General features: G+C 46.9%; 3 protein-coding genes and 1 long non-coding RNA gene across 10 annotated transcripts in view; all 4 read left to right on the forward strand.

Annotated features, from left to right (window-relative positions):
* The first annotated feature begins 22,701 nt into the window (after positions 1 to 22,701).
* Positions 22,702 to 59,849, forward strand: mef2cb (myocyte enhancer factor 2cb). 4 transcript variants are annotated; one of them, XM_028995359.1, is made up of 11 exons: positions 22,702 to 22,920; positions 34,194 to 34,381; positions 40,254 to 40,457; positions 48,026 to 48,169; positions 50,850 to 51,024; positions 51,403 to 51,477; positions 55,163 to 55,332; positions 55,925 to 55,948; positions 56,836 to 56,965; positions 57,492 to 57,627; positions 57,898 to 59,849. In XM_028995359.1, exons 2-11 carry the CDS (start codon positions 34,328 to 34,330, stop codon positions 58,268 to 58,270), a joined length of 1,485 nt encoding a protein of 494 aa, XP_028851192.1. In that variant the 5' UTR covers positions 22,702 to 22,920; positions 34,194 to 34,327; the 3' UTR covers positions 58,271 to 59,849. The 4 variants fall into 4 exon arrangements, with proteins under 4 accessions (XP_028851192.1, XP_028851195.1, XP_028851194.1 ...); XM_028995362.1 differs by having other exon boundaries at positions 51,403 to 51,450; positions 57,898 to 58,270; XM_028995361.1 differs by lacking the exon at positions 55,925 to 55,948.
* Positions 59,850 to 65,900: 6,051 nt separating this feature from the next.
* Positions 65,901 to 91,363, forward strand: LOC114799658 (uncharacterized). Of its 4 annotated transcripts, none has more exons than XR_003751256.1 (4): positions 65,901 to 66,064; positions 73,170 to 73,248; positions 88,692 to 88,755; positions 91,045 to 91,363. It is a non-coding gene; the product is annotated as an uncharacterized LOC114799658 (long non-coding RNA). The 4 variants fall into 4 exon arrangements; XR_003751258.1 differs by lacking the exon at positions 65,901 to 66,064 and adding an exon at positions 66,684 to 66,740; XR_003751257.1 differs by lacking the exon at positions 65,901 to 66,064 and adding an exon at positions 66,833 to 67,008.
* A 12,669-nt stretch (positions 91,364 to 104,032) lies between these two features.
* Positions 104,033 to 114,999, forward strand: tmem161b (transmembrane protein 161B). Its single transcript, XM_028997115.1, has 12 exons — positions 104,033 to 104,175; positions 106,885 to 106,988; positions 108,212 to 108,295; positions 108,588 to 108,685; positions 108,856 to 109,012; positions 110,355 to 110,506; positions 110,677 to 110,737; positions 110,823 to 110,963; positions 111,843 to 111,956; positions 112,048 to 112,222; positions 112,782 to 112,878; positions 113,255 to 114,999. Exons 1-12 carry the CDS (start codon positions 104,173 to 104,175, stop codon positions 113,521 to 113,523), a joined length of 1,455 nt encoding a protein of 484 aa, XP_028852948.1. The 5' UTR covers positions 104,033 to 104,172; the 3' UTR covers positions 113,524 to 114,999.
* A 25,998-nt stretch (positions 115,000 to 140,997) lies between these two features.
* ccnh (cyclin H) overlaps positions 140,998 to 144,179 on the forward strand; it is a 5,390-nt gene continuing 2,208 nt past the window's right edge. Inside the window, exons 1-8 of the mRNA XM_028995654.1 lie at positions 140,998 to 141,212; positions 141,810 to 141,928; positions 142,184 to 142,306; positions 142,375 to 142,448; positions 142,525 to 142,735; positions 143,465 to 143,628; positions 143,758 to 143,828; positions 144,097 to 144,179. The exon at positions 144,097 to 144,179 is cut by the window's right edge and continues 26 nt beyond it. Coding sequence (XP_028851487.1) covers positions 141,812 to 141,928; positions 142,184 to 142,306; positions 142,375 to 142,448; positions 142,525 to 142,735; positions 143,465 to 143,628; positions 143,758 to 143,828; positions 144,097 to 144,179 — 843 coding nt within the window. The 5' untranslated portion in view covers positions 140,998 to 141,212; positions 141,810 to 141,811. The remainder of the gene's footprint in view (positions 141,213 to 141,809; positions 141,929 to 142,183; positions 142,307 to 142,374; positions 142,449 to 142,524; positions 142,736 to 143,464; positions 143,629 to 143,757; positions 143,829 to 144,096) is intronic.

The following is a 144,179-nucleotide window of genomic DNA, read 5'->3' on the forward strand; positions in this document are numbered from 1 at the left end:
ACAAATCTTCCAAAAAACACAGAAAATGTCGGCATGGAAAGAGCGCCAGCGACTGGTTTTAAACTTTCTTCTCCATTTTTCTGCTGAGAAGTTTGTTTCTAGATGACATTCATTTACACTTTGGATGGAAACTCTACACAAGCCATCAAAATCTGCACAACCCCCCACGCCAAAAATTCCATGACAACAGTTGTTTTCCATTCGCTCAAACCATATCGAAAATTAATTAACACCAAATTATATTTAGGTTATCCATAGCTAATACACAGCTTTTTCTTGCACTAATACCAAATGTTTTCATACATTCCTGCAATTTAATTACTTGAGAATATCATTAAAGCCAACAAATTTACAGTTTAATTTGTGTGGACTATTTAAGTCACGGCGCAGCTTCGGAATCCGCCACCGTAAGTGGATTAATTAATTTGAATCAATAAAGTCTATCAGACGCTTTACGAGCACCCAAATAACTACACACTTACTTATCTGTCGTGTTGGAGGCCTAAACTGAGTTTTAGCCGCCCGCCTGGCCTCATTACACAGCGAGGCTCATCTTCAGGGAATGAGTCCTTCTCCCAGCCGGGCCATTGTTTAGTCATTTTGTCGACTGCAGCTCTCCTTCCGCAGATCTTCTTCATCCTCTAATTCCAATTTCCGCCTGCTTGGGTCACCCAGGCACTAATGTGTCCTCAAGACTGCTGCAGTAATCAGCAGAAGAGCATTTCTAACCTGGACACAGATTTCGGGACGTTGTCCACAGTGACCACTCTGGTGCTGGGATCAGTCAGCATCAGAGGTCACCAACCCTGCACAGCCTAGTTCTTTCTATGGCCTATTACACCTGAATCATCTCAGGAGCCGCCTGGTAACAAGGAGAGAAGATGAATTCCGTGTGTTTAACGAAGGTCAACCCTAAAACAAGCGTGCCACCATGCATGCATGACCAGCAAAAAGTCAGATTTGGGACCAAATATGAACTTAAATACAACAACATGGAGTCTAGGTCATCCAATGACAGGCCAAAGTCATTTGTCCCAGATTTGTTTGTGCCTTCAACGGACGCCTTCCTAGTTAGTCATTGTTAAAAATCCATTATTCGGACATTCTGCACACTCGCTTTTTATGTTAGGGCGTCCTGCGCAGGTGCGTGTCTTTTTTTTTTTTTTTTTTAATCTCTGCATGGCACCAAATGCCAGGTGCACTGGAATGATTTATCTGAAAGTTGCAATTCAAGTGCGTTTACGTAATATTATCTTATCTCCTTCGTCTGCCTTTTGTTCTGTAATTCCCTGATTATTAATAGTTGCACCACTATGTTTTTGGTTGAATTAATGCATCTGTTAAAATGCAAATTAATTATCATCGTTTTGAAGAGTGATATACACTCTGTCAGTGAAGCAGGATTGGAAATAATTAGTTATCTAAATTACATGGGGAGGTCACAAGGTTAGTTGCCTGGTGCATAGTGACAGCCCTTACAATCACTAATTTACAATGGAAACCACTGAGGAGCGGTGCAGTTGGCGCACAAACAAAATGTAATAATTAAATCTGGTGCTACATGTAACATTTGAACAATTCGACAAAGTTACACACTGACATAAAGTTGCCGTGTGCAACACAGACAAACTGGGCTACATAAGGTGCTAACAGGGGACACAGGCAGTGCAAGAGTAACATTTAATAAAAAAAAACACGTAGACAACAATGAGGCAGACAGCGCTAAACAGATGAAATGAATAATAAATAAATGTGTGAAGTAAAATAGTGCAAATATTGCTGATGATCAAAAAGGAACGAAGCATGAATGGGAGGGAGACGGTGGCCTAGTGGTGGCCTAGTGGTTAAGGAAGCAGCCCCATAATCAAAAGGTTGCTGGTTCGAATCCCCGAATGAAGTGCCAATGAAGTGCCACTGAGCAAAGCGTCGTCCCCACACACTGCTCTCCTGTCATGGCTGCCCACTGCTCACCAAGGTTGATGGGTTAAAAGCAGAGGACACATTTCACAATGACAATCACTATCAGAAGTGACAGGGACAGTCCCCCCTGGAGACAAGTGTCTTGCTTAGGGACACAATGGTAGTAAGTGGGGTTTGTGACTTTGTGGACTTCTGGGCGGATGTTTTGGCCACTAGGCTACTACCACTCTAATGAATTGCTTGTTAACAGCATGACAATAATTGCATTTCTTTTATTTTTTTTTAGGTTTCTGGTGAATGTGTTTGATCAGCATGAAACGTAGCGTTTTTTCACAACCATTGAATCTGATTTTTCCTTTTTTCATGTTGCTCTGCAGCAATAACTTGCAAGGATGTTAAGCAGAACAGTACAGGTCAAATTTGCAGTTGTGCCAGTTTATGACGCCACAATTTGACATCATGCCCGACATGTGAGATCAAAAAAGTGAAATCTGATCCGGTCAGATGTTGTTACGGTGATGAAATGCAATTCAGTGTTCTGGCCTCACACCTGTTGCACTTTAAGCAGGACACTATTGTAACAAAGATCAGTTCATGACTTAATGACAATGCATTCATTCACAATTGCAATTAAATGTCACTGGGACTATCTGTGCCGGACACAGCCAATCATAACTGAGCGCTCAGTTGGCTGATAGGAATATCAAGTTTCAAACTGTATTGTCATATCAAGGTTGCAGTCATTACCCAAAATGAATTTGTCATATCCTGGCTTTACCGGCCCCATGTCATTAGTGGACACCATAGAAACATAAAAATGGAAATAGTTAGTAATCATGTAGAGTGTAAAAATTATGAAAACTAATTTAAAAACTAATTAAGACATCTTAAAGACTTTTTACTGAGGAGAGGGTTATCCAAGGCCCATTTATTAATGTTAATGGTGCACAGTTTTTACAGTGCTCAGCATAAATGAGTACACCCCTTTAAAAAGTATGAATTTAATCAGTAGCTCAATGAACAGAAGAACAAGTTCCAGAAATTTCACAAGGCTGGGTTTTATTGAACATTTGTTTAACTCCATAACATGAAATTAAGGTTAATAACATAACTTAGATCACAAAATCTTCAGTTTTACTAAAATTGGTTGAAGCAAAAAGAATTGCCCACATGCGTTCGATTGGTTTCAGATTAGGAGACTACTTGGCCAATCTCAATCACCCTGTTCTTCAGAAATGCAACAGTTGCAGCATCTTCTCCTTCAGTATAGAGCAGTACATTGTGGAGTTCATGATACCATCAATGAAAGGAACCTCGGACAGAAAATTCTGAAAATCGAGCCGGATACAATTTCCAGATCTCCCAAAGAGGACATGTCCAGGCAAAAAAGGACATCTGGACACCCTAGTTTGATGTCCTAGTTTGAAACTAATGCCACTGAAAGTAGGGATGTGCAAATACTGATCGCTCCAATTTCAGAATTGGATCAATACAAGCACGGTAGCATGATATCAATATTTTTTGCTTTTCAATTTCTACGTAAACGGCTCCTCACACAAGCCCCGCCCCCCATCAGCTCAGTACCTCTCATGGCGCCGAAGTTCACACAATTTTTAGTTCGACTTTCCAATCACATGTGGTTCTTGTACGAAGTATCAGTATCGGGTCAGTATCGCTGATACGAACCTGAATTTAACTTTGCATCGGATCGAAAAGGAAAGCAGTGGTATCGCAGGCCAAAAATTACCAAGTCAAGTACCAGACACTGGTTATTGCTTTTTGTGACATCAGTGAACGCGGCACAGAGTGACAGTAAATACGAGCGGGCGTGCTGGCATGCGGGGCGGCGAGCAGATGGTTTACGTGGAGAAGGTCTGTTTGTGAATGGAGTGAGCCGTTTTGTGTTATTAAACTGTCACATCTGTGCGGCTCCAGAGCTGCCAAACCTGCTGCCTGAGATAACTTCAGACGAGCGGCGCTCCAAGCGCAGCCTTCCGCAATACTGAGCATGACGCGGAGATTCATAATCAGGCCTGATCAATCGACCAACCAGCCAGTGCTGCAGCAAATCGGTCAAAAGTCTACTGTGTAATAAACCCAAATTATAACATTAAAACGGGTCAGGTCCTCTCATCCCGTCCTGTTTGTTGCGATTGGGTAAGAACAGGTATGCGGCCCACAGCCGAGGGCAGATGTTTCACTTAAAAGGCTCCCTCAGATGTCTAATGAATCTGCAAGTTAAGGAACCGTGAGCCAAAGCCGTCTGATTTGCCAGAGGAAATGGGGCATCCCATTCATAACGAGCTCCATTACCTAATCATGGAAGGAGCAGCAGGGGTCGCCACACTGCAGAGGCTCATGGGAAAAGAATGAAGTTGGACCCCCACCCCCATCGCCCCAGTCTGAAGGGAATGAGTCACTAGAGATGAGGGCCCTACTGAATCCAATCGATGTCTCATTTCCGCTTTTTGCGGTCCGGTCTTTGAAAACACTTCAGCAAGCAATCAGCCCGACCTCTGACGGAACAGTCACATAACCGGGTCTTATGTAACTAATGGGGAACCGAGCGCGCTAAATGCTAGCGTGCGGCCCTCACACTCCTTTCCTGGAGCACGTCCGTGTGTGAGGACTTTACTAAGCATCTTCCCAAGACCCCACAATGCCGAGTGATTGAACAATGGCGCTCATTTGCTTACTGATTTCTGTGTGTGTGGAAACCTAGCAAGTAATCACCCAGCATTCATTCTGACAACTTTGCGCTGTTCGTTCTCATTAATAATAGGATTATTTTGTTCTGCACTCTAGACCTAGTAATTCTAGGGTCACTTGGTGGTGATGGACCACGGTTGGAGCAGCTGAAGAAATGGATGTGAGTCTCATACATCAGAACAGTTTGTTTTACGCTTAAAGAAAAACAATATGAGGCAAAAATATGCTAATTCAATTAAAATTCTGTGCTCCATGAAAGACTGTGCTTGTGACCTAATGGCACTTATCGGCCCTGTTTTGTGATTTTGACACGATTCAACTTCTTTCCCTGATACCACCCGGTTCTTAAGGTGATTCAGGGGTAGAAGATAAATTGATAAATGATTATTGTCTTCAGAGCCACCTTAACCTCACACAAAAAGAACCATTATTGGAATAAAGATTCATTTAGAAAAAAAAAACACATTAAAGGTGTCGTATAACAAATTGTATATTCAAATATTTATATATATACTATATAGTTATATACAATTTTTTTTCAACTTTTTAGCTGACATTTACACAAAATGCTAAACATGTTTATGCAATAATCAGAACTGGACGAAATAGGAGGATGAAGTCCTCAGCAGTGCTTCTTAACACCTTTTCTTGTTTGCTGAGACGATGTTGTAAAAAATGCACAAACTATGGACATGGATTGACTGCCAGAGAAAAAGAAACTGTACGTACCTGGCACGTGTAAAGAGTGCCTATAATAAACTAATAAGTATCCAAAAATTAAACGTAAGATGATCAGGCATAACAGCATTATAACAGTATACATAACCGTATGCTGTGACGTAGCCACACCTTCCAGGTAAAACCGGCAGTATCCAAAGTAAAGTAAATTGAAGTGATTGTCACATGTGATACACAGCAGCACAGCACACGGCGCACACAGTGAAATTTGTCCTCTGCATTTATCCCATCACCCTGAGTGAGCAGTGGGCAGCCATGACAGGCACCCAGGGAGCAGAGTTTGGGGACGGTGCTTTGCCCAGTGGCACCTCAGTAGCACCTTGGTGGATCGGGATTCGAACTGGCAACCTTCTGATTAACGGGGCCGCTTCCTTAACCGCTAGGCCACCACTGCCCCGTTTGAATCCATTTTGAATCAACGTGTTTCTCTCTCCCGCTTCAGAATGGACACCAACGTGACTGGCCCTCAGTGGGTGTAATTGTCACGATCCGGTCCGAAAAGGGGTTACTCCGGTCCGGCATCCATTGTTGTCATGTGTAATGTTCCCTAATCGTTTTCACCTGTGTTAATTGTATAAAGCTGCCCTGTTTATTTCAGTTGATGTTATGTTCCGTGTTCAACCATGTCAATGTCTCGGATGTCTCCCCTGTCCTGTGATTCACCAGTAAACCCCTGTTTCGTGATGTCAGGTGAAAGTGTCCTTCATTCCTCGTTTCCTCGTCAGTCTTTGTCCTGCTCTCCGTACACCCGCCGCGTCATGCCCGCATGGACGTGACAGTAATTAAACTTCTGACCTATCAGTCCTGACCTCGGAGGGCAAGTAGAGCTTAGCTTCTCGATTCACCTCTAAATAGACGAATACGTGAAGGTGTGGGTCAAGCCTACGGTAGACTGTCTGTGCCCCACGGCTTCGTTCACTTACCCAGGGACCCTCAGGCTCTGACCTCTGTGACCTTTGTTAAACCCCACACGAGTTAATGCTAAACTTGAGAGCAGGAAGCGCGTCGGCATGTGGAAACGTGCAGGATGCGAGGGGGCGCCGGAACAGGAAGCTGTGACCCCGCTGCCGCATTCGCGGGTCCCGCCGCCACCGCCGCCGCCTGTCGACTCCGTTTGTCAGCGCGTCGCGGGAGCCGCACCGCCGCCAGCGCGCCGGAGGCTCGGCGAGATTAGAAAATTACTCAAATGGTAGGGTGGGAAGGTGTAATTGAAGATGGCACCGGGCTGAATGGGAGACGTTTAAAATGAGCGGCCCCGCGCCGCCGAGTGCGCCGGAGCGCTCGAAAATGATTACGCTCCCTGACAGGGCTCCAGGACAATGGCCGTCCGCGGAGGAAACACGCCGCGCGCAGGCAAACAAGCAGCGGCTTTAATCACAGGGATTACGGCAGCGCGGCTGCCACGACGGGGCCCAGCCGACGACTCCTAATGAACGGGCTAATTAGAGGCGAAGAGCGCCCGCGTCCTGCAAGAGGGAGAAGAAGAAAGGAGCCTGACGCCGGTTGTTTCGCCGAGCTGCTCGCTTCCTGTCAAACGCGCCGCGACAAGGGTAACCGTCACCTCGAGCAAACGGCTTCATTAGTTCGCCGCCGCCTGTGTTCGTGTGAACCTCACCGGTTCGCGCTCGTTCCCTGGCATGCCGGCGAAGTCGCGGCGGACGTGAGCCCTGCGACCCACGAGCCGCTTTTTTTGCACTAAAGCGACCCGACAGCCCAGCGAAGGGCCGATCCTAATTACAATATCGCCCTTATCTGTCAACCCAGGCCACCCAGATACTGGTTCAGTCCTTAGTAATCTCACGACTGGACTACTGCAACTCCCTTCTAGCTGGTCTACCACTATGTACCATCGAACCTCTACAACTAATACAAAATGCAGCAGCACGACTGATCTTCAACCTTCCCAAGTTCTCCCTCACCACCCCTCTGCTACGTTCCCTCCACTGGCTCCCAGTAGCTGCACGCATCAGGTTCAAAATACTGATGCTGGACTACAAAGCCAAACATGGAGCAGCACCATCCTACCTCACAGCCCTTATTACACCTCACACTGCACCTCGTATACTCCGAGCCTCCAGTACTGCTCGCCTGGTCCCTCCATCTCTGAAGGTAAAAGGAAGACGCTCATCTAGACTCTTCTCTGTCTTGGCCCCTCGGTGGTGGAATGAACTTCCCCTCGAGGTCAGAACAGCTCAGTCACTGAGCACCTTCAAACGACAGCTCAAGACCTTCCTCTTTAAAGAATATTTAGATTAAATTGTAATTTTCTTGTTGTCGAACTTGTGTACAGAATCTTCAACAGAGTGAATAAAATAGATGTATTCATAGTTGGGGTCCTAGTGAACCGGAATTGATCTCTTCATCGATGGTAACTTGAAAGCACGTTGTAAGTCGCTCTGAATAAGGGCGTCTGCCAAATGCCGTAAAGGTAAATTTAAATGTAATAAACAACGTTGCTCAGTGACAAAGATGAGTGACTTTTTTTTGTTTTGTTTTCCTTTAAGACAAAAGGCACAGGGCGTGTTCACTAATGTCAAGAAGTCCCGGCGGGGCTGACTACTGTCCATTCCAATGCTGTCCATTCCGACAACATACACAGGGACGGTTTTACTCTTTGTCTTCTTGGAATTCGCATAAAATCACGTCATGTCTTGTGTTTTTGTCAATGTGTTGTCCATTAAGGATAACTATTTATTCATTTATCGGCTCGTCTCAAACCCAGGACCACGCTGTCCACTGAGACAAATACAGGGAGTGCAGAATTATTAGGCAAATGAGTATTTTGTCCACATCATCCTCTTCATGCATGTTGTCTTACTCCAAGCTGTATAGGCTCGAAAGCCTACTACCAATTAAGCATATTAGGTGATGTGCATCTCTGTAATGAGAAGGGGTGTGGTCTAATGACATCAACACCCTATATCAGGTGTGCATAATTATTAGGCAACTTCCTTTCCTTTGGCAAAATGGGTCAAAAGAAGGACTTGACAGGCTCAGAAAAGTCAACAATAGTGAGATATTTTGCAGAGGGATGCAGCACTCTTAAAATTGCAAAGCTTCTGAAGCGTGATCATCGAACAATCAAGCGTTTCATTCAAAATAGTCAACAGGGTCGCAAGAAGTGTGTGGAAAAACCAAGGCGCAAAATAACTGCCCATGAACTGAGAAAAGTCAAGCGTGCAGCTGCCAAGATGACACTTGCCACCAGTTTGGCCATATTTCAGAGCTGCAACATCAGCACAACATGTGCCCAAAAGCACAAGGTGTGCAATACTCAGAGACATGGCCAAGGTAAGAAAGGCTGAAAGGCGACCACCACTGAACAAGACACACAAGCTGAAACGTCAAGACTGGGCCAAGAAATATCTCAAGACTGATGAAATGAGAGTTAGTCTTGATGGGCCAGATGGATGGGCCCATGGCTGGATTGGTAAAGGGCAGAGAGCTCCAGTCCGACTCAGACACCAGCAAGGTGGAGGTGGAGTACTGGTTTGGGCAGTCCTACTGCCAGTTTCTGGAAGACACCTTCTTCAAGCAGTGGTACAGGAAGAAGTCTGCATCCTTCAAGATTAACATGATTTTCATGCAGGACAATGCTCCATCACACACGTCCAAGTACTCCACAGCGTGGCTGGCAAGAAAGGGTATAAAAGAAGAAAAACTAATGACATGGCCTCCTTGTTCACCTGATCTGAACCCCATTGAGAACCTGTGGTCCATCATCAAATGTGAGATTTACAAGGAGGGAAAACAGTACACCTCTCTGAACAGTGTCTGGGAGGCTGTGGTTGCTGCTGCACGCAATGTTGATGGTGAACAGATCAAAACACTGACAGAATCCATGGATGGCAGGCTTTTGAGTGTCCTTGCAAAGAAAGGTGGCTATATTGGTCGCTGATTTGTTTTTGAATGTCACAAATGTATATTTGTGAATGTGGAGATGTTATATTGGTTTCACTGGTAAAAATAAATAATTGAAATGGGTATATATTTGTTTTTTGTTAAGTTGCCTAATAATTATGCACAGTAATAGTCACCTGCACACACAGATATCCCCTTAAAATAGCTAAAAATAAAAACAAACTAAAAACTACTTCCAAAAACAATCAGCTTTTATATTAATGAGTTTTTTTGGTTCATTGAGAACATGGTTGTTGTTCAATAATAAAATTATTCCTCAAAAATACAACTTGCCTAATAATTCTGCACTCCCTGTATGTAGATTATCAGCGCTTTAATTCAGATATTCTGATGTGTGGACTAGTGAGTTCGACCTTTGTGAACGTGCCCTGCGAAAACTATGTGTTCTGTAGCATCGAAAAAAAAAAAAAAAAAACAACATTGCACATTAGCTCGAATCATTTAATTACTTGGATCAGCATGGCGAGGCACGTGGGTCGCTTGCGGTTAATGAAATGAACTTTAACCAGGCACACATCGAGGGCAGTCAGAGGCTTAATTAAACCACGGAGAAACACAGAAAAACTTGTTTTTAATGCCATTCTGTGGTTATAAAAGTTCCTTTTTATTATTTTTTTGCCAGGCATGCCGGTCGTGTTCAGTTCACGTCGTCCTTATATGGTCGTAAAGTAAAACGTTTAATAGCATTTTTCCAGTGGAGGAATCAGCTCATCGCATAGTGATGTGCCTGAGTCAAATAAACTACGGTGTGAAGCGTTATTTGGACAACGGCGAATGAATTTGGACGAAAGGATCTCGCTCACGTTATTATAGGTGTGGGTCCCGCGGCCGTGTAAACAGGATGTTGGGAACACCTGCCTTGTGGCCCGACGGCTATTTCATCTAAACAATAACCCCTCTAGTAAAAAGATGCTGTCGCCGAAACGGCTCACTTTTACACAACCGTGTCATTAGTCTCCTGACAATGGGGCGACGCTCGTCCTCGCACGGCACTTTCTCCATCGCCAGCGTGTCATTTTCTTCAGATGCGCCGGGCTTTGCCAGCTGCCAGAGCTCTGTGTTGTGGCGCTTTCATTTGTGGAGGATCCGTCGGATCCCCTCGCTGCGGTATCCGGGAGAATCGGCGGCAGTGCCATTGGAAACAATCCCGGCCAAGCAGGCGGGGCAGACCACACGGATTAGAGAAGCCGGTCTCATTGCGGCGAAAGCAGCCTTAAAGAATTTCTGGATTTGATATGAACGGTTGATCGAACACAACACTCGTACATTTACATTTACCGCATTTATCCGACGCCCTTATCCAGAGCGACTTACAATCAGTAGTTACAGGGACAGTCCCCCCCTGGAGACACTCAGGGTTAAGTGTCTTGCTGAGGGACACAATGGTAGTAAGTGGGATTTGAACCTGGGTCTTCTGGTTCATAGGCGAGTGTGTTACCCACTAGGCTACTACCACCCTTTGTAGGTCTTGCGGTTGTGCGAACAAAATAATTGATTGAACTTTTTTGTGTAAAAATGTCCCAAACCGTGCCGGTTTTCTTGAAGGTCTTGCTTCCAAATGAAATTCCGTTGGCAGAAGCTGAAATCTCGAGTTCATCGCCATAAAGGGTTCTTCTGGCGTTCAGCTCAGCAGATCTGCCACAATGGCTTAGTCAAGGGTGGGTGAAAATGAGAAAAGTCTCACTGATTCGATATCGCTTTAAACGACAATAATGAAAAGTTAAAGCGCGAATATTAATTGACGAACTCTTTCAATTTCCCCCTAATTTGCTGGCGAATGCCTGCGAGATCCATTTAATCGCGCCGCCTGGTAATTTTATCCTGCACACTTTGCCGGCTAATATCTCTGACAACTTTCTTACATCGGCAGCAGCGCGCCGCTCCTCTGATTGGTGCGCCTGTCACTTTAAAGACGGGGCCCGGGGCTCCTGTTTGACTCACGCCAGACAAAGAGCGGCAGCGGTTTGTGCAGCGGCGCTCCGCAATGTCCACCGGATCGGCGGCTATGAACTTCCACTGAGAAACCGAAACCGGCAAAAGCCACGATGAACACGTACCATATTCCTACCTCCGCACCTCATTTTCAGATGATCGGATCTGACCCTGAGCCAACAGCAGCTGGTTAGATGATGGCAGATGATGCCACCAGAGATGCTGGTTAGATGATGGCATTTCTGACAATTGTTAGTCGCTGAAAAATGGAACAATAAATCTTCAAAAAAGTATTTATTCTCGTCAGCTGGATGGAGCTGGCAGCCAGCAGAGAGCTCCGACTCGAACTACTGATCTCGGTCTGATCCACCACGGCCAAGGCACACGGTTTAAACTCTGACCTCTGCACCACACGTTGCAGCCGAGCCCTCGGTTGCAAACTGCGCGGACCGCTGACACATGACCCCCAGCTCACCTCGCGCCGAGCTTCCTACACCGGGTCACGTTCCTCCCTCTGAAGTGAGGATATGTCCATGCGCTCTCTTATGCATTCTCTTAAGCACAGAGAACGTGCAGAACAGGAGACTTTAACCATGCAGAGCCCACTTTATAAATGCACATTTATATATACTTCCACAAGGGCCCTATTTTGACAATCTGATGTATACTTTGATGGTGGAAAAAAAAGACTTTGTGCCAGAGAGGAAAATCCTAACTGTCCTAAAGTAACTACTCTTTAAAAGACAGGGTGATATGTTAAAGTTCAAAATGTCACCATGTGACATGTAACCCAAGAGCACAGAGAAATTCCCACATGCCTGGTGTCTGTTGAACAAAAGCGTATTCCATGAACAGACACTTTTTTTTTTTTTCCCCCAGAACAAACAGCGCTGGAAGATTTCTGACATGCGAGAGATGTAAAGCTGAAAGCCTTGGAGGCCTTCTTTAAGAAGAGTGCTTCCCATCCAATTAGATGATAAAAGCAGCCACTCATACTGAACTCGGCCCTGAATGCCCTGCTGAGAGACCTGGCGGTCCAGCGATGCTCTGTTGCCATGGTCACCGGCCGACGCGTCCGGCCATCTCCCGCTCGCGCAAGTAGCCGCTGGAGATGGGGGGGTTCTGTGCAAAGAAAAAAAATAACTCTTTCCTAAAGCCCCCCTGAGCCCCACATTAAAAACCAGATCGGCTCTGTTCTTTGCGTCTGTTTGTTGTTCTTGATCGCGCCGCTCCCAGGGACCATTTATATTTAATGCCGTTAAACGACTGACCTGCCGGCTGCCTTAGCTGGGCACAGCGACTGCGTCGTGGCATTCAGATGCCGGCTCGGTGCCCATCATCTAGGCCGAGGCCTGCCAGCCGTCCGAGGGGTCTGTGGGCGACTGGCAAAGGGAGCCATGATGGAGGGAAAAATGACAGCAGAGAGAATTCAGGCTTCAAAAGAGCCAGGAGGCTCACCTTTCAGAGAAAATATTGCTTTTGGAACGGCGTGCGGAGACTCCCACCTCTTCCCGTCGCTCTTTTTCTTCTCTCTCTCCCTCACACCACTGTGCTGCTGGGTCCGGTGGTCCTGCTGTAAAACACACACTGCTCTTCATATTGTGTCATTCAGTCTCTGGCAGCTCAATGCTGAGTGTTCATATCCACAAATAGATGAGAAAAGTAGCCAAATCCAACACCAGTTAAATAGTCAAAATAATAATAATATAAATCACACGCATAGTATTAAATATTATCTATCCAAATATTAAAAAGAGTGTACAGTTACATCATATCAGTATGAATTTACAAATCCAAGTAATTTAATGAAATAATTCTTTTTTTAATTGTTGTTAAAACTCGATTATATAATACATGTGCGTGTAAAATATTCAGGCCTTCCAGGTCAAAATGTAACTACCAACCTAGTGGCCTAGTGTGTAAGGAAGCGGCCCCGTAATCAGAAGGTTGCCGGTTCAAATACCGAACCGCCAAGGTGCCACTGAGCAAAGCACCGTCCACACACACTGCTCCCCAGGTGCCTAACCGCCAAGGTGAACAGAAGTCACATTTAGGTAAGGACAAGTAGGATTGTAAGTGTCCAGCTGAAAGGTGGGCTTCCAGCATCTCATGTTGATTTTCATAGTATTGAAATGGACATCGTGCAGCGGGAATACACACATTACAACATCATACAGTACAGAATTCACCGAGGCGACGTCATGTGTGTTGCAAGAGACATAAGAGTTTGTGTAATGTACACGCTGTATACAGAGTGTATACAGTTGGGTTACGCTGATATCGCCATATCAAAGCGTGGATCACAGTTTGTGATACTGTGTGGTTCAAAGAAATAAATGCATACTTTTTCAAAAGGGGGGAAAAGGTATTGGTACGGACAGCAGTGTTGTCCAGTAACATTTTATATTTTACATTTTACATCTTTTACTGCAACGTTTATTGTTCAGTTAAGTGGATACATTTTTGGAAGCGGTGTGAAAACTAACAACATGTAATAACATAATAACAAGTAAAGTAAGTAATTATTTACAAAGTAATGCTACATTTGAAATAGCTAGTCTTGAGCAACTTCACAGTACACTGCGCACAATATAACCTGTCACTTCTCTAGGCTTGGTTACAGAGTTAAATATACCCCTCACCACACACACACACACACACACACACACACACACACGCAGACTAAATAAGATGCACAGAAGCTAAAAGACGAGTCTAACGTGACTCACACACGGACCCACAGAAACACATAAAACAGCAGGTGAGGTCCATGATTGACGGCAAGAAGCTACAGCGAAAACGCTCCAGCGCGGAGTTGTCATTTTACTGAAATAAATAAAGTTATGACTCCAGGCGGGAAAATTGAGCGTCCATGTTACGCGTTAATATGCAAGAGGGTTTATTAGCACAATTATGTCGCCGCGGCCCTGCAGGACAGAGACCGTGTTCAGCTTCCTGTTGCTGCTCACTTTGCTGTCAACAGAAAGCTTTTGTGTTTTTTAGCAGAGTGGCGTCTGTGGGGGCGCACATACACACAAACACACAAGCACAGGTCTGCTCTGGCCAGCCTCTCCCGGCCAGTGAGGGACTCGGTGTTCTCCTGGAGTCTGGCTGGCTCCTGTGGTCGATTATCGGGCGTCGCTGCCACAGCGGACCGCCACGCTGCGGCCTCCTGTCCAGCACGCACAGACAGCGCGGCTCCCAGACTGTCCCCCTGGAAACCGAGAGGGCAGAGAGAGGGAGAGAGAGAGAGACTTGGGGGGACGGAGGGACAGAGAGGAGGAAGACTGGCGCGGACGGTCTGAGAAGGACGAGGAAAGTACCAGGGTGGGCAGGAGGAAGAGAGTCAGGAAATTTCTCTTAAATCTATTTTCTCTCATTGTGTATGTAGAACATGAGAGTGAAAGGAACTACAGAGAATGTTTTGCAAATTCTGTGGGCTTCCCTATAGTGCTTTTGCAATTTTTTCCCACTCTTCTGCATTTTCTACAAGCTTCTCCAACATGAATTCAACTATGATCATAGCACTGGAAAATTACGAGCCTCTGATGCAGGTGATGCAATAATTCTATTATTTCTCTCACCAGTGTTTTTCAGTTCTCAACAGCACCTCTTTCAATGGAGTTCCCCAGGCTTCTATTTGAGGGCCTATTCTGTTTTCCATTCATAAGCATTCCAAGCTGTAAATGACAAAATATTCCAACAATAAATTATTGGAATGCCTAGAAGACATTAAGATCTTAACAAAAGTCATATAAAAATCCTTAAAATTAATTGAAGCTTGAAATGAGCTACAATTAAGTAGGATCAGATCATGTCCAGCACCTCCATTTGTCGTCTTTGCAATTGTGGTTAAATAAATGGTTGTATTGGATATAGACGTGAGGTTGGACAAACAGAACTGGACAAATGAACTCTGGACTAGGCTTAATATTTCAGTGAAACATTATATATGTGTGGAAATATATAATATAATATATGTGACGTGTTTTTGTGTTTGTGTATGTGTGGTTTTTTTTTTGTAAATATATGTGTTTGTTATCAAGCTGTATATTCTTTCAAATGTGTACTATCAGAAAACTAATATGAAACTTCTCCTTTTGTATGTGCTCTTCCTGGCTGATTTAACCCCAACATTACTGAACAAAACACACCCCAATCCTGAACCTATTATTGCTCAGGTAACCATGTTACAGGGTCAATACAAATGCTGTTGTCCCAGCAGAGGTGGCCTTCTGTGCTTCACTGCACAATAAAATTGTATTTTTGAAAAAAGATGCCATCCCCTTTTATGCACGAGGAACATCCACTCTGGAAAAAATGAAATCGTATTAAAAACTGCTTCAGCAAACAGGGCTGGCAGGTTAAAGTGTTGAAAGACGCTAATTACATGAAACGAATGCGATCTGTCAATACGGCTTTCTTTCGCTGCATGACATCATGTTTTGAGCGTGATCTTCCTGTAAAGCTGCGCATTGTGGTCAGGAATCACCCGGAAACCGAAATGCCCGTCAGAAATAGCCTAAAAACAACGACACCCATAAACCAAAGCATGCAGAATTCAGAAGATGGAGGAAACACAAGTGGGTTGGGGTCCGCACGCTGTCCGCCGCATCTGCGAACAGATTTGTTTTTGTGTGTGTTATTAAAATATATTGCAGTAATTAGAGGCACCGCATGTGGAAGGTCCCAGTTGTGACAGCTGCCTTGACGTATCTGACGTTTCTATTTAATTTAGCGTTCAGACGCATCGTGATACATAGCACCTTGCCTGACAGGCTCTTTGCAGGGGGACACGTACCCCCCCCACACCCCGTCACACTTGTCTTAGGGAACGTGGGTGGCTGGTGACATCTCTGTAGGACTAAGTATACTGCAGAGTGACAGGTGGGGTGGACAGTGGTGGGCGATGTCCTGACTTCTTTCTCATAGGTAGCTAAACGAGGGGTTGCTGCCCTAATCGGGGGGCTTCTGTTGTCTTCACAGCCAGCTGGAATCCAGATGGTAAAAACTTGTTGCATCTTTCCCCCCAAAAAACATGGCTGTACTACATCAAAAGGGAGCTTCTACTGAATATTAAGCAAAGGGTCTTATACTTACCATGTGATATTTCAGTTTTTCTTTGTTAATAAATCTGCAACAATGCCAGTATGGGGTGCTGTGAATTTTATATATATATTTATATTTGTGCCTCCAAACTTTTCTCACTGAAGGCATCACAACTACGAATGAACACATGTGGAGTTACGTACTTAACAAAAAAAGGTGAAATAACTGAAAACATGTTTTATATTCTAGTTTCTTTGCTCTGGTTACTGCTTTGCACACTCTTGGCATTCTCTCGATGAGCTTCAAGAGGTCGTCACCTGAAATGGTTTTCCAACAGTCTTGAAGGAGTTCCCAGAGGTGTTTAGCACTTGTTGGCCCCTTTGTCTTCACTCTGCGGTCCAGCTCACCCCAAACCATCTCGATTGGGTTCAGGTCCGGTGACTGTGGAGGACAGGTCTCCACTTTTTGTTAAGTTCATAGTTTTGATGCCTTCAGTGAGAATGTACCAATGTATTGTTGGGGGTGTTCCTTACTTTTTTTTTCATCTTCAGTGTCATTCAGTTGTTGTACCTGTAATTGTTTTATAAATCCGAGCCGCAGTTGGGATTGAAGGGTGCGCCTTCCTGAGGAAACAGAGCTTAGCTTCACAGAGCTCGGCCCTTCCTCTCTCTTTTTGCGATGACCGATGCGAGGAGGACAGTCGGTGAAGTTTATTAAGTGACCTGAATAGTTTACATATTTTTCGTCAGTAAATTGAGTGTTTGGTCCGCACCATAGGAAAACTTTTCCGCAGAACAGTCCATATCGGTTAGTACCATAGACAATCCCTCCACATTTAACGTTACCTGCTGTAAACGCTTTTTGCTCTCAAGAAGCTATTTGAAGGGTGAAATGGTGTTTGTTTTGGACGTTTAAGATAAGATGTTGGCTTGGTCTCCGTTCAATTCCAGGCCAATGTGACATAAATCAGACTCCTATGTTGTGTCCTTCTGGAATAGCGTTTATACCATTTGTACTTACCCATCAGCACCATCATCAGCGATGTTACAAGTAAAAAGCATTTTGAATTTCCTTTGCTGAGCCTCCAAACATTGTAAAGGTGCAGCATGTAGGACCATTTACTCAACACACTCTGCAAATTATGAAATTAGCGACACACGGGCCAGAGCCCAGCTAACCGCCGCGCACGAGCACACAGCCAGAAAGTGGCATGACAGCAGCCAGCAGGTCTTCCCTGTCATGCGTTTAGGGAAAACTTTGCCGTGCAAAGTTTGGGATATCAAGACGTCTCTTCACACCGACTTTTTCAGCAGGAGTGTCACAGCGCCTGGCTAATGATGATGTTTTTGTACAAAAATTAGGTGGCCACCATAGCCTGTAGAGACTGATGCCTCACTTCAAGTCTGCCGCTCTCACACATCACGATAACAATACATTTTTTTCTGTTAATTCACCTTTTTTTTTATGTGGAAAGGATTATTATTTGGTCCATTCATCTTGCTTTTATTTGGAAGTTCTAAGCAAATGACGTGAGTGCAGTCACTTCACTTGCTTATTTTGAACCCTTTTTAATTGTAAAATGGACCAAATTGGTTTCTGGTGATCGCATCTTTCCACAATGAGCGGAATCACATGACAACATAAACCCATCATCAACCTATGCCACATCCAGCAAGTAAACAAAATGTAAATGATCAATGTGAGTTGTGGACTGTCTGAATATAAGTGAATATAAGGACAACACAGGTTAACATTACATTAACATTTCCATTTCCATTTACAGCATTTACCAGACGCCCTTATCCAGAGCGACTTACAATCAGTAGTTACAGGGACAGTCCCCCCCTGGAGCAACTTAGGGTTAAGTGTCTTGCTCAGGGACACAATGGTAGTAAGTAGGGTTCACAGGTGAGTGTGTTACCCACTAGGCTACTACCACCATTTTGCGATTATAGAACTGGACGTGTCCACCTCCGGCACCGACTTTGCACACGGGGACGTTCCTATTTACTCAGCAGCTCCACGTTCATTTCAGCATTTTATTTATCTCCTGAGAAGTTCTTCCCCTCTCTCACCGGCTCTACCCAGTGGAGGAGATGGCACCGCCGCGCATTGTGGAGCCCCTCCGCGTTCGTCTGGGACCGTCTAAATCTACAAAACATGAGCGCGATGCAGCCTTTTGATCTCCTCCTAATCTCAGTTGCCTGCCTCCCGTCTGATCTCGTTTGAATAAGAATGAGTCTGGCTGATACTGGAGGCACAAAGAGGTTTAGTCGGCACCCTTTGGAAACTCTGTTCTGTGTGTGTGTGTGTTTTCCGGAATTGTTGTGCTTTAGATGTCAAGATGCTGTGCTTCTTACGTCGGTACGTCTATATTCTGTGGTGCTCTCTGCGCGTGCCGTGATTGGCTTGGGGTCGCCTCCACGCCCTTGTCTCTTTTAACCGACTCTTGTGCCTCATTATGTCTAATGGACGAGGAGATGAAGAGAAGAGTCCCAACGCCAGGCCGTCCCCATGCCAGCTGTGCCACCGTAAGTGGGTCAGCGCGTGGCGCGGGGTGTGGGCATGTCAGATGTGGCCCGAGCTCTGCGGGTCTCGCCGGACCACCGGGTCGATCTGCTCGGGGCACCGGGGCGCCCGCGGCGCCAGGGCCTGCATGGTGTGCCAGGGTACCCGTTTCCCCTCGCCAGGCGTTGTTTTAATATCTTTTCTGGAAAATATGTCTGTTTTAATATAGTTTTGCATATAATGAGGGCAATTTTGCGCTATAAAAATGTAACCGTGGGACCCTCAGCTGTGCCAGCTGCAGAGGGATGGCATTATACCGATGCCACCTGGTTCGGCGACTACAGCCAGTGTTTTGTCGAGGGTTTTGGCCATGTAGTTGGTTTTTCCACGGCCAGTTTGTAATGCACAACATCTGTCAGACGCAGCTTCTGTTCACCGTACGGAAACCCCGGCTGGCACCCTGTGCCTGGAGACAGAAAAATGTCACACTGGCATCTTTTTTATTAGCCCCATTTGAAAAAAAAAAAAAAAAAAAACATGCAGGGGACTGAAACAATGAAATAATTGTACCCTTTTTTTTTCATTTCATACCGAGTAACGAGTGAAGAACTTTCCAACCGTTCAAAGGAGGAAAAATCATTACAGGCCAGTGGTCTTTTTTTATTTTTTTTCTTCCTCCATATGAAGTAATAGAGACAAAGGGAACTTTGAGTTTCGGCCGAAAATACACAGAGAAACCACAGCCATCCTGTGCTCTGCAGGCCGAGGAGACGCCGTGGCAGGACGGGCCCCGGGGCTCTCGCTGCACCCAGGATTCACAGCTTGCACAAGCGGCAGGACTTTTACCCGAATGTGAGAAGGGCTTCGTTTAAACGGTCGGCTTTTCCGGGCCTTCCCTCTGTCTGCGCCTCGCTAGGATGCGGTTATAAAAACGGAGAATTAGTAAAACTGCAGAAGGGGGGATAAAAAGCCCTTTTAAGCCCTTGATTGGTTTCACTTGTCAGCCGGAGTCGCAGCGGATGCGCGTCTGCAGATTTGCTCGGAGGAAGGCCCAACAGCGCCCCTGCTGGCCAAGGAAAGGAACCGCCCGCCCGACCGCCGTCCTCGGCGCGCGGGAACAGGCTGCAGGGCCCTGCGTCGCAGGCTCCGGGAACAAAAGGCCGTGCCGCGTCGTGCAGCTTGCGCCTCATCCATAATGAATCAGAGGCGTGGCGGCCTGGCTCCGTTCGCTCAGCGCGAGTTCGCCCCGCCGTGCCTTCCGACTTCGGGCCCCGAACCTGGCTTACTCGGTGTGAACGGTACATTTAAGCGCAGGGACTGTGTCAAGGATCGTATCAGTCGCCTTTCGATCGGATTAAAACGGTTAATACGTGGCAGTTTTGTTTTTTTTTTACGTCGTATATCTGTCACATCATCTAGCACATTTCGGTGTTTGAGAGGCGGAGAGCGAAGCGCTGAGCTCTGACGTTCAGTCTCTGAAGAGGGGCTGGGCGCCTGACAACATTATCATCTGTGACAGCCAGATCGCGCCTTCGCCAGAGACAGCAGATTACGCGCCGCGCGGCGTTCCCGTTTGGCGGAGTGTAACGGGTCGATGTTTATCTCATGTCGAGGGACGCAGGGCCCGGTCCCCCTCTCCTCCAGGAGCGGATCCCGCCTCCGACATCCGATGCCGGGCGTGAGCGGCGAGGCAGCCGGCGCTGCGTCTTTATTCTGATAATTGAAGGCTGAGCTCCTGCCAAACGGCACGAAAAGGAGAAGGTGAAAAAAAAAGACGTGCCCTGCGATATCCACGACTTTACAGCGGGACGAGGGGGGTTGACAGGGGCGTCTCCTCTTCATGCCTTTATGTGAAAGGATATACACATATATAAAAACATTTTTTTCAGATAACCTGTTAAATCTGCACCGGCCAGAGTGACCCGACAAAACCCGAATCAGATCATTTCAGACTCCATCTTTAAAAAAAAAAAAAAAAAAGAACTAGCTGCTTTGCTTTTACTCCACTTTTTCACTAATGTTGAAGTTTGAAGGGTCAAAAGGTCATGTGATCTGTTGCTGAAATAGAGACAAACTACTATGTTGTCGAAGCTAAATTTAATAGTTCTCGGTGAGTTTTTATTCTAACTAAATGAATTGAAGGTGATGATTTTGCCTCTTTTATCTAAACAATCTTTGGCCATTGGCCTTATTCTTTTGTCACCCATGTTTCGCCCTGGTTATTGTTGGATTTCAATCTATTTCATTTTTCTATCACCGTCTTGGAACGCTTGTGAATACTTCTAATTTTTTACTGTGATTTTGAATAAAAAAAAATCATAACACTTAACACAGTGAAAGTACGATATTCAAAGCCATTAAATGCAACATTCTCTCACTCAAACTGCTTGGAGCCACAACATAAAAACCGTGACCCAGGGAAGAGAGCTGGCGTAAGTCCACACCAAGTAAAAGACAAAAAGAAACGAGTTAAGTAAAAAGAAGGAAATGAAATTGATTTGTCGTCCTGTGTTAAAAAAGCTCTGCTCCTGGTTTGGTCAGCGTTTGGCATGTTTCGCCAGCCCGGTAAATTGATTTTGCACGCCGTGGCCCTGCTTGCTTATTACAATCCCACGTGCAGCCTAAAGAGAAGACACGACACGACGGCATTTTCCCGTAAGCTCGGAGAAGGGGACGAACTGGAGGCCATTGTCCCTCGGGGGCCGCTGAAGTTACAGTAACCCAATTTGCGGAGGTAGTACTTATAAAGGCTATAAGCAGCCACTCTGTTATAACGACTCATCCGATGGGCAATAATCAGAGACCTGGGCGCGCGGCGATGCCCCCGACAGGCTTCCTGCCCTCAGCATGAATATGGATGAGGCCGTAAATAAACCGACTCTACCTATTTAGTTGGCGTTGGCGTGGGCGGCCACGTGGACTGAAGCGATTAGCGGCGTTAACCCAGCGCTTTGCTGGTCATGTGACACCCTCTCGCCTGCTTCCCTCCCCCCGACCAGGCGCGGTTCTGACCGGTCGGAGACAGTCGGAACCTGCCGGGTGTTCTGAGGGGGCACATCACCTCCAAAATCCGAACGTTCCATGAAACATCCCCCTGTCTGGCGTGTAGTGAGCCGTCATGAGAGCAACGGTGACCCGGTCCGGTCAAGTTTCGGAACCTCTCGACTCCAGCGGAGGCCGCGGTCCGTAACCCGACCCAGGGCCCGCCGGGATCGCCGCGGCCTATCGATCCTCACAAGGCACGGGCAGAGGAAACGCAGCTCAAAGATTACGGTGTCATGTGACCGTAAGGTGGCGTGCCGTGTAAGCGGACACCCGGCGGCCGGGTCCCGTTGCAGCCTGACGGGCGGATTAGGCAGCCTGTTTAATTCATTAACTGATTTGTGTTGGGGGCCCGGAGCCGGACTCTGCGTAAAACGGTGTCGCGTGAGGTCACGGTGAACCCCGGGGGCCGGAGCAGGACTCTGTGGCGAATCCGTGTCATTTCCTCATGTCTAGTGTCGGTGTCAGGCCTTATCGCGGCAAGATAAGAGGCAAGTTGCCGAACGATTGGCAGGTGAAGGTACATTTAAAAACCCCGGAAAAAGTAATAGTAATTACAATAAATAAAATAGTAATAACATCCCTATTACTATTTTAGTATGAATTTTGTATATATATAAATAGATTTTTAAAAACTATTATAATAAAAGATTGTGCATTGAATAAAAAATTAAGTAACGCTTGCTGTCGTTCATTTCGGCGTTAATCTGCACAAAGCGGCTCGAAATGAAAAATGAAAGCGGCGGAGTCGCGTCGCGTCGCGGACGGACGGACGCGCGCACGCACGCACGCACGCACGCACGCGCGCGCCGCATCAGGAGGGTTCGAGCGCGATCTACAGCCTGATCCCGCCCCCCTCCCACAGTAAAAGCGCAGATTTCCGCGCCGACGAGGGAGACGCTCGGCTGGGACTGAGGCAGGAGGGAGAGCCGCCGCCGCCGCCGCCGCCATCATCATCACCACCGCCACCGTCATCGTCACCTTCATCCCCCCCCCCTTCCCGCGTGCTCGCCGCCGCGTGCTGGATTTAACGCGTCCGAGAGCCGGACGGACCCGCAGCCGGGCGGACGGACGCAGTCGGCTTCCCCCGAGCGGGATGAGGTGAGTGCCGGGGAAGAGGAGCCGGGGAGAGCCCGAAGTTGGCGCGGACGGAAAGTTGCGCGGGGAAATAAAACAAAACCTTCCGGGCAATAAAAGAAACGGGAAAAATGGCATTTCAATCTGGACAAAACGGAGCGTTTCTAGCCGTTTCTATATTTGCGCAATTAAGTGACTGACGAAACTGTTCAATTTCGGTAACGCGGTTCAATGTCAAATTGTATTATTATAATTTACGGTTATAATTCGTATTTTTTACATTTTTTTTTTGCTTTTTGGTAGACTTTTTTAAAATTTTTCTCTGTTAACTTTAAAAAACCGAGTGCATGAAATGTGAACATGAACGTGCAGCGTGGAGGTGTGATAGGACCTGGTGGAGATGTCTGGAGAGCCCCAGGGCAGGGTTGGGGTCCTTGGCCGGGATGGGTGAGGTCGAGAGATCAGCCGGCGGCTCCTGGTTCGAAGGGGCACAACTTCACGCCAAGCGGTGGAAACTGAACGTGTACCTTCTGCCGTGAAATGGTTTAGACCAGATCCAGTTTAGAATTGCTCATTTGCGCTGCTCCTGATGTGAACATTGAGATTTAAGTTCTAACCCTAACTTCTCTGTCGTCTGTCAGGTTTCTCAAGCGCACTTGCTGGAGAGCAGAGAGAACGTTTCATGTACCGGTTCTAATGGCGCGACTCTTTATTCGGAGAGCAGTGTGAATGCCGGTGGGCTTTAGAACGTTCTAGTTGGTTCTGTCCGTCCTAATGGGAACGGCAGCATTGCACACAATACCGTTCCCGCTGTGTAGTTTACTGTACGTCTTAGTGTATTTCTTTGCTTTGTACTTGGTGATTATTGAGTTCTGCGTATGAGAGCACACACACACACACACTCACACACACTTTCCGTGTCCAACGCGGGTGAAGTTGTCCTGAGCGTCCCTCGCCTGTTGCTCTCTTGGGATTTAGTGTTTGGCTAATCTTCTTAAGGGGACGGTAAATGCCCCAAAACACACACACACACACACACACACACACACATTTAGTTGTGCTGCATTGAATTCTCCTCCGAATTGTAACATCTCTCGAAAGAAAAGGGGCTTCATTTGGGTCCAGCGTGGCTCCGATTGGCCGCTGTCAATCATTTCTCATTTTTGACACACATTATTTGATTACTGCTTTATTTGATGAACTAGTTCTCGTGTTAAATACTCAACCGCGGACTGCAGGTCCTCAGTGGCCGTGCGTAGAACCGGCGAACTCGCATTTAATGATTCAGTGTCGTTTTTTTTTTTTGTTTTTTAATAAGTCAAACCTGAAAGGTGTTGACGTGCCGGGTCCTCCCGGCGAGACGCGGCGGTAGATTGCGGCGTAATGGCTGAAGAAAACAGGCCGCGTATGGAGCGGCCCTCGCCCTCTGGTTAATTGCCGACTTTGTGCTCCTCGGCGCTGCGGTAAGTTTCCACTCGACGCAGGGTTCTGCGCGAGAGGAACCGCGAGACGGCCCCAGAGCGGGTCCCTGCCCTCTTCTCTTTACCGCGTCCGTCAGAGGCTGTCCTCGGTGTCGGAGAGCCCGTCCCGGCTGGTCCCCCTTCCCTCTCCGTTGTGTGTGTGTGTGTGTGTGTGTGTGTGTGTGTTGGGGGGGGGTGATTAAGCGTTTGACCGCACCGCGTGTTTAAGCGGACGGAGGAAGCGTAGGAACGGCCGTGGTCCGGTCGGCGGTCCGACTGACAGGGCCTCCTGTCTCAGCCCAGGCCGTAACCCGCGGCGACGCCGGCGGTGGGTGGTCCGGCGGGCAGGGACCGTCACAACTGCCTGTTCACGCCGCTGGTTCCCCCGATCACACGGTGACTGAGGGACCCCGATAAGAAATAGAAGAACTCAAACGTTACCGCTTCCGTTCCGGCGCACCTTCGCAGGCCAACGTTGTGTGTGTGTGTGTGTGTGTGTGTGTGTGTCCCCGGAGACTTTACTTCACTTCCCCTTTTGTTCTTGTTTGACAAGGCTGAGCCCCCCGGGGACCCGGCGTGCCGTCAGCGTTCCGTCCTGTCCCCGCTCATGGCGGAACGCGTGGTGCTGAGACACAGTGGCCTTGCTGTGGACGGGCCGCTGGACCCGGTCCAGAGGAACCCGGGTTTTAGTGGGGGGAGAAGTGTCGGAAAAACGCGGCGAAACGTTTTCCAGCGAGCGCAATTTATCTCTGTCACGCCGGTGAGACGCACAGTGGTCCCTCTGTCTGCGCGGCCCGAGGTTCTCCGAGGTTCTCCACGCCGGGACGCCACTCCGCGCTATTTATAGCACATCCTGTGTTCACAATGGATCCCGGAGCCGGACGGTCCGCACACGCAGCGCTAAGCACAGAAACAAATTTTTATTCTTTCTTTTCCCCCCATAATGCTCTCATTGTCCGAGGTCCCGGGTGACGAGGTGAGGGTTTACGGGACGTCCGACCGATCTTGTGGTCCCACCGGCAAACAGGTGGTCGGCAGCCCGAACTCAGGTCCGTCATGCTGCCCATCTTAGGCGGGGTCGGTGCTGGACACACGTTGCCAGAGCATCACGCAATCAAGCAAAAAATGTACACAGGCAGGAAAAAAAAAAAAACCTATAAATTCCACATCATTCCCATCTCGTTCCTTCTCTCTAGAATTGAATTTGAAATTGTGGGATTTGTTCTTTGTCCGCTGTGTCTTCGGCGCAGGGAAAAGGGGGAAATGACTTATTAAAGATTTCTTCTCCTTTTTTCTTTTTTATTCCTGCTTCCTGTATGCCGCCGCCGTGTTTACTTTTGATGTATGACTCTCCTACAGTCGTTCTTCCAAAGTACGGCCAATGATGTCATTAATTTTATTACAGATGCCGCGTCTGGAAGAGGAGAGGCCGGGAGAGAGAGAGAGAGAGAGAGAGAGAGGGAGGAAGTGTGCGGCGCTCCGTATCCATGTATAATGGATGAGGTAGCACTTCATTTGGAAGTTGAAGGTTTGCCGGGCAGAGTCGCGGCCCGGAGAGAGTCTGGGCGGGTGGGGGAGGAGGAGGAGGAGGAGGCGGGTCGGCGTCACCTGCCGGCCCGCTGGAAAAACAAATAACCTTGTGGCTCGGCCGTGACAATGGGGAACTCCGAGAACGGGATGGAAGCGGCGTGACGCAGGGATGTCATTAAGAAGCCAGTTGGCCCGAGTCCCGGGCTTCCGAAATAGCGCCGTCCTGACAGATATAGCCGAGCCCCGCAATTGACTCCTGGCTGCGATTTTCTGCCTCTGTGTGTGTGTGTGTGTGTGTGTGTGTGTGTGTGCTGTTATTAGGGTGCGCAAGTTCAAGCTCAGCCTATTGTTTGGTGTAGAAACGGTCAGGGTTGGATTATTTTTGGAACCGCGTTCTCGGTTTTATATATATATATATATATTTATATGTCGGCAGTCCTGTAAGTGTGTGTGTGCGCGCGTTCCTCGGTGCTGCGTAACCAGGAACAACGAAGGCGGAGAGAAGAATCCTCAGAACCTCATGTGGACCTTGTGGTCTGGGAGTAAGGCCCGTTTCAAAGAACTTGTCTGGTGACGAAGAGACCCTATGAGGTTCCGAGGTGTCTGCGCCAGGCCGATACCGGTGTCACCGGCCAGTTAAAAAGCCGGGTTTAGGATCAGATGTATGGACGGTGTGGTCCGGGTGATAAGGAAGGGGTGGGAATCTGCATGTCACGTGCAGCAAAATTGACAGAAATTTTAATGCTTTTTTTTTTTTTTTTTAAAAAAAAAAGACATATAAAGACAAGGTCATGACAAAGACATATTGAGAATCAATTTATACATAATTTGAGTGTATTCAAATGTCCTATTAATAATATGACTCCAGTTTTCTCCTCAAAAACAACATCTTACCCAGACGTTCCACGGTAAGGTTATTTCTGGGTTCTGATCATAATCAGTTGGCCAACGCGGTGGCTCAGTGGGTAGGGCCACGACCTCACACCTCTAAATTTGTGGGTTCAAATCCACGTCCCGGTGTTTGCGTCGTCCACCCACTGTCCACAGGCTGCCGTCCGACCCAAATGTGGACTAAGCAGTTGCCGAAAGTGAGAGCATGCAGTCAAACGTCCCCCCCGGGTTGAGACCAAAAGTGGACTTCCTGGAGCTGAGACGTCTTATTAATTTTCACTCGTTGTGGGTTGTTAGTTAAAAAAAAACCTTCCATCCACGTTCCTGAGCGCAGAGGTCTTCTTGTGGATAAATCGCTTTGGACAGGGAACGTTCCGTTTCTGATCTATTCCTTCCTCCCTCTCTTTTTGCGTGTGTGTTATTAATGCACTTTTGACAGCTTAATCTGATGAGTGCGCCTTTTGAAAATCAAAATTGGATTGTTCTGCGCGTGTATGTGCGCTTCGCGTTCTTTAAAATGCTGTCACAGAGCCCGTCGGTGACCCACTTCTGAGATGGTCGAAAAACAAGGAAGAGCGGAGAAGAAATCCCGCAGGAGGGAAGAAGGGAAAGACGGAGAACGATGGAGTAGATCAAGTGCAGCAGAGAACGGCGCCGCTCTGTTTTTTTTTCCGAACTCCCGGCAGCCGGATTGGGAAGATTAGCATCCTCCGCTCTCTCGGCCCGCGGTTAATTACAGGTGTAATGAGCTGTTTATTTGGGAAGCAGGATCGGAGCGCCGGGGAGGAGAAGGCCGCTCCCGGCCCCGGGGGTCACCACTTTTCTCAGGATGGAGTAGTGGGGTGGGCGGAGTTTCGGGTGTGAGGGGGGCGTGCCGTCGAGAGCGGGTCCGGGGGGGTGGGGGGGTGCAGCCGAGGTCATGTGAACGGCGCAGCTGCGTTCCTCTCCGAGGGAGTTTTTTTCTTATTCAGTAACGTACGGTTCGGCGTACGGAATGACTACGTAAATAAACAGAAGCGTTTCTGCCGTTTCCCGCCCACTAACCCACACTCCTCCTCACCCAACGTGGGTGTGTCCAGTGTGAGAACCCGGCTAAAAACACAACACGTAGTACCTGAAGATAAAATCTTAAAAAAGGCAAACTCTCAGCAATATAAATCAGAAAGTTTTATTTAAAAAAAGATTATATATACGTTAATATGTGCAACGTAAAGTGGCGTCTTCACCGTTTATTAACAGAATATTGCCTGTATAGGGAGTTCTTGCTTATTACACACACACACACACACACACACACACACACAAGATCATGATGAGTCCTACGTGAACAAGCTCCCTCGTAGTTGTGTACTTCGTCCGACCGCCTGGTTTTGGGGCTTTTCCTTTGTGATTTTCCGCGGCCGCGCGGACCCTTTAATCACTCGAATAACGCCCCCCCCCCCACACCCGACCGGCAGCAGCCCGTCTCCCGCGCTTCGCCCTGCGGTAATTGACTGATTTCTGTGACAAATTATGTGCGGCGTCTTTTGATGAGGTTGGGCCCGGTGCTGGTGCCGTAGTGGAGAGTGGGGCGTCGCCAGAAGGCCACCCCCACCCCCCCCCCCCCCCCCCCCCCCCCCCGACCACTACAAACGCCGGAGCTCCAGCGCGGCGCGGCCTCCTGCACCGGCTCCGCCGTGCCGCGCAATGATAGGCTACCCATCGCTGCGGCGACACCGCCGTCCCCCGTCAGTGCTGCCGGGTGGGGCTGCGCCACCTCACCGCTGACCTTTGACCTCCGGGTGCTTCTGCTCAGTCACCGAGACCGAGGAGGAAATGCTCGCAATGGCGGAAGTGAGTTTATTCCGCATTTATGTAAAAAAAAAAAAAAAAAAACTTTTTTTTTTTTTTTAAATAATTTTGAAAATAAAATATAAGTGGTCTGAGCAAAATTATCAGTTGACATTATTTGTCGTATAGAAACCAATCTAGATAATTGATCTTATTCCCGTGGACATGTGGGCGCATTGATGGCATTCGGCCGACACAGTTACCGCACACCCGTGAAGCAGGTGCTCCGTTAGGGCTCGTTTTACCGATTTAAAGGCGCCGCTCTCCGTCCCAGTTCATCTCGTTTTTTTGTGCGTGAACGTCTGATGCCAAACACGACTGACCCAGTTCTTCTTTTCGCCGTTCGCGCTTGCTTAAATGCACAAAGTGACAGGTGTGTGGCGATGGCGGTGCGCGGGCGATACGGAGACGTTTTTTTTTTTTTTTATCACGTCGTATTCTGTCATTTCAGGGCCGTTTCTGGTTTTTATGTACAATAGATTTGGACAGTTCATGTCTCCCGTGGATTTGCGAGCCTTGCTCTGCTCGCGACCGCCTCTGAAGCTGAGTGTGTGTGTGTGTGTGTGTGTGTGTGTGTGTGTGTGTGTGCTTTTCACTCCTTCGAAACTGGGAGAGGCTGGCCGATCGCAATCATCTCCCCTTCCTCCCTCCCTCCCTCCCTCCCTCCCTCCGCTCGGTGATCTGGGTTACTCGGTTACCGAGCGGACCGCTGGGACCCGGTGCGGGGGGAAAAATGCACAAGGTCAGATTTTATGAAGGACATTCCTGTAGGAGACACACACACACACACATAGACACACACAAACAGGTAGTGGGATTTTGGCCACGGACCAGCGGATCGTCTCCGACGGTCTAATCACGTTCCAAAAAAAATCCGTTCCGGAAAGTGGTCTTGTGATTCGTCAATGAAACACTCAGCGCCTGTGAGCTATTACAGTAACTTCTCCTAAACACACACACACACACACACACACGCAGATGTACACACTACAGGAATATTAATGCCTCTGATCGATAAACCGCCTTGTCCCATCTCTGCTGTAAGCCTGATACTGTAGTGTGTGTGTGTGTGTGTGTGTGTGTGTGTGTGTGTGTGTGTGTGAGGAGTGTGTTACCGTCAGCGGGTTCGGAGTGGACAGCGATGTTTTAATTAGGGTCAGATCAGCAAATTCGACCGTCTTTTAATCTTGACCAGTTTCATCCGTTTTTGGGACAGTGTTGAGGCGAATCGTTTTGAGGTTTGAGGTTTCGCGCCGTAAGATCCGTGCACCTCGACCGTGGATGTTAGTATCGGCGGTGATGAAGGCTGCGCCGGGAAGAGGCCCGTACCACCGGACCCTGGTCGCCAGGATCTGCGAGACGGCGAGTGGGGGGTTTTGTCTGCCAGCCGCCATCGCCCGTGGGCTTAATTGTGTCCAGGAGGGAGCGTTTAATAATTGCTGTCAGAAGATCAAATTTAATTCTCTTTTCGCGGGACGCCGCAGGGCGGAGGGAAACAAATTGTCATCGGAGGTTTTTCCGAAAAACGAACAAAGCTTTTAATTAGGCTGATTAGGATGCGGCGGGAAGACGGAGGGGAACGCGTGATGAAATAATCATCCGAGATTGGAGGGCGGCGACTGGTGTTGGGGGGCGGTCATGTGACCGATCCCACACACACACACACGTGCCCTTCGCCCCACGAGCACGTCTTCCGCCGCAGGGAGCATAATTGGGTGAAAATGTCAGTGACTTGTCACTTCCTGGTGGCATGGGGACGGGGGCGGGGTAGCTCACCGTAAAATAAAACTCCGCCCTCCTCCACCCGTCTCCGGTTTTTACGAGTGTAATAATTATAAATAGCCACTTGATTATTTGGCTCGTGTTTGCTAGACGTGATGTATGAATTTACTGCAAAAAGCAATATTTTACCCCAATTCTGTCAACTCCGCATAAGGCGAGTTTCTACTTATTCAACGTATTATCCAATGAGCCCAACAGTTGGGATCTAAACAGAAAACAAACTTAGAAAGGGCAAATTGTGCGGGCGTCTTAATTAGTCGTGGAAAATGGGGCGTGGTCTGCAGCTCTTGCTAAACAAATCTTATTAACTCAGACCGAGATTCAGTCTTAATAGCACGACGTCATGTGATTATGTTAGAGCTGGATCTCCTTGTCGTTGACGTTGTAACGTTTCGTGCTTGTTGTACTCGAGCGGAAGAGCACGACGTCGGGACGCCGGCACTTCCGGTCTGGAGCGGGCGGGTGTCAATCGCCAGTCGACTCATTTACTCACCGTTTACTCGCCGCCCGCCGCTTAGGTGCCGAACGAAAGGCGCGGCCGCTGTCGACGCCACCTCATCCGCTCTCTAACGCAGGTAACACGCACACACACACACACACACACACACACACTCTCCAGATATCCTCCTCGTAAGGACACTCGACCGGGCCGCACTGTCACCCGGACGCGCCTGGGAAGAGGCATCGTTCTCTCACCGTACTCCGAAAGCCTCGCCCTCTGTTTCTGCTGCATGGCTGCCAGCGACGGACGATGTTTTACGATGGTTCATTATCTAAATATATATATATATATACACATTTATATATATTACTAAATAAAGGAAAAATGGTCTCACCAAATAGTCTGCATTGTGCACAGTCCTAGAGCACAATCAAAACGCGCAAATATCAGCACGTTCACACCTTCAAGGCCGCGCAAATTTGAATATTCATGAAGCCAAAGTCAGAATTTACACAAGTCGAATCAGGAAACTATGAAACGTCCGAATTTTCACCAAAGGCTGCGTTTTCATTGCACGGTTTTCGTTTTATGTTCTTGCCGCCACGGCTGATAAGTGTGTGTGTGTGTGTGTGTGTTGTCGCATCCCTGGCCATCTCTCGGCGTGGCAAGCTGTCCGCCTCCTTCTGTCGTTCTCGCGTCTGTGACCAGGAGAAGGAAGCGCCGGGGTTTTGGTTCCCATTTCTGTGCCGCGTGGAGCAGCGCCGGAAAGGAAGCACCTTTGCGCTCTTCATTGTCTGCGGCCGCTGATGTCACGTCCTTCCGGCAGGCGTGTGCTTCCTGTCTGCGTGGAGGTCTGGGCCGGCCGTGGTGGTGGTGGGGGGGGGGGGGGGTTGTTAGAGTGTTGCATGATGGAAGTTTGAGCCACGGCGCTCACTCACGCCGCTAAACCCGTTACGCGCCGACGCACCGTAAAATGGCCTCAACTCAGTCCGAAGCGGGAAGGCGGGTGCGCGGCGCGGCCATTCGTCACCGCAGGCGTATCGCTGCGCCGCACACTGTCGCCGTCACGGGCCGGGAGACTCCGAACACAACCGCTTCGCCGCCGTTAAACGTCCGAGATAAGCAGCTGCGCCGCGACAAATAAACATGTAAACGTGGGGGGGGGGGGGGCAGAAATATTACTGGGATTAAAGCAATGCCAGTTCGGATGGGGCCTGGTGTGTGTGTGTGTGTGTGTGTGTGTGTTTATTTGACGTGAAAGGTTTACTCTGAAACCCGAGGACGAGCACACCACCACCAGAACCCTGATTTCTCCGGTGACCTGGCGGAGGTCACGAGGTTCTGGTCCGGCGGGCTCGTCAGGCACCCGATGGCAGCACCTGCGCGACTCTTCCTTCGCCCCGCCCACCACCCTCCTTGACACAAACCACTGGGGAGCAGAATGACCCAGAATCTCAACGTTGCCGCGTTCTCAGCGTTCCTGTTCTCCCTCCGTTTTTTTTTTTTTTTTTTTTAAAGAACGAGGGACGCGGCACTCTGACAGGATGGATGGACGCTGGAAGCTCCGCCTCTTCTTTTTTTTCCCCCCCTCCCCTTCTCCTCCCCCTCATTCTTTGCAGTTGGACTGCGCACCCCTGAGTGACCCCGTGGTTGTTAGCGACGACCCTCGCTCGGCTCTGCTCTCGGCTGTCAGCCGTTGGCGTCCCCGTCCCCGTCCCCCTCTCGGCCCGTCTCTCGGCCCACGTGCTTCGGTGGTGGATTGTCTTAGGCAAGTTCCGTTTCGCGCGGCCCCTCTCCACCCTCTCGATCGGCGCCGCCTCGCTTGCGCTCTGAGGGGCCACGAGTCACCTGCGGACGAGTTGGCGAGAGGAGACGGCGTCAACTTTCCCGGTAATTCTCTCGGGGCGTCCCGACTGCCGCTCCGCTTTGCCCCGAGCCACGTCAGGCCTGTAAATTGGATTGAGATCATCTGAGCTAATCTGAGCCGGCGAGGAGCAGTGGGCGGGCGGGGCGGCGAAGTCGTGCACACTGTGGGCCCAAGGCGCCCGCGGTGTGACAGGTTGGGGCGGGGCTTGACTTATGGACTGGGAGACGACCTTTGTGACCCCCGTGAGCCTCTCTGGTGGTGCCTTGAGTCCAAGTTGGGGATTATCCAATCAAGGTATTGGACTCGCCGTGGACCGCAGTCACGTTTGGCGTTACGTAAGGCCCAAGCGCATGTGGACGTCAAAGATCTCAGAAACGTGTCCGCGCATCAAGCCACGCCCCCTTGCTGTGGTCAGCTGACCAGCCTTGCCAGCCACTGGGCCCGGCCTGTTTTATTACGTTCGCGGCAGCGCTCTAATCGCCATCGGCACCGCGCCCCCACTTATCGCGCCTGGACGCCGAGGCGCGCCAACAGAAGGGGCGGAGCTCGCAGGCCCCGTCCAGGGTCTGAAAACAACAACAGCAGAACAAAGGGGGGGGGGGGGAGCGACGGTGGTCGGCCGTGGTGTCAGCGAGGGCGCGGGCGTCAGCTTGGAGGCGGAGATTAGACGCGGCGTGCTCCCTGGCGCTGCCAGGTGCTGGGAATCTGGTTCAGGGCGGGGCGGGGCGGGCGGCGGAGGCTTTCAACGTGACGCCGCTGACAGCTCCCCTGCATCACGCGCCGCTTAAATAATGGGAGGCTCATTTGCATAACGAGGGACGTTATCACCTCTACTGTCAGAGGAAAAACACAACAACAGCGGCGCCGCCGCACCTTCCCGAGATGAATCAGGTTGGCCTAGTTTAGAACCGACACACACGCACACTCACACACACACGCACACACACACACACACACGGGGTGCTCGGGTACTCGCTCCCTTTGGAAACTGAGGGTGGGTCCCAGCAGATCGGGCGGGTTCTGAAGCACTCGCGCCGGAGCCCCGCGTGCCGAGAGGCCGGGCCCCTCGCCCCTCTCTCTCTCTCTCCGATGGGAGCGGCCTCGCTCTGCCGGTCCCGCGCACCACTTCGGCTCTGGAGCGGGAGAACATGACAACGTTAGGCGAACGTCAGTGCGCCGAACATGATTAGAGCGGTTAAGTCGGTGGCACATCCGGAACGCTGTCAGGCTCCCTGTGAACGGGGGGGGGGGGCGGCGTGACAGTGCTGTCTACCCTCGTAGTCGGAGCGGAAAGACGCGGGCTGATTTGCATGATATCGACAGCAAAAAAACACGCCGCTTTCGCAAAATGTTGACAGATTCTTTTCTTCATCCTCGTCTCCCATGTGGCTCAGATGCTCTGTTTTCTTTTTTTTTTTTTTTTTTTTCGTCTGACTTAATGCTTCCCTCTCTCTCTCTCTCTCCCTCTCTCTGTCTCTGTCTGTCTGTCTCTCAGGTGTGGATGCTGGAGCCTTTGAGTCGAGTTTGAAAGCTGAGCAGCCGCCACGCGGAACCGCGAGCAGAGAGAGACAAAGGGGCCGAGAAGTTCATTTTCTTTCTTGTAAGAATAGAAGCGAGAAGACGGGGACGATGGGGCGGAAAAAGATCCAGATCACGCGGATTATGGACGAACGCAACAGACAGGTGAGTCCAGGAAAAAGCCGAGACGCACACACACACACACACACACACACACACACAGACAGACAGACAGACTCAGCACCAGTGGAATATTACTTTAGTTGGGCCTGGAGAGGCTTTTGGCTCCAACGCACAAACAAAAAGGGACGAATAGAAACAGAAGAGTGGGCGGGGCTAAAACTGTGGGATGCTGGGCGGAGCTGCGTGTTGAGTCTCCAGTCAGGCCCGTCGGCCGCGCCACGGAAAAACCGGCGCTCATCGGTTCCGCTGTGTGTGATGACTGTGTTGATATGGCTGAGAGAACGCTCACACAGACACACACAGACACACACAGACACGATACAGACAGAAACGAATAAGAGGAGCAATGAGGGCCTGAGAGCAAGGTGCGTCATGTCCCTCAGACGAACATGCAGCCATGTTACTCACCGGGTCGCGTGTGTGTGAGCAAAAGCTGCCACACACACACACACACACACACACGAACATCAGTACAGGACACACACACCCACAAGAACACACACCTACTGGTTTTAATGGCCTATAACCGTTCATCCAAGCCAATGAAGGATGCGGGATGAAGCTGGAAACACTGCATTAGCTCTGTGTGTGTGTGTGTGTGTGTGTGTGTGTGTGTGTGTGGCGAGACTGGAGCAGCTTCCTCCGGGCTGAGAAGCCGAGGTAAAGAGGAAGGAGCGAGTGTGGCAGAGGTCGCGGCGTTTTTGGGCCGCTGATCGGGTTGCAGGAGAGCATCCTGTCCCCCCACCATCGCTCCGGCCCGCGGGCGCGGGCCCCCCCCCCCCCCCCCCCCCACCCAGAGAGAGCGGCGCAGGAAGGACACCTGACGGGAGACCGAGCACAACTTAACCGAAAGAGAAATGAGAGACAGGCGGCAGATCAGAGGCGAAGGATACCAGGGGGAAGAAGTTATTGGCGGGGCGAGAATCTAATAAACAAACAAACAAATACATCCTGCGGGGTCGCAGTTATTACAATGACTATTACCTGATCGCCGATATTTCCGACGACCGGGATTACTTTATTCTGTTCTCTACAACGATCACTTTTATCGCTAATTTCAACCAAGCAATGTTTAATAGTTCAGTGATCACATAAGTGGACAATCAGGGGTAATTTAGTTATTTGGCAATATTTTTATTGGACAATTAAATCGATGATGATTGATTTTGCCATGTTCGCGCTTGGTAAAGTCTGATTGGTTGCTGACTGTTTAATTATGCCTCAGCCATCTTTTATTGATGCTCCCGGGGATGAATGGCCGCGCGAAACGGAACGCGGCCGGACATCACATGACACAGGAAACCGGGACCTTTGACTCATAACACCCACCCAGCCCATCGCACACCAGCCCCCCGCGGTTTTGTTGAAGTAGCGGCTTCAGCTCGGCGCACTTTCAGTTCCTCTCGTAGGGAATTTTTCCAGCCAGCGTAACACAGACGGCCAACGCCGCCTCCAAAACGGTATAAACCAGCTTCTGGCTTTTCCGAACTCGCCGCCCCCAAAATTCCTCGGAATGTTTGACCTAGCGTTGTGTCACAGTGATTCCCCGGTTTTTATTTGGGTCGGTTTAAACGCTCCACACCCACCCAATATCTGCCGCTGCGCCATCACTTCAGCGGGAGGACCAAGATGCCACCGATTGGCCAGTCGGCGGCGGGTGAAGGGCGAGGCAGCGCCTGCTGCCTTGATCGAGCTGGGAGGCCACTTCAGCCACCGCCACCCAGTCCAGGCCGTTTCCCACAGCGCAGCGTGCCGGACACAGGCGGTCAGTGTCCAGCGCCGGCCAGTCGGACTGCAGCACTCACAACTCCGGACATGAAAGGAGCCCCTGTGCTGGATACACCTCGGCCACAGCCAAAAACACACACACACACACACACACACACACACACACGTGTGGTCAAGCAGAAACATGCACATGCTACTAATCACATTAATAATCACACACAGTCACATGTCCACACTAATAATCACAAAAACACACTAAATAAAGACATGTGTTCGGTGCAATTTGGTCCCGCCCCCTCCACACTTTCATTGGTCAGTAACGAGTCTGCGCCGCATCTGGTGGCCATGTGAGGTCCAGCCTGCGGGAGGTCATGAGAGGTCAAACAGGAAGTGGTCTTCAGTGGTCAGAGCAGGACGGAAGGTGAGGTCGTCTGGCGGAAGCGGGGCGGGGACAACCGCGGCGTCTCTGCCAATCAACAGCGGCAGAGTGTGAAACAGTTTGAGTGAAATTAACAGCAGGAAAATAATGAGGCCCTCTGGGTATCCCTTCACCCCGCAGCCGCCCCACTTTCCCACCTTCCCCTGTGACTGTTACCTCAGCAGCACTTCACTCTTATTTTTCAACTTTTCCCGTCTTTGTGTTTGTATTTCGCTCCTAAATGAGAACTTTATTTCTGCAGAAGCGCCCTGTGAGGTGGTGTTGAGTGCTAGCTCCGCCCACCCCCCCAAAAAAAATAAAAAATAAATCGCAGCAGCGGCGGTGAAAAACGTTTGTCACCTTACCCTCCGAGCCGCTCCGGGTGTGTTGGGGGGCGGCCGCTTGTCATTCCTATATCTTGTCCTCCCCCCTTCCGAACCACCAAGGGGACGAGCCCCTTACCCTCCTCCCTCCCCTCAGGGGAAACAAGTGCAGGAGGAGGGAAGGAGAAGCGAAGCCATTGTGAAGGGGAAGCCGTCTGGGCTTCCTGTTATGAGAGGAAATGCATTCAAATGTGCTTCCTGTCCCCCCCGACCAGACTTACTGCCCTCCTCTGTTCTCCACTGACCCCACCCCCGCAAATCAGGAGCCGAGTGAATAAATCCAAGCTCCGTTACACCTCGGCCTCAGCGCCAGGTCAGCTTCAGACAGGAAAATGGATTGACTGCGGGCCTTACAGCACCTGTGACCTGTTGTGTGTGTGTGTGTGTGTGTGTGTGTGTGTGTGTTTTCACACTCACCGTACTGCTGGTTAAGGAGCTGAGGAAACAAGTTGACGGTTCGGTTTAATCAGACCACTCAGCATTATAGTGGCGCTCCAGCTGCCATCTTCTGTAATTAATGAGGAGGGGGGGCAAATAAAAGTTTGTCACTAGCCAAAAACAAGCTCAGGGTGACGTCACGGATCACATAATAGCAGGTTTCATCAGATCAGGTGACACCTGTCTATCTGTCTGTCTGGAAGTGGTCTTAGATTAACATTACAATTTCATAGTTTTCGTTCATGCATGGGGCCTGCACCGCTACTTGTATTTAACTGTGCGTGTGGAGCACCATGGGAAGTTCCATCAACTGCCCATCGGCCAAGTGACTGAATAAAAGGGGCATGATTAGCTGTGGGCATGCTGATATTCCAGTGTTCTGGAAATTTCTTTTCATACGGCGAGAGTGTGTACTATGGAGAGAGAGAGAGAGCAGCGTAACACGATTTTCTGTTACAAAAAAGCATTAAGACCAAACCAAATTTTTATGTTTAATATAAATAAATAAGTTGTATGTGTATTATTAATGATTAGGCTTTCTCTAAAATAATTGTAAAAATGAGCAGAAAATTGTTAATTGCAATCATTCACCGCAATTAATCATGAGCCATAATTTCATGGTCCTGACAGCCCTATGATGAACACTTTTCCATGCGTCAAATTGCACAAGTTCATACCGCGTTACATGAGGAGTGTGGTGATGTCATAATTGATCGTTATACTCGCTACCATTAAATATTAATTAACAGCTCCTCAGACTCAGAAATAGGTTCTAAGCCAGCTGCCTCCTTTTCATGGGTTTCATATGTGGTCTTGGTAAATGTTATCTGATGTTAATTTTTTTTTGTCATTTTCGGTGTGTGAGTGTAAGTACAGTTGGGTTATGTGTACATGTGACGTGCATTGTGTGTGTGTGTGTGTGTGTGTGTGTGTGTGTGTGTTACACACCTACAAATAACAACTGGAGCACCTCCACCCCGTTGTGCTTGCGGACAATGAAGATAACCGTGCACTTTCTCAGATTTTGCACTGTTCCTCTAAACAGCTGCATTTTCCACACACACACACACACACACACACACACTCACACACACACACAGGGCCGCAGCAGGCCGGACAGACACACAGCTGGGGGATGGATGGTGTTCATCACGGTTGGCAGGTTTCCGGAGCGGGCTGTGGCGGTGGGCCGTAATCAGGGGATAATGACTCTCCTCGAGCGGGGGGGTGTTGACACAGCCAGGCCCATTAGGGTAATCGAGCCGGCGATAGGGACGGCGATGAGTCGCTTAAATGTGAAGATGAATCACCTGCCCTCACGCCCACCATGTGTTTTATCATCTGTCACCAAACAACTAGTGCATCTTAAAATATGAGAATGTGGTGACAGACGTTTATTAGTAAAAAAAAAATTTTAAAAGAAAGAAATCTGTATAAATTAAGACGTTTCTGCTTTATCCGTTACCTATTGATTGAATAGTTCATTCTAATAATTTGAGATACGCGATTTCTTTGTTTTCACAGGCAATCAATACATTTTTTTTTTTAGATTACGTGTAAATACACACAACAATATAATGAAACTTTTTCCGATGCATTTTTTTTAGTTATCAGCTACAGCATGTGAAGAGTACACGGAATCATTTTCTCTTAGTCAGTTGTTGGGCTTGTGTCTGTGTAAATGTACATGAAATATTATTCATATTTTTTCCAAGGAATTTTTTCATCGCATTTCATAACAAGTCTATTCCCAATGTAAACATTTCCATTTTAATGAAAAACAAATGTGAGTGATGCGGACTGATCTGATCTGCTTTTCCACTGTTAAGAACCAGAGAATCGGCAGCACTCAAACATCACAAAAAATGACAAATAAGTTAACTGCATTTGAAAAGTATAATGGGTATAATCATGGTGGAAAGGTGAACTTATTTACCACTAAAGGCAGTTGAAGATCATCTCAGTCGTTTCAGTCAGCTTTCTCAGCCGCGGCGGCATTCGTGTTTTTCATCGATTTCTCCGCTTACCAGTGCCGCTCTGGGGGCTATAATTGCTCACGGGGTCTTTGTTGCGGCACAATGCAAACTGTGTCAAGAGAAGAAGAAGAAGAAGAAGAAAAAAAGGAGACGCGAGAGACAAAATAAGGGCAGTTTTTATCCAGCTGATCAGCAGCTGTGAGTATTGATTTTTTTCTGGCCTCGATTGGCCCTGGTTAATGAAGTCTATCGGAAATGAGTCTGCCGTGCCGTTTCTTTTTTCATGGGCTTCGCGGTTCCAGGAAACCGTCGGTGCGATGGGATGTGTGCAACGCTTCTTCTTCTTCTTCTTCTTCTTTTTTTTTTACGTGGTGTGAATGAAGTCATGCAGGATGCCCACCGCAGAGCTGCGCGGCAAAACAGCAGTTCTCGCCAGCGGGCTATCGCTGAATATCAGATTTGTTCGGGTCTGGCGAAAGCCACAGGGCCATCTGAAGTGGGGGACCTGTTCGGGGGCTCCACGCCTTGGCCTGCATGCACATCTGCAGCGAGCGCCGGGTGGCGGGGACCTTGTCTATTTCCGTCGACGCTAATTTGATCGGCGCGTGAGAAGACGAGGCTGAGCACGCCGGCTCGGCTTGATTTCCGTCTTCCCAAATCAAGGTTATTCTCACTTATCTCAAAGTCCTTTAAGTGCAATCGATAATTGTTCGAAAAAGAAAACCCCCCCGTGTGAAACGCTCCCGTGATTTATGAGTGGAAAGCGAGAAACAAAGGAGAAACGGACGCGCTGCGTTCCTGGAGTTAAATGGCTTGCCGTATTCCACGCAAATCCAGGTCAGCTCGAAAGCATGCACACAAACGCAAGGCGCAAGACTAAAGCGTCCGCACCCTCTTTCGTCCCCACCCAGGTGACCTTCACGAAGCGCAAGTTCGGCCTGATGAAGAAGGCGTACGAGCTGAGCGTGCTGTGCGACTGCGAGATCGCGCTCATCATCTTCAACAGCACCAACAAGCTGTTCCAGTACGCCAGCACCGACATGGACAAGGTGCTGCTGAAGTACACCGAGTACAACGAGCCGCACGAGAGCCGCACCAACTCCGACATCGTGGAGGTGAGTTGTCAATCATGTTATAACCTTACAAGAATTACCTTGGGCCAGTGGTGGCCTTGCGGCCAAGGTGCCACTGAGCAAAGCACCGCCCCCGCACACTGCTCCCCGGGCGCCTGTCATGGCTGCCCACTGCTCACCAAGGGCGATGGGTTAAATGCAGAGGACAAATTTCACTGTGTGCACAGTGTGCTGTGCTGCTGTGAATCACAAGTGACAACCACTTCACGTCATGTTAAAACTGCACATCAACCATCCCTGACGCGTCCCGCTTCGTAATTCTGGACGATTTCTCATCCATTGTTCCCGACACTCCTAATCCGGAAAGCGCATCACCTTTTCCACATGTTGTCATGTTACAGCCTAATTCCTAAATGGATTAAATGCATTTTTCCTCAGAATTATCCACACAACACCATATAATGACAACATGAAAAAAGTTCACTTGAATTTTTCGCAAACTTATAAAAATGTATTTTAAAAGATAAAAACACACATGTACATAAGTATTCACAGCCTTTGCTAAATACTTTGTTGATGCAACTTTGGCAGCGATTACAGATGGATGAGGGGTGTTGCGTGAGGGCCGTTCGGGTTCGGCCTGAGAGATCAGTCAGTCCAAAGGGGCGGTAACCATGACTTGTTCTTTCTCAGTTATTCTATTTCTAATAAATCTGCCGAAACCTCAAGTAAAGTTTACTTTACTTCCGCGTTGTTGTTTGTATGTCAGTGACCACGCCCACTACCAACATACCAGCGAAAGGATTATCGTTGCTTTAATTCAAGCACTCTTAGGTTCAGAATCTTATGGATGAAGTGGTGAATGTTAAGTCACCCCATGTGCCATGTCGTATAATTCTTGCCATGTGCCATGTCTTATAACTCTTATTTACAAGATTCTACTCGAAGATTGCAAATAGAAGGGCTTGTGAGATCCTTCAGTAAATTACAACTGAAATCTTTTATTGACACTCGAAGGTCAGTTTTAGGTGCGCCTCAGTCACCTCCCGCTGTCACGCCGTTATCACAGGACTGCAGGTTTTTCTGAAATGGGGAATTACGGGTGCCAAGGTGGCACTGAGGCGCCACTGAGCAAAGCACCGTCCCCACACACTGCTCCCCGGGCGCCTGTCATGGCTGCCCACTGCTCACTCAGGGTGATGGGTTAAAAGCAGAGGACACATTTCGTTGTGTCACAATGACAAACACTTCGCTTGAAACTGACGTTGGTGGCGTTTGGCCTCGAAGCAAACATCCCCAAGCCGAGGGAGAGTCGCCTTACGTAACAGGCTTTAGACTCGGCCTCACTGCTGGGCAACGTCTTAAGTGCTTAGAGGGGAAGGTGCCCTCTGTCACCCGCGAGCCTTCAAATCCGCTGAAACGAACACCTGCTCGCCGTCCAGGGTCCACCACGACCCCAAGGTCACACTAAGTTCTTCCTGTGAAATTAGCTGCTGCATTATCTCAGATACCTGACAAACTTCAAACGAAAAAAATCTCCACGGGACGTCAGAGGAACTGCGGCTGGGCGGCACATTTCTGTTTATATTGAGTGTTAAGATATGCGTCAAGCCATCGACATTTCACAGAAAGGTCTCTCAGGCCCTCAGGACTCTCTGCTCTTTAAACGTCATTGTTTTTAACCCCCCCCCAACCAACCTCCACCCTTCTGCATTTGTTGCATGTATTATTTACAAAAAGCTCTTATCACTGATGGATGCATCTCTCGCGGCTCAATCCTCCTGTAAGCATTAGCGATGGATTTTCTTTTTTTAATTTCCTTTTTTTTTTCAAACCTCTTTTTAGTGTGGCGCGTTCAATATACATATCAAAGTCGCGGCTGGTCTCTGTAGATGAAAAGCAGAAGCGCACGCCTGTACCACAGCAGGCAATGCATTAGCGGCGGCGCACTCGACACAAGCTAGCTAAACCGCTCTAATGTTAGCCAAGCGCCAGATCGAGTGCAGCGATCTAACTCGCGTTAAAGCGCCGTCTGCGGGAGAACAGTCATTCGGGGACCGGCGGCCTGGCCTCTATTGACTCTTTGCAGCTGAAGCGCTCGAGTGAGGAGGCATTATGGGTAATTCATTAGTGGCTGTTAACCTCCTCCCACTCCAGAGGCCACAGGACGCCCGAGACCTGTTCCTCTGGCTGTGGGCGGAGCTTGACACTAACTGCACATAGATAGGATAGATGGATGTTAACACATAACCACGGAAACTGCGATGGTGGGTGAAACGGCGGAGCTCTGGCTACCCAAGGGCAGCTACAGGGACAAGGAATGAAAAAAAAAAAATTATGTTTTTTTTTTGTGAAATTGTACATATGTACAGAGTTGTTCCTTGTTCCTCTCTATATATATATATAAATATATGTATGTTCCTATTTATTTGCTTATTTGAACTTTTATATTATACACCCAACATATTGTCTATGTCATTGTTTTTTGGCTTCTCTTATCTTGTTCTGTCCACTTTCATTTCCCACTTGTGGTACTAATAAAGGATCATCTTATCTTCTCTGATTTCCTGTTAGTTCGGCCAGACATCTTCTGGTCAGCGATGGTGGGGGAGAAGATCAGAGTATGAAATGCACAGCTTTTTAATCCCTCAGCGAGGACGTGGTGTCACAACGACCTTTTTTAAATGACCACTTTTTCGCGTTCTGTGGACCTCTGGTTCCAACTACGGAATAGCCTCGCTACCGCGTACACGGGCAGACGCTGATGCAGCCCTGCTGAGCATGAAGGCGGTGGGTGGATGAGCCGAGCCGTGGGACCAGACTCGGCGTGTGGGAGGCTGCAGCGCGGCCGCTACATTAGCAGTAAAGCTCTGTGTAATTAGCATGTCTTTGGTTGGTAATTAGCGTTGCCAGGAGAGCTCCGCCGCATCTCCGCTGCCCTGTTTACCGAACGAGCGGAAAGCGGGCGGGCGGTTTTTTTCGTCTCTCGGCCCAAGGCCCCCTGATCTCCGCCGCCGAGGAGGGGGCTTATTCCAGCTCCTTTCCCGTGATCTCCGGCAGGCATGATGGGAAGCGGCATTACGGTAGAAATATAATTCATGGGTCAGGAAGCCTCATGTAATAGAATCAGCTGGAATAAAGCTGCCAGTTGGCAGGTTGCTACTGGGAGGGAGGTAAAGTGAGATTGGTATGGGGATCATGTGACTGCAGACCATGCTCGGACAGTGAGGCGCATCTCGCGAAGAGAACTCTGCGGGACAACATCTAGACGAGAGTAATTACCGCACCGACAAACCTTCAACACTTACGAAGCCTAAACGACGGGCTTCCAATCAAAGGCATCGCATCAGGGCCTCAGTGGGGCGAAGCTGCCCTCCTGCATCTGACAACTCGTGCCCTCAAAAGCCTCTTTTGTTCAAGTGTTATCGAAGAGCGTTGGATGTTGAGGTTGAGTGTGTGTGTGTGTGTGTGTGTGTGTGTGTGTGTGCTTTAGCTGCACGTTGGAGAAGACCGAGTCCTCCCCTCACATGTCGCTGCACATGGTGCCGAGCCACGACCTCAACCAATCCCATTTCCCTCAGATTAGCGTAATCTGAGAGAAGGTTTTTTTTTTTTTTCTTCCTCCTCCTCCTCCTCCTCCTCCTCCTCCTCCTCCTCCCTCGTCCTCCGGCGCTTCCACACCTGCTGAATGAGGGGGGGGGTGCTGGGTGGCGGGTTGAGAGTGAGAATGAGCGTGAGCGAGGAGAACAGGCCGGTAATTATTTTCAAAGGTCATACTGTTAATGACTACCTGCTCAGCTTCCTCACGCCGCTGCGTTCGCGGGTACCTCGCTTCTCGTCCCCCCCCCCATCAACACGAGCTGATTAATCACCAGGAGAATCGCCATTTCACTTGGCAAAAGAGGAGCTTCCCCTTCGTTCTTTCTTTCTTTCTTTTTTTTTACTGACGTTGAAATACGAGGGACGCTAATTAATTGGGTCGATTTCAGGCTCAGAGTCTTCATCAACGGTAGCGGGGCGCAGCGCGCGTCAACAGGCTGCCAGAGTGGAACTACGTCTGTGGGGCCTGGCTGTGTGGAGGTCCTCTGGTTGAATGACGTGTGTGTGTGTGTGTGTGTCACATGGTCATACACAATCGTTCCCGTGCCGCTTGTTTACTACAGCCCGGCTTTCAGGATAACTTGTGAGAATCGGCTTTAGCCAGGTTTACTTCGTTAACCAAGGGGGGACCCGGCTTGTCGCGCCGAGGGCGGGACGTGGTGCGATTCAGGGGGGTCTTTGAAACCCCCCCCACTCTGGGGTTATGAGTTTTTTTTTTTTTTGGCCCTGATTGGGAGCAGCTGCCTGCAGTATCACTCAAGAGCGGCGAGAACGGGAGACCACCCCCACCTCCCCGTTCTTTTTTAGTTTTCTTCCTCTAATAAATGCCTGAAAAAAGCGCCCCGGCGCTCTAAAAATAGCGTGCGGCCGGGATATAAATAGCGCTTGGCTGAGTGTGCTGGCGAGGAGAATGGAGAAGAATGGGTGTGGAGCGGGAGGGGTGGAGATCCGCTTACCCAGAACCCACCCCTCCCACCCCCAGTCGCCACAGGCACAGGACCCGGCCTGGAGACCTCCGGCTGCCAATAAACATCTGATCCGGGGATAAAGGCCTTCATTATTTAATTCGGCCGGGAGACCCTCCGACCGTCTGATGGAAGTCGGGTCGCGTCGGCGGAAGCAGAAGCGCCCGCCCACTCTCAATCCTCGCAGTCGGCCGTCTTCTCCGAACCGCCGTTTACCAGAATCTCCTCCACTTCTGCTTCTATTTTTACATTTACCATAAAAAAAAAAAAAAAAAAAAGAAAAACAAAATCAGCAACCAGAAAACTCCTGGTAAAAATAAACATAAAAAAAAACAAGAACGAGAGCAGAGCAGAGCAGCAGGTCGGGTCGGCAGCGTGAAGCGTGAAACGCGAAACGTTATCGCCGCACTGATGTCAGTCCCCGCAACCCAATACGAGGGTGATGTAGCGCCGGTGTCTCGATAACAGAAACAAACACAAACAATCACACACACATGCAGACTGGCAGGGGTGACCGCAGAAGGTCAGGTAAGAGAGGTCAGATGATGCTTCATTGTTACTCGTAACCCTGACCTTTTCCTGTAGCGAGCGAGCGTGCGAGAGAGAGAGAGAGAGAGAGACACTTGCCCCTGGACATTTCCTTTTGATAAGAGCCGCAAAACAACAAAAAAAAAACACCTCCCCAAGTTTGCTCCAGATAGCCTGCTGGCTTGGAAAATTCTTCGTGGAAGTCGGAGGGGTGTTATTGGCCCGGACCGGCTGAATGAGGGGAGGGCGGGATAAGTACCCCTTTATTCGCCCTCTCTGCGGCACCATTGTGCCGGAACTCATGACGGGTAATTACACAACATGAAAGACCCCAGTGTCCTCGTCCCGAACGCGACTCCGCCATCACACAGGCCAGTGCACAGTCACATGTCGCAGACACGCCGCACACATGTGCTTGCTATGGGCCTGTAGGGGGGCTATATGTGTTCTCGGGAGCCCAATGACTGAGGGCTCTGTTCCCAGGTCAGTTTGGGTCAGGGTCGTCTCGCCGATGCGTCGCTATGAGACAAATGAAAGTTATAAAGTCTGCATTCACAGCAGAAACATGCATCACTTTGTACAATAACAATACTTCTGATTGGATGATGAGTCTGGGCTGCAATGTCCGAATTTGTCCTTTAAATATTTCATAACAAAAAGCACTTATAAAATGCTAAAAAATATGATCAAATATAATTCTTTTTAATTGTTAAACTAAATTAAATATACATTTATTTTTATTCAGGGGTGTGCCATAGGTTTTATGTATGGAACTGGATAAATCTGATATTTTATTTGATATTTGTTTGATTTTTATTATATCTCTTTAATAATATGATTCACCATTCACACCACACACACACACACACACACACATACACACCTTTTCACATTCTGACACTTCCGTTCTTTGCATGTACGCTTATTCACACATCTAATACGTGTGTGTGTACTCCTACTCACTCTTTACACCCCCTACACACACGTATGTCCTGCCATGTGGGAGTGTGTGTGGCCCTGCTTTGTAGGCGTTGTGTGTTCAGTGCAACGCTGTTGTGTCTCCTTGCAGCCTTGCCATCTGCTTCCAATAAGGCCAGCCAAACGTCCTCTCTGAAGTGTGTGTGTGTGTGTGTTTGTGTGTTTCTGGAGTCTCCCCTGGCCGGCCACCAATTTTGCTGGCGCAACCAATCTGCCTACAGTGCAGATTGTGTTATTTGTGCGTGTGTGTGTGTATTTGTCAATATGTGTGGTATGTGTATATGTTTATGTCGGTGCTTTTTGTCGACTGCATCAGGCTGTCTGTGGGGAAATTGAGGTCTGCTGCTTGCAGGTCAGAGTCCTGGAGGCAAAGAGGATTGTGGGAAATGTGTTTCGGGGTACACCGGGTCCAGATAAGCTCATTTTTGATGTTTGGTAAACGCCAGTAGCCAATGCAACCATCTTCAATATGCCAGGGTGACCCAGAATGTCAGGTACTGCCCATAGGGGGTGGGTCTTCACTAACCCCACCCCCCTGCCTTGCCAAAATTTGACTGAAAAATGATAGATGCAGTATTCCTGTTCAAGATACAGGGTGTAAAGGCCTGATGTTGTTTGGTCAAGAAAGGCATGTGTGTGTGTTTGTGCGTTGGGGAGCTGTGTGTGTTGGGGCTGGCGCTGGGATCTGGCGTCATTCCTTCCCCCTCCACCTGTCTGCCATATTCACCAAGCACCACCGAAGTCGGCTGAAGGTTACAGAAGATGAGGGGATGTAGGACACACACACACACACACACACACACACACAGTGAGACATAACAGAGGCTGTCTTTTATTTCAGAACAGATCAATTATCTCCCTGTTTTCCCAAATTGATCAAGTTTGTAGCTTGAGACACTCATCTGTGGAATTTTGCTCTACCAAAGATGATCTCCAGCTTTGTCTACTGTCATGTTCAGTAACTGCATTCTAAATGGCCGTTTGTTCTGATGTCCCCTGAGGAGTGCCGTCAGGTTGCCGGTGTGTTTTAGGGGGTCACTTCAGCCCTCGGCTGACCCCTTTCTGGCCAGATCGCTTCTGACAGTAAGATAAGTGCGGCCGGTGAAATCACGAAGCCTTGTTCAGATCAGAGCGTCAGTGCGGCTCACAGATAAGTTGATCCGAGAACGAACGTGCCGAACATCAGGCAACATCTCCGCCCAGCTCCGCCCATTAAAAGCGTCACGGTGTGGCGCCCTGCTGGGAGCTGAGGAACCAGAAGAAGAAAGAACCAGATTATGCCTGCATATGTATTGGTTTTAGAGTTGGAGTTGATCTTCTCGTTGCTCTCCTGTGTTTGTTAAGATGCAGTAAACACCAACAAACACACACACACACACACAGCGTCCGTTTGCTGAGTGAGTCCAATTTCTACTAGAATGTGGCCATCGGGTGGTGGATTAAGATATTGCCTCACCTTTCATAATCATGTGCAGAGGTCTAATGTTCTTAGTGTGTTTCTGTTGAGTGAAATTGTGACGTGTGAATACGTGCTTGCAGACGTTGCGAAAGAAGGGCCTAAACGGCTGCGACAGCCCGGACCCCGACGCTGACGACTCGGTGGGCCACAGCCCGGAGTCGGACGACAAGTACCGAAAGATGGACGGCGACATAGACCTGATGATCAGCAGACAGCGGCTGTGTGTAAGTCATCCCACTGTGTCTCCTCTTTCCTCATCCCTTCTCCCGCGAGGAGATTGGTCACATGATCAGACCTCATGAGTATGGCCCCAGTCACTAGTTTTAATGCTGATTGCCGTGGTTGCCCACCATTAAATATACATGTTGGAAATTGTATTTTATTCCTAAATAGTCATAATAATAATTATAATAATAATAAGTTCTCGCCATCCCTTGAAAAATTCGGAGATTTGACTGAATTGGCAGATGGCACCAGTAAATGTAAACATGGTCACCAGTCCTACATAAAAAATTTTTTTATGTCAAGCTCTAAAATAATAACACACCTACTTTGGGTCTATTTACCATAATAGTACATACTATATATGTGCAAATAGTGCAAACATGATGTGAAGTAGGATGGTTTTTGGTGAGGGGAGCTAAGAAATATTTATTCCAGTTCTCTTATTGCTGTGGTTAAGGATTCAAATGTTGAAATCACCGTTGTTATTATTATAATAATTTTTTTTACATTTCATCTAACAGTACAAAAATAAAATTGAACGGAAGCATCGAGTAAATGAATCCATGGGGGGGGTTCAAAAGTGCTGCATGCCATCGGCCTGCTGGAATGACCTGTGTGTGTGTGTGTGTGTGTGGAAGAAAGAACCGGCCCATTTCGGCATTGTGGCTCTGCGACCTTTAACCTCAGCCTTGTTTCCATGACATCTCCCTCGTACACTCGCTGCACCCTGAACCTGGAAACAGCACAGAGGGTTAAATGAGCTTCAGTGTGAGGACAACTACAGAGTGTGTTCATCAACTCTCACACACACACACACACACACACAAACACACACACACAAGCTATAGCCAAGGTTCAAATTACGGTTATGAAGCACGTTTGCTGAGAACAAGAGAACTTCACTAATCTGTTTCTTTACCACCTCACCAAAACTCTACGCTCTTTCCAGTGGTTACAAAGAGGAACCAAAACACACACACACACACACACACACACACCATCCACCCACACACAGACAGCTGTTCCTCTCCTGCAGCAGAGCGAATCCGTCCGGGGGCCTCAAGCTGAGCGTTCCAAGAGCTCTTAATGTCACCGCGGTGCAGGCGAGGACCCCAGATCAGATGCCGGGCTGAGTGGCGGATTGATCTTCTGCCGTCTCCGACATTAAAAGCGATACGTCCGCGCTGCTGAAGTAAAGCTGCCTCGCGCGGAGAGGGCGGAGTTTGGATCTGAGGACCGGCGGCACGGTGCCGTTTTTCTGCCACATGGCGATGCCGCACGCCACTCTCTGAAGGTCTGCTGGACACATGGCAGCGATTAGGAGCTTTTTTTTTTCCCCCTTCCAAAACACGACATACCAGAGGACCTACAAGGGGTTAAGGCCCTTTGAAAGGGGGGACGCGGCTAACGGGGAAATGGCAAGGTCTGCTGGCCCGGGCGTACTTGATGAATTAGCGGTAGCAGCGTTAGCAGTCGTCGCCGGTGTGTTAAAATAAACTCAGTCATGTTTTAAAAATGATCTGCCCGAGATGCCCTACATTTGACAGAACACAGCGTCCCCTCTTGCTGAGAGGACACCTCTTGTTCGGCGTGAGAGAGTCATGGTCGTGGCACGCGATTGCCATGTTCTGGGCACGCTCCCCGCGCTGTAAACTGGGTTAAGTTTCGCCTGTCAGGCCGGAAATAATGGGGCTGGAGCAAGGGTAAACAAAAGCACACAAAAGGCACGATGGCAAATAACCTTAATCTCATTTCAGAAGGTTATTCACCGCTGGCTGGCCGGACAGACGCTGGGAAATGGGTCTCTGGGTGTTAGTCGTTGCCATTCTGGCTCTGGGCATTTGGGTCAGCGGGAGTGTAGGCGTCAGGTCTCGGCCTTCACTCGGGTTAAAACGTGGAGCATCTCGACTCTGAAAGCAGAGCAGGGCGGGGTCCAACCCGCCTGACGTGCAAGCCACTAGGGGCAGGGGGCGGCCTAGCGGGTACGGAAGCGGCCCCGTAGTCAGAAGGTTCGAAAGCACACACTGCTCCCCGGGCGCCTGTCATGGCCGCCCACTGCTCACCAAGGGTGATGGTTAAAAGCAGAGGACGCATTTCGTTGTGTCACCGTGTGCTGTGCTGTCACTCGCAGGTAATCAGATGATGTTCGGTACAGAATGAATGAGAAATAATGTCAGTGAGAAAGAACTTTCACCCGGGTTCAACGTGGAGTGTTTGTAAATGCGAATTAAGTTTATTAAGTGTGTTATTCATTCATGCATCTAATAAAAATTTTATAGGGTTCATTAAAAAAAAGTTCATTATTAATTTCTTAATGATAATGAAATCAATTTAATCATATAATAAGAATACAAATATTACCAACAAAAACAGACACGTCCATCTCCTGTAAAGTGCGTAGATTTATGCAGTGCTTGGTCGGACCTACAGGTTTCAGGTTTATTATTTTAAATAGAATGAACCTTAGATTCTAATATTTATCCATGAATATTTTTATCCATGTCACCTTTCTCAAAACAATTTTTGATGTATGACAGAGATTAGCTTATAAATGGTGAATTTGCAGAGGTATTTAGTATTTGATGGATACTAATTATTGAGAACGAGGATTAAGCACAGTGCTGGGACGAACGGTTCAAAGAAAGGCCGCCCGTCTCATGGCACGCTTGATTCCCACAGGGCGTTCCACCATCCAACTACGAGATGGCGGTGAGCAACCAGAACAGCCTCCTCTACAGCCACCCCGGCGGCTCCCTGGCCAACCACAACCTGCTGCCGCTGACGCACCACGGCCTGCAGAGGAACAGCATGTCCCCCGGAGTCACACACCGACCCCCGAGCGCAGGCAACGCAGGTAAACACACACGGTGCACATTTTCCCATGTCCACTCATGCTTCCCACGCCCATAAAAGGCCTGCGTGTCGCCTGGCGGATGACGTAATGGCGCGCCGCTGTGGTATTGTTGTTGGACATCTTTATTTTGCCCCGCCTCACCCTCTGGGCCTGTCATTATCCGCGCTCTCCTGATGTAATGGCGTTGGGTTACGGGCGCACAACCCGAGTATGGCTTTTGGCGTGGGCGTCCGCAGCGAGACGATTTAAAAACGTGAACGTGTCACGCACTCACACGCACGTTCGCGTTCCCCTCATTTAAACACACGGCGAGATAGGAGGTCTGATTAAATAGGGGTTTTGTTGCCTTCATGTTCTTTTCCTCTGCCCCTCCACCAGGTAGCCTGATGAGCACTGACCTCACCACTGGCATGGGCACCAGTGCTGGTAAGGACGCCACGCCCTCCTTCTACAGTATGTCACTTTCAATTACCTTTCACTGTTTCCGTGTGTGTGTTTGTGTGTGTTCTGTCGGTAACAGTCACAGCAGCTGTAACTCCACTCAGAGGGACGCATTAAAAGGTACTTAAAATGAATTCAGATCATTTAAAAAGGCTCATTGAATCTACACACACACACACACACACACACACACATACCCACATACACTTGCTCGCTTGCTGGACGGGGCTGAGAATGTCCAGTCAGGTGGTGTGATTCAGCTCGGCTTCTTCTGGACGACCACCCTGCTGCTTCATTCTGAACCTCCCAGGCAGTGGATGACACACACACACACACACACACACACACACACAGATGGTACTTTTACATGGGAATGTGCTTCAGCAGTTTAGTAGTATAACTGCTATCATGTGTGGAGTAAAAACAGCTGCTGGTGGAGTCCGTTCTTCTGCTGCGTGTACCTGTGTGAGTTTGGATGTTCTGTGTCTGTGTGTGTGTGTGTGTGTGTGTGTGTGTGTGTGTGTGCGTCTGCTCTCGCCTGTGAACTCCTGCGGGGTCGTTAGACTGCATGACATTTTGGGTTGGGCCGGGGGTCGTGTTGCCAGGCTGCAGCTGGTCAACCGTCTGGACCCTAAGGCCACGGCTCCGGGTTCAGGACGAGGTCCCCCCGTCTAGCCACAGAACGACTGTCCCTCCCGACAAAAGTGCCACTTGTTGCTCCGCCCGGCGCATCATGCAATGTGGCCTTTGTGTAGAGGCCGGTGTCGAACAGAGGACCACTGTGTGGCGACTCACGCTAGCATTCACGCTAATGCTAAATACATGTGCTCTCAAGTGCCGCCAGGAACCGAACCGCACAGAACCGCAACACGCGTCTTCGCTTGTATTCCCCTCTTGTGGGCGGGGCTTAGCTCCCTACGAGCCCTTCGAGTTTAACGTAAAGCGCCGTCTCTTATTGCGCAACCGCAGAACGTACCCCCCCCCCCCCCCCCCCCCCCCGGCGCGCCTCTAAACCTCAACGGCATCGGCGGCTCGCGAACGAGGAATCGCAGGGATCCGTCGCGCCCCATCCAAACCACAACGCACCGGTGAAGAAGTCACCCCGTCGACCCTTCGCGCTCTTCGCTCTTTCGTTTAACCACGCCGGTGTGGAGCCCGGCCTGGAGGCCGAGGGCCCCAGTCTCCAGAAATAGCGTTAGGCTCTATCGGGGCGTGGCGGCGCGCATCTGGCCACCTTTTTAATTTTAGAACTTCCCCATTTGCTGGGGGCCGGAGGAGGTCCTCGAGGGCGAGGCGTGAGGCGTCCGCTCTACCTGTCCCCAGGTCTGCTGCCAACGTCTCGCGCGCCCCGCCTTTTTTTCTTTGTCAGCGGCGTACGTTTTACGCCGCTGTTGTTGTCCGTTATTTTCCCTGAATTAGCCCTCCGGCCGCCTGAACGGCACAATAACTGTAATCACTTCGGCGCGGGCGTGATGGGCTTCCGGAATCTTTTCATTCTGGAACAGAAGCCCCCGACAATGGGGCCCTGATCTCGGAGGGGGGGAATTAGAGGACAATAAGTGATTATTAAAAGAATAAACAAGAAAGAAACGATTGGAAGCGGAAGGATCATTTGCCCACACGTCTCGCGTAGGCGCCGATCCCGGCACATCGAGAGGAACGAGAGGCTTCGCACATCCGCCTTCAGCCCAACAAAACGGAGCTGCAGCTGCCAACACACACACACACAGTTTCCACTCCATCACAACACTTCATTTTTCTCCAAACACACACACATGCCGCAAACACACTCACAAACACTACATCCCCCACCCCTACACCACACACACACACACACACACACACTACATCTCAAATTGGACAAATTGTGCTTTCGAGACTTTTCATTTCAAATGAAAGTGCGATCGCCGGGGGAAATTGCCGAGGAGGACATCTGTTACTCATTTTCCCCTCCAGCGTATGATTAGGAAATTCATTTATGTCTAACGTATAATTCCTACCCCTGTTTCAAGTGGGTAGGGCTGCAGGGCGCTCCGGAAAAAAGCAGCAGCGGGATTTAGGGTTGGAACAAAGATGCCGAGGCCCTCGCTCGTGTGCGTGTGTCTGGGTTTCTGTGTCGAACGGTGCCCCTCTCAGTTCCAAGCGGGAGATAAACTTCAGATGAGCCCCCGACACACACACACACACACACACACACACACGAGAGAGTTTAGGGTTGATGGCCAAATGATGGGCTTGTCTGTCAGTGGCGAAGAAGCCCCTAATTTGTCCTTTAACGCCGCTGGCAGGATTCAGGACATGTGACAATGGCAATCATCCAATCAGCTCGCTTGGGGGTCTTCCAAGTGAACCAGAAAATGCGGTGCAACTTTCCGTCCGTATGGTTACAGGTCTGTGACAGTTGAGGGTGGGAGGGACAGATGCTGAGCATTACAGGACACTTCATGATAACGATATTTCTATGACCCCGACTAAAAGAAAAGAATACAGTTTCACAACTTGTGTTATAATTTAATTAGAGTCAAAAATGTACTGTATAAGTCTGCTAAGTCCTCAATTAAAGTTTTGGTACAATGATACAGGGGTGGTAGTAGCCTATTGGCTGACACACCAGAAGACCACAAAGTCACAGGTTCAAATCCCACTTACTACCCTGAGTGTCTCCAGGGGGGACTGTCCCTGTAACTACTGATTGTAAATCGCTCTAGATAAGGGCGTCAAATAAATGCCGTAAATGTAAATCATTGATACATTGGTATCCTGGATGATTTACATTCACGGCATTTATCAGAGGCAGAGCGACTTACAGTAAGTAGTTACAGGGACAGTCCCCCCCCTGGAGACACTCAGGGTTAAATGTCTTGCTCAGGGACACAATGGTAGTAAGTGGGGTTTGAACCTGGGTCTTCTGATCCATAGCCAAATGTGTTACCTGACCTACTACCATATCACCAAATATTACTGTATCGATTCTTTGGGCATACATAAGTGAGGAGAGCAAAGGGTTAAAATGAACCGAACACCTGCTCCTCCACCATGAAACCACATACGGAACAAAAAAACCCTTCGCCTCCACGCTCTTTCCTCTTTCTCGCGCTCGCTCGCCTCGTCTTCTGCGGTGGGGCGCGCATCCCAGTTAGTAGGGTCCTCGCTGTCCCACCCCGTCCCCCCCCCCCGCGCCCCGTCGGATCTGCTGCTCCAGCACCTGGTCAGGTTCTCGCTGCGGTGGGTCGGCTGACTTCTGCTTTTCTTGTCGTTGCGGAGTCGAGCTGCGCCGACGCCTTCATATGCACAAATAAAAAGAGCTGAACTTGCCCGGTTTTGTGTATCGACCTCCACCGCTGGTCCCACCACAGGCCAGCGGAGGAGCTGCACTTTTTCCTTCGCAAATAAACGTCCGATTGTTGTCGCCGCGCCGGCTTGGTAAAAGGCGCGGCCTGTGTGAGAGTCTTGGCCGCCGGTGGGACGATTCTGCTGAAAGCTGCTGTAAATGGGGCGAGGAGAAGGTGTGTTCAGGGGTAGCGGGGTTGACATGGGGGAGTATTTTTTGTGTGTGTGTGTGTGTGTGTGTGTGTGTGTGTGTGTGTGTGTGTGTGTGTGAGAGAGAGAGACGCTATAAGCCTCATTGCTTTATGATGTTATTGGCTGGCGGTGGTGTGGGTGGTGAGACACTCTCTTTCTGTCTCGCTCTGCGCAGGAAACGGCTACGGTAACCACCGTAACTCCCCCGGCCTGCTGGTCTCGGGGGGCATGAATAAGAGCATGCAGGCCAAGCCCCCCCCACCCATGAATCTGGGGATGAACAACCGAAAGCCGGACCTGCGGGTGCTGATCCCACCCGGAGCCAAAAACAACATGCCTTCCATTGTGAGTCTTTACACACACACACACACAGTCACAAAAGCACACACACACCCATACACTACAGGCCAGAAGTTTGGAGCCACCAAAACAGATTAAAGTTAATGACACTTTTGACATGTGACACTTATGGTGGTAGTAGCCTAGTGGGTAACACACTAAGAACCAGAAGACCCAGGTTCAAATCCCACTTACTACCATTGTGTCCCTGAGCAAGACACTAAACCCTAAGTTGCTCCAGGGGGGGACTGTCCCTGTAACTACTGATTGTAAGTCACTCTGGGTAAGGTTATAATGTTATATTTGTCCTATAGTTTTGAAAGACCAGCATATTCTTTTTTTGAGTAGACCCAAGGCTGCACACCCATCAAATATTGTCACATGGACATATAGACATACACACACATTTCTGTTTGCTTCTGCCTCTCCAATTAATTGTACTATTAAGAGCCCCCCTCCTATTTTCCTCTTGTGGGTCACTTCAGTAGATGTTTTGCCAGTCAGTAGGACGACTGTTAGAGTAGAGCTGCCCTACGACCCCTTTCCAGCCAATCAGACTAATGATCAATCTATTACCCCACCCCTTTAATGCTGACAGTCTGAGGACATTGACCTGCTGTTGGTAAGTCAGGCTGTCGTGAGGCTCGGTGTTAGAGGTCCAGGCTGTTATGCCCGTAGGTCGGGGCCTGTGTGGGTGTTAATGAGAATTGTGAGGAGGGTGGTCCGCGATCAGGGGGGCTCCGCCGACGGCCAGAAACATCCCAGAAGCTGCGACATGAGGTTGCGCTGTCCTCTGCAACCCTTGTCCGAGAAAAAAAAGCAAGCTTGATTCCGAACGAAGCACTTCAGAGAGAAACGAAGGTCGAGGCTGACATCTAGTGGCGTGTTGGCAGAATCGCAGCCTGCAATGACTTTCATGAAGTCCATGCCAAAAAAACAAAGTGGTTCTCATCAATCATGGGCTTTATTATATTAAATCTACAAAAAAATAATAAAATTATGAAGAATTTCACATTGTCACACAGAAATGTTCAACTTTTATTACTTCCAGTGCAATGCGGGTTAGAGGGTTTAATTTTGGAGACACATGTTGGGATGAAAACAAAGCTCCGGTTTTTAATGTAAACCGACATTCTTGTTTCATCAGATTACCATCATGTTGCTTGCAACTGGGGGGGGGAAATAAAAAAAAAAAAAAAAAAAAGCTCCTTCGTGGCTGATCCAGTTGCCGTGGAGACCGTGAGGGTTACTATAGCGACCAGGAGCCCTCAGAGGGATTGTAAATGATAGGGTTGGCAGAGTTCAGAGACACTGCATGTCAAGTGATTAATTTCCTCAGAAACTGAAATTGTGTTCATTCTTTTAAGCAGCGGGGAGAAGGAGGCGGGAAGAGGGGGACAGTGAGAGTGAAACAGAGAGAGAGAGAGAGAGAGAGACAGGCAGTCCAATAGGAGAGCACATCTTCACCCGATTACATGTTGTCCTCCCTTTCCCTCTTCCTCACCACAGAACCAGAGAATAAACAACTCGCAGGCAGCCCAGTCATTGGCCACCCCTGTTGTCTCTGTAGCGACACCCACCTTACCGGGACAGGGGATGGGGGGTTACCCATCATCCCTCTCCACCTCGTATGGTACAGGTAGGTGCAGGCTGACACCCCACATGCATGCAGCATTACACCGACACGCCTTCTTCAACATAATGAGCTGATTAGAGGATCAGATCAACAACACAAGGAAACACGGAGAACCCTGCCGGAAAACCCACTCCTATTTCATCCAGTTTTGAACGTCAAACCCTTCCTGATTATTATATAATTGAATAGGGGATATAAAAGTGTTTAGTTAGCTGTTTAGCATTTTTGTGTAGTTTTTTTGCCTAAATCAGTAGTTTATCATAGAATATGAAGAACGAGTTACATTTTATGCAGACACAAGCATGTCGATCGCTAAGCTGTTCATTCTTCTAAGCAGAATTACCAGCATTAACAACACAAACAAAAACTTACTCCTCATCCCGGTAATTTCCGCGTTCTTCCATTGCGGTAGTGTCACGTTTGAGATGTAGCGCAATATAGTTTCTCACCAGCAGGCGATGCCCCTTGCACCCATTTCACACTCATTCTTTTAAAAAATATATATTATGTTTATTGATTTATTTTCCAGAATATTCTCTGAGCAGCGCAGACCTGTCGACCATCTCCGGCTTCAACGGCGCAAACAACCTGCACCTGGGATCCATGAGCGGCTGGCAGCAGCAGCATCTGCAGAACATGCAGCACTCTGCTCTCAGCCAGATAGGGTGAGTGTGCAGACATGTGTAACACTAATACACACCTCGCCCCCCCGTGGTGTGTGTGACGGGTCTGGGTCAGAGGTCAGCTGCTACATGTGTTGTGTGATGTCATTTCAGTTCTCGCCACAACGGGGGTTTAGAAACCGCATTTTTATTGTCGGACCCTGATCTTTTTCTCTATAAAAAGAGCTACTTATGTGTTTGTCTACAGGTGTGTGTGTGTGTGTGTGTGTGTGTTTCCTCACACCGTAACACCCGTTTCCTTTCCTTTCGCAGAAATTGCAGTAGTTCTCACTTATGTCAGAGTTCAAATCTGTCCCTGCCCACACCTCAGAGCCTGCACATCAAGTCCGAACCTGTTTCTCCTCCTAGAGACAGAACCGGCTGCGGCACCCCGGGGGGCTACGCTCCCCCTCCACCCCCACACACCCACCAGGCCCAATCGCAGCCCCCGTCCGGGCGGCAGGACTCCGGCCGCTCGCCCGTCGACAGCCTGAGCAGCTGCAGCAGCTCGCATGAGGGCAGCGACCGAGACGACCACCGCGGAGACTTCCACTCCCCGCTGGGCCTGACGAGGGCCGCCGCCCACGACGAACGCCACAGCCCCTCCCTCAAACGCGTGCGACTGGCCGAGGGCTGGGCCACATGATGAACCAGCCACGCCCACTCTGAGCCGCGCCTCACTCCACTTACACACACACACACACACATACCCATTACAATGTATTTATCACACAAACACGTACATACACGCTTACACACACGCAGAGACTGAACTTGGCCCCTCTGCCCTCTCTGAGGAAGTGGACACGCCCTGTTTTCTAAATCGAACTGTACCAATCGGTTTCTGCGAGGGGGGTGGTATGAGGTGGCGGGACCTATGCATAATCTGTGCTGTGTGTGGGGATTTTTAAACAATATCATATATGCATATATATATATATATATATATATATATGTCATATATGCCTATATAACAATGTTATATATGCATATATAACAATCTACACGTGTGTGTATGTGTACATATAAGAAGTCAGGTACTCTGTTTTTTGTAACTTGCCTCAGCGATAAACCATCAAATGAACCCGAGTCGGGTGAGGGCGGGGCAGGTGGGCGCGGCCGCAGCCGCCTGCAGCCCTGCGTCCCGTTGCCGGGGTGCTCCCTCTGCTCAATGTATGTTATGATTTATGATGTCATGTTGCAGGTTCAACGTATTTATGTACATAGCGGCTCCGGCCGCGGAGAAGGCGGCGCTTTTTACGCAGCTGGTGAAGGATTGCACGGGTCATGCAGGCCCTGGGTTCGCAGAACAGGACGCAACCTTTATTTAAAGAGCCATGATACCCAACCCAGGAAAAGCGACGCCTCGTTCCTGCATTCAGCATTCAGTATTAAAGTTAAAAAATTTCAAAAATTGTATAATACACTTGCTTATATTTTCATATAAAAAATGATTATGATGCAAAGCATTTTTTGTGGCTTTTTGTAGTTTCTATAAGCCAGAATGTGTTTTGATAGCTTTGCTAATAAGAAGTAAAAAGAGTGTGGGCGGTGAATGAAAAGCCATGAAATCCGAGGTGGTCGCTTTGCAGAAAATCTTTTTTTTTCTTTGTAGAGTCCCCCCCCCACCCCAATGTTGGTTTGTTTTTAAACGTGTATTTCTAATTCTATTAAATAATAATATTAAGAATCTTTTTTTAAACAAAAAAAATCTGTGAAATTAACATGCTTCTGTATAGCTTTCTAATATATAAATATATAATAATTATTATGGTCATAGCAATTTTTTTCACTAGTGGAGTAAATGTATGTGCAGTTGAATACATTTTTATTTGATTTGCTTTTTCTTTTTTTTTTTTTTGAGCTCCAGGGTCAGTCGGGGGGGCGTGTGAATCAGACACCAGACCCTCCCTGCATTTTCAGATCTGTTCTAGTGTTTTAAAAGCAGAACTCAGTACCACTCAGCTCAAGTGCGATATGTGGTGTCCAATCTCAATGTGTGTGTGTGTGTGTGTGTGTGTGTGTATCAGTTCACCACCATCACTGAGCTGAACATGACGGAATCAGTGCTGGAGGAATTTAATTATTGGACAGGGAAAACGACACATATCCAGGTCACATGTTCAGATTCCGATGGTCGCTGTACTTTCTGCTCCATCTCACCTTTTGTTCTGCAATTTGTAAAAAAAATAAAAATGGTTGGATATTTTTTATTTTCTACCAAAGATCTGGAGCAGTGTTGTTTGGGGTTCGGACCCTGCTGTAGAACTGTACACTGGTACCTCAGACTGACCCCCCCCCCAGTACCTCAGAGACCCTCCCGAGGAGGAGAAAGCAGGATGTCTCCCCTCTCTGGTTTCTGCTTTTTATTTTCTCTGTCCTTTCTTTAAGGGTTTATCTGTAATTTCCATTTTATAATAAAAGCCAAATGACCCAAAAAAAATGTGGAGTTGAAATGTAGCGTGTATGACCCCTGGATGACCCCGCGTGACCCTGCGGGGTGAGCTGCAGCTCTGCGGCATAAGCTGGACTTTGTCGCCACTTGAATACAAGATGTCTGGAAGTGGAGAAGCGCCCACATCTCTGTATCTCAAGGGACTTGACTCAGCCGTGTGTGGTGAGGACCAGACGTTCCGCTGTTTGTAATTTGCAGAGAATTCAGTAAAGTTTCTGGCTTTCGTAGCTCCCCTGCGCGCACTGCTGTCTGTTCTTCGTGTGTCCGTGTCCGTTCCTCCGCACCTTTCACTGCCTCACCATTCCCAGACGGGTCACCTGGCCACACCATACCCATTCCAAACGACATTTACATTTACATTTACAGCATTTATCAGACGCCCTTATCCAGAGCGACTTACAATCAGTAGTTACAGGGGACAGTCCCCCTGGAGCAACTTAGGGTTAAGGGTCTTGCTCAGGGACACAATGGTAGTAAGTGGGATTCGAACCCGGGTCTTCTGGTTCATAGGCGAGTGTGTTACCCACTAGGCTACTACCACCGACATACTCAGCATATAGTAAAAGTGAAGTGATGGTCACTGCAGCACAGCACACGGTGACACACGGTGATGCAACATTCTGATTATGGGGCCGCTTCCTTAAACGCTAGGCCACTAGTTAGAAATAACTTTGATTATTACACATATTTGTGTTTAAATTACTTGCCCCTCCCCTAACTGGGTCATGCACCCCATTCTTTTCCATCCAACCTCCATTTTAGGCATCGAGTGACCCCCAAGTTGAGCCCGGTGTACACTTTCTCTTTAGTCACGTGGTCCAGTTGCGGGGAATCCAATCAGGCGGCAAAGGAATTTATTAACATTCATTTTAAATAGACTGCTGTGTTTGATCATTGGGATTAATGTGGTTGGGAAGGTGGGCGTGGCAGTTAGTGTCACGCGTGTCCCCGGCATTGTGTCCTGAGCTTCCTCCTGCCATGTGTTATGTATTCAGCAGTTATGGATAGCGAGTGAGAGTCCACATTACCTCCAGGTTAATAAAGTTTTCTGAATGGCATTGGCTGCCTAGAGGTTAAGGAAGTGGCCCCAGTTAATCCTGAGCCGCCAAGGTGCCACTGAGGTGCCACTGAGCAAAGTACCGTCCCCACACACTGCTCCCCGGGCGCCTGTCATGGCTGTCCACTGCTCACCAAGGGTGATGGGTTAAATGCAGAGGACACATTTCGTTGTGTCACCATGTGCTGTGGTGCTGTGTTTCGCAATGACAATCATGTCACTTTCACTGGTTTACATATTTTTTTTAAATTATATTGGCACAAGTACATGGTCACACTCACTCATACTGTGACAGGTTGACACTGTCGGATCTCCTCAGAACTCCTGTGTGAAATGTGAATAAAAGGGTGACGATACTAGTTGAGGACAGGCCCGTCGCAGCTTGCAACATATTGAACTGTTAAAATGCGATATGAACCCGTGTTCCTCAACACCCCATTCTCACAGGAACAAGTGGCATTTTTCTTCTTCAATGAACCACACATGAAGGACACACATTTTGGCATTTTTCATTTGTTGCTGTAATTTCCTTTTTTAAAAAGCCAAAATTACAACATGCAGAACAATATTTTAAAATATCAGGTGGACTGTTTGTCGAGCTTCTCACATCATGCCCGCATGAGGTCCTGAAGAAACGTCTGCTTCTTGAAGACAAAATAAGCTGCGTTCAGTTCTTGGCAGATCTTTAAGAACAGATATGGTCCAACCAGGGTCAGGGGCCAACAGAAGAAATAACGTCCAGCTAACATAGACCAAGTGGAGGACCAGTCGGCTTCTCTGAGCTTTTATCAGCTCAGATGATATCTGCTGCCAATCAGGTCTGAAGCAGAAGCTGCAGCACCTGATATGCGTTGGAAAACTCTCTGTTGACCAATGACAGAGGCCTTTCAGAGCCGTGGGAGGAGCTTCGGTTGAAAGGTCTACCCCCGGAAACCTGTGTCCACATCAGTTCCCCCATGGGCGCCCACCCCCCGGATTCATTACTGCTGCGGCATGTTGCAGAACCAGGCATTTACAACTCAAACATGCAACATAATACAGGCACTATGAGGGGTAGAGAGAGAGTTTGTGTGTGTGTGTGTGTCTGGATTTGCAGGGTTTAGCAAAAAAGTCTTCAACAGCTGCAGTGTTTCACCCCAACCACTGAAGGACCACCCGCCTGGCCCACCCAGGTCTGCCCTAGACGCAGGGAGACACCCACGGCTGACAGGAAGAACCATTTTCTTTTTGGAAAGCTGATGAGCCCTCAGATGATGCGTGTTCAGTGGTGGCCCCGCCCTCCGCCAGCTGATTTCAGCAGATACCCCAGCCCCTGGGGGCCTGAGGTGAGAAACCACCACCGTCTTTCTTATACCGTCAGATCTCCTCGCCTCCCATGTGGATAATCACAGTTTTATCCTTACAGAAAAAAAAAACTACAACACTGTAAAATTAGTTTGGACCTGTGGTGCGTTCGTTTCCTGGCATTGCAGTTTTTGAAAAACAATCCATGGATCACATCCCACCATTGCTTATTAAATCTTAACTCCATCAGTAAATATGAAATAACATGTTGCCAGCTGAAACGTGTTCGTTTGTGTTATTTTTTCGGCCTGCGGGACCTGCGCCACCAGATTGATCCACCAGAGGGCGCCACGGCCCCTCGCCTGGCAAGTTCTCTGAAAAGGACTTTCAAAAGGACCAACAGAACACACGCAGTGGTTATAATGCGACTGAGGTTTTATTTTTTATTAACACACAGATCGAGAGAGAGAGAGAGAGAGAGAGAGAGAGAGAGAGAGAGAGAGAGATTCCGTTTTCTGGCGTATTTCAAATGGGAATATAAAAAAAAACCTATAAAACAAATGGAAAAGAGTGGGAAGGTCAGCTCAGGGTGAATTTTACTGTAAGTCCGGATAAGCTGTGAGAGTTTCTTCTGAATATTTCAAAGGCCGAGTGAAATATTACAGCGAGACGAAGAGAACGAAATTCGGGTTTGTTTTTTTTCGCGGCCGAACTCGCTTCGTTTGAGAATATTCCTGAACGTCGGATCATCGTTTATTTCCTCAACAGGCTGAGATCGGCTCGCTCTCCTGGTTTAACGTCAAGGCACAATTCGCACATTCGTTTAAAAAAAGTAGAATAGAATTCGGGAAATTAAGGCAAAAGGATCTTATCATTAACAGAATTTTAAAAAAAGAACAAGAACACGTAAATACAGCTGTTGCTCGGGGCAGATAGTGTCCAGCTTAACAATAAAAAAAAAGATCTTTAATAAAATAAATGTAAAGGATTTTTCTTCGTCATCCCGTCATTTTCTGTAAATGTTCCGTCCGCGCTGCTCGCATTTTGATTTTCTTTTTCGTTTTGTCAGAGATCCCCAAGCCACACACACTTCACACGTCATTTCAATTCGCTTAATTTATTGTTGAAACACTTTGTTTGACGTAGCACAGCCAATTTATTAACGTTCATTTTAAAATTATTATTTGCTTTTGTGCGTGAAAAGGTCACATTTTCGTAACAGAACGTAACGTCAAACGGAATCGTGTATTATTGCTGATGCTGTTTCCAATGACCTTGCTATTTTGATTTGTTGAAAAAAAAAAGTAACTTATTACTACTAATTAACACTGTTATTGTTTTTATTAACGAGCCGAATGATATGATGATGAGGAGATCTGGATCCAGGCTGTTCACAAGATCCGGGTTCCAACAAGACAAATGGAACAAAACCAAAAGAAGATTTCTTATTAAATGTCTTATTCAGGTTCGGAAGCAATTTGCTCACCAACCTGCAGCCTAAATTGGGTATAATAAAAACACACACACACACACAAATAGAGAGAGCCCGGACGCGAGATATACAAAACTCCCAAATCCTGGAATGTCGGGAATATGTGAACGGATAGATATTGGGAATAAAGTGGCGTTTTGGTGTAAACGGCAACGAAATTGTTTCTGTCGCTGCGCTTCTGCTGCTTGACCGCACGGGGGCGCTGCGCACCGTACTTTACTGCCACCTCCTCTCATGGAACGTTTGCCACGGACATTACACGACGTATTACAGTAAAAAGCAAATCACTCACCATTTACACAACAGACCTCAGAACAAAACAGGCCACACAACACAAAAGCACAAGATGTATTACAAAATCACCCCAAAATTCCCAATAATCACCCATTAATTACACACTCATAAGCCTCATAACACACAACCTCACCCACACACACACGTCCTCACCTAAACACACACACAACCTCACCTAATCACATACACACAACCTCACCTAAACACACACACACACACACACATCCTCACCTAAACACACACACACACACACACACAACCTCACCTAAACACACACACACAACCTCACCTAAACACACACGCACAACCTCAACTAATCACATACACGCAACCTCACCTAAACACACACAGCCTCACGTAAACACACACACAACCTCACCTAAACACACACACACGCACAACCTCAACAAATCACATACACACAGCCTCATGTAAACACACACACACACACACACACACACACACATCCTCACCTAAACACACACACACACCCACACATCCTCACCTAAGCACACACACACACACACACACATCTTAACCTGAACAAACATACAACCTTACCTGAACATACACACACACCTAAACACACATGCAACCTTGCCAAAAACACACACACACAAGCTTACATGAACATACACACACACATTTTACCTAAACACACACACACACAACCTACATACACACACATCCACACACCTAAACAAACAAACTCACCTTGTCACCTAAAGACACACACACAACCTCACTTAACCGAAACCCACCTAAACAATTGTAATGAATTTCAGGCTATAAAACAGCATATTGTTGTGATTATTATCATCATTATTCTGTAAGACCATCATCCCCGTGGGCGTGAGGTCACATCTCCACCGCAGAATCTTCATTGCTGGGTGGCGGGAATTTTTATCCGGCGTCGTCCCGCGTTACATTACGTTCTTTTTTTAAAATAAATCCCATATTAAAAAAGGGCCGCGGCAGATGTACCTCGTCCCTCCCGGTACCGGGTGCCGCTGGAAGCCCGTCAGAAGTCGCGGCGGCGGCGGCGTCCTGCACGCGCAGCGCGCGCAACGTCATTTGCATATTTGATACGCTAATTTGCTTGGTGCATTTAAATATGGCCGTGCGCGCGGCTGGTCCGCTTTGTCTACGTCACTGGATGTGACCTCGTTGGGGGGGGGGGGGGGGGGGGGAGAGACAGAAAATTGAAAATAAATAATAATAATAATCTTAAAAAACATTTATTATAAGAATATATATTTCTAAATGCTATTAAGCAGTCAAATGTCAACAGAATCCCTGGCCCCCTCCTTAAAAAAAGTCACATCCGGTCGGCGCAAAGCGCGCGCTTTTTTAATTTATCGCCAAATTAATAATGAAGTGCTTTGATTTATTTATTTTTTAATCTTTAATCCTCGGCACCGGCCCGGCCTGGGAACGGGGGCCAGTCGGAGGCGGGGGGGGCGCAGGGGCCATCGGGGAACAATGGCCCCTCAGTCCGAATCCAACAAAAGACCGCGGCGGACGGGACTTGTTTGGATTTCTGAGCACGTTCTTCCTACACAGAAGGATGGACTGGAGACCCCCACCCCGACACCCCGACACCCCAACACTCCACCCCACCCAGCAACCCAAACCCACCCACACACCCACCAACCCCCCCCCCATATCTCCATCATGCCGACTCTCCGCGCCGCTGGCGACGAGCTGCGCACTTCTCCACTCCGGCCCGGGCGGACGGGTGGACCGATGACTTCTGGGGAAAAAAATATATACATAAAAAAATATATATGTATTTTGTGGCGCTCGCGCGCGTGGATTACACGTGGCGGAACCGGCGACGTCGGACCCGCGGGAACAGGTCGGTGGGTTTTTCATCCATTTCCACGCGTCAGCTTGGAACGAAACTTTATTCTCTATGGCGCGAAATAAAGGCAGAACCGCAGAAATGAGAAACACTGGCGGCTGTGAAAGGTCAGATTCGGTCTTATGCAGTGTGTGTGTGTGTGTGTGTGTGTGTGTGTGTGTCGGACAGTTCAGGTGTCAGAGGTCACGTGAAGCCAGTTGTTCTCCCGGTTCCACCCGGTTCCGTAGAGGCGCGTCAGCGGAACGCGGGTTTGAAAATGGGTTCCGTGGAGCACGTGGAGATAAAAACGCTGTTCCGGAGACGGGGATCGGGCTGCAGGTCCGAGCTCTTCTGATTGGTCAGTTTTACATCCAGTCTAATTAAGGCGATATTTCTACAGTAATGAAGCCCCTCCCACTGACAGCCTGAGTGTGTGTATGTGTGTGTGTGTGTGTATTAATGATGTCTGACTTCTGAAAGACACAATAATACATCCAAAATAATTTTCCTTTTTAAAGATTTTTCCTAATTGCAAAGAAAAAACAATAAAATAGACCAATCAGCGCAGCGAGTATTGGCTCTTTATTTTATTTTTATTATTTTAACTCCAACTGCGCCATTTTCTACATGCGCACACACACACACACACACACACACACACACAGACGGCGGGATTCGGCGGCGCGTGAAGGTAAAACCAGGCGCGTGTAAAACAGAAGCGTTTCATTCACCCAAAAAACGCAGAATAACACACACACACACAGGAGCGCGCCGCACGGTTCTCCGGCTCCTGTTCTAACGGGGTTCTAAATGCGGCTGAGAGAGCGCGCGGTCGCGCGCGCGCGCGCGCCCCCGCGTCCGCGCGCTCCCGCGGCGGGGACCGAGAGGATTTCTGCTCTCTCCGGCGGGGACGGTTCTGATGGAGGAGACGCCGAGATGCGCGGGGCTCCGGTGTGCAGGTGGGACGGGACGTGGCCCACGCGATTTACCGTGACATCATCATCATCATCATCATCATCATCATTACAACGCGGTCCGGGTCCGGGACCTTTGACCCCGTCCGCTTATTCGGATGTTGGAAGCTTCCCCCCCCCCACCCACCACACACACCTCCTCTCCGCTTTCCTGCGTGGCGCGGCGAAGCCGGGGTGTCGCTCATATCAGCCTCCGCGCGCGAGCAGGGCACCCCGCAACCCCACTCACCCACGGAGATCTTCATCAGCCCGGATCCCCAACAGCCCGGATCCCCGGACCTCCCTGTGCGGGACGGAGGCCGCTCCGGCTCCGGCTCCGGCTCTGGGATTAAGGAAGCGCGCCGGAGGATGGAGGGATGGAGGGATGGATGGAGGGAGGGAGGGAGTTGTTATCTTTGGTTATCTAGCTGTATGAGTGTGTTGGTCGTCATAAAGCTAGATAACCGAAAGTAAAAACCTCTTCCATGAGCGCCGGAACTTTTTCCCCCCTTTAAAATATATAAAGATGAAGACATTTTTTTAATGATGCCGTGAATAAATTAAAAACCGCCCGTGACCCACAGCGGAGTCGCACAAGGCAAGTTTTTTTTTTCTCATTCGACGGGATATTTTCTAAACGAATTTCATACACGACTTCCTAACTTATTTCTTATTATTTCTAGTTCATGGTGTAGCACTTTATTTATTTATTTTTTTTCTTTTTATTGGGTTCTTGGAGTAAAAGGCTTTAAAATATATATTTTAAATTTTAAAACATAAATATAATTCTGGATTTGGAAACTTAACTGTTAAAAATAGAATTTGAATTCAGTTAAAATAAGATTTTTTTTTCAGCCAAACTGTCACTTTTTTTGGTTTGTGGGATCGCGGTCCGAGTCTGCAGCAGAAATAATTAGGACATATACAGAGCTGACAAAACCCGGACGGGGGGTCTTCGGGTGTGTGTGTATTTTGGGGAGTGTGTGTGTCTGTGTGTCTGTGTGTATTTTGGTGTGTGTGTGTATGCGTATGTATTTTGGGGTGTGTGTGTGTGTGTGTTTTTGGGGTGTGTGTGTAACCCCCCCCCCAGCTGATTCCGTTAAACGGAGCGCAGGAGATGTGAACGGCTGGACGCCCCCATTCCCACGGACCGCGGCCAACTCCGACACGACAGACAGGGGGGGGGGGGGGGGGTGCGAGGGGAGGAGGAGGAGGGGGTGGAGGGGGGGGGGGGGGGGGGCGACGCAGGTCATGAAAAGACGTCAAGTGCGCGCGACTCATCTGCATCCCTTTAGAAAGGGGGCGACGGTTCCCAGACGCGGCAGACGCGGGGCCCAGAGCAGGAGGGGTCTTCAATGCCAAGGGCTTCAATAAGCGACTTTAGTCTGTCTGTGTGTGTGTGTGTGTGTGTGTGTGTGTGTGAACCCCGTTATTCCGACTCACGTGACTCACGGCAGACGTCAGGCCCGCGCTGTTACTCGCATTCTACTCACAAGTTCACGGAGCTTCTGCACGAAATCCAGAGACAATAAATCACCCCAAACCCGCATTCGTTGCTTTTAAAAACATTTAGGGAAACATTCGGAATATAAAATGTGAATTTTCACATTTGTTGTGCGTTTAATGTTTCACAGCAGACAGCGTTTTGGCGTGAATTAGTTTGACGTAGATCACGAGCGGTTATAAGCGGGAATAAACGTCTCACAAATCCGACAAAACAAAAAACTTATTGCGTTAAAACAAAAATAGGAGAACGGTACCATTTCCGGTATTTAAACTCCGCCCCTTTCATGACATTTTAACCTCATTTATTAATTTATTCGTTTATTTATTCATTTCCTTTGAAACATTTTGAGATGTCGAGTGTGAGATTATCGGGATTTGGCGTTTTGGGTGGCGTCACTGCAGTTTAAGTTCAGGGTGGCCCTTTGCTAGATGAAAATTTTTTAAAAACCTGAAATCTGCACCATAAATGAATTCTTAGATGCAGGAACTGCCCCCCCACCCACACCCCTTGTACCCCCAACCCCAAACCTTATCAGAGCAGCTTCACAGTTGAGGCGATGAACTGAGAGCAGCCCAGCCGGCATGCCAACATCCCAATCTCCTCTCCGGAGATGCGGCGTTGCTAGGCCAACGCGGTGACGGAAATTTCGCCGAGTCCTATCTGAGGCGCTCTTTCATTATCGCCGTGTCACCTCCTCTGAGTGATGGAAATGGGTCACGTTCTCCACGCAGATCCTGCAGGGCCTCGCCTCTGCTCGGGGGGACCTGCGTAGGTGTCAGAAGCGAAGATCTGGACAGTTGGGGCGTGACGCTCCTCTTCCTCTTACGGGCGCGATTCGGTGACGCGTGGCCCTCGGTGACAGTCGTGCTTTGACAGGAAGCGCTTGGACTGAGCACGATTATCCGTTTTTATCCGTCTTTGCTTCGTTCACACCATTTATTCATCGTTTTGCATGTAGTGTGTGTGTGTGTGTGTGTGTGTGTGGCCGTGGTGAAAGTGTCCGGCCTCGGAGTGCCCACTGCCTGTGTTAAAATGCCGCGATGCATTGTGAGTTGCGTGGGTTCCGCCCCCAATTGCTTAGGTCCCTGTCACATGTGCCATGTTGTTCCCATTGGTTGGTGTCGCCATGGTAACAGGAGGTGAGCTCACAGTGCGCATGCTGAAACAGGACAGGTTCCTTGTGCGACTGTGTGTGTGCGCGTGTGCGGATGTGTGTACATATGTTGCTTTCTCAGTGTGTTTGTGTGTAAAAGAGAGAGAGCGACAGTGTGTGTGTGTGTGTGTGTGTGTGTTTCCTCACAAAAACCCATGTTCTTTTTCAGAGCTTAATAACAATTTCTGCTACTGGCAGCTGGAGTCACATTCATTAAGGCAAAATTTCCGATTAATTCATAAAACATATTCCTCATTTCGGAAGGGGATTATTATCCGCTTCCTTAAAATTTACAATGACAGGAATCTTCACCAATAAAACCAGCCAACCAGGATCCTACCTTCATCACAACCTCTGCCGAACAGAGCCAGTTGTTGCAGTTACTGCGAGATTGTGCGTTATTGTGCGTCTTTATTAGCATATTAAAGGTTGAAAATGCCTGTAGATGCATCCCCGGCATCCCTTTCCCAGCATGCATCACAGCAATAAAACGTGCCCCCTTCGCCGTCCGCGACCGGAGCGTCCGCATCGTGCCACGGCACCGCAATTCAGCTGCTTTGAGCCGGAGTCAGGGCCGCCGCCGCCGCCGGTGTAGATTCCCGCGTACTTCACTGCATCCTCATTATGCAAATGAGGCACCTATAAATAAACGAGAAACTCCCCCCCGCCGCACCAGGACCATAGAGTGCGAGGACTGTGGCGAAGCAGTACGCCATTTTTTCCAACGCTCCCTTCCTTCTGTCATTTACGTCGAGTCAAGTGTTCCCAGTACGCGCCTGCGCATGAGTCGGCCGTATAAAAAAAAAAATTCATTCTGTTTCTTATCGTCTTCGTGTTACACAAAAAAAAGGAGAAAAGAACCGGCGCTGGAACCCGAGCACCTGTTCCGAGCGGAGAACCCGTCGCCACTCAGCAAGCCATCGCATGATTTTGGAGCGCCGGTTGGCACGTCGAGTGATGGAGGGCTTTTCGGCGCGTCGCCGTGGTTACATCACAATCGGACTGTTTATGCAAATGTGATGAGCGCGGTTTCGTGCATGCACGCAGGGGCCCGGCCTCTTTTCCCCGAATGTTCGTACGAGGAGGGGGGGGTGGGGGGGTGGGGGTTAAAATTCGACGGGGGGCCGCAGCCCTCGAACGGTGCCAACCGACGGCGCCGGAGCCCCGCTTCTTTCTTGAGGTGCCACCATCTTGAAGGGTTCAGCAGCGGAGAGCAGGGAGCGAGGGTAGACCTAAAATGTCCGCTGGCACCGAGGGGCCGCGGCGCCCGCGTTCGCGGGATGGAGTCGGCCCCTCCGCCAACCGGTGCGTGGCACGAGGCTCGTTTGCGGCCGGCAAATTTTGGCCCACTGATTGCTGCCACGGCGACGGCACACGCGGCGCGCTCTCAGGGCCAACGCCACTGTGCGTTGTGGTTCCAGGTCGTAAAAGGCGAACGGCGGAACCCTGGCTGGAAATTCGCCGGGCCCTTTGTTGGCGCGGCCCGCCAGACATTTGTCCGCTTCGCCGTTATTTATCTGGCGACGCCGCACCGCACGCCCAATCAACGATGAATAATTATGACTGAAACCGGCAGGCGGCCCGTTTTCTGTGTGTGTGTGTGTGTGTGTGTGTTGGGGGGGGTGGGCGTGTCTGGACGGTGGGGGTGGGGCACTGTATCACGCTGTCATTTGCATTTCCTTTTATCCCCGCGTGCGGCGACGGCGGCACGCCCGCAGCGCGCGTGTCTGCGAATTGTTTGGAAACGTGAAAAGCTCCTTTTCCTCGAAGTTGTGCGTCGGTGTGCGTCGGCCGGTCAGGTGTGTGTTACGCGTAGTTCGTGTGCTGGACTCTTGACGCCAGCGTCACCTGCTGCCGGGTGGAGCGGCATCACCGGGTGCTGGTGGGTGCAGCATTTCCACTTCCACCGCAGAGCCGCTACTGTGTGTGTGTGTGTGTGTAATGTGTGTTTGTGTTGAGTATTTTTTAGACGTGCTCGCCGCATGGGTGTGTGTGTGCTTCATCTCCTCATGGCACATTGGTTTGTGTGTATTTGTGTGTGTCTCAGGACCACATGGTGCAAATTAATGTGAACACCTGCTGTAAGGTGTCTACATTACACACAAACACACACACACACACACACACACACACCTGACATGTGGTGTCCCTAAAGGCCGCTGATGTGGGTCGGTATAATTAAATTCCTGCATGTTTTAGTTGCTGCCTGTCAGACGCTAACCGAAGGTGGTGGCAGCACGGGACAAGCAGAGAATCCACACAAACACACACACACACACACACACACACACACACAGCAGAATAATAATGCTGCTCACACTCACCCTTTTTCACACCTCGATCTTACACTTCAGCATTCATTGTCGCTGTCGTTTCATTCTGTTATCATCAGTGCATCTTTAAAAAAGATTGAACATTTTAATTACGTATTTTGCACATATTAATTTAAGAGATTCCTTATGGATTCCACATGAGGTCCCTCCCTTATTATTTTTTTCTATAAATTATTATTATTATTATGTGTTATTATTTGTGCCATATCTTCTGGGGCTGAAAAGTCAACAAATGTTCCTGGTGCCCTCAAGTAAACCACCTTCTTCTCAGAACATTCACATGTCAGGTTTAGGGCCTAAGGTTTTGGTTCAGGTAATTACACATTTATAACACACATATTACACAGTTATTACACTACAGCCTGTTCTTACCTCACATGAAACCCTACAAATTATGTCACCTTATTTATAGGTATTATTTTTTAACAAAAAAAATCTAAGCAGAATCTAATTTTGGAAGTTATTTTTCATTCATGTTGTTTTTTTATTTTTATTGAACAACAACAAAAATGTTCCACAGGATAAGGGGCACATTATTTACATTGTCTTGGGTTTCAAGCATTATTTAGGTAGAAATTCCATCAGTTCACTATTCTTGAAATGTCCAGCCCACGCCTCACATGCAGGCCCTGGTGGGAACTGACAGGCGTCCATCATCTGTCAGTGGGAGATCAGCCCACCGTCTTCTAAAATCTGGCATGCGATGCTCCTTCTCCACTTTGGCATTAAAAGTTCGTCAGGAGCCGTGGGGTTAAGGGTCAGACGAATTAGGAAAGGAACACTATTAGGCTCCAGCGTCTCAGATACGAGCCGCTGTCAATAACAAAGTGTTCTCTGGCATATTGGAGCTGTGCTTGTGCATGTGTGTGTGTGTGTGTGTGTGTGTGTCTGCAGCTGTGCACAGCTGCACTTCTTTAAGCAGATCTATCTGGGGGTGACAGCTGAGCGTTGGGCATGTGAAGCTCAGGACGCCTTCAAGTGTGTGTGTGTTCCGGTTTGTTTTTTTGTTTCTTTTTTCACCTTCCTCCAGGGCTGACTGTAGATTTACGCTCTGCACCCGGAATATTATTCCGGAACGTTTCACGCAGAGCGCCGTACTGTAGAGCGGCGAGAGGGATGAGGCGTTCCCGTATTTATGTATTCATTCCCGCTGTTTTCTTCTTGTGTGTTGCAGGATGAGGAGAATGTGAGACGAGTCCCCCAATGGTGAGGGGCGGGGTGTGAAGCCTCGCCCCCTCACAGTCCTTATCAAGGTGAGTCCATTGTGAAACACTGTATGTGTGTAATATAATTTAACTCACTCTTGATGTCCAAACCAAATGTATTATCAATAACAATCATCTCTTATGTGCTAGTGGTGCAATAAATATTAAAAATAAGATGAGAATGGAATTTTTTTCAACATTACATATTGAAGTACATGTTCTTTTGATGGTTGTTCTGGTTGGAATGCAACTCTGATGTTTGTGTTAATTTTAAGTATGTGTAAATCAAATTTGATTCTATATATTAGCCAATCATTTATGTCACTTATCAGTCATTTTATCACACGTTTGCTGGCTGGCTGTGCCTTCATCCCGTAAATGATTCGTACAGAGCGGTATTTTCCATATGTTGTGCTGGACATGAGGATGCAATGCTATTTGAAAATAAAATAAAAAATCAATTTTTTTGGAGAGATTCGAGGCCGATTGCAAATTAGATCATTGTCCTCTGGTCCCCAAACTGAATTCTGGTGGATGTGCCAGTTTAAAAAAGACAGAGCATGCATTCTTTCACCTTGTATTTCTAATTGACACTTGACAAAGGGGCGTGGCTTCTGCAGACACACCCACAGAGTGTCAATCATTTTTGTTTTTTACCGGCTGGTATGTGTTAACTGTAATTTGCATGCATATGATGGGATTTGAGAAGAAGTAATGATTTCTGGAGCAGAAATTTGAATCAATTTTCATGGTGAGATTTGAAAAAACACTTGGCGGTGTCATCCTAAAATGCTAAATGGCTTGGTAGTTCAGAATACTGATCTAATGAAAACCTAGCAGAGAGCAAGTATTAACTTTTAATAACAGTTAGCAGTTGATTCAATTAAATATTTAAGAAATTATACTGCTTACAACCTTCATTATCAAATGTTTTCAGAAATTTCTATATTAATGTTGCCAGCACTATAAGAGCTCATGTGTGAATTGGCTTCAGTTTTGCCGGAATGTGCAGTGAAACACACATCGGTGCAGTCCCCAAGACATTTTTAGATTTTATAACCACTACCACACAACAAACCAATCAGCGCTCTGGTGCACATTAACATGTGGTATGACCGTGATGCGCTTTACACATTTCTGCCGATTTTGCAGGCGACGACTTCCTTCCTTCATTCCTCTCGATATGCGTGGCACTGTTTCATTTCAATGATTTAGTTTTCCTGCCATAATATTAATATTTCATATGGAGCCATAATTCTGTATTTCATGCCTGGATGCTATCTCCTGCCCCACGTTATCAGCCACGGCAGCCATTTCTCAGTCCTGCTCTTCAACCCCGCCCCCGCCAAACGCACTCTCTCGATTCTCTGTCTTTCTGTCGCGACCGTCCCCGCAACTAGGATAAAAATAATGCTGCACGCCCAGCAAACATAGATTAAAAAACGCAAAACAGCCACGTGCAGTTAAATAAGCGGACATCCTCGGAGGAGTGTGTCGTAGTGTTGAACCGCGCGGGGTTTAAGCCACACCATCGTTTTACAGCAGGAACAAAGACCATGCGCATAATAACCACATGCAAATGCATGCAAATGGAAGGGACAGAAAGGGGAGGGGCTGGCGTCTGGCATGAAAAAAAAATGGAGCAACCACAATAAAACATCAAAAACACAACATCTGCGCTTTCCGTGCCTTATCTCCGCAATCTGCATTAAAAGCCGCGTCATCTTAAATTCACGTTTTACAATTCCAACTCCTTTTTTGCATCTACCGCTAATGACTATGCTAATATTGTTCTGCGGTATGCGATCGGAGGGTTTCCCATAATGCATTTTTTTTATACCCCAGTCAGATATAAAGCAGCACGCCGCTTGCATCCGCAGAGCCTTTATTCAAAATAAAGAAAAGAGACGTGGCATGAAAGACGGTGCGGCACTGTGTCTAGACTCGTGGGCTGGCTGTAAAAAGTGCATATGAAATTTGCACCCCCACCCTCATAAGAAAAAAAAAAAGACCTCATTTACTGACAGTCGGCTTCATTCACAATAACCAAGGTGCCACTTTAGTCCCACGGAAAATATGACTTTTTTTATTTTTTTTTATAAGAGTGTTAATGGATTTCCACTCTACCGCACCGGGAGGCAGAGTTCATATTTGGTGAGTAAACCCCACCTAGTCCCAAAAATCTAAAAAAAAATCTTCCCTCGGATATTGGTTGCTGTTTGACCAACGTTATTAAAATAAGACGGCGACGTGCTGATGAAGCTGGTCTCCTTTTGCATTTAATTCATTAATTTGCACTTGGCTTTTTACATCCTTTGTACACACACACACACACACACACACAGGCTCAGGCTTGGAAAAAAGAAATGAGTGTGTGCTTGGCCTCTGCATGCTACATTTGCACAAATATCAGTGATTTGTGTGCAGCAGCACATGAAAGGCAGTTAAAATAATGCCTTCTTCCCAGACACACACACTCGCTCACAGACACACACATGCGCGCATGCACACACACACATGTCTGGGCTACTCCTCAGACACAATATGGAGAGTGTGTATGGGGGAGGGGTAGCAAAGTGCAGACAGACACTTACAATAATGCATAATGATGTTAACATTCCTGCATGTCTAATAGAGGTGCTGTGAGACACTGCTGTGTGTGTGTGTGTGTGTGTGCGTGAAAGGTCTATTATTTCCTACCTTATCTACATGGTGGAGGTGTGTGTTGTGGGCTTCGGCTCCTGTCACTGTTGAGCCATTGTTCAGCAGCGAGCGCCGGTCTTTTTTATTCCGTCATCACTCATAATCATAACAGTAGTTTTTATATTACACCGTGGTTACCAAAAAAGGGAGCGGGAGTGTGTGTGAGCCTGGGTGCGATGTCTTCCGGTGACAGTGCATACCTCTAATCAGCGTTAAGAGTGTGTGAGCGTGCCGTGGCATGGCAGCATATGTAAAACATGCTGCTGAAGGGTTTATGAGGACCGTACGGGGTCCTTTATCACTGGATGAATTTTGGATGAAAATGTGTTTTGCAAAATCTGAATGCAGAAGCGGCGGCAGCAGCTGCAGCGGCATGGGGACGGGTCGGGCTCAACAACCGGGTATGAAAATGGAAGAGGAGGCGGGGGGAGGGAGCATCTCAGGAGGAAGACAGGAGGAAAAAGCTCATTTTCTGTGGCCACTGTGTGCGTCTGCATTGCAGATCATCCCAAATCCCTGCCACTATGTATCTAAGCTCTGTGTGTGTGTGTGTGTGTGTGTGTGTGTGTGTGTGTGTGTTGCAATCTGTGTGCTGTTTGAGCTTTAGTATAGTTGCCAAATGTCCTCAAAAGGACAAGAAGAGATGAAACATGGTCCTCACAAGTACATATTCGCTTGTTTAAAATATGCTTATTTCATTTAAAAGAATAAAAGAGAAATGTTCCTGAAACCTAAAACCAGTTTAGGTTAGACACTCCAGAGGTTAGATTGAGTAATATTACATTTAGGATCAAAAGCATGTCATTATATATGTACTTACACATTCATAACACACACATTATACATTTATTATGGTTGGAACTCACTTAGATATTTCTCATTTGTGTGTCTGAGTGGTCATTCTCTGCTGCAGTATTTATTCCTCCCTTTTCATAATACATTACAGTACACTATATTTTGCATATTTATAATGCATAATTGTTTATGAACCAAGGACCATATTATTAGTCTGAATATTATCGTAAAGATGACCAGCTTTTTTTCACCAAAATTAAAACACCCATTAAAAATGTTGGTACTGGCACTATCAATTGATATAAAGGTTTTTTATGTTTTTAATATGTAACATGACACATGCATTTTGGGATATAATTTTTTTTTTTATGTAATTTGAAATATACATCCATAATACCTGATCAGATTCTGTCATTCTTACTGAGGACATTCATTTTATACCATGAGTATGATAATAAAAGTAACGTCAGAATCAGTCGGCGCATCTGCTTATGGCTGCTAAAACATAATCCGTGCATTAGACAGGAGTTCATATGAAGCAAGCTGAGAAGTATCTAGAATATCTCGTCGCGGATGCTAGTCCGCGACGAGATGCTTCACCGCTGCACACATTTATATGCACTGGAAGAGGATAATGGACAGAACTATTCTAGTGTCCTTGCCTGCCACTTTGTGATCATTCTGTCTTCTGTGCAGCATTAGCATCAGGCCACTTTGCAGATGCTCACGTGCGGCTGCGTTTGTCTGTGCACGCAAGGATGGTGTGTGTTTGTCACCCTCGCCTATGCTGCTCCCTGCTTCTGCCCTACAACTGTCACATCCCATATCGCAGAGAAATTACACCGTCGCCAAGTAATTAGGCGTAATCACGCTTTGCATGCGACGAGCGGCGGGTGGGAGGGGCCTATGGACCTCGCTGCTAAAGGAGGGAAAAATCTGCATGGACGGCTTCCATCCTCCCTGTGCTCCACCATCTCCCTTCACCACACCGGGCGTGGTGGTCACAACCGGACCGGCAAAAACAGGCGCGGTAGGTGGGAGTGAGAGAGAGGTGGGAAAAGGGAGATGAGGACTTCATCTGGACCCTCGCAGTAATTAACGAGGGTCTCGGCTACGGGCTTCCGAAACAGCGGCGACAAAGGGGAGCATTGTCCTGTCGGCAGGAGCAGGAGGCAGAGCGCGCCGAGGAGGCCCCGGAGCCCAGCGCGAGCCTGACAGCGGCGCGGAGACTAGCCTCCTATGATCTCATTACCGGCGCTGGCTTTTTCCGCAGCTTCTGTGCCAGCCACGACACAGAGGCCGGGCCTGTCACACCGTTTCCCATCAAAAGCCTGATCAGCAGTGGCGAGTTACGCGGGCGGAGGGGGGAGGAGCCGAGCCAAAGAAAAAAAAGCCTCATTAGCATAAATGAAGTCGGAAATACAATAGAATGCATTACACTTCTGTTAGCACGGTCAATCAATTAGTGTCCGACGAGCATCGCCGCCACGCCGAGCCTCATTTTTCCAAACCTTCCCATCCCATGCCGAGCTTCTGATTGGATTCTACAGAGTGAATGAGGACAGTGTGTGTGTGTGTGTGTTTTTTAATTGTAAAGATGAAGATTTTTTGCGCTTTAAATTGTTACTAAAGCACCTTTCTGTTATGAGTCGTTCTGAATGCGTTACATAGGTTAATATTCTTTAAGAAGTTCTATTTATTCGTAACGGTTTTCAGCTAAATTGACAATTCCTTATACATGTACATATATGTAAATATATGTACACTAAAGGACTCTAATGTATATACACTAGACAATTTTAACAATTTATTTCAAGAAGGTACTGGAAATACTTAAAATAGACGTTTCAGTATTTGACTGTAGGCTGTAGTTACACATTATTTAGCGGCAACGGCTCAAACTATTGGTTGTTCAAACACAAAGACATATCAGGTTCAGCTTCAGAAGCTGCTGGGAGGGTTTGCAAAACACATTTCCCAAAAAATTGCTGGAGGGGATGCAGTGAATCTTTGAATCTGCTGTGATAAAGGCACGGCGTGGCGATTTTGATCAAATTCATACACACATCAATTCAATTACACTTACAACTCAACAACTCAGTATTGCTTGTACTGTGTTTTCTTTGAATAATTTAAATATAAAATGCCCTTGTGTAATAAAGTGTGTAATACAACAAATATAAAATGCATTAATGCATGTACATATGTGCTATCAAACGATTTATACTTTCAAATAGGACTGGAGAAGTTGCTTTGTTCTATAAGAAGCCTATAGAGTGAGAAAGAGGTGATGAGTGTCACTGCATGTGTGTGTGTGTGTGTGTGTGATGCTGAATTTTGTGCAATTTTTTAGACACTGTCTCGTATCAGTGAGCGTTTCATGGGACCACATCAAACAAACCAGCCCCACTGGTGACCTGGTGGCCCGAGTTAAGCGCGGTGATGTGTGTGTTGCTCCTGTTCAGGTGACTGACGCTGACGGTCGTATCTGAACACCCCCCCCGCCCGCCCCAAACCATCAGCGGCTCCTCCGGCATCACGCACATCTCCTTCCTCGGCGGCCGTTGCTGGGAAATCGCTCTGATAAACTGGCAGGAGGAGCGTTTCCTCCCGGAAAACCCACACACCACAGCCGTCTGGAACCTCCTACGATTTTACAAATTAATTTATCGGTTAACACACATTTAACACACTTCTTTCGCTGCCTTCGTAAACGGCTTTGAATTTTTTTTCTCATTTCATTGATTATTATTAATCTACAAATGATAAATAATAGTGTAATTTGCATATCAAAGCGAAGGAGCTCATTGTGGCATTTTGACTCTTCATCCTTCATCTTCGTGCTGCTTCATCATCACCTGCTTATCAAATTTACAATACGAGGAAGGGGGGGTGGATTCTCCGTGGCACAATTTCTTTCTCTCTGATTTTTTTTCTCCTTTTCGCCTTCTTTTCAGTAGTCCCTCTTTTGCATAGAGAGTGGGGCACACGTCGCCTGCGCCGCTCCCTTAATGGCGCATTACCACGGCAACGGCGTACAGTAAGCAACCAAATAATTAATGGCACCCAAATGGCACAAGCCGTGGTGGCCGGCGGTGCACAGTGCACCTGGCACCCCTCTCTTTACGGCGCATTAGCCCACATTATGGAAAAGAGCGAACACCTACATGCATTTAGTGTCGAAAGGAACAAAGGGAAAGAAAGATTCATACAGAGAGAGAGAGCGCACCGTGTGTGTGTGTGTGTGTGTGCATGCATGTCTGTCTTCAGGATGGTCATAGTCAGCATGCCAGGAGCTCAAAACCTCAATTGTTGTCCTAATAGAGGAAGTTAAAAAAGGTTCACTGTGTGTGTGTGTGTGTGTGTATTTGTGGATGGCATCTATGTAGGTTGCATCTATGCATGCTTGTGTGTGTGTGTGTGTGTGTGTGTGAGTGAGGGGGGGGGGGGGGGGGGGGGGGGGGGGGGGGGCGGCTCCCAGTTGAGAGTTGAAATCTTCAATATTTAATACTGCACAGGGGGGGCTGGGTCGGGAGATATAATGATTATTTGTGACAGAAGGCGCTCCGTATCGGATCAGCCAGCAGAATGTAGGGCAATGTCAGAAACCCTTTCTTCTCCGTGCCAGCGTGTGTGTGTGTGTGTGTGTGTGTGGTGGGAGATTTTATGGTCTCCCTTTGCACTCCCTTCCAACTTGAATGCCATCTTTCGACGCATCGTGCTCGCATCGGCGCAGATTAGAGAAGAGGTACCGTGTGGCCGATTCTTTCGTTCTTTCCCCCCTTAATTCCCTTCCAACCCTGACCCACGGAGCAGCGGCGCGGACGCTTCAATTCAAAGTGCATTTAATGGACAAAGAGACGCAGCCGACTTCCCACTGCGCGCCACCTTAACTCAAGGATGCTGCAGTAAGCAGAAAGGGCCGTCGCTCTCGGCCTTTGTGTCTTAAATTGCCCTTTGAGTTGGAGTGCGCTGCCTGCCCCTGCATGTCTTCAGGTGGTCTCTTTTGGACGTGGCGTGGCGAGGGCGACTCCAGACCTTCATTAACCAAAGAATCGCCGCTTCAGGTGGTGCCACCACCAGGATTCAGAGCGACTACGGAAACATGCGCTTTACGAATTTTTGTAATGGATACAGATGGGGTCGACATGCCTGACCCGTAGAGAGACGGACGGTGGGTGCGGAGGGTCACTGGCCAACGTCTAGAGGAAGAGGAGGTTTCAGAGTGAAGAGCTCATTAAGCCTTTTTAAAATTAGCAATATCTGCTTGTTTAGACGATGGTTATTCGAGCTGTGCTGATATTTCGAGCAACATCGTGACCCCCTTGAGATTTAGTACAGCCGGTCTTTAAACAACATGAACAAATCAGGGGTCCATTTCACAGACACACGTTAAAACCCTGTATAGTCAAAATGGGCTTCACCAAAAGACTCTTTCTGAAAGAAACAATAAAAAAAATCTAGTCAAGTCACTTTTTATGTGGCACAGTGAAATAGAAGCACCATGGAGGAATGGATAAGAAGAGAAGAAAAACGGATACGTAATAAAATAAAAGGGCTATCAAAAGTAATAGGTTAATCGTTGTGTTTAATTTACATATGCATTAAAGCAATGGCATTAACATGTGTGTGATGTGTTTACGGCCAGAGTGCACAGGAAAGACAACCAGTCATTGTTTTGCCCCATTGACAACATTTCAGTTTGCCAGGAAACTACATTGACGTCATCTTAGCCTCTTTCCCACAATTCTGTTGTAGTTACTATAGGAATCTGTAGTTTTAAATTGTCTGATGACAATATAAAATGTAGACATGGGATGGTAGTAGCCTAGTGGGTAACACACTCGTCTATGAACCAGAAGACCCAGGTTCAAATCTTACTTACTACTATTGTGTCCCTGAGCAGGACACTTAACAGGAGGACTGTCACTGTAACTACTGATTGTAAGTTGCTCTGGATAAGGGCGTCTGATAAAAGCTTTAAATGTAAAAATGTAGTTCCACATTTTGTGAAAGTGATTGTTTTCATCATTGTGATACACAGCATACAGCACAGCACAGCGCACAGTGGCAAACACGAAATGTGACCAATCACACCCTTTTGTGCACAATGCTCAGGTACCCGAAACCTTCCAGTTACGAATCCGCTTCCTTCGCCACTAGGCCACCACTGCCCACAAGCATTGTCTCCTTTCCGCCTTCATTGGCTTGTGTTGCATGACGAGCTGCTGCTGATCAGGCTCCCCCCTTCAACAAAGAATACACTTTTAAACAGTAGAATGGCGTGAAAATTGGAGGCGTGTGGCAGGATTTTAAAACATTTTGGTAACTGTCATTCGGTGGCATGACCCCTTGGTGGGCTCATTCAGAGAGAGACCTAATTGAAGTTAGGATGAGATGTTGTAGGTGGGTACCAGGGTAGGGTGGGTGTTATCATGGTCCATGCAGAATGGATCCCACTATCTGACGGATCCTCTCAAACGATCCACTGTCTAGTGTTCAGATTCTGTCGAGGCTGCTGTTCCTGGTTGCTGTTTACATTCAATATTTGCCCCTCATTTCCCATCATTAAGTCCTTTGGAATGTTCAGTGCATGGTTCAATGGATGTTCATCTTTGTATATTTAACATTTTTACATATACCAACAAAATTGTTGGTTAAAATGAATGAGTGAAAGAAGTAGCTGATTGGACAGGAGTAAAGGAATGATGGAACTGTGTTGTAGGGGATAATGTAGTGTGTGTAGGTGTGTGTGTAGCCTACAGGTGGGTCGTGTTGCTGATGGGTTCGCTCCTCTCTGACACGCCGGATCCCAGCAGCCCTGGGAACGGCGCTGGACTGGGTTCAAGGTCACCGCAGGAGAGGAGCTGCCCGGGGCTATATTGTCTGTGTAGCCTCCACACACACACACACACACACACACACACACACTCCGCGACGACCCCCACCCCTACATCTCACACTCAAGCTACCACACACGGCTACCTCACTGATCTTGAACTCCCCATACACAAATAACCTCACAGATACATATAACTCCCACGCACCTACACACACACACACACACACACACACACAGACTGAGTGCAGACCCCTCAGAAAACACCCGAGGCCCTTGCAGCATTTGCCACATCTGTTTGCGTGTGTTCTGTTAGTGTGTCTGTGTGTGCATTTTGCCTGTTTTGAACCGTTCTCTGCGTGAGCGCGCAGCCGGCTCGCGGCGGCGTTCCGTCGAGGGGCGGCGGCTCTGAGCGGCTCAGCCGGTTGCTCAGGCCTGATATGAGACCACAGAAGGAGCCGGCGGCAGCGCCTGGGCGCCGGGCCTGTGATTAGCTCCTTTGTTGGAGGTCTTTCGAGCTTCATTGGTCCCAAAGAAAAGACGCCTAATGAGTCCATTCAAGCTTGGCAGAAACTTTGTATGGAAGACAAACTAAGTTCTGGTGTCTCCCAGATCCCCGCCGCACGGCATAATGATATAGAACGCTGGCACATATGGTCGTGCGATTTTGGGAACCCGAGAAAGCACTTTCCCATGCATTTGCCTTGCAGTGCAGCGGAGGGGTAAGACACACACACACACCCACACACACACACACACACACACAAAGGACAAGCACAAGAGCACCCACACACACCCTGGGAGCAGATGCACAAGCCTAATTTGGTTTAGATTTGAAGTTCCTAACTGTGCGTTTTCATAATTTATAATGCTAGTATTATGCTGTTTAACTCTGTTGAACCACCTTATGAAGTTTAGGAAAAAAAGTATTCATTTATTTTCAGAAGATCTGCTAAAAAATCTTTAGGGGAGTTTAAATTCTAAATTCTAATCAACCATTGGGAAAAGAAAAAAAAATGTAGAAATATTTTTTAGAATTTTCTTTTTAGGTAATTTTGGTTTCTTGTTAATAAACTGGTTCGCTGAAATATTTCACTTGTCAGAGCTGCAATACGTGTGATGCGGGATTAGCTTACTTCACTGCCCATTGATCCTGTGTGCTTAACAGGAGGACGGACACTTTCCAACAAAAGCGGTGTTGTGACAAATCATTTCATTTCACAATTCCTGCGGTGTAAAAGGGTATGATGCAACCCGGCCACTGGGGACGCATGCAAAAGTGTATTTTTGCCTGGGTAAATATGGAGCGTTGTATCAGGAAGGGCATCCAGTGTGATCCACTGTGGCGACTCCTAACGGGAGCAGCCGAAGGAAGGATGAGAAGAAAAGGGTGTGATGCAGGAACAAGTTCCTATACCGCCGATCCTCTTCCTAATATGCGGAGCGATGGCATATGGGTACCTGTGCAAGGTGGATGGTGTGGGTATGATTTTATGCTGTTTGGTTTGAGGCTAATTGCTTTGGACAGTATGGGAACGTCTGTCTGAACGTACCAGTAGCACCAGTAGTCCCAGTAGCAGTAGTCCCCCCCCACGCCACGCATAACAACTTTATTGAAGTTGAAAGGAATAGGCGAGAGAGAGAAAGAGACATAACCCTGGGTTCTGGACACTTGTCCCCCGTACCACAGAGTCATGAATGGAAGATGAGCGGGAGTCTTCCTGCAGATGAAAGAACTGGGGCTGCTGTGTTGCCATGTGTTTTATATACTGGCTTGGACATACTGAGCTCTCATAATTTTCACTATTTCTCTGTTCTGATCCATGCATTGTCTTTCGTGCATCATTATATTGATTTGGCCTTTTTTTTAATCTGTAAAGGCTTACAGTGAAGACTTGGGGTTCAGTGTAACTATTTCTGATGAAATATGGAGGGTTGTGAGAAGTATGGTGGCAACATCGCCATGGGCCCGCATTACATAACCAAGAAATTGGTGCAACAAGCCTGAAAAATGCCCTCAAGACGAGCATGAACTCCTCCTTTTCCATTTATTTGACTCGGCCACCAAGCCAAGCATGCAAGGCATGTGGCATCGTTTTAGGCACAATAGGTGAGTCCCAGTGAAAAGAAGTTAAAACCAGGAAACGTGGAGATTAATTTTTTTTCCTTAATGTTCAAAACTGTATTTTTTTCCCTAAGCACAACTAGTTAAGACATCAAGTCAGCAATAATGTATGAATGCAGATGCATTTGTTTAGTGTGTGTGTGTGTGTGTGTGTGTGTGTGTGCATGAGAGAGCAAAAGAGAGAGGGGGGGGGGTGGTCCTCAGGGTCGAGGTTGTAGATGGAGAACTTCAGCTCGGAGACTCAACAAAAGGCCGTCTCTCTCCTTTGTGTGGAGGGCGGCTTTCCCACGAGAGTCCTGCCGAATGCTGAATGGGAGTGTATCGGTTTCTCCTGACATGGTTGTTTATTCATTCTGTGGCGGACCGTGCCGCCAGCTCAGAAAGGATTCACCTTACTGTTTTTTGACGTGTATGACACACACTTTGTGAAGAATGAAAAAAAAAATAAACGTGGATGGAGTTAGGGTGGGGTGAGAATGGGTAAAGGGTCTGTCCAGCCTGACAGGGCTGGCATCCCCCCTCCTGCCACATACGCCCGTTTTCAGCTGAGAAATTGTGGAATTTGGACTTGAATGAGTCTCACCAACCTCCAATGCTTGGCATGGATATTCCTGTCCAGAATGTGAACTCTCTTTCATCACAGATCTGTCGTCCCTGCGTCCCGACGTCTTCTGGGGCCTGCAGGTGAACTCAGGTTGAGGTGAAACGACCTCAGGCAGCTCTGCCGGTCAGATGAAATAAGAGGAACATTCCTCATGCCTTGTTAAGTGTCCCTGCGACAAACGAAAACAAACTGCCCACGACCCGCAAAAAGCGAAATCTGCCCAGCCCCATTATCGTCTCGAGTATCTCCGCACACACACCCTGCCTGTTCCCTCTCGACCCCTGCGAGGGAACAGAGGAGGACAGCGGGGCCCGCAGGAATGGCCGCCGTGCCCAGACGCTGGCTGAATGCGGGCCATTGTTTGCGGTGTAACTGGACACGGCGGTGGCCCGTTTCGTCCTCGGCTTTGGGCTGAACAAACTGTTTTTTTGGGGGGGTTTTTACGTTCTGCAAATGGAAAAAGAACAGCTGAGACGATCAAGGGACAGTGTCTCTGTCTGTCTGTCTGTCTGTTTTGCATAAAGCTCATGCGTGTCGGTACATTAATATATATATATATATATAAATGTATGTTCTATATTATTTATATATGTGTTTTCTTTTCATTGTTTATATGTCAGCTGTTCATTTTTATTAGAATTTTCTGTTTATTGTCCATGTTGGGGTCTGTGGGGGATATTGTAATGCACCTCTCCTGGCGGCTCGTGTCGGTCTGTCGGAGTCGGCGCTGCTTGTTGCTGCCTGGTTGGGCTCCAGCCATTTGAAACAAAGTGGGGGTTTTTTTTTTTGGAGGGAAAGGGGCTGCTTGAGTGGCAGTAAACTGTCAGGAATTGCCTTTTTGTAGCTTGTTTTTGGGTCACAGTGAGACTGCTTTGAACCTGTGGCTGTGACTCCTCTGGCTACGACCACCACTTGATTGGCCCCAGTTGGCTTAATTGGCCCTGTGCATGTGTATGTCCATCCTGAGGTGGACAGGGACGTTGTCTGGCGGCAGTGCCTGCCTTTCCACCTCCCCCGTGACACTGAAGAAACCAGTGGTTGGAAGATTTGATGTGGAGTTATGGGCTTCACTAGTTTTTCGGATATTTTGGCGAGAAATATTGCTTGCTGACAATAGGCATTGATGATTTGGGGCTGGAAAGTCTGGCAACACATGCTTTGGGGCTGCCCACGACCGGGTGGTAGTAGCCTAGTGGGTAACACACTCGCCTATGAACCAGAAGACCCGGGTTCGAATCCCACTTACTACCATTGTGTCCCTGAGCAAGACATTTAACCCTGAGTGTCTCCAGGGGGGGACTGTCCCTGTAACTACTGATTGTAAGTCGCTCTGGATAAGGGCATCTGATAAATGCTGTAAATGTAAATGTACATGCTTATGTTACTTTGTGCAAACATTTTTGAGGTTTTGGGTGACAGAAATAATGGCACTCAACAAAAAGGCCTGGGTGGGTACTTAGTACCTTCTCTCCAAGATAACTAGCAAGAAGTCCTTTCTTGCTTCTGTTTGTTCGTTTCTGTAAATCCCGAAGACATACTTGATGTTACATTAGGGAATACTCCAAACTCGCTAAATTGGACCCTCCAACTGCTACTCTGAAAATCGTTGAGTTCTGACCAGTGGGTCACGTCGTCTGTCAAACCAACCAAAGAATGTGGCACCACAGCTGCCATTGTGCAGCTCTTCTCGGCGCCGGGCTGTGCCGCCCGACTCCGGCTGGAACCATCTGTGGTCGTTAGCTTTTGAATGTAGAGAAGCGGCGGCCTAACGCACATTTGCATGAGAATGAAAACACGCTGGAAATTGGGCCCTCGGCCACACAAGCATTTTTTTTTTTTACCCACCGCGCAAGGGGTGGCCACTGCCATCATGGGACGAAAAAAAAAAAAAAAGAGATAAAAATGGAGAGATTGTGGTAATTAATTATTTTCTGCCCATTGGTTTCCAGCTGCTGTAGAAGGATTATTCATAAAATGGGTATAATTTTTTTCTTTCTTTAACGTTTTAATACAGTGTTTCTTTAAAGTGCGAGGGATGATGACCATTTTGAAAGCGACTGCTTTTTGTGTCTGTGGCGGAGGCTACATGTACATGTTTCTGCTATGGGGCTGATGGGAGGCGTGGCCCCGCGATTTCAGAAGAACAAGGCCGACGCTGAATAATTTACTGGTGTTAATGAAAAGGGCCGTCCCACGGTGCAGAAGCCTGCCTGACCCTTGACTCTGCTCTGTCTTCCCGTTGGTCTGCAGAAATTTTGTATTTTTGTGTTTATAGGCAGCCGGGTTTCCAGGGGGCTCTGCTACTCTGCTTCTACTGATGTCATGATTTTTTTTCCCCATTTTTGTGGCCGGGTAATTGGTCGTACAGGGGTACCCTGTGATTGGTCGCCTGAGCGTTGTGATGGGCGCCATGTGATTGGTTGTCTGGATAAGTGGCGCAGTGAGGTGGCGGACGGGACGCTGGACGCGACCAGACAGTTATGAATTTATTTGCACACAGAGAGGGGAGCCCCCCGGCGCTGGAACGCCACAGTGGTGCTGTCTGTCTTCTCGGCCATTGTTTCCTGGGGGGGGGCGGTCTGCCTTAGAGGGGGAGGGGCTTAGGGTGCAGGAGTACTGCGCTGCTCTACCAATGATAAACTGAAAAATAAACACACAATAAGACTAATTCCAGAACTCTGGAGCCTTACCCTTTAAATATTTTAAAATATTTAATATTTAAGTATTTTCTGTATATAAGCATAAAAAAATGTCATTTCATGTCAGACTCTCTCACACATTTTGTACTGTATGTGTGTTTCCATGGTGACCCCACAGCATGCCAGGCCAGTACCAGCGTTACAGTAGCAAAATGTGGAACCCATTAAAAATGTAAAAACATAAAATGCTGTATAGTTCATGTGCACTCGTCAGTATGTATACGCGCACACACACACACACACACACACACACACACACACACACCATGTAATGTGATGGACAAGTGCACTTCTCTCAGCGCAGTGAAGTTAATCATTTATATCCTAAAAGACACAAGCGTCACATTCTCTCACTCAGCGTCCCAGAGCAGGACACGGGTCATGACAGGTGAACTCCCCATCACCCTTCAGGGCATGTGCTCACACACACACACACACACATTGCACACAGGTTTTCGCAGCGTATATTTTTAACTCAGGCCACTTTTGAGGAGGGGGGCTACGAGGCTGAATGGAATTCTGGGTAAATTATTGATGGCATCTGAAACTGTTTTGTTGTTCCTCTGATGATGTGGAGGGCAGAATGGAGACGGCGTCCTGGCGGCTAGATTGGCCTGTGAGGGTGGGTGTGCGGGGTGGGGCAAGTAGGTCACCTCCATCTGCCTCAGGTCAGAAATGCTCCTGCGTGTCGTTATTTTAACCTCATCCTCTTCTTCTGTGCTCCAGGGGAAGACGGGAGTCCGGCCAGCATCGTGGAATAGGTTAAAGGACCTGCAGTCAGGACCTGAAGGTATGTCTCTCTCTCTCTCTCTCTGTGCCTTCTAACAAGTGTGGGTGCATGTGTGTATTGTCTTGATTATGTAGGGAAAAGTTCAGCAGGTTTGTGCGTTCCTGCGTGTTTCTTTGTGTATAGCTCTTGTGCATTTAGAGCTGGAACATGACCATGACCTTCTCTAGCGTAGCAGTCTTCTCCAGGACCCTTTGGTGGCTTCATATCCCAATTAGCCCAGGCCATTAGGAAAGGGGGGAAAAAAATCCACTGATTGTTGGGTATGTTTTATGCATTATGGGTGCATCGCTTTTCATGCTCTTCCCTCCGTTATGGAGCAGCGTAAATCATCTGACACGCATCACGCCGACAGTTTCTTTTTACTCGAGTGAACACGGGGTGCACATGTGCATGCATAACGTGAAACATGCCCGCTGTTTACACTTTTCTGCACAATTAGCAGTGATGCTGAAATGCCATTTTTCAGTTCGTATGGTAACCTGCACTTACGTAAATTGCCATCAATAACAGCACGACTCCACCCTTAAGTGACAGTTGAGCCGACTCGGCGCAGCGGACGTGTTACAGATATGCCGGCGGTCAGCATAGCGCCTGTGGTGACCAGCAACCCTGCTGTGCTCTGTCGGCATGAACTTGATCATTGGTGTGTAGGCGTCAAATGTCGCTTGGAAAATGGCCTGAAGTTTAGATTTTCGACACAAAAAAGTTATTACAGGGTCCAATTATTGACTCATTCTGCTGCCGATGAGAGAATCCTCCTTTAAATCCGTATACGGTATCTCCTATATTCACTTGATGGGGAAGTGGTGGCCTAGCGGGTAAGGAAGCGGACCCGTAATCGGAAGGATGTGGGTTCGTATCCCAAGCCGCCAAGGTGCCGTCCCCACACACTCCTCCCAACCAAAATATCCTAGCCTCAAAAAAACGTATTGATTATCTTACACACGTATGTACATATTCACACAGCAGTCTGACCTTTACTACGCCCTCCAATATGGCGGCAGTACAGTAGCATCCAAAAATAACACCTGTGTCGATATGTGGGTTCTGATTGTGGGTGTAAATATTCAACATTTTAACATTGTAATGGCTGTAATATATATGTAATGAAATATGACTGTACAGAACAGCAGCTTATTCCTGTCTTTTTACTGGGTTTTAAAAACCACCGTCTCCTCGGCAGCTTCTGGAGTTTTAGGCCGGTAGGGCAGGCCCGTGGAAGCAAGTGAGCCTCATATTGGTTTTCTCTGACCCTCCTGTCCCTGCTGCGCTTCCCATGGTGCTGCCGAGCATCTGTAGTTACAGGGCAACGTTACACCGCCGTGCCGTCAGAGCACCAAGCCTGCTGGAATCTGATAAGGCTTCCTCTCTTCTCACAGCACACCAGAAAATAATGGGAAATAATAAGAACTGCACGGACACTCCCAGAGCTCCTTTATCGGGCGGGGAGGAACTGGTGTAAGAAAATCCATGTGAGAATTGGCCGGACAAAGGGATGTGGGTGCTGCAGTGGACGCCCGGCCAGGGGCTTTGTTGTCGCGCTCTTTGTCGGTGTTGAGTTTTTGGGAAGCCTGAAACTCGGAGCTCCTCCTCACGCGGCCTTACTAATAGGCGGGGCATCACGAGGAAGGACGCACCTGAAACTCCGCCCACAGGCCCACGGGCCTCTGTGCATACGTCACAACATTGCTAAAACATTTAAAAACGTGGGGGATTCCAGTGGCAACGCGTGTTGCATTGTTCTAGCCGTTTTTTGGCAGTGAAGTTGTGGGAGAAAATGAAAATTGGAGGAAAGAGTGAAAAACTTGGGTTGGCGGAATTTGCGTTAATTGTTGCATTTAAGTTTTATGTGAATACAGTACAGGGCAAAAGTGTTGATCTGCTTATGACATGATTGTATAAAGAGGCCTGGGGTCCCGATCAGCAATCTCTGTTCATGCCAAACTAAATTTTCTTAAAACTAGTCATTTTTTTTTTTTTTTTTATAGTTATGTTACATAAAGTTATAGTTATGGTAAACAGCTGTATAACAGTTTTCGGGTAATTGGTCTCATTTACTTAAAAAATAATAATTAAATTGAACAATTGGACTGAGACCATGTTTGATGATGTATTCACTTCCTGTGTGTTTCCAACTGAAGTACACGGGTCAGAGGTCAAGCATGTGGATTATGCAGACCATTAACTCCAACACAGCTCCAGAACGATGGTGTCCTTGCTCCTGGCGAATGTGGATCTATTCCCTGCTCTAACGCTCAGACCTTTTTCCCCTTCCTCTCTCTTTCCCAGTCTAAACACTCCTGAGGCCGGCTGACAGGACATAAGGTCGGAGTTCGCGTCTGCACGTTTCCGTTCCTTTACTCCGGGGTGCGGCTGGATCGTCGGGATGCGCAACGACAAGGAAATCAGCGACACGAATAAATGCTTCTGACTTTCATCTGCTGAACTCACAGATTGGGATATTTCCGGATGCCATGCCTCTCAGATCTGAGAGCTGAACTACAGCAGCGGGGTTATAAATAAACCCGGCACTACAGAGAGCACAATTCCTCCCTGTTCTTTACACGTTTCTACTAATGACAAATAAAGTAATTCATGTGAAAACATATCTCTTGTGTGTGACTCAGTTATTGTTCACAGTATTTTGGGAATATTATATTGGTCCCTTCTGAATGCTGTAAACCGGGGGGAAATAAGGTGCATGTTGAAGTATTTCCTTTCACCTGATCCCCTCTGATCAGAGATCTCAGATGTGAGCCAAATTGTGCAGGTTGAGATGTCAGATGTTGGTCAGCTGCACCTAGTCACTTTACCGGCTCCACCTATAGACGGAGGGTGATGAAGGGTTGGTGGAAACCGAGCACTGCAGCGTCTCCACTCCACACGCTCAGGGTGGAGCTGCAGGATGATTGTAACAAAGTGGCCAGTTAGATAATATGTGGAGGAAAAAGAAGTGAATCCTAATCGTAACCTGAACTGATTTTACTAACAAAAGTTCAAATGAGTTCTCTGATGTGAAATTTCCACCTTTACACATTCCAGACTCCTTTCTCCACAGAATGGCCCAGCTGCCTAAAAAAGATATAGTAAAGTACATAACAAACATTAAAACTATGAGACATGGTGGGAAGGAAGTTCACGCTAAACTAAAAATACATCTGACATGAAAACAAATGCATCTGTCATCTTACAGTTCGTATAATCTGTCATAGAATCATGTTGTGAGAGCAGATTGCACAACATTTGATAAGCATCCTAAACAGTATAGTCAAAATGAACACGTTTGTTGCTCTGAATTAATCGCCTTCTGTTTTAATTGATGGACAGCACTGGGTAGGTGCCTGTCTTTTGTATAAAGTCATGGTCACGTGACCTGCAGGTTTGTCACATTTCATTGTGTGTGCACTGTGTTTACATTTACATTTACGGCATTTGGCAGACGCCCTTATCCAGAGCGACTTACAACGTGCATTCAAGTTACCATCGATGAAGAGATCAATTCCGGTTCACTAGGACCCCAACTATGAATACATCTATTTTATTCACTCTGTTGTAGATTCTGTACACAAAGTTCGACAACAAGAAAATTACAATTTAATCTAAATATTCTTTAAAGAGGAAGGTCTTGAGCTGTCGTTTGAAGGTGCTCAGTGACTGAGCTGTTCTGACCTCGAGGGGAAGTTCATTCCACCACCGAGGTGCCAAGACGGAGAAGAGTCTAGATGAACGTCTTCCTTTTACCTTCAGAGATGGAGGGACCAGGCGAGCAGTACTGGAGGCTCGGAGTATACGAGGTGCAGTGCGAGGTGTAATAAGGGCTGTGAGGTAGGATGGTGCTGCTCCATGTTTGGCTTTGTAGGCCAGCATCAGTATTTTGAACCTGATGCGTGCAGCTACTGGGAGCCAGTGGAGGGAGCGTAGCAGAGGGGCGGTGTGGGAGAATTTGGGAAGGTTGAAGATTAGTCGTGCTGCTGCATTTTGTTCCTTGCTGTATATTCACAAGTGACAAATAGAAATTCCATCTCCACCTGGACGGTAGGATCATGTCACATGCCCCACACTAGAGCAAGAATCTTCAGATAAATGAGTCCTTATTCCTCATTTAGAGTCCAGCAGTGGAAAATAATGGCTGCCGAAGGTGGAATCCGATTATCCATGTTGGTGGACTGATACCCACCGGAAGTCCATGAAGAGTTTTGGAACGTACTGGCTTACAGACGTCGTCTTTAAATCAGAAATTCCTGCGCTGCAATTCATTTGTGCCGAAGCGCAGGAGCCACTTAGGATTGATCTGAAGAGAGAAGAGTGAAGTCTGTTCACACTAAAGCGTAAAAAAACGCAAAAGAAGAAAAAAACACTCTGACAGGTCGACACCCGTGACCTTGCCAATGCCACAGAGGTCAATCCGACTCCCCAACTCCATTACCCTCCAAAAGATTCTATAACTTCCCTCTTTTATTTCTTCTTCTCTTTTTTTATTACAGAGGAAGCTGTGCCGTTTTTCACCTTTATCTCCAGATAGCAGGACTTTGTGTTATCTTATTTCCACTGCACAAAAAAAGAAAATAAAGTAAAATAATGAAAAAAAAAAAATAATTCAGCGCTCCCTGCCGACTGCGAGATACCAAACGTGGCGTCTCACCAAAAAAAAGAAATAAAAAGAGCCTCGCCACGCTGCCAGGCGAAGTGTGTGCCTTATGTGTGGTGACGAGACGTACCCCTCAGTTGTTGTCACCACCCGCAAGTACGAAGTCAGCCTGCAGCTGAACTCTGACCTGGGTCTACAGTTGTCCAGAAGAAAACACATTTCTTCTTCCCTTCTCCCTATGACGTGTGTGTGTGTGTGTTGTGAATTATATTGAATTCTGAAGTGCAAATTCGGGACGGAGCGCTTCGGCCTCAGGAGGGATCAGGCGGCCGCGGGTCCGGCGCGGCCTCCACTCACTCATATCTTTTTATTGATATGTAACATTAACTGTTATTGCAGGAGGAACACACCACGCTCTCCAGTCCAACATCTTTTATTGGTCAATAACGGCTTTTTTTTCAACCTCAATCCTCCTGTGGTTCTTGTCTGGACGTATACACTTATATGGGAACCCGAGTCCAACAATTCAAAAAAAAAAGGAAAACGTAAATAACGGCTAAAATAAACAGCAATATGCAGTTATGGCAACAAGCTGCCCACAGCTGCGCCGCATCCAGTTTTTTTTATTCTAGAGGCCGTATGGACTGTAAATAGAGAGATAATAATGTATAGCGGCCATTCTCAGTTCTGGTCAAAACCAGCAAAATACTGAGTCTCTGAGCCACATGTTAAAATATGGTTTCAATTGTATTTCCTAATAAGATGTCATACAACATATTCATTCTCAACAGCCACTGTGTATAGGCAAATGTGTTAATTTGTTCTTACATAGGCATGAAATTGCGTGGCTTCCGATTGGTCTGTTCATATTTTGTCTCTGGCCCAAGTAAATATCTACACACGAACAAAAAGTCATGAGCAACATTGTGTTTCGGGGGAACCAAATTTTCCCAAATCTGCCTAATCTGGCAACGCTGAGCAAGTTTCACTTGCTTGTGATACACCTTGGTCATGCCACCGTTGTCGGACCTCATCCAGGACCACGTCCCCTGTCAAAGCCAATAGGCAGAGAGATTGTCAACATTTAATTTCGAACATTGTGAATCACAGACACACAAGTAAAATGAGGCCACTGAGTCGATAGCAGAGTTGTGTTTTGGGGTACAATGGGATCAAGGTAGGGTGTTCAGGGATGAGCGGGAATATGGCTGTTCAATACCTTCCTCGAGCAAAGCTCCTTCACGAAAGCAAAATGCTCAAATTGTGTCACATGAACACAACAGCACTGTTCTGGACAAAAGGCTGTGCTTGCTGAATCAAGCCGCGTTTACCGTGGGGGGGACAGGGCGGCGGGGTCAGGGGACGGCGCGGAGGAGAAAAGCGCTGAGCTCTGGGCTCTTGTCAGAGCGGCTGGATGGCGCCTCGTCTCCGAGGAGATGAAAGTAGGCGAAGCCCTCCCTGCTCCTCTGTTAGGCCTGTCAGATCTGGTGGGTTAAACCTCTCTGTTCCCAGCATGCCCCGGGGCGCTGTGGTTTAAACAACCGCGGAGCGTTCTGGCTTTCAATTAATCCACGGCCTCCAGCAAGAACCGATGGCGTCCAGGACCGGAGCGAAAACTGAGGAACTGTGGGAGATGGGAACAGTGAGGCACTTTCTCCTGCTGCGTCCTGCTCTTCCTTTACTGGCCCTTAACTCAGCAGCGAGAACCATTGCCCGCACCACATAAAAAAAAAAAAATCATTGTAGAAATACAGAAAGGGACAGATTTCGGAAGCGCTTTAATAGACATAGCATGTAGGGAGTGTCCACTAATGTCACATCAAGTACGTCTTCATGATTGTTACAGAAATCAACAGATAGAACAGGAAAGTATCTGTATCGTTCCCTTTCTGGTAGGGGTTTTTATCAGCATGGTTTAAAATTGGAGCATCCCATAGGGATGGTTGATGTGGTTGAAGTAGAACAAGCAGTGTTGCCAGATGTGTGGGTTTTTGGCCCAATTTTTTTATAATTTTTTTTGCAAGCGAAATTTCAGCATCCACAAACCGAGTTCACCACTTACAAAGCACGTTTTCCAAAACAGTGGTGTAAAATACATAGTTTTTCTACAATAAAAAGGTATAAAAGCCAGACTGCCTTTATGTGTAAAAACCCACTAGCACAATCAGGCATGTAGGAAACCCCTGACATGACAAATATTTAATCACTTCAAAGAAACGGCAGATATAAAGACTAGCCTATAAAAGGGTTGGGTAATACCAAATAAAACCAAGGGGGGTGGGTAACATTAGTTGATTAATCATGCTATTACCTGCCAGCAAATAATAAAGTCAACAAGTTATTAATGCAAGATAATTTATATAGATAATTATATTGGGGATCATATTGACTAGATCTCATTTTTGCAGAAGTCATGACCCTCCTAACCTCCCTCCTGTCTAAAAACACATGCAAAAATTACTATGTGATAAGTAGTTAACTGCTGTGATTACATAACACACTTAAGTAAGGACAGGGTTCCTCAGCACCAATTATTGACTGTTTTTTTTCCATAATTTCCCAGATCTGTCCAGTCTGGGAACACTCTCATCCTCTCCTCCCACGGTGCCCTTCAGTTCTTTTGCCTGTAATATACGGTGCAACCTGCGGACATCATGACTTCGATCTCTGCTGTTGTCACCCCAGGACCAAACATGCAAATATATTATGTTAGTTAACTATTATAAAATTAATGAAATTATCATTCCTGGAAGCAGGTTTTAAACATGGTCATCTTAAATGAACACAAACACACACATATACACACACACACACACATACACACACTCCCTCTGTCTATATCCCTGACCCCATGGCCCTTAGTGACACAGGTCAAGTTTCTCCATTCAAATGGGGTCCGACTGCACAAAAGGGGTTCGTCTAGACAACGTCCCTCCGCCATGAACCCAAATGTATACACCGTTCCCCAAGGGGCGGCGAATTCAAATAATCACCCCGTCTGTCACCCCAGGCCAGACCATCCGACAGCCTTCAACTTGAACTTGAGACGCTGTCCTCGCCAATGTTTTAAAGGTGAACACCACGAATGTCGTAAAACACCTTAAAATGTGTTTTGTTGAACATTGTCCAAATTATGACCTTTTCTTCTGCCAGAGCACCAGACAGGCCTGCAGCCAGACCCCAGACAGTCAGCGGGCTGTGGGGGGGTGACCTTCTCCCAGCATCTGGGAACCAGCGTTAATGTTGGGAACTGTCACCGGACCCTCTGCATGGGCCCTCTGACTCACATGCAGATGAGCCTTGGTGTGTGTGTTAGTGTGTGTGTGTGTGTGTTGTGCATAATGAAGCCAATGTCTGTTTTGCATTAATACAGTTGCACAGAGATTGAGAAAAGTTATTTATAGATATTTGGTAGACTGCTTTTGGATTTTTGCTGTCATCATCTTCATCTTCATCACCGTACAGTAGTCAGGTGCATTCAGCTTACTTCTTGTTTAGATCTATGTACGTCTTGCAGTGTATACACGTATGGGCACGGTTGTGTGTATTGAGTCGTCAATGCTAGATTGCATTTGTCTCTGTGTGTTTTTGTCATTGGCTTACTGGAAAGAAAGAGAGAGTGTGAGTGTGTGTGTGTGTGTGTGTGTGTGTTGCGTCATCTACTGAGCTGCAGTCACTGCGACACAATGATGACTCATTTATGTGAGACACTATAATGCACACACACACACACACACACACACACACTCATGATGACAGCCATGTTCTGATGTCATGAGTGTCAAGTATGGGTTCAGAAATCACACATACAAACACATACAGACACACAAGCAGTGTTAGTCACGTCATTCTTCAAATGCCACACGTGACACGAGCGCCATGTTGCATACATCCGCAATAAATGACGGGAACCGGATGCCGCTACAGAATAACGGACCCGAGTGGGCACATGCGTGGACCGACCCCAGGTGGTGCTCAAGTACCTGTCCATCTGGACATGACTTCAGGAGACATTAACAATTCTATAAATCAGGGAGAGACGCACGCACACCTGGCCCTCCATGTACTGTCAGTCTTACCGGTAAAAAAAAAATCGCTGTAACTTTGCAGTCAAACCATTTATTCAGGCAATTTGACACAAGCTACAAGGACTCGAATACATGAAAAGTAGCATGGCGGACAAAAGCACGAATGTTTCGACACAAAGTCATCTCTATCAGGCCACCAGCAAGACACCAAAACTGAAGAGAGACGGTGGCAAGCGGCTGTCCGTATCTGTGCGCTTCTCTGTCCACTTCGACTGGCCTTACGTTGGTTGGCAGCCACTCTGTGTAAATTATGTTTAAAGTACGTTTACACTGCTGAACAGTCACATACACACACACACACACACACACACGCACAGACATACACACACACACACGCACACACATGCAGGGATGCGTTGCTGATACTTGCACATTTCAGTTGACAGGCCGGGATGTGCAGCTGTGTGTCTGGCCCAGCTGAATGGGCCCCGCCCTGCCCCACCTTTCCTCTCCCTCTCCTTCTGTCTTAGTGCGGGGGGGGTTGAACGCTTCCCCTGATTAGAGATGAGCCATATTGAAAGGTATATTAAATTACCCTGATTAACAATTTAGCCACGAACAGGGGAGCCGGCGAGGCGCTCTATAGGGAGGCCTGACGCCCATTCATCCTGAGAGCGCCGGGGTCGAAAGGTTCCCCAAGTTCACAGGCTCTGCACCTTTGTTATGCTAACGCACGATCCCAAATCAGCTGCCTGCTCTGTGCCAGACAAAATTTATTCCCTGAGAACTCGGGCCCGAGACGCCGTTCCTGGACGTGCCACCCAAATGCCGCCTCAGTCCAAAAAGGATTTGTGTGTGTGTGTGTGTGTGTGTGTGTGTGCGTGTGTTCATCTTAAGATGTGTGTAAGATAGAGAGGGGAGAAAAGAGGGACAGAAAGAGAAATCAAATGAATGAATGTGTGTGTGAGATTTATGTACAATATTTCTTTTTTTTCTTTTTCTTGTTTGATTTCATTGTCATCATTCTCAGCAGAATGGTCAAAAATGTTTCGTAATGTAAAAAAAAAAATATTCTCACATCGGTTTTAATATCTGGCAGGAAACAATGAACGAAACGAGACGCGGTTTTTATTGGATCTAGAAAATCTTTTTTTTTCTCTCCCAGATTCCCTTCATTATTAATCGCATATCGAAGGAAAAATGAAATGTTTGATTTTAAGAAATCCAGATTACGGATCTTTCCTTCGCGACGGGAACAAAACAAGCCGATGTTCGTTAGGTAAAAAAAATCCAGGTCCAACTCGTGTACATTTATAAAAAGCGCTTTTCGATATAATCCGATTTTTTAATACGCGTTAATAACAGGGAAGTAAAAACGCGGTGGCGTGCACTACGCGTTTCCCTTTCATTTTCGGTTGGAATTTAAAGTAATTAACTTCCGCTCCGTCTGCGCAGAGAGGATTTTTGCTTCAGGAAATAACCCAAACAACGACAATAAAAAATGTATGTCTTATTACAGTTTTGTAATGAGATATGAAACGAACGGAAACGAAATAAAATTCCTGCGCACGGCCGGACCCCTCGGGACGCGGAGTCCGGGGTCAGGGGTCAAACTGCGGTCAAACCCCCTGAACCCGCGGGGTCACGGTCCTTCACACTGCGGGGCTTTATTAGCGCTGATTTATTGCGATACACCGCGCACACGACGTCAAACGCGGAAAGCGGCGCGGACATTTTTATTCCCATTCGGTAAATCGTCGTCATACATGAATCCCCCAAAATATTCTAAATTATATTATATAAAAAGAAAATCCCGAGTAACCCCGTGCTGAGCTTTAGGTCACGTGTTTCTTTGTTCTTTGTACCGCTAGTGCAGCCAGGATGGATGCGTCATTAGGATGCAAATGATATGCAAATGAGGCTCCTAAAAGGGGCGTTCACCGGTTCTGTGTGGACATACAGTAAACACTGTCTCTGTCTGGCTGAGACTGCTGGGGTCCACCCGGGGAGCAGTGTGTGGGGACGGTACTTTGCTCAGTGTGACCTCACTGGCACCTCGACAGTTTGGGACTCGAACCGGCAGCCTCCTGATTAGGGGTCCATTTCCTTACCCACTAGGCCACCGCTGCCCCAGGTCCAGCCAGGGGAACAGAAATTTCCTCAGTGGGGGGTCAGCATGAACCGACAGGCCCACAAAGTTGGGCCCTCGGACCCCATCCCACCCTCCTTTCAGGGTCCAGAGAACGTGATGGAGCAGAAAGGTGAGCGCAGGCTTGAGAACGGTCCCCGTTCGAACGTACAGAGACCCCCTGCGTCCTGGACAACCCCCCCCCCCCCCCATTCCGGGCTGGGTTCAGACCAGGGGCTGCGTGAGTTGAGAAACGTTGGAGGATCGGCACGTTTCTCTCAGAGAGAAAATTGACGGGGAGAATAAGGAGAAATGTCCGGGGCCAGAAGACAAAGGAAGAGAAAAGGGCCCCGGCTTGGCGCCGGATGTACGCAGGAGGTCTAATGTCAACAGAGGTTTGAAGTGACATTTACATTCACAGAAGTCATTTAAATATCCGCCGCCCGGCGTGATTCTTTTAAATAACATTTTGTTTCGGCGAAACGCCGGTGACATTTGACAGAGACGCAGCGATTGCTCTAAATGGAATTGGACTGACGCTGTGCCGGTAAATATGAGGAAGACGCTCCGCTCGTCCGCACGGGATCTTGCAAACATGTGACATTATTTAATGAAAACAGAACAAATTCATTCTTGCAGCAGACGGATCCAGTGGCATATTTTGATATTATTAAACCGTGATCGATACGGCATGGAATCCATCAACCACCCGAAGGGTTAACAAGGTTGCCGTGGCGCGTCAGGATTCTGTATTTCTGGATCCTGCTTTTTTTTTTTTGGTTGGTGTGTAATTATGGCTTGAAAAAGATTAACTTTTTTTAATGACCAAAGTATAAAATTGGAGGAGCCTGTATGCACCCTACATTCTCATTTATCAGACGCCCTTATCCAGAGCGCCTTACAATCAGTGCTTACAGGGACAGTCCCCCCCTGGAGACACTCAGGGTCAAATGTCTTGCTCAGGGACTTTGTGGTCTTCTGGATTGTTTCCAATGTAGATGTGAGCATGCGAGGTTGTGCTGTGAGTCCCTGTTTCACACCCCAAAAAAAACGACGTCATTGTCATCGAGGAGCAAAGAATTCACGTTCACTGCTGCACTCTCGCATGCGTGGTGGAGGCGTCGACAGAGCCGCTTCCCATCGCTTCATTGCGTCAGTGCTCAACGGCAGATGTGTGCAGGGGGCACATGAGTGGCAACCACTTGTCGTTTCTCGCTCGTGGCTAAAACCCGACTGACTTGCCGGATGGACCCATGCATAGTGAACGGGAAGTGCCTCCGTGGGGCCCCTGAAAGCATTTCTGGACAATTTGGGAAAAACTGAAAAACAACGACACTGGTGCAGATTTTCTATTTGCCACATTTTCTATTTGCCACAAGATTGATGGACTAATGTCACCCTGGGGTGTGGCACAAACTCTGGTCCATGTAACTTAATCATTCTCTCTGGGTCTCATTCATTTCAATCCAAGCTTCATTTTAGGCTTCAATGCCCCCCATACACACACCCAGCTGGACCCTGGGTAGGGTGGTAGTAGCCTAGTGGGTAACACACTCGCCTATGAACCAGAAGACCCGGGTTTGAATCCCACTTACTACCATTGTGTCCCTGAGCAAGACACTTAACCCTAAATTGCTCCAGGGGGGGACTGTCCCTGTAATACTGATTGTAAGTCGCTCTGGATAAGGGCGTTTGATAAATGCTGTAAATGTAAATGTAAATGTAAATGGGTATTCATTCTTCTTTGTCCCCCTTTTACCACACGTACCTTCTCTGTATCACTCTGTTTATAGTCTAGTTAGACACTCGCCTTTGATCCAGAAGACCACAATGTCCATTGAACCTTGGTGAGCAGTGGGCAGCCATGACAGGCGCCCAGGGAGCAGTGTGTGGGGACGGTGCTTTGTACCTTGGCGGACCGGGATTCAAACCGGCAACCATCTGATTACGGGACCACTTCCTTAACCGCTAGGCGACCACTGCCATTGTGTCCCTGAGTGTCTCCAGGGGTAACTGCTGGTTGTAAGGCGCTCTGGATAAGGGTGTCTGATAAAGGCCGTAACTGTAAATACATCTCATTCATGGGCCTACATCTGATGCATCATCTGACTGGAGAACTAGAGAAGCTCCCTCCGCACGATCCAACATTCCTCCCACGGCCTGAGACCAATGAATGTGGTAAAGCAAAGTGTTTACATCAAAAAGCTGAATTATTCTGCTCAAAAAGCTGTGAGTTTGCCCGAGCAAACATCAAATATGAATTATTCAGTTCTGTGCATTTGCATTGTGATTTGCATTCTTTAGATTCGGGGAGTTGAGGAACGTGCAGCAGCTACTCACATTTCCAACTGCTCGTCATTAACAAAAAGAAAGAAATCATTTCTTCACGCACTGCACTTGTAAAATACAAGAGAAACTTCGCTATTAAGTTTGAACTGCATGATCCAGCAAGGAACGTTTTTGATTTATGCGATTTCATATTTTTATTGTCTTTATTTATATTGCAGGGCTGCATGGTTACGGCAAAGGATCAGAAGATGAGGGAGATCACAGGGATTAAGACAAAGAAATAGTCTAAGAAATTTTTCTGCTGCTTCGTCTCATCTAAAAATAAACGGAGTCGAATGAAGGACCACGGAACAAAATTCGCTCCTCCAGCGGCACAGACATCTCTGTCTCGCTAGAGACTGCAGCCTCTCATCATTAATAACGTTATTAGGGTGTCGGCTAATCTGAGAATAATTCTCATGTTTCTCCTCACTGACGGCACTTTGGGGGTCTGACAAAAAAGGGACCTGGTGGGCCACACATCGGTGCAGTGGTGGTTAAGGACAGGGACTTTTGAACGGAAGGTTGCAGGTTTGATTCCACCAACCAACTTCACGTATTTCTTTTCCACGTTTGGACACACAAAACTACGAATGAACACATGTGGAGTTATGTACTTAACAAAAAGTACATAAGTACATAACTCCACATGTGTTCATTCGTAGTTTTGATGCCTTCGGTGAGAATCTACCAATGTAAATGGTCATGAAAATAAAGAAAACACATTGAATGAGAAGGTGTGTCCAAACTTTTGGCCTGTATCGTATATTCTCAGCTTTTCAGCTCGGGACCTTAGTAAGTTGCATGGTTTGCCTACCAAGTTGCTGATGTCACAAGATCTGCCAAGCATGCTGAAGGCCTGTCCAAGGGAGAGTGCATAAAGAGGAATATCACTTTGCTTTAGCCAACACACACACCTCCAACACCCTTTCCATTATCTAAAGGCATCTCTTTTTATTTAATGTACGACTGACATTCACAGAGAAAACGTCTGCATTTGTGCTGAGGGGTGTCGAGTCTGAGTGGAAGCGGCTCTGATTGTGTGATGGGGGAGGATGCACGACGGAAGGTTCACTTGCCACCAACACGTTTTATACTAAACACTCAAATGATGGTTTGGAATGAACAAATGACCTGGAATTGATGAGTGAATGTTAATTAAAACCGAGGCGAAGTCTGAGAGAATGGCTGATCTCTTTGTTGACACCACACATGCAGAATTTTAGTCGGGCCCGCAGTGTTTATTGACTATACAGTTATGTTTGCTGTGCACATAACCGCAGCCCATCTCAGGGCCACACACACTTGTAGTACTTCAACTTGCCTTCTGAACGACTGAGCTGACATGGAAGCACAAAACCAGCAGAAATGCGATTCAACTCTGGTGAACGATGGGAGACATGAAAAATAATAATAATAACCAAGCAGATAATAATTTTATATATTTTTACTGGTCACACTTGGTCACACCGAGAAGAGCTGCCATCAACTGTCATTCCCTGCGTCCAGCAGTAACCATAGTAACAGGCACTTAAAAAGGAAACAAGTGAATGGAGAAAAAGTGATCGCAAAAAGAAAAAGACAACCGGTCCGATTTCAGATTTAAATCATGCATTTCGTACCAACACAGAACACCAGAGAACGCGTGTTCAAATAGATAAAACAACAGCCACAATCAGAAATAAACCCCCAGACGTCCGTTTAAATTATGCACGGCAGCGGAATAGTTAACCACGTGGCCACATTTCTGTAAACCTGAATTTAAAACAAGGAGAAACGAACAGTGCGCTTTATTTTAATTGCAATATTCTTTTTCTTGGATATATATGAATATATCGGACAACGCCTGATTTCGGAACACCCCGAACGTATAAATATTAATTCTGTGAGGAATATTTCACTGTCGTGCCTTGGAAAGAGTTAACAAACCGGCAGAAATAAAAGTCATATGGATTTTTTTTCACCCCTACTTCCGGTACAGGGGTCCTACAAATGCCTTTAGGTGCTCATTGTACTGCCTGATTGTAAACCACGACTTGTGTTTCATAAAAATTAGTTTTAGCGGAGTAGTCAGGGCGAATTAATTTGTTTAAGACACCGGTTGTAACGGGTGGAGAGACCGTCACAATTCGCGCCGAAGAAAAGACCCCCGCTGTCCTCTCTGACGGACGGGCGCGCGCTCGGCCGCCGCGCCAGCCCGGATCTTAGCGTGACCTCTACTGCGGCTGAAAACACCGCGCGGCTCGGGCTGGTCGGCCGCGACTACGGGCGATGTGAGAGGAGCGGCGCGGAAGCAGGAGATCTGGCCGCGGCAGACGCGCTTATGAGCTCCGGGCGGCGTCAGTATGGTGAGTAGCGGGGGGACAGAGCCGGCGGGGGAGCCTGCTGCTGGCTGCAGGCTGGCCCGGGTCCCTTGATACGGGGGTGGGACGCCTGGAAGCGCGAGGAGCGTTAGATGAGCACGTTTCGGGCTGGAAATGCTTCAGAAGAATGAATGGGTCTCAGCTTAGACTCCGGAGATGAATATAACTTTAAAAACCCGTCTGTTCCACCTCCCCACGTCCTTCCACGAAGACGTGGGAGTTCTGGGTGGAATACTCAGGTGAGCTGTGCTGACGGTGACCTCGGCGTGACCTCCAGAAAGGTGCTATAGTGACCTGTTCCCGGCCACGCCTCCCTTACTTGCTTTAAACCACCTTCACAGATCAGATACAGCCCAGCTAGGCAAGGTGACCCCAAAATGTTTAAACAAAGGGTATAGGCGTATTCATTTGGAGATCATCATTTCTTACATGCATTGTGTTAATAGATGTGTCGTCTAGTTCATGTTTCACCCCCACATAACCTGGACGTGGTGTACTTCCGGTGCAGGGTCGCTCAGACGCTCATCACAGGCCCCCTCCTCACTGATCAGAAATGCACTTTCCTAAAATTATGACGTAAACGGCATCATTGGAGTGTTTACAGGCCACCACGGCCCCACGACTGTGCTTGAAGGTTTTGTAGACGCAGCTTATCTTTGGCGCTCCGGCCCCGCCGTGTCCCCCACTGCTGCCATTTCCTCTGTGACCAACCGTCACCCCATCAGCGCGTTGTGCGAGTGACCCACATTTCTGCCCCGGAACATTTGGCCAAATTTCAGCCTAGTGTGATAACGGACAGGTCACTGGCAGGGGACACATGTTTGTGTTTAGGTGAGATATGGCATTTGCATCAGGTTGATGTGAACTTGAGCAGGAAGCATCTGGAATACCAGGAAGTTTGGCTGTTTGTGTTGATTTTGTGTGCACTGACTGTTATGACATTTACCAGACGCCCTTATCCAGAGAGACTTAAAATCAGTAGTTACAGGGGACAGTTCCCCCCTGGAGACACTCAGGGTTAATTGTCTTGCTCAGGGACACAAGGGTAGTAAGTGGGGTTTGAACCTGGGACTTTTGATTTGTTGGCGACTACACCACCCAATGTATTTGTGTATAAATGTATATATGATATTTATAAGGAGGTAGAGAACTTAACAGAGTGAGCAGAGGAAGCTTCTGTGAAGAGAATGGAAGGTGTGCAGGTCCAGCTTGGTTATAGGTCCCCTGGCATGAAAATTTGACTTTGTGAGGAGTTTGAGGAGTTTTTCTTGGTGAATGGTGTTGATGATGTCAATTCCGCAAATGCACCTTCAACTTGTATAATCCTCTCTCCTCCTCATTAGCATTTAAAGCTGCAGACACAGAAATAGCGCGTCCTGGGAAATCTCATTGTGGGACTGGATCAAAGTTGCTGCAATTCTGAATTTTGGAAAGAGACTTCAGATACAGTATTAGGGGACCAGTAAAACCTATATAAAAGCAGAATATATATAAATCACACACACACAGTGTACTGGCCAAACGTTTGGACACACCTTCTCATTCAATGTGTTTTCTTTATTTTCATGACTATTTATGTTGGTAGATTCTCACTGAAGGCATCAAAACTATGAATGAACACATGTGGAGTTATGTACTTAACAAAAAGTGGAGACCTGGTCTCCACAGTCACATTCTCTTGAAGCTCATCGAGAGAATGCCAAGAGTGTGTAAAGCAGTAATCAGAGCAAAGAAACTAGAATATAAAACGTGTTTTCAGTTATTTCACCTTTTCTTGTTAAGTACATAACTCCACATGTGTTCATTCATAGTTTTGATGCCTTCAGTGAGAATCTACCAACGTAAATGGTGATGAAAATAAAGAAAACACATTGAATGAGAAGGTGTGTCCACACTTTTGGCCTCTACTGTATATTGTCAGGGGAGACTTCAAAAGGCCGTTATGATTGTTTGCTGCTGTACTCTGTCTTCTGGTTGGTCAGCAGAGCACGGTGGACCTTGGTGGTGGACACCAGGTGTCCTGAAATGAGTTTGCATGAATGTGACCTCGATGTTGTGGGGTTCCGCAGTACAGTGGACCACACTGAATGGGCTGCTCCCCGGGGTCTTTAGCACTGAATGCTCTTTAACGAGTTAAATGAGGGGCTATTGATCTGTTTTGTATTATGTATTGATTTCATCAGGCATTTTTAATTTTTTTTATTTTAAGCGTTCAAGGAACAAAACGTTCTTTTCCCCCTTGAGTCTGATTAATTGAAGAAGCACCAGAAGCACCGATGTGGATATCAGATCTCCGTTCCACAGGCAAATTGCCGGATCGAGTGTCAGGGAGAATGGAGCCTTGTTGTATGGTCGTCCCATCTCAGTATCTCCGTAACTTTGTTCTGTCAGCACGCGGGCAAATTAAGCGCACAAAGGTATTTGGTGACCAATTTGCGAAAAGACCGGGGCGCGTCCCGGCAGCCTGGTGCGTCCATCGGCAGACCCCGCAGATCCCGAGCATGCTCAGGTTCCCCATCTGCGCTTGTGTACACGGCCCAAGGTTCAAAATGGGCCGAGGAACGCATGTCGCACGAAAGCTCCTCTCCTGCCTGCGCAGCCCTAATGAAATGACGACACGGAACCACGGGAGTCATTTCCGCTCTCATTCCTTTATTTAACTTTTTTTTTAAAAAAAAATTTTCTTGTCTGCAGGGCGTGATCAGCGTGCAGCTAGTCGTTACCATGGTAATGGCCAGCGTGATCCAGAAGATCATACCGCACTACTCCTTTGCACGATGGCTCCTCTGCAGCGGCAGGTAACGTCCACGCCACTTTTTTTTTTTATGTTTTTTTTGTGTCTTTCTTCTTCAAGGGTCCGCTCTGTTTTTTTTTTTTTTTTTTTTTTTTTTTTTTTTTTTTTTGTTTGCTTAAAATATATACAGATTTTATTCCCCCCCCCCTTCATTAAGTCGCATCAGCCTTTCCAAAGAGCATCATCAAATAGCGGCGCGGCCCAAGAGGACCGTAGCAACCTGCTTCATTTCCTCTAATTAGCACCGTATGTGTGTTTTTTTGGGGGGTAAACAGCTTTTTCAGAGCCCTCTTAATAATTCATCACGGCTCATTGCGGGCGGCGTGAATGTCGGCAGGCAAAAAAAAAAATAATAATAATAATAATTTGGCTCAAGCGATGGGTGCTTCGCGCGTCGCCCCAGAGACTCCGCTAATTAACTTTTCCCTGGTAAATAAATAAAGATGAAAAGCGAGCAAAAGCGGCACAGCTCTCCGGGGGTCTGGAGCGACAACATGGCTTCTAAACAAAGTTGAAGAGGTTGAACTGAATAAAAATATAATTCTTCGCTCCGGAGTCCGATTCCGCGAGCTAACCTCTTTCACATTGCAAATTGTTGTAAAGAATAAGGCTCTCTGTTTGTAGATACGAATTTCAATTATTGATATTCGTATATATCACCATACTTACCACATTAACATGACGAGCATGCTCACAATCTAGTTTCTTTTCTGCTATGTTTTGCAGGCTTCGCGAGTTAGGAGCGTTAGAGAAATTAAGCTCAGTCACGTGGCTGCTTAATTTTAAATGTTCATCAGCTTCATCTAGTGTTTTTTTCCATATATGACATTTATATGAATAAGCCTTTTGGTTTGGGTTTGATTTAGTTCTGAAAAACTAAATTTTAAATTGTTAATTTAGCGTTAACATTAGGGTCGAAATCTATACCTTTTATTGCCTCAATAATATACATATATCACCATGAGGTGCACTTGTGGGGCAGTGGGGGTCTAGCAGGTAATCTGCAGACCCATAATCTGAAGGTTGCCGGTTCGAATCCTGAGGTGCCACTGAGCAAAGTACCGTCCCTCCATACTGCTCCCCGGGCACCAGTCGAGGTTAAAAGCAGAGGCCACATTTCAGTGTGCGGACTGGGTGCTGTGCTGTGGTGTCACATCACTTTCACTTCACATACTGGCTTTTATATGCCTTGATTATCCTAATTTTCCTTTACTTTTCTCCCGTCAGTCTGCGCTGGTACCAGCATCCCTCTGAAGAGGAATTACGGAGCCTGGCTGGAAAACAGCAGAAAGTGAAGAACAAGAAGGACAGGTATGGATGGCTGAGATCTTGAGAAAGCAAAAATTCGGGGGATAGCAGGAATTAATTTTGCCCGATACATGTTAAAGTTACACATTTTACAACTTTCAAGAGAAAAGTTGGCCCAATTAATGTGACTGACGAGCGCAGTGGGCTAATCCCTGCGATGGCGCCCACACACCCCGCCTTTTGAGTCCTCTCGCCGGCCACCCGCTCCACCAGCGGAGCGGCGTCCACCATTCTTCACTCTGGTGCCCCCGGCTTTCCTTCAGATTCACGATGATCTTAACCTTTAACCCCTCAGGAAGTACAATGGGCACATTGAAAACAAGCCGCTGACCGTACCCAAGGACATCGACCTGCAACTAGAAACCAAGTGCATCACTGAAGTGGACACGTTGGGTGCGTAGCGGTGACGTTAGCCCACGTATCAAACACTCGCAATTTTTGCGCTCGTTGGAAAGATGCTTTGTATATTTGGGTGCGTGTTGTGATGAAAATGTGGGATGCAGTGTATAGATTGCATCACTGTAACCCTTCAAATAAAGTAACGAAGATGCTTTCTGCTGCAGCACTCCACTATTTCCCAGAGTTCCAGTGGCTGCTGGACTTCACGGTGGCGGCCACGGTGGTGTACCTCATCACTGAGCTCTACTTCTGCCTGGCCGAGCCTAGCGGGGAGATGAACATCAGCGTGGTGTGGTGTCTCCTGGTCCTGGCCTTCGTCATGTATCCTTCGTCTTGAGTAAAGGCAACTGAAAAATAGGGAACCGAGCGGAACCCTGGGAAAAATTCTGACCGCAACCATCCCTGTGAAACAGAAGGGTGTAGCGGCTCTCGTCCTGGGTTGGTGCGGCTCAGTTTCAGCGCTGTGACATGCCTTATGAAAATGAGGATGATTGTGATTGTCACGGCAGCAAGACGGTGGTCCATCCGGTAAGTTTTTCACCACCCCTCCCCCTCATCGGATTTAGGGACGTGTAGGTCTCAACACGGATGGGCTGAGTGGCGACGTTGGCTTAATAGGGCGCACCAGCCGAGCAGGCTTGGTGCCGTGGGTGTCATTTAGAGCTGGAGGTCTCTGGTTGCCATTTCCAGAGCCAGAGGCCTTAAATGTCCCCCTTAAGACAGAAAAATACTTGCTGTGAGCTGTGTCATAATCAGTAGTGTGTACTCCTTACCACCAGGGGTCAGTGTTGTGGCCACATACCAAATAAATGAATGAATACCTTTATGTTACCATAGTAATCTGTATTTTGCAAATCTTGCAACACTGCCCCTACACATTTTTTACGCAGGTATTGCATCCGTTTTTCGTATATATTCCGTACATTTTTGAGTGTGCACAAAAACGGATGCGACGAACGCGGGATTCGGACCGCAGCTGTACGTATGTACGTACATAGTTAATAGCAAGTGTATTTCTGCCTTTAGAGTGGCATGTTGCGGTGTTGAACAGGTGATTGACAGGGAGCTTTGTTCTTCTCCCCGCGCTAAGTGCATGGGTGGGACTTAAATGGTGCCTCTTCGATACAATTTCCCTAATTTCAGTGGCGCATTGCTGCGATTCGCTGTTTGAGGTCAGCGGGCGCTGTGCCGGTGCCGCCCTGCCATCACAAATGTGGAGTAATGGAGAGGCCTGGTTGCCGTGGAGACTGTTTCCTTGCGTTGAAGCAGACGCAGCAGTGCTTGGCGGTAAACCCTGCGGAAGTTTATCGCTGGCTGTCGGCGAGGCCCGTGCTGATGCCCGACGTCGTTCTCAGTCCGAAGCATGCTGGGCCAGTGGTGGCCTAGCGGTTAAGGAAGCGGACCCGTAATCAGGAGGTTGTCGGTTCGAATCCCGATCCGCCAAGGTGCCACTGAGCAAAGCACCGTCCCCACACACTGCTCCCCGGGCGCCTGTCATGGCTGCCCACTGCTCACTCAGGGTGATGGGTTAAATGAAGAGGTTGAATTTCACTGTGTGCACCATATACTGTGCTGCTGTGTATCACATGTGACAATCACTTCACTTCACATGGCAACAAATGACCAGAAGTGATGCTGATTGGTCCTTAACTCACTGGCTCAGTAAGATTCTCTTCTCACTCACCGCCCATTACTTTAAACTGGAGGAGGGCGGAGAACGTTCTCTCTGCATCACGTTCGGGTTCTTTTTCTTCGTCAAGGCCATGGCCATCCTGATAGTCACTGAGAACTACCTGGAGTTTGGGCTAGAGACAGGTTAGTCTGGGTTAATGTTTTTTTTTTTTTTTTATGTAAATACATTTGTGGTTTTTAAAAAACGATATATTCTTGTTCAATTTACCCCTTATTGCTGTTTTTCCTTGAAAGGCACTGTGTATAAAGTTTTAGGGTTTTGAAAAAAAAAAGTATTTTCTCTTGCCTGTAAGGATTTGCCAATTTCTCTGAAAGTGCTGTGCAGTTTCTGGAGAATCAAGGACTTGAGTCGCAGTAAGTGTGGAAATTAGATGTTTTGAGTGTCTGTCTGTGTGTTGGCCTTTATGGCTAACGTCCTCTTTCTTCTGTCCTCCTTCAGGGGTCCCATATCCAAGCTGACCTTCAAACTGATCCTGGCTCTTCTCTGCTCCCTTATCGGAGCCTTCCTGACTTTTCCTGGCCTACGATTGGCTCAGATGCATTTAGATGCTCTCACCCTAACCAATGAGAAAGTCACACAGTGAGTCCCACCCCCACCCCTACAGTCGTGCCCTGCCCCTCCCTGATGCCAGGCGGCTTTCAATCGGGCCATGGCATGGAGTTGAGTGGAAGCGGACTTGACCCACATACCATGAAGGCACACACACACACACACACACACACACACACACACACACACAGTATCATAAACACATCTGTGGTCAGTAGAGGACTTTTCCCAGCTGGGTTTCTGTGACATCGGTCAGCCCCCTCCTGCTAATCCACTTCACTCTGCCGGCTTGTTTACCTGCTCTCGTTTTTTTTCTGGATTTCTTGGATTTGCCATTCTAGGTCTGACACTCAAGCTGTGTATCTTCTTTTAATAAATAAATATATATGTATGTATACACACACACGCACACATACATACATACATGGAACCAAGATGGTGGTGCGCTAAGTCCATTGTGCTCTTTTTGTAATATATCTGTGTTTGGTGTTGTGTAAAGGTGGTTACATCAGAACCACAGACAAACACTTTTAGCTCAGATTACCTTCACTGAACAGTACAGTAGTCCTGTACAGTATTTTAAGTTTTAGTTAGTATAGTTAAGTTTAGTGTGTATATACACGTTTCTTTCTTTTACGATTGCGCTGTTGGGGGCCTGTGGGGAAACAGCATTTCAATACACTGTTTACTTTGTATACTGTTGTACTGACAATAAACCAATCTTGAACATATAATACAGACCAGATGAAAGCGTAACATTATGGGGAATATATATATATATATATATAGTGAGTGCTGTGCTGTGTATCATAATGATAATCACTTCAGTCTCATCTGACCTGTATTACATGTTTTGTTATTAATCAAAAAATATCTACCATGTAATTATATTTAGTTCTTTGTTCTCAGGACGTTGCTGCATATAAACTTCTTGGCTCCACTCATCATGGTCCTTCTGTGGGTGAAACCTCTGACTAAGGACTACATCATGAACCCCACACTGGGGAAAGAAAGTGTGCCTTTGTGAGTGCTTGGCTTGTGCCTGGTATGTACTCTGGTCCAATCGGGTCCGGTCAGGTCTGTAACGTTCCCTGTATTTCCACGCATCTGTCAGGATGTCGGAGCAGACTTACGACACGCTGCGTCTCTGGGCCATCCTGCTGCTGTGCGCTCTGAGGCTAGCGCTGATGCGGCACCACCTCCAGGCCTACCTCAACCTGGCTCAGAAGGCCGTGGCGCAGATGAAGAAAGAGGCGGGGCGCATCAGCTCAGTGGAGCTGCAGAAGATGGTGAGACAGAGCTCCACTTACACCGCTCTTATACCGTCAGGGTCCGTGGAGGAACCTCATCGTGATCTGATATGCGGAGGGCCGGTGTGCCAAAAACCAGAAATAAATGTTGCTGTTTATGAGTCGCTTCATCCATCTGGAATCTACCCTGGCTGGATGCACAAATAGAGGCACATTCCATTGGGAGGTGGCGGGGGGGGGTTATAAAGCGTTAGCATGGAAAGGAGTGGGCGGCATTGTTGCCCCCGAATCCGGGAAAAGAGGCGGCTGCCATTTGGGCTTGGAGCCGACTGCGCCGAGATCAAAACCTCGCCACTCCAGCGTGCCGCGCCTGAGATGCCGTTTGATGTGGCAATCCTAAGTGTGCCTCTGAAATGGCTTCGCTGCTCACTCCGCCGCCCTAAAAGCCAGAACTGCCACGTTTCTGTTAAGCCATATCCCCCCCTTCCACCCATGAGCCCATTTTCGCCTAATTCCTGCGCGTCTTTACTCCTCCACTCTGGAGGCTTTCATGTCCCCCCCCCCCCCATCATGGATGTCCCTCTCTTCCTGTGTCCAGGTAGCGCGCGTCTTTTATTACCTGTGTGTGATCGCACTGCAGTACGCTGCGCCGCTGGTGATGCTGCTGCACACGACTCTGCTGCTCAAAACACTGGGTGAGTCTCATCCGCTGACCTTTGCCCTCTACAAACACCTCATCGTTGCCGTTAGTGCCCAAAATGTTCCAAAATGACAGTTGACCTGTATATTAAGACACATTGTTTTTAACAATTTATATGGAATCAGTTCAGTCTATCAATTTAAATAATCTTTCAGATTAGGAAATAGAGATAAATGAGTGCATCCATTTATGCAAATAAAAAATGCAATTATTTCTACCAATCTGGCAACAATCTGATAGCCTGATGACTTAAAACCATCTTTACAGTGTACTGTATTTGTTTTTTTAAGAGAGAAAGAAATAAAGTTCATATTAGAGCCAATGTGGTATTAAGAGCATCATAAAAATCAACATTTTTCTTTTTCTATCAGGTGGTCACTCCTGGGGTGTATACCCTGAAGAGGATGTGCTGCCTCCCTTGCATGTGAACTCTGACACCGCAGTGGTGGGGGCCGCAGGCCCGGCAGAAGCGGCCGGAGCCACGCACTCGGTAGCCCAGCTATCGGTGGCCTTGAGGACTGTGTTCAGCCCCCTGTTGTTCCGGGGCGTCCTGTCCTTCCTCACATGGTGGATCGCCGCCTGCCTGTTCTCCACCTCCCTGTTTGGCCTTTTCTACCATCAGTACCTGATGGCCGCATAGCCTCACAGGACCCAGAGTGGGGCAGCCCTGCCCGGACCGTGGGCGTAAACCACCCTGATTCTCTCTTCACATATCAGCAGATCTCTTCCATGTGCTTCCGTCTCAGACACGCCCTTCTATTTCACAGAACAGAACAACAAACACCACACATTTCTCTGGCCATAGGAATGGCCCGAACAGGGTGTTGGTGTTATGGGAATTCTAAGAGTTTTATGGCAGTGGCCGCCCATGGAACACTCTGAAGGGATATCTGTGGTACTCTAGAACTCTGGGACTGCCTGCAAGGGGGAATTTTTCTTTTTTTTTTTTTTTATTTTTTTTATTCCTCCTTTTGAACATTTTTATAACATGATTTGAATTATGATTTTTTTTGTTCTTTTGTTTTAAATTTCATACGTTTCACTTTAGTGATTGATCTGTGTGGGCGGGGCCACTCTAGAAGATTGTGTGTGTGTGTGTGTGAGAGAATCTGAACATGCATTCTGATGGAGGTCATCGGCGCACGAATGAGTTGGCCGCTCTGCTGCTAGAACACATGTGAACCCCTCCCCAGCCCCGCCTTCCCCTTCTCCCAGTGGCCAGTAGTTTTGCTCTGAGCCCCGAGGCGCTAATCTGCTAAACGGCTTTGTCGTGTCTATTGATTTTGTGTCATGGATCAAATTGATTTTTTTTTTTTTTTTTTTTGCTCCCCCTCTCTTTTCTTTCTTTTCGAGGTGCCAAGTTGAACTGAGCTATAAACGTTGTTGCTGGTGGGATGTCACCGGACCATGTCCGGCTGCATTTTATATGCATTCAACCCTTTTTTAAAACTGTTACTTTTTCAAGCATATCATCTGAAGGCGTGGGTGATTTTTATTTTTTAGAGTGTTCTCGCACAATGAATGTATCGGTCCTGCTTAATTTATTGGATTGTAATTCCCTGTTATGATGTCTGATTTGTACCGGGTTGAACCTGGAGCCAGTAACTGAGTGCGTTTGTTAGCGTCACCTCATTATGAAGTTGCATGACAGTATTATGCAGGAAGGAGGGTGCGTGACATCAGCGCTCCCAGACAATAGGCCGACCCAGACTCCGCCATGTGCAACGTGAACAACGAGAGCCGATATTTACACTACTTTATTAATCATAATCTCGGGTGGAGATTAAATTAATGTCTTATTGCTGTTAATGTTTTTATGTCGTCTGTACACATTTCTAACCCTTAATGCCAAATAATATATTGAAATAAATTTTTAAATAATTTGGGATTTTTTTTTTTTTTTTTTTATAAATTTTTTTTTAATGAGCAAAGAGACAAATCAGCTGTAAATTGTCTTTGATTGTCTTGATTTCTTGTCCTCTGTTAAATTTTTACAGGGAAGTAGAGAAACTTACATCAGCCTCATGGCTTCTATGGTCTTACTTGATTTTTTATTATTATTATTATTATTTTTGTTCAAATTATTCTGTGTATTTATTTTTCTGTTAGTTTGTGTTTTAATAAATGAAAAATATTGTTAATAATGGTCCTGTATGTGTGTTATTGACAGGTTTGTATAAACTCAGCTGTTGCGCTGAAATTTTATAAAACAAATTAAATGAATAAAAAGACACAACTATGAACCCTTCTGATCATATTATACTGCCCCCTGCTGTTGAACATGACCAAAGAACAATCCATTGCAAAATTTTTTTTAATTATATGAACTTATACAAAGCGTTTTTTTTTTTTTTTTTTTTTACTTTGCTGTGCACTGGTCACCATTACACACATAATGGGATTCGTCCTGCCCACTTGTTTGAGCCGTGGCCAGTGGGCTCTGGGGAGCATGGCCCTTATTAACCAGTCAATGGGAACTCTCCCGAGGGACACTGCAGCGGTCAGTTGGATTCCTGCAGTGTGTTTGAGTGAGAGTTGGTTGAGAAACGGAAAAATAAAGAAACATTATTCCTTGACCAAACCACGGCTCTTCAAACAATATATATTTTATTTTTTGGAGTAAAATGAAATGTGTATGAAGCACAGATGACTTATAAATGTATAATCATCTGCATAAAAGACAGAATAGAGTGCATTAGAAGAGGAATGGAGTGTGGAAGGACTGACCCCTTCTGAAGGTGTTTTTCAGTGCCTTTTAGTAAAAGACTGTTATTTGTTAGAGGGAAATGACCGTTAAGGCTAAAAAGCAGCCATCATTCATTCTTCACAACGCCCGCTGTAAATTACGCCATTATCTCTGGAGACGTGCTGGGTCGGGGCCGAGGAGGACGAAGAACCTTGTAGCTGAAAGCATGAGGCCTGTTTTTTTTTTTGGCTGGAGCACTGGGTGGATCCTTGTCCAGGATCTCCAGGAAGCCACCATCCGAGGCGTCCTCTGTCTTCAGATCTGCCAAGAAAGGAATAAAAGTCTCTCTGTTTTTCATCTCATTATGTCTGCTGTGTGTGTGTGTGTGTATACTCATAGCAGATGCGTTCATTGTGACGATTGTGCCCCTCCCCTCCCCCTCTCCACCAAACCCCAACCTTAACACACTTACTGTACCACCCGCAACTCACTGTAACCATAGCAACAGTTTAATTAAACCCCCTTCTGCAAAGCAACTCCCGCATAATCATTTTTCATATTTTGGGTTTGTGTTGATCAGATTTTTTTTTTCTGTGGTGCTTTGGTCTGGTGCAGGATTAGACGTGAGATGTGTGTGTTTCTGTGATGCACATGAGCTGAGGGGGGGAGATGAGAATAGCGCTTATTCACACTTAAAAAGGATTTTTTTTTCCCCACAATTCCACCTGTAATTTTTTATTTTTTTTAGAACCTCTAGGTAACTGGTGCTTTTTAATTATTACATTTTTGGGGGGAACAAATGCAGTTTAGTGCATTTCTATAAATGTTGCAATTTAAAAAAAAAGATTTGTTAAATATCAGAAAAATATCATGATATTTTGTTCCCTTGTGGAATTTAACAGACAATTTGGCAAAGCACGGTGGTAACCTGTGACCTGAAAACGTGACCTTTCCCTCACCGTAGTTCTCGTTATTTAATGAACCTGCACTTCGGCATGGAAGAGAAAAATAATTTGACGCGATAATTGCTGCTTCACTTTGAGGCGCGCAGGAGCGATGTGTCATTTCCTGCAAATTAAAAATAGAGAATGTTCTGCCGAAGGCATTGCCATGGCCTAAAAACGAAAGGAGGAGAAGAAGAAGGGGAATATTAGATCAGTGCATCGTGGATGGAACCGGTTCTCAGACGACCTTGTCCCCAGACGGCCCTGGTTTTTCATCACTCTTTGCTCTGCGCAAGTGTGTGTTGGTTTTACACATTCTGCTTCTGCCTGCTGTTTGACCTCGTTTAAATAGAGAAAAAATGTCACCTAATTGCTGGTAACTGAAATAAAAAATTTAAATGAATTTGAAACGAGTAAGTGCGATGATGACCATGACATTTAATGAAACAGGCCCACAGGCATGGCGGTGGTTTTCAGGAGGGCGTGGCCCTCAGGAGAGGTGCACCGTGGGAACGTCTGACTCCAGCACCCGTGTCTGTCTGCCTGCCAGACTGACACAATGCAGAGGCCACGCTCCATATGTCCTCCCTCCTAACAGTGGTGTTCTTCTGTGGGAAGTGTGTGTGGGTAAAGAAGCTCCAGTCACTGGGTGGTGTGTTTTGTGACCCCCAGACACAGCTGGTCATGGTGGGAGGGGATGACAGACACACTCTGTAAGAGAACCACACAGATATTTGCCTGTTTTATACTAGAATGTAGAATAAAAATGAATGAACCAAAATTATCCTGACAATTTTTTTAACTTAATTTTAATGTAATGTGAATATGAAGGTACAACACACACACACACACACACACACACACACACACCATACTCAGAAAGGCATTGGCTGAAACGTATCATTAGGTTTAAATTTGTATTATTATTACTGTTTTTATTTACAGTATATTATGAAGATAACAAAGTAAAATAAATATCCTGTGCATTTAAAGACTAAAATGTCAGCAATTATAGATATTATTAATGTAAGAAAATTTAGACATGCATTTTAAAAAAATGTATTTAATTATATATACCTATATATACCTACACACATCCACACACACACACACATATATATATATATATATATATATGCAGACATACACACTGTCGGTAGAAAACACACAGCCTCTTGACATCCCCACCACACACATTAATTAGCACCCTCCACACACTGCAGAATCTCATTTGCATTTTTTCCTCCTTCATTAGCATGACTGTGGCTGCGCCCCTTCTGCACGTCTCTGATGAAAAAGGGGCTCCCTCAGATGCAAGCCTTCTCTCATCATCGCCATGCTGCTGTGACTGGTACTGACCCAGCGCTTTACCTGTCCCTCGTCCTCAGTATGTGAGAGAGAGAGATGAACCTGCACAGAAAAGTGGGTCAGCGTGAGCAAACTGCACTCAGTTTCAGCCCGCCGCCAATCTGCTGTATTACAACGTCCCGATTCTTTTACAATCCGACTCTCCTTCCGAATGGCCGTCTTTCTGAAACACAATCAGGGAGCCCTCGCTGGCCCTGTCTCTCTCGCTCGCTCGCTCTGATTTCAAGGTAAAGCATCTCATTAGCCGCAGCCCTTGAAAGACGTCCAGGCCATTTCATATTGAGTTACACATTCCCTTTGAATATAAAGGGTTGAGGCGGAGGAGCCGAGGATCCCGGCTCTGGGCCGCTCCTTCGTTACCTGGGAGAGGAGGCTGGGGAGGGAACGCCATCCGTGGCTGCAGTAATTTAATGCAATCATTACCAGCATGTGTGACAGGCACGTCCCAGTGTCCTTTGAGGCTCAGATGAAAGGGGTGGCGGTGAATGCATACAGTAGGTAGCAGGGTTGGGTCCGGCGGCGTGGTGTTCTGCCCGGGCCGTGCGGATTGATGGAACAGATGGGTGCGCTCATTGGTGTTGGGATTTATTCAAATGCAGCATGAAAGGACTACAGTTCGGCTTTATGTGTGAAACGGTAATTGAATCTCGGACATGGGAGCTACATAAATACATAAATTCTGCAGTTGTATCACTGCAGTGGCCGCAATACGCAGAGTGAAATATGAACCAGGACTCACTGTGTTCTGCTCATTGGTAGAATTATGTCCACGTAGATGCTGGAATTATAAATTATTTGCATGTGGAAATTTACGTTGAACAGAGTACAGAGTATTACATATGAATATAACTCAGTCTTTTTTAAATGATTCATTAGTTTATGCTGCTGTTGGACTATAGAGGGCAGTCCAGAGTCCACAGTTTCCGGTCTTCGAACACAGACAAACATGGAGGAGTCAAGCATTCATCAAGAATGTGGCAAAAGCAGAGGCAGTTTGACCATTAAACATATTTAGACACAAAGGTGTCCTCAGGATTTCTATGAATAAATAGAAAAAAAATCAAGAACGAATCGCTTGGTCAGTGTTTTGAAGAAAAGAAACGTGAAGAAAAGTGGCTCTTATGTTATTGTTCGTGCAAATCCTGACGACAGCGCTGACCTTACACTAGTGAACAGTCCCCATGCTTAGTGCCAGTTTGAAAATAGTGCCCGTACAGAGTCGGGTAGGACTGGTCTTTCCAAAAAACACGCAGGGGAACAGGCTAGCAAGTGTAATGAAACACTACAGCACAGCACACGGTGACACAACGAAATGTGTTCTCTACATTTAACCCATCACCTTAGTGAGCAGTTGGCAGCCATGATGGGGACGGTGCCTTGATAATTACCTTAGTACCTTAGTGGCACCTTGAATTCTGGATGATAACCCGTAACCATTCATTACAAGCCCGCTTCCTTAGCCACAAGGCCACCTGATTGAATTGCTCATTTGCCAGTCAAAAACTGTAAAATAGACCAGGACAGAGAGTCTAAACCCATTAATATTAAACGCATGTAAAGTTAGGGAGTGTGCAGGTATGTGTCACTTTAAAAAAGTTCAGTATTTGTTCCAGTGAAGAACCTTCTTTGACTTTGGGAGGATGTTAGCGTTTTATCAAGGGATGTAACGGGAATCTGCGGAGCTCTTTAGCACTGCAGAGACCCTGTGACCCCTTCCATCCATACCCAGGCGATGCATGGGTGAAATGCAACATGAGCTTAGTGAATGCTGAGAGCCCACGTCTGGAGGAACGGGGGTGCTCCTGCAGCTGCTGCAGGTGTTTACAGCGGTGCTGGGTAATGATGCCGCCGGCTCCCCTCACGGGAAGCCGGAGAGCCACGGCTCGCGCTAATGAGGCCCTTCTCTGGAAGGGGCCAGGCGGGTTTTATTGGGGCCATGGAGCTGGTTGGGTGCAGCGGACGGGGTACCACGCTTTTCACGGCATCTGGAGAGAGTTAATCAGCTGGATTAGTCCTCAATCTATTGACAAGGGGGGGGGGCAAAAGCCGGGAGCCCTTTTATTCCAAAGCGTCTGACGGCGCTGGGTGCAAATGGCAGCATGGACCACTGGACATCTCCTCTCTTAATGAGCCTCCCAGTGACCTATCAGAGGCAGCGTCCGCAGGCAGTCCATCTGCTGCTTGTTCCAACGTTGCCTTCCTGCTGAGCAGGTGAAGAAGGTGTGGGGACCGGGGCATTAGGAGTCGTGACACCACCTGTCAGGCCCCGGCACCTCCCCGTTCTCCTTCTGTCTCGGTTCTCCTGAGATATGATCTTCGTTTCCAGACTAGAACACCTTCTGGCTGGAAAAAGAACCACGAGCTGCAGTCTGGAGGATCAATTCCTCTTCATATTCCTCAGTGGTCTCGCTCTCAGGCTTTTGATCAGCCGCGGATCTCAGCTTAATCAGAACGTCTCGGCCGGTGGGCAGATGGCTTTCTTCATTCTCCCCAAACTGGGTGGCGGTTTTTGCATTCATCGTACATCTTCATAAACAAAGAAGGAAGCGGCACGTCCGTGACTCTTAACAACCCGCCCACGTTACCAGCTGATAGCATGGCGAGGCAGGAGGGCCACGTAAATCAAAGTGCCGCCCCAACTGCAGTGTGACGCCAAGGCAGGCAGACGAAAGACCCCTCGGCGGGCGAGTCTTCCTGCCTCGCGGCACTCTCCATAGGGGTTAAAGTGTTCAGCTCAACTGTACTCGGCCGGATTAGCTCTCTGTGCCGGCGGCATGGACAGCCGCAGAGATTCACACGTGACCCCTCACGTGTGCGTGACCCCCTCACACACAGGCACAGCAATGGGCGCGATCGTGCCGGCAAAGGGCCGCGAATCGCACCGGGCGGGACACGGGCTCTCTGGAGCCGTGTGAAGTGTGTGCACATCGCCTGCAGGATGCGAACAGTGTGAGTCCTTTAAACGACTGCTGCTGTGTGTGGGTGTGTGTATGTGATTTATGGGGACCCAATGGAAATACACCAAAAATACCTTAAAGGTGTGGACTTTTCTTTCCTGGTATTTGTTACAAAATGGTAAATATTCATCTAAAAATTAATGTGTTTTGAAGTTTCTAATCAAGATTTATGTAAAAAAAGTGTTTTTCATCTTCCCAGAGGTAACTCTGTATATATTCAGGAAGTGTAAAAATGTAAAAGTGTTAATGAGAATTAAAAAAAATGTAAAAGGGACAAATAACAGTTATTAAAAAGTGGAAATGTCAATAATTAAAAAACTTTGTTATCTAGAGATGTAGTGCAAGGCAAATCAATGTTGCTTAATTGTATGAAATAGGAATCCACTACCGTGAGTGGAAGTGAAGGCCCATGATGTGACGAATGTTTAAGCAGCTCAAAAACTCCAAAAGACAACACTGTATTTCCTGTTTCTTCCATCTTCCAGTCTTTAAAAAATTTTAAACACTTGCCACAAGAAACACAAAAGCAGGCCAACTGGCTGAAATGATTTACATTTCCATTAACATTCACGGAATCTGGCAGACGCTCTTATCCAGAGAGACTTACATAACAGTTCTAAATATCCAACATTCAAATTCCTTGTTTTTCCTCGTTATGTAGATATAACATTTAATATTTATATAAATATATAGAATATAGAATATTGTGTACTTAAGAACTCTTTTAGTCCAAATATGTTCTAAATATTTGATTCCCACAAAACATTATGTACAGTTTCAGCCCATGAAATTAGCAAAACAAGCCTTTGCTACCCTTTCTATGTGATTTATATGAAATGTATAAATTTGCTGCTTGTAAATTTGTTTCAATGATTGATAAAAGTGTTTTGCAAGTTGTACTTTCTTTTTTTGTGAAATGTGCATTTGCTTTATGAAATTATAATTTGATTTGCCACCAAAACAAACAGGACTGTTCACCACTTTCAGACCAATCACCTTCTCCACAATGCTTTAAATATTTCGTTACTGCTGTTGCACCGCTGGAGAGAAGAACATTTCAAGCATCATCTACACATCCCATAGGCAGCACTGCAGCATATTCCATAAATACATATTTATTCAGAAACCTCTCCTGACCTCCCCTACAGCTCACAAGCACACAAATACAGCAAACCCCACTGATGCTCGCCCGAGGAGATTAAAGCTGGAGCAGTAACACCGACCCCTGCATTGTATGGTAAAGCACAGGGGGGCATCCTGGCATCTCGCGCAAAAAAGGTCAGTCCAGCCTGTGTTTGCCTCTCGTCTTCTGTAGTTCATGCTTCCTTTGGTGCTTCACTTAATTCATCACACACACACACACACACACACACATTCACTTATGTTATACCGTATGCTATGGTTTTACTGCCATATTCTCATTTGGTTTTTGAAATTTCTCAGGTTTTCTAATTTCGTGTTAAAAAAAAGACAATTTCAGTTCAGTTTTCATTTTATAAATACACCACAGCTACTGGTCTTTAAATACATTTGTTTTATGTGATACTTCTTCAGCACTGGTACAATGAAAGAAAAGGTTTTATCCTAAAGAGGTTTTTATGTTTAACAGTTTTGCTTTTATTCTTCCCAATTTGCAACGTGAGCAGAGAAAAAGTACAGTCTGGCTGTGAGAGCCTTGAAAAACACTATTGTACATTTTCTACCTGATCTCATCAGTACAACATACAGATAAATTACAATTCACATCTTGATGTATATCTGTGTATCTGGATATCTGTGAAGATAAAGGTCTGGCACGGCCGCCTGTTTCAAGAAAGTCAATCTGCAAAACATCACCAGCGCTGGGACTGAGAGGCCGGTTTCGACCCCACAACAAAGATCCGGGTTTATGGAAATCTCACTGCTGGCTTTGAGCTTGGATTGAATAAATGACAAATAGAAACGTCACCATCTCGCACACACACACACACACACACACACACACACACACACACACACACACACTCAGGTTTATGGTTCGAACTGACAATGAACTGACATCAAAGCATCCCGTCTCCAGAACGCAGAAGAGGGGTTATTAAGGTGATGAATATTGACAGCCATTTTTCCAGGACACATGAACAGGAGTTGGGCAGCGGCGCGTCGTAATGAAGCCCCGTGATCATGGCGGCGCCTCAACACCACCCAGTGCCAAATTACCGTAATTGATGGTGACAGCCAAAGCCTCGCTCTCCTCTCCCTGCTGACTGGAGAGAGCCAATCACAGAGAGTTTTTCCTCATCGTCTTCCAGCACTTGGGCTGCTGTTCATCAAGACTTAAACTGGTGGGCCGGTCCAGAATCAACACTGTGTGAATGTTCACAGAAATGTCTCGCTTCCGACTGGTCAGTTGGGTATGATGGAGTTTTTATCAGGGTATTCAGTTGGACATTTTAGCATTTTGTTCACCTTCACTCATCTGCAGTAATAAATAAAAAATTATAAAATATTATATTCTTATTTATGCATTATAGTAATTACACATTGTTATTTCAATGTAATTACACCAAATGTTTATGTTCAAATTATTATACAAACCACACTTGAATAAGATACATGAAAATACAAATACATAAAAATATATCTTAGCTTCAAGGATATTAATAATTCTTGTTATTATTACTGTTGAACACATTTTAGCATTTTTTTTCTGCAGCATTAGACCTGCGTAGACCGTCTCCACCACAGAGCTGATGTACAACTTGTATAATCCATACATGGCTTCTGCTCCACTGATCTTCATCAAGTACGGTTTCAGTTAATCCTGTTCAACTGTCATTATTAAAAATACGAGGCTCTGCTTCTGCTTATTGCTGCAGTCAGATGTGAAGCACATGTTACCCTCCCATCGAGAGATTAAAATTTTTATCATTTGCCAGTTCAAATAACATAATTGATCCACATTCATCTTATTTATCAAACCCCCAGTTGACAAATTGCAGGTTTTACCATTTGCCTCCTAATGAAGGTGACCAGCGGCTCAGTTCCCATTGGAGAGTCGCCTGGCCAATCAGGACAAAGAGTTTGGCACAGTGATGATGTCAGTACTGCAGTGACCTCATCACACACCTCCCACAGCAAGGCCTAGCGCACATACACCGAATGCTTCTCTGCTCAGATTTCTCTCCACCACCGTCCTTTTGAGGAGCATTAAGCCGGAAAATGGCCACATGCTGAGATGGTCAGCACTCGGACACTCCCCGTTACACCCTATTCAGTCCTGTCCCTTCCTATAACACACACACACCTCCCTTGGTCAAACACCATTGTGGCACAGGGGGACAATGGGTCTGAGGGACGTGGGAAAACCCCAGCTGGGCAGGGCGGCGTCCCCGGACTCGTCCCACGAGAGAACAGACAAAAGGCCGCCCCTCATTAATCCCATTCATGGGCCGTGAGGAGTAGCTTTACTGTGGCGATCGATGCCACCGACACCACGCCAAGGACATGTGTGAGGCTGGACCAAGTTAATCATGCTGAAAAATGCAGGGAGGAGTCCTCGGCCTGCACACTTTTCAACTCCAGCTACGTCCAAGAAATGAACAGATGATCACGATAACGTCTTCGCGATAATGCACAGATCGCTTCTAAGCAAGAAGAAAATCCTTTTAGGCAAAAAACTGGGATGTTTTTTTGTTTTCATTTTGAGTAATCATGCTGTAATATTTAACAAGACACAATAAAAAAATCAGATTTTTAAAATTAACACATCTCTGAGTCATTTAGTCATCTCCCGATGTATCTTAGAAAATGATAATGATTGTTCCAAGTCACGGCCACACATGCACACATGCTCTCACACACTCCCAGGGAAGTAATTATCTGCAGGGCCCTTCAATTGAGTCTTCACTGCAGCAGGACAAGCTGCTATTTACAATAGCGCCTGCTTGTAAACAGTGCTGGTCATTTAACCTCTGACCCCTGACATTGTAAGAGTCTCGTACTCCATATGGATGAAGTTGGACAATGAACTGCTGCTGCTGATTGGGAAAATGGGAATTTGGGGGAGAGTGGTGGTCACCGCGCCCATGACCTCTAATCTTGTTAATGTCATGACCTTTGAGGCGGTCATTTGTATGGGTCTAGTTTTGCAGATTATAAATTCGAAAATCAATGTCATTAGAAATTTGGGGTAAAGCGGTTTAAATTGGAAAAAAAATATATACGATCCTAAAATACTCACAATGATAATTCAAATAGAGCTGTTAATTTAACCTAAAACGCTGTTTCATTGGTTTGTAGATTGTGGGAACACTGGCCACAGATGACCACCTCCGGCAGTCAAGACGTTCTGGTCGCTTGAGATCCGGATGAGCTGCAGAGGTCATTGGAGTGGTGGACTAACATGGAGGACTGACCTTCATACAATGAGTCCAGAACGGTGGACGTCTTTTATCTGGACACTGGCTCAGACTCAGTCTGGATGGTGGGAGGAGGTGGGGTCGTGACCCTCATCCCAGAGGACGTGTTTACCAATTAACTGAAGAGCCAGAGAATGGACTTAGACGGGAGGCATGCTGACCTCTCTGTAGTCCTGAATTTAAACAGGTGTTGACCCTCCAATAGCATTTAAAAACATTTAAAAGCAGAAGCAAGATCTCCTTTCCAAGAAAACTAGAGAGAACTAGACTTCAGATGGCAACCTCTTTTGAGAAACTCTAGAAAGTATCCTGAAAAGAAAAATTTGCAATCTGGCTTGGCTTCTGCATGGCTGAAGCTCTGCCGTGACTTATTTAAACTTCCTTGAACATCGCTGGTTCTCATCTAAACAGCAACTACATCAGTGATGTCAGTGAGATGATGCAATGAGCCCATCTGGATGAAGATACAGAAGTATCTGCTGGTCCCTTCATTATACTGGTAGACTCCATTCTCTTGACTTCAACATTTGTTTGATTTGTTAATCATAAAAAGATTTACGTTTAAACACATTATTTATATTTAAAATAATTTGTCCACAGCCCCTTCATATAAGACAAAACGAAAATCATCTAATGTTGGTTAGAAGAAATTTAACCTGTAATTTTGGGACTTGAGAAGGCAGGACACATCAGACATGGTCCACAAGGAGGCAGCTGAGAGGAGGAGGAAGATGAGTGTGGAGACTGGCAGGAGAGAGAAGATGAAGATGGTGGCTGAGAAAAGAGAGAAGATGAGGATGGAGACTTAGAGAAGAGAGAAGATGAGGATGGAGGCTGAGAGGAGAGAGAAGATGAGGATGGTGGCTGAGAAAAGAGAGAAGATGAGGATGGAGACTGAGAGAAGATGAGGGTGGAGACTGACAGGAGAGAGAAGATGAGGATGGTGGCTGAGAAAAGAGAGAAGATGAGGATGGAGACTGAGAGAAGAGAGAAGATGAGAGAGGAGACTGAGAGAAAAGAGAAGATGAGGATGGAGACTGAGAGAAGAAAGAAGATGAGGATGGAGGCTGACAGGTGAGAGAAGATGAGGATGGAGACTGAGAAGAGAGAGAAGATGAGGATGGAGGCTGAGAAGAGAGAGAAGATGAGGATGGAGGCTGAGAGGAGAGAGAATATGAAGAAGGAAACTGAGAGAAGAGAGAAGATGAGGATGGAGGCTGACAGGTGAGAGAAGATGAGGGTGGAGACTGAGAGAAGAGAGAAGATAAGGATGGAGATTGAGAGAAGAGAGAAGATGAGGATGGAGGCTGACAGGTGAGAGAAGATGAGGATGGAGACTGAGAGGAGAGAGAAGATGAGGATGGAGGCTGAGAAGAGAGAGAAGATTAGGATGGAGGCTGAGAGGAGAGAGAAGATGAGGATGGAGGCTGAGAGGAGAGAGAATATGAAGAAGGAAACTGAGATAAGAGAGAAGATGAGGATGGAGGCTGACAGGTGAGAGAAGATGAGGGTGGAGACTGAGAGAAGAGAGAAGATAAGGATGGAGATTGAGATTGAGAGAAGAGAGAAGATGAGGATGGAGGCTGACAGGAGAGAGGAGATTAGGATGGAGACTGAGAGACGAGAGAAGATGAGGGTGGAGGCTGAAAGGAGAGAGAAGATGAGGATGGAGGCTGAAAGGAGAGAGAAGATGAGTGTGGAGGCTGAGAGGAGAGAGAAGATGAGTGTGGAGACTGAGAGGGGAGAGTGGAATGTGGAAGCTGAGGTATGTTTGTATGATGCCAAAGTAAAGTGAAGTGATTGTCATTGTGATACACAAGGCACAGCACACTGTGCACACAGTGAAATGTGTCCTCTGCATTTAACCCATTAAGAATGTGTCTAAAACCCCTTACGAATGTGTCGAAAGTGTTATACATGAGTATTCCAAACAGGTTTGTAAATATGTAGGTCAATATGTGGTGTAAATATTTTCAGAATGGTAGTCATTCTTTTTAGTCTTTTGTCATGCACGCCCCCCATTGTGTTTATTCAAGATATACATCATTGTATTTCTCACGTGAAAATTATTTGCAGGCTAATATGCCTCAAAATATGCCTATGAAAAAAATATGCTTCTAATATGCCTATGAAACAAGCATGTCTCCGCTGGGTCCCAGAGCCTGCCTCTTCCTGTCAATAAAACAGCCAATCTGTTGTCCAGATTATTAGCCACAGTTTTTCAATGCTGAGTGTCTGTAGCCAAAATTTTTACTGCCGTTCATTAGTCTCGTCATATTTTGTTTTCGCAGACATGACATATTTTCACATTAAATCATCTCTCTATGAAATAGGCTAAATCATTTTATTGAATTGTCTGTGCAATGTATCAAATCTTTTCTTCCACAAGTCTGAGCATTTAATAACAAGGACAACATTAATAATAATATTATTGATGAAACACCCCCATTCCTGCGGTCCATCCGACCCGCATCAAACATTTGGGGTTCGGGTCTTCAAGAACCTGTCACCTGTCTTCAACACTTGAGACCCTTGAATGTTATAATGCCACGTTTAGAGCTGTGCATTCCCAGTCATACTGCCATAGTATGGAAAACCTGTTCCATCTGACTTTGACATTTTATTAGCCTTTCAAACACTTTTTTTTTGCATTGAAACAATGTCTCTGAATATTTTAATATTTAGTGTATATTTTGTCAATGCCAGTAAACTCACAGTAAAATTCAAAATAATATTATTCACAAAATTACTCACAAAATTTCAAATAATATTATTTAGCGTGCTCAAATTCACCCACGCCCTTGCCCCTGCCCCTGCCCCACTCCCGACATCAGCCACAAGCACCCCAAGATCTCACTGCAGGGTTTTTGGAGTTGGGCAGCCCTGCTTTTTACTTTACTTTGAACTGCAAGATGGCATAGTTTTGGTCAGTACTTTATGTCTGCCATCTAGTGGTAGGGAATACAAATGAGACATTAGCAACTACAGTTTATAAATGTTGCCGCTTAAAGGGTTAAAATGATAAGGAGCATTTGATGCAACTTACCTGGTGGTGAATGTGAATGTTCTGATGTGAACTTTGTGTCCCATCATGCATTACGACTTAAACGTGCAATCACGGATGATAGTTGCCTAGTGGGTAACACACTCGCCTATGAACCAGATGACCCAGATTCAAATCCCACTTACTTCCATTGTGTCCCTGAGCAAGACACTTAACCCTAAGTTGCTCCAGGAGGGGAATGTCCCTGTAACTACTGATTGTAAGTCGCTCTGGATAAGGGCGTCTGATAAATACCGTAAATGTAAATGCAATCACTGATCTTGAGCTAAAACTGTCCAGTATTCTTAGATTTAAGTTTACATGTTGATAACTTCTCATCAGTCTTTTTATTTTTGAATAAATTGTGTAAAAAATATATTACATTTTGGGATGCTTTGCTACTTGTAATCCGAGGACTATGGGTAGTGTAGTCCCTTCAGCCATTCAACGATGACCAAAAATCTGCTATTCCTACCGAAAGTTGTGCATACAGAGCTACTTTGTTTATGGCAATGTTCCAGTCATCTGACTGCATCGACCAAATTGCGGGTAAAGTCATTTGTGCGTGCTTTGAAAAATCCGCGAACATATACACATTCGCTGCCCATATTGATGGTTAAACATGCACAAGTGCGTGCAAATACATTAGCTACAGCAGTCAAGGCTCAAAGTATCTGTAAGCTCTGCAGTCGGGTTAATATTGAAGTAAATGGGTAGCCGGGGCTACCATTCTCTGCACGTTTAATGTTGCTGAATCAATTGGATCAATTGAATAACAAGGGTTCTGACCATGAATCAGTTTTTGATGCATCGGGAGTGAAACTTTATTGGTCAAAACCAATGGCCATCTCACTGTCCTCACCAAATACTGCCAGACAGAAGAGGTGCCCGCACCCCCACAGGAACCATGGAGGGTGCAATGCCACAAAGGAACACAAGGACCCTAGAAAGTCCTTGGTCCAGGAGAGGGAACCGGTGATGTCACAAGTAAGGTGAAGGGCGAAGGTGTAAAGACTGACTACATGGCTGAGTCGGCTCATGAAAACCTGATAAATACTCCTCTCTAGGCACCTTGTTAAATGCTTTAAGTCCACAAAGACTGAAGAGTGTGAGTTTGACCCTTTTCAGAAACCATAGGAAGAAGAGGGTGTGTATGACGGGTCTGATGGTACAGTTAAAGCAGAAGAACACAGAGGAAGTTTAACATGGACATAAACGTCTGTTCCTTAATTGAGTCATCAGAAGTGAGCTGATCAAATACAGCCACCACAAGAGCAACCATGAAGATGGCCACCACACTTTGGCTGCCTCGCACTTAGACCTTGGATCTTTGCTCTTGATGAGAATGACCAAGAGGCCACAGATGTACTAAATATGGTTCATGATGGAATAATATTCACCAGGACATGCCTGAGTGCCGTGGTACAGCCTGTTGAAAGTGAAGAGCAACTGTAGAGTGAAGAGAAGGTTCAGCTACAGGGGACAATGGTGAGGATCATGTTCAGTGTGACAGTGCTGGGGTAGTGAAACAGGATGGACAGGGAGATGTAGCGGTCCACAGCAATCAGAGTGACATTGGAGATAGAAACCACTGTGAGCTGCATGGCAAACACTTTGAAGATGACACATTTCTGGAGAAGTGCATGACAAAGAGTGAAGGTTTTAGAAAAACATGTCTGTGTTGAGTGTGTTATTTGACCCCTCTCCGAAACTGAGCCTCCAGCCATGGTACCCTAAGACCAAAATGCAGTAAAAACAGAGGAAACATTTAGTTGTCTCACTTTGTGCTGTGCTGCAGTGTTTCACAAAAACAATCACTTTGTGAGATTATTTACCAATAATATGAGTTCCTATAGGCTATAGGATCTGAAATTTGTCCCCTTATGTCATCACAAGAGGAATTTTTTTATTCTGGAAAAACGTCAACACGACCTTCTGTCTGCACCAAACACTGTGAATGCCCCCACAACTTCCATAGGCCACTTTCCTCCTCATCCCACCTCTCTCCAACTTATTTGCATTTAAAGCTACGGACACCGAAATGGCGCATCCTGGGTAAATTTCATTGTGGGGCTGGATAAAAGTGGCTGTAATTTCCAAGTTTCAATTTCGGATACATTATTCAGATACAGTATTACGGGACCAATAAGACCAATATAATAAGGACCTTTAATTCCGCTAAGTGAGAAAGAAAGGCAATATGAAACTAAGTTCACGTAGTAGCACAGGAAAAGACGAAGGATGCTACATACGGTAGAGGCAAAAATGCATAGTTTGGGGGCTAGTCAACCCAAAACACACACACAGGAGAAAGTTCTAACACACAAAGCAAACTTAAGCACACAATGGTAAAATGGTAAAATTGTTATAAGGGCTTTTTCAAACAAGCTGTCATTATTTTTCACCAGCCAATGAAAATGACCAGTAATCCAATGTGCAATTATTGTATTATAGTTCCACAAACAGTTCTAATAGAGGGAGTGAATAACTTTGGTAACCAAAGGTCTAATAAATATCAAATGTCACACATGGTGCTCAGATGATCCCAAATGGTATAGTTTACAGTCCAAATAGAGTTTACTCTGATATCTCCTTTTTTAGAAATAATTTTGGTTCAGGTTATGACCAAGGTGTCATACTAGATTGCTGCAGGAGTTTAGCTGCTTCAGCTCCTTTCAGATATCAAAATTATATTAATACACCCTGAAGTTGGTAGTTGTAGGTGGTAGTAGCCTAGTGGGTAACACACTCGCCTACGAACCAGAAGACCCAGGTGCAAATCCCACTTACTACCATCGTGTCCCTGAGCAAGACACTGTCCCTGTCACTACTGATTGTAAATTGCTCTGGTTAAGGGTGTCTGATAAATACCATAAATGTAAATGTAAGTTGCAGAGATATTCACCGTAATGTCTTACACAGTGGGAATGTTTAAGAAAAGGGGGACTGAGTTTAACATACACAGTTACAAAGAAGCATTCTTATTATACTTTATGTTTTTTTCAGATAAGTTTAATCTTTAATGTTTTTTCCCATTAGGATTTTGTTGTTAATTTTCATGTCTAGGCTTCCAAATTCCAATTGATTTTCCTTGACGTATTCAAAACTAGACACCGCAAGAGAATGCTATTTACCTTGATGACCATTTTATAATTATCCATTCAGGCAGGCATAATTAGGATGTGAACATGATGATGCTTAATTGCAGCATTGCATTAATGATGATTCAGGGAATCGTTCACATCAAGCAGTGCTAAATGCTAACAGAAATTAGCATCTGAACAGCAAAAGCAGAAATATGTAAAAAAAAATAAAAAAATACACACATATATATATAATATCTCTGACATGAAACAAATGCGGAGACCCACATGTTTGCTCATATTAAGCATATCACTGGAGTGGAATTCCAGCAACTCAGCGTGGGTCAAGGGTTAATTGCTTAGTGTCAAGGGTCGGACTCTTGTGACGGAAGAAACTGAATGGCTTTGGGCATGAGCGGCTTTTGCCGTAGGAGTGGATGTGTGTTTATTCAAGATCGTTTAGCTCTCATGGATTTGTATTAATTTCCATTAAAATTAAATTCATCATTTTTATTTGTGCTTGTATATCATGTTTGATTGATTTATTATTCTATATTTCTCTTGAACAGTTTATAAAGAATAACTGATAAGAGTTTTTGTGTGATTGTGTGTGATTGTTTCTTGTGTGTGCAAATTATGAGCCGCTCTCATGAAATTTACGAAACCTTTTTTAACGGAAAAAACTTTCTAATAATCTAATGACCTCAGAAAAATGGCATTATTTTTGTAAATGTCATTATTATTATTATTATCCTCCCTAGTTAGTTTAGATGGGTACTGAAAGGTGTGTGGAAGCTCTGCTGTGCCGGTGACATGGGGGGAGCACGTCCGGATTCAGCCTGGATGCTGCAGGTCAGGAGCAACTGGGAATCTCTCCAACCCCACCTGCCCTCCTGCGGGTCGACACTGCGACCAAACCGCCACTCGCGCTCCAGGTGACGGATCAGAACACGTCCCCCGCCAAACGCTTTCATCCATGGCCAGGTCGCCAGCGGGAGACTCGCTTTTCTCCCTCCTTCCTTTTTTCTCCCCCCTTGTCTACCTCCACCTCTCCTCTCGCAGAGACGTCGGCAGAGCCGGGGAGCCGGGGGGTGAACCAAGTGGCATGAAAAGAGGGGGAGGGAAGGACGCCAGAGAAGGAGAAAGGAGAAAAGAAAACGAACATTGTCCTGTTCAAATGGATGGGAAATGATTCAGTGGGATTTGCTGACAATTATACGCTGCCGGCTAATCAATTCAGGTCCCATTCATGCGCTGGAGTGGACTGATCCTGGCCAACAAAGACGTTTGTCTGTGGGGGAGGGGCCCCAGAAATGGGCATGGTGGTGTAAGTAGCCGGGGCCCACACCTCCCCCGGCACATCAACGGCCGAGCATATGGCCCCACTATGAACTTATTAGAGGAGGGATTAATTCCCAACACTGAGAGCTGCCTCACCACCGGCCCGGCGGGGTGCCGAGGCCACGTGAGGCTCGTATCTCCCTCCTCAAAAGACACCTGATGGCAGGGAGGCTCGGCGCGCCTCGTTCTGAAGGTGTCTTTATCTCCGTTTCAACACAAAACCAGGAACCTCCTTGACACCAACCCGCCGAACGACAAGAGAGGGTGGGAGGTTCTCCAAGTCACCCAGCTGCTCTGCTTCCATTGATTCCCCCCCTCGACAGCTGCTAATCATCTACAGCAGAGGACCTGGACGACCCCAACGTGTCCCACTCCTCCAGGGGTGCAGAACCGTGGGGTTCATAAGGTCACCTCCTCCTCCGCAAACCTGCTCCACTAATCCCCTTCTCCCATGAAGGCGAGCCTGAGACCTGGGCAGGTGCGGGGCGGGGTCACCCTCCCGCTGGTTAAGGCCAGATTACAGCGCTGCGGGGGTCTGGACTCACGCTGTCGGGACACCTTCCCCCGTCCACCGACCAATTAAATCCAGTTGGGAGGCGGGTGCGCAGGACCGTCCCCCGGTTGGCGTGTTTGTTTGTATTCTTCGTCCAGAGGAGACGTATCTGTAGTGGAGCTCATTAAAGTCGAACGCTAACGAGCGCTGGGGGTCCTCCAGACCTTTCATCTGAGTCACGTGACTCCGGGGGTTAGCTGCCGCATCTTTCCGAACTTCAAGGTGAATTTTTGAGGACACTTCAGCGCATGCATACTTTTGAACGTATGCAACATTTTGCTGTCACCGAGATGAAAGGCTCTTTCAGTCGTCATGACAAAATATAGAACAAATGCTGTCCGTTAAAGCTCTTTCAATCCGATAATAAAAGCCGCCACTGACCCTCAGACAAATGCACCCATTTATTTAGAATCTGTCCATCAGTACATCAGCAGAACAACATCTCCGGTCGAGGAGTAGAAAGTGTGTGGCTGTGCCATGTGGTCACATTTATTACCTTGCTAAACATGTTCATGATGAAGAGTTTTTTCAGCTCGGGCAGCTTGAGGGACGTCAGCAGGGTCAGGACACGTACGGGTGAGAGGTGCATTTGGGCGACACCTTGGCGCGCCTTCACGGTGACGGAGAGTGAGAGGTCCTCAGACCCCTGGACTTTGGAGTGACGGGGAGAATCGTCAATGGTCACACACTGTCAGAGCCGACTGGCACAGCCCTGCCCGTCTGACGGTGGAGGTGGTGCGGTGTCAGAGATACAAAAACCAAACATCCAGAAATACGCAGCGACTCGTGTATTCACACACACACACACACACACACACACACACACACACAAACCTTCAAACATGTGAACATCATTTTTCAAGATTAATTAAAACACTCATTCCAAAATGTCGAAGGTCACAATCTCAAATGTCACATCGTGTTTTTTACCCAGACCCCGAATGCACCTATTTTAAGACCAAAAAAAAACAAAAAAAAAGTTTGAGCCAGTACGGTATTTTAACTCCCACGGTACTTGTGTGGATTTACAAACCAGTCAAAACAAGATTTTCAAAGTTTTGTGACTATTTACAGCATTTATCAGACGCCCTTATCCAGAGCGACTTACAATCAGTAGTTACAGGGACAGTCCCCCCCTGGAGCAACTTAGGGTTAAGTGTCTTGCTCAGGGACACAATGGTAGTAAGTGGGGTTTGAACCTGGGTCTTCTGGTTCATAGGCGAGCGTGTTACCCCCTAGGCTAATACCACTCTATGCTACATTTAATTTATTCATAATGTTTGAGGGAAAAACATATCATCCTCAAACGACTGATCAATAATGTGCTTTGTTTTTCTTTATTTTTTATCTCTTTCTTTCCTAATTCATTATGTGTTTATTGTAATTTTAGTACCTTTAGTACCTTTCAATTTTTTTCTTTTTCAATTATAAAATATATGTTTTTTCTGTTGCTGCATGAATGCGAGTGAGATTCGGTGGAGAACAGGCCAGCTGCTCAGTTCTCTGATATAGCAGGACGGGGAACTCGAGGTCCTGGTCTGGTTCTATGTGGGTACAACCGTCAAAGCGATAAACGTAAGCGCTTTGACGTGAGAAGAACCCTCACGCAATTATCAGACGGATGATGAAGATCAACTTGGTGCTATTTATGGGTGTGTTGTGACACACACACACACACACACACACACACAGATTTGCGTTAGTAGAGGAAGACAGAAGCTGAGTAGGTGATTTCATATTTTTAGTTCCAACACACCAAGCTAATGTGCCACAGACATGTAAAATTATGCAAATAATGAGATTAATAAAAATTGAGTTTTTTTAAGCAAAATGATATACATGCCTTTAGATTTACATTTACATATAAGGCATTGGGCAGACGCCTTTAAGTTACATCTTTAGCTCCTTACAATAATGAATGTACATAGAAAATAAATCATATTCATATTCACACACACATACAGACACACTCAGCAGAAATTATTGAAATTATTATTGTTTTCCTGCTCCATTCCACAAAAAAAAAAAAAGTGAAAAAGTTTAATAAAAGCGTGCAACGTTCATGAGAACACACACACAGCAATACACACATGGCAACGCACGGCCCTTCCTTCACACCTGAAGTCTGCTCTTGGAAATCCTCCGGTTTTCTGGGGGGGGGGCTTGTTAGGCCCTTTGTTGGTTTTAGGTTTGCGCCCTCCATCAATACGCAGAGGAAGAGCTTTAATCAGGTGGGCCGCGAGCGGCTGGAGGAGGCGGGCCGGCCCATTGTGTCCAAATGAAAGGGTGGCCGAAGGGGGAATCCTTTTCTCCTCTCTTTACTTTCACCTGCTGGGATCCATTGGGTCTCTTTCAAAGGCGGAGGGGCGGGGTGGGGGGGCGGTGAATGAAGAGCAGGCAGGAGTGCCGCCCGGTCGAGGCCGCGGTTTAATCAACGGCCACTTGTAATCACCGTAGCACCGCGACCCCCACCAGCCCGCAATCACCACACGGGAGCCAGGCTATAGGCCAGCAGTTAATTAGAGGGATAGAGGTGTGTGTGTGTGTGTGCTGTACAAGTGTGAGGTTGGTATTTGTGTAGGATGTGTGAGCAGCTCATTAGTGTGTGTATGTGTGTGTGTTTTTTGAATGTGTGTGTGTGTAATCTTACTACGCCTTGGTTTAGGTAAAGTAAGATATATTTGCTAATAGGTGTGTATGAGTGTGTGTGTGTGTGTGTGTGTGTGTGTGTGTGTGTATGAGAGAGATAAAAAAAAAGATCCCGTTGATGTTGACAAGTCAATTAATTTTTCCCTCCTCTCTCTGCATTCCTATGGAACGTGACTCTATGTCACCAAGGGTCTGTGGCTCCATCTAGTGTCCTGCAGATCCCCTGGTCCTCCAACTGCCTCCTGCACTTTAACTGCGCAGACCTGCTGTCTTCATGCGGCTAAACCTTCCTGTCCGGCAGCTCGGCCTCAGAAACACAGAGAAAGGAAGAACTATAAAAAACACTAATTTGGACTTCCTTCCCATGGTGTGTGTGCGTGTCTGTTTCTGTAAGAAGACATAGCTGCAGCCTATAGAGTGTCATGTGACCTCCACAAAAGTGCATTTTTCAGCTGTCGTTTGAAATTAATAAAAAAAACGGGATGTAAAGAAGGATGATTTAAATAAAATAATGTCTGGAAGTATCAGTATTGGTATCAATGACTGCAGATCCAGATTCATGTTTTTCGGGGAAAGATCCATGAAATTATCAGTACAGAACAGCATAAGACTGTGATGCAGAACCAGAACACCTGGACTGGTTCATTATTCATTTATTTATTGAGTTTGGATATGATTATAATTATGATTATAATGCCCTGTATTATTATCTCAAAATTTCCCCCGTTTGAATAACTTTATTGTTCTGACAATTTATTCCAATAAATCAATAGTATTCTGTTCTGACAATTTATTCCAATAAATCAATAGTATTCAGAAAAAAAAGCTTTTACATTCTTTTTTGCCCTCTATTCTTTTCGGATTGAAAGTAGGGAGAAGTTCTCGCAGAGGTCCAGCCCTCTCGGAAGACCCCGCAGGACAAAACCTCCATCACAGGCCCATTTGATCTCACTCCTGAAACTTGGCCGCCATTAACAGCTTCGGAATAAAAGAGGAAATGATCACGTGACCCCCGAAACCAAGAGGTTTTGCACAATGATCATCCTTAAATCGCTGGCGACAATAATGCAGCGGCTCTTCATCGTCCACAATTAACACATCAGAGGGCGGAGGAGTTCAGACTCCAGAAAGCCAGGTGACCGCGGGTGGACACAGCATACACAGTCTCACACACACACACACACACACACACACACGGTCTGTTTGGGGGCCATGAATGACTGTTCAAGACATCCATGAACAGCAGAACTGGGTCCCTCACCTGGGCCCGATTCCTCCACGAACTGCATAACGACTGCATTGAAACTTTTGCCTGAAATACACACACATTACACTGAAACCCAAAAGGCTTTTTAATGTAGAGTTTCTGCTTTTGTGTGCGTGTGTGTTCCTCATTCAGAAACCTACTGTACAGCTGGAGGCTGGCCTGGCACTATGCAAATGAAGGTGTGTGTGTGTGTGTGTGTGTGTGTGTGTGAATCAGACACAAAGCTCAATTACTGAGGGGCGAACGTCACACAGGCCGAGCGAGGTGGGGGATGGGCAGCCTGAGACAAACACGCACACACACACACACACACACACACACTTATTCAGCGTTGAGCTGATATTCATTATGACGAAATTAAAAGAATAAAGAATAAGAACGGCTGAAATCAGTGTGTAGAGATACCAGAGGGGCCGGTGGCCGCTATGATTCCAGCGTTGCACCGTCACCGTCGAGGGAAATGGCGGCGCTGCTTTCAGAGCAACGGGAATCCTTTTCCAAATGCTTCATTTGTTACGCATGTTCTCCCTGGTTCCAAAATTGGTCTCATAAATTAAATTGTGTGGAGTCCAGTTTTAATTTTTTTTTTAATTCATTTTTTTAAAGTATAAAACAGTGATTTGTTTGAAAATAGCTTAAAAATATTAATTGAAATTGATTTTAAATATGCTTTTTTGATTTATTTTTTGTGTGTGTGTTTTTTTTGCCTGTGCTTTAGCGATGGTCGGGTTCATAAAGGGGGTCTCTGCTTGGCCTTGTTGTCAACACTAATATCCCAACAGCCTCTTCTGGTCTCCATAGTAACCAGCAAGTGAAAATGAAAAGTGGAAATTAAATCACGCTGGCATACGGAACAGGCATTAATTTTGCATAAGGACTGGGGTCTTACACACACACACACACACACACACACACACACAGAGTCCTTCTTCTCGCCACATCAGGCCGGCGGCTTGGCACCACGCTGATTTTTCGAAAATGGTTTAAAATCAAACGTCTGTTTCTTGGCTCTGCCGTTCTTCAGGCCTTGAGAACCTCCAGGATTGGGGTGGGGGGTTTGAAGGTTTGACAGCTCTGGTGTGCAGGATTTCTGCACAGCTTGAATTAGCAGTAATTATGAGCAAAGCCTCAGATGATGTGTGGTCAAGAAGAGCTTAGATTATTATTTGAATTGTCATTTTATTTCAATTTTTGTATTAGCCTGAATATAGGACGGCCACCCAAATTTAAGGCATCCACTTTACCAATTGTATTTTTTGAGAAGACAGCTTAATTTTTTTTTACCAAATCCTGTTAAATAAAATTATTAAATGAATTTCATTTATCTGTTGCATCAATAAATAAATAAATCCATGTGAATTTCATTCATGCAAATTACAATATGCTAATAAGATATGTTGTTTTAAATAATTATGCAAGAAACACAGAAAAGAACCAGAAATAATACCAAAAAATATTTGGCCTTAATTTGGCCTTAAATGATCTGGAAGTTCTGGGAGCCATCTTGTTTCCAACTCTACAATATCTTTTAAAATATCGAATTTACTGACATATTCTTTTTTCTTTTTAGAGCCTGAATGTAAATGATTTCTCACCATTTCTCAAGTTTGAGAAAAAAAAAAAAAAAAACTCAAATAGATCATAATCTATGATCAGTTCTAATCAAACACTAGATGAACGTGATTCGATACCCAGAATACAGAAAAGTGTATTTTCCAGTGTGTTCGGTTTTTCCATGTACACTTGATTTGTGTCTGTGTGTGTGTGTCATTAAGACCCGTGATCAGTTTCCTCGTCGATAATCAATAATCATCAGTGCCCAGTGTCTGAGTGACAGGTTCAGTGACACCCCGGCTCCCCTACATCCAGGGACCCCACCCTGCCACCCAACAGACCCCCGTGTCTGCATCACAGACAGAATGTACACAATGTTCCTTGAAGCCGAGAGACCAGGGGTCCAGTGTGTGTGTTGAGCGTGTGAAGTGTTATTAGATCCTCTCAGGGTCGCGTCTCCCGTCCTCGTCCCACCACATGCACCCCCAGGACCCTGCAGGGTGAGGCAGGAGCGACAGACGGAGACTTTCCGCCGCCTCTGAAGATGTGGGTGCCGGATAAAGCGTTTAACTCCCCTGTCTGTCTGCCTGTCTGCCTGTCTGTCCACCCAGGCGTCTCTCGGACCATCTCCACAGCCCGGCTCCGGTCTCATCAATAATGCAGCGGTTCTTCATGTTTATGCATTTCACACAAAGGCGCGGCTGGGTGCGGTAGGTACTGTAGATGCTGACAAGCCCTCTGCATGCACCAAGCAGTCAATACACCCCCCCCGCCCCCCTTCCCATAAAAAAAAAACAACAACAAAAAAAGCACCATTTCTCCAACATTGCAGCTGAAATATGAAGCAGAAAAAAATGGAGCGGTAATAAACACTTACCTTCTTTAACGCTCCTTTCCGGCGGCCTTTATGCCGCTTTTTCCAGCCTTGCGATAGCGCAGCACGCAGGAAAAATAACTGTAGTGCCATGGTGATATGCAAATTAATGGATCATCCTGAATACAAGAGCATTTATTATTCATAAATTACTCATGTTTATGCAAATCAGGCTACACAGGCGTACTCGGGGGTGGGTGGGGGGTTTTGCTGATTCCTCTGTCTTGCTTTTATTCAACGCTGGATACTGTTCCTTTCTGTTTAAACGTTTCCATTTTTCTTAAACAGCTGCATTAAAAAAGCATTTAATGTTAACACTGTGTGCTAAGAACAGAGCAGATCAGAACAGATCAGAACAGTCCAGGCCAGACCCGACCAGACCTGACCAGACCAGAACAGAGCAGAGCAGAGCAGAGCAGATCAGAACAGTCCAGGCCAGACCCGACCAGACCCGACCAGACCAGATCAGAACAGAGCAGAGCAGAGCAGAGCAGAGCAGAGCAGAGCAGAACAGAACAGATCAGAACAGTCCAGGCCAGACCCGACCAGACCCGACCAGACCAGACCAGATCAGAGCAGAGCAGAGCAGAGCAGAGCAGAGCAGAGCAGAACAGAACAGATCAGAACAGTCCAGGCCAGACCCGACCAGATCAGATCAGAGCAGAGCAGAGCAGAGCAGATCAGAACAGTCCAGGCCAGACCCGACCCGACCAGATCAGATCAGATCAGATCAGAGCAGAGCAGAGCAGAGCAGAGCAGATCAGAACAGTCCAGGCCAGAACAAAACAGAATAGAGCAGAACTGAACTGAACTGAACTGAACTGAACTGAACTGACCAGACCAGACCAGACCAGAACAGAACAGAACAGATCCCTACATTTCACCTCCTATAATGTCAGCAGCCCTTTACCAAGAGGGGTGTGGTCTGTGATATGTAAAATGCATGCTGGGAAGTGGTGTACAGGTCAGAAGTTTGTTCCTTGGGGTTATTCCTGCTCTCATCATCTCCAACCTCCAGTATGAGCTCTTACACACTGAACTAAATTAACGTAACACTTATCTGGTTTATATTATAGAAACACTTGCTGTCAATACAAAATGAACATATTGCACTGAGCAGCAATGTTTTAACATCATCATCAATTCTTTACTATGTTAAATATTATACTGTTGGGTGGAGGGGTGTTAGAATAACTACACATAAAACAGGTTCATTGTGCCATTGTCTTACTGCAACAACATCACAGATGTTCAAGCAATTTCCTTAAAACAAGCAATTGCTCAACCAATCAATTTCCAAGAAATCTAAGTTTCTACTGTGATTTGACGGCTGCGCGTATTTCCGCCGCCGCGCCGCATGGCGGCAGCAGTGTGCGCTCACACCCATCGACAGCGCCAAGCGGGCGAAGAAGCGCGAGAAACGCGCGAGTGGCGGCGGGGCGTAATAAACAAACGAGTGTTCGTACTCGTACTCGTTCGTACATTTATCGTCTGTTCTTTTTAGTCCGTTTCGCCTTTAATGCCGCGGCTGAAGTCCAGTCCGGTAGCTCGGGGCTGAAGCTACAGCGCACGGATGAAAAAGGCAGAAGACATCTGAGGAAAGCCTACAGGTGAGAGGATGTGATAATCAGTAATAGTAATTACAGTACGAATAATACAGGATTCATGTTGTTAACGGTGCGGCGACTGTGTTCATGTTTAATGCAGCACTGTACTGCACCCCGGATTCTCACTGTTGACATTCGATCTTTAATCAGGTGCCACTGAGCACCGTCCCCACACACTGCTCAGGGTGAGGGTTAAAAGCAGAGGACGCATTTTGTTGTGTCACCGTGTGCTGTGCTGCAGTATTTCACACTGACAATCTCTTCACTTTATATTATTTTTTATGTGTGATGGCGTCATATTCGCGAATGCCCCCTTAACTTCTATAGACTGCTTTCCTCCTGTCCCGCCTGTCTCCCCCTCATTTGCATTTAAAACCGCAGACACCGAAGTGGTGCATCCTGGGAGATCTCATTGTGAAACTGCATCAAACTGGCTGTAATTCTGCACTAAGGCCGATATAAAAGCAGAACAAATTAAAATCATATCAGGGGACTTTTAATATATAAATATATTTAGGAAAAAAACTAAAGAGCCAATTGAATGGCATTTCTGAAGTATAAGCAGAGGTTGTATGGTGATCAAATCTGTTCCCTCTCCAGCCATGTATCACAACAGCTCTCAGAAGCGCGAGTGGACGTTCAGCAGCGAGGTGGTACTGGAACAGAAGAGACGCGAGGCTAATGAGAAAGTTTGCTCCAGGCTCATGGCCAGTGGAAAGGTGATGTTCTCAGCACATGGTGCACTGATCTCAACCGGTTATCCAACACTTTCTCTCTCTCTGTTCCTGCCCTCCAAAACACCCTCACTATCACTAATATGACTTATTAACGTATCAGAAGCATTGTTAACTATCTGTGTTTGCTGCTATACCCCAGCAAGGAGGCTCTGCAGCGCAAGGTTGACTCACTGTGGATGTGCTCATTAACCCTGGGAGGGGTGTGCGTTTTTTTTTTTTTTTTTTTTTTTATTTCAGCCAGGGGCAAGTGAAGCAGCCCTGCTGGACCCCCGCGAGGAGATGGTGCTCTTCAGACACTATGAGAAGAGGCTGGTGGACTTCTGCTCGGTCTTTAAACCTGTGATGCCTAAGGCTGTTATGGTAAATAAATGCGCCACTCGTGTTTTTTGGCGGGGGGCAGTTTTTAATGAACCTTGTTCTCTGCTCAGGGCACAGCGATCATGTACTTCAGGAGGTTCTACCTGAATAACTCACTGATGGAGTATCACCCCAGGATTATAATGTGAGTGACGTGGCCAGGGAGGAGTATGGCTAGTTTTCCGTGCATTAATTCTTCATTTGTTTCACTTTTATTGCAGGCTCACCTGTGCGTACCTGTCCTGTAAGGTGGACGAGTTCAACGTCTCCAGCTCCCAGTTCGTGGGGAACCTGCAGGAGAGTCTGGCTGGGCAGGAGAAGGTGCTGGAGCATATACTCGGTTATGAGCTGCTGCTCATCCAGCAGCTCAACTTCCACCTGGTCGTTCACAACCCATACCGACCCATGGAGGGCTTTCTCATCGACCTGAAGGTGCTCACCTCATTTATTCACTTCACAAATTATGTTAACCAAGTCAACTTTTTGGTTTGTTTCCACTTTAGTCACGTGGTCCGTATGAGAAATTTGCTAATTAAACAACAATAATGAAAATAAATTAAGCTGGGACAGTGGTGCAGACCACTAATTGGAAGGTTTCCAGTTTGAATCCCGAACTGCCAACGTACCACTGAGCAAAGCACCATCCCCACACACTGCTCCCCGGGCGCCTGTCATGGCTGCCCACTGCTCACTCAGGGTGATGGGTTAAATACAGAGGACACATTTCGTTGTGTCACCGTGTGCTGTGCTGCAGTGTTTTGCAATGACAATCACTTTCAAATACAGCTGAGCCTTCATTAAATGTACAAAACAGGGTGGTAGGCGAGTGTGTTACCCACTAGGCTACTAAGAACCAGGTTCAAATCCCACTTACTACCATTGCGTCCCTGAGCAAGACACTTGACCCTAAGATGCTCCAGGGGGGGACTTTTCCTGTTACTACTGACTGTAAGTCGCTCTGGATAAGGGCGTCTGATAAATGCTGTAAATGTAAATCTGCTTCAACATTGAAATTGGCCCAAATTTTCAATACACATTAAGGCAAATGGAACCTTCAGCTTTCATTTTATTTGAATCCCATACCTCTGACCTGCCACTTTTGGCTGATTGGACTGAAAGGCTGATTTTATTTATGTGTGTATTTGTTGTAATAAACTCCAGACCAGGTACCCCCTGCTGGAGAACCCAGAAATGCTGAGGAAGAGTGCGGATGACTTCCTGAACCGCGCCGCCATGACTGACGCCGGCCTCCTCTTCTCTCCATCCCAGATCGCCCTGACTGCCGTGCTCAACAGCGCTTCCCGTGCCGGACTCAATATGGACAGGTGTGGGAGGGCGGGATGGGTGCTGAGGAATGACAATGAGATGCAAAATATGCAATTTCAGCCCCACATTCCCCCAAATTTTATAATGTGGGCCGGTGTGAAGTTTCTCCTTCTTGCTTCCCATTGCAGCTACATGATGGACTGTCTGGGCCTGAAGGAGGACAAGGAGATGCTCTCCAAGCTGATGGAAACCATGAGGCGTAAGTGGAAACACTCATTTTGCACGTGCATGGAAACCAAAAAACTCAGATATGCCCTAAACTTTACTGTCATGAAAGTATATGATTAAAACTTAAAACACAAGCAATATGTAGCCAGTAGGGGTAAAAGAGCCCTGCAGTCAGTAAGACTGGTGGTGATGAAAATTTAATTGGTAATAAATGAGTTATCAACTAAACTCCATTCACAGTATGTAGAAATATGCAAATGTGTGAAAAAAATCTCTTCCTTTATTTAACGTTTCTGTAGGTGTTAAGCATCTGACCAAGAAATATGAGCTTCCAAAGCCAGAGGAAGTGAGCATCTGCAAACAGAAGCTGGAGAGGATCCAC

This window comes from Denticeps clupeoides, chromosome 11 (genome assembly GCF_900700375.1).
Source record: "Denticeps clupeoides chromosome 11, fDenClu1.1, whole genome shotgun sequence".
NCBI lineage: Eukaryota > Metazoa > Chordata > Actinopteri > Clupeiformes > Denticipitidae > Denticeps > Denticeps clupeoides.

Coding starts and splice junctions, on each gene's coding strand:
- mef2cb (XM_028995359.1), top strand. CDS start 34,328: ATGGGGCGGAAAAAGATCCAGATCACGCGGATTATGGACGAACGCAAC. Junction 48,170..50,849: donor TCAGCAGACAGCGGCTGTGT/GTAAGTCATCCC, acceptor TGATTCCCACAG/GGCGTTCCACCATCCAACTA. Junction 55,333..55,924: donor AAAACAACATGCCTTCCATT/GTGAGTCTTTAC, acceptor TAATGCTGACAG/TCTGAGGACATTGACCTGCT.
- tmem161b (XM_028997115.1), top strand. Junction 109,013..110,354: donor CTGGTCCTGGCCTTCGTCAT/GTATCCTTCGTC, acceptor TCACTGGCTCAG/TAAGATTCTCTTCTCACTCA. Junction 111,957..112,047: donor GGGAAAGAAAGTGTGCCTTT/GTGAGTGCTTGG, acceptor CGCATCTGTCAG/GATGTCGGAGCAGACTTACG.